The sequence below is a fragment of the Acomys russatus genome, chromosome 19 (genome assembly GCF_903995435.1).
Source record: "Acomys russatus chromosome 19, mAcoRus1.1, whole genome shotgun sequence".
NCBI lineage: Eukaryota > Metazoa > Chordata > Mammalia > Rodentia > Muridae > Acomys > Acomys russatus.
The window spans coordinates 9,598,068-9,742,246 of record NC_067155.1 but is presented as its reverse complement, the minus strand read 5'-3'; the positions used below and the strand labels follow the sequence as shown (position 1 = coordinate 9,742,246).

The following is a 144,179-nucleotide window of genomic DNA, read 5'->3' as shown; positions in this document are numbered from 1 at the left end:
TAGAGCCATGGGCCAGAGAGTGGGGAATATGGTGTTGCTATCTAGAGACTGTTTCTTGAAATGGAGTGATGAACAGCCAAAAACCAAGCCCCAACCAAAAGCCCCAAGGCCCCTGTTTTGGGCTCATACATATATCCTCTCAGTGTGTTGAAGGATGTTTTTCAGCTGGCACCAATCAAGCACCCCACAATGTGGCTTGACTTCTAAGTGGAAAAACATCCTGCTCTCTCACATTCAAGTGGTCAACATCCTGCTCTCTTCCCCATCCCACACTTGGGATCAAAACAAAAACAGGTTTATCTCCCCTACACATTGTATCCCATATGCTTGGGTAAAAGTTTGGGTATGTTCTGCTTTTATTTTCATTGGGTTCTAGAAACATTTTAATACATTTCTTTATCTCTTCCCTGACCCAGTGATCATTGAGTAAGGAGTTTTTCAGTTTCCATAAGTTTGTATGCTTTCTGTTTTTTCTGTATTGATTGAGGTCCAGTTTTATCCATGGTGGTCTGATAGGATACAAAGTGTGATACTAACCTTCTTGTATTTGTTGAGGCTTGCTCTGTGACTGAGAAGAAGGTATTTTCTTTTTGTGTTTCAGTGAATGTTGCATAGATATTTCCTTGGTCCATTTGATTCATAACGTTGGTTGGTTTCATTGTTTCTTTGTTTTATTTCTGCCTCATTGACATGACTATTGGTGACAGTGAGGTGTTGAGGTGTCCCACTATTAATGTGTGGAGTAAGATTGTGATTTAAGCTTTAGTAATGTAAATAGGTGGGTAATTTATGAATGTTGGTGCCCTTGCATTCGGGGCATAAATGTTCAGAATTGATTTAGAGTCCCAATAGGATGCCTTCCCCTCTGTCCCAGTTTCCTGGTAAGTGAAGGCTTTCGTGGGACATGCCCCTTGGGCTAGTATGCAGATATAAGTGAGTATATACCATTTGAGTCTTTCTGCTTCTGGGTTAACTCACTCATTATGATCATTTCTAGCTCAATCCATTTATCCACAAATTTCGGGAATTCCTTGTTTTTAATAGCTGAGTAGTATTCCATAGTGTATATGTACCACAGTTTCTTTATCCACTCTTCTATTGGGACTCTAAATGAGAGACGCATGGGAGAATAGCAAAATAAAAGGATACAGAGGGTCCTAGAAATCTACAAGTAGAACAATATGATAGGCAGATTTGGGCCCAGGGGTCCCGCTCAAACTAAGGCACCAGCCAAGGACAATACAGGAGGTAAACTTTAAACCCCTTCCCAGATCTAGCCAATGGTCAGAATATTCTCCACAGTTGAGTGGAGAATGTGATACGACTTTCTCACGTACTCTGGTGCCTCACATTTGACCATGTCCCCTGGAGGGGGAGACCTGGTGGCACTCAGAGGAAGGACAGCAAGTAGCCAAGAAGAGACTTGATACCCTATGAGAATATACAGGGGGACGTAATCCCCCTCAGGAACAGTCATAGGGGAGGGGAATAATGGGAAAATGGGGGTGGGGGGGGGAGGAATGGGAGGATACAAGGGATGGGATAAACATTGAGATGTAACAAGAATAAATTAATAAAAAAAAATGTTCAGAATTGAGATATCTTCTTGTTAGATTTTTCCTGTGATGAATATAAAGTTTTTTTCCCCATCTCTTTTGATTACTTTTAGTTGAAATTGTATTTTATCACATAATCAAATAGCTACTCTCCTTTATTCATGGGTCTGTTTGCTTGGAGGACTATTTTACAGCCCTTTACTCTGAGATAATGTATATGTTTTTTCCTGAAGTGTTAATTGTATGCGGAATATTGATGGAAACTGTTTTTGCATCCATTGTGTTATCCTGTGTCTTTTTATTAAGAAATTGAGTCTATTGATGTTGAGAGATATTAAGGGACAATGATTGTGTATTCTTGTTATTTTGATGGTTGTGGTGGTGGTGGGGGGGTGGGGGTGTGTGTGTATGTGGGAGAGGGGTGAGAGAGAGAAAGAGAGAGACAGAGACTCTCTCTCTCTCTCTCTCTCTCTCTCTCTCTCTCTCTCTCTCTCTCTCCCTCCCTCCCTCCAAACAAGAACAAGAACAAAAAGCCCACTACAATCATAATTTATTTTTGTTGTTATAATGGTAGTTTTGATACTGGGCAGTGTCTCAGTTTCTAAGATATTCAGAAATGTGTGTTTCCCAAATGTCATGGCCCACATGTTGAGAATTGCAATACAGAGCAAGCCCCAAATCCAACCAAAATGTGTCTAGTTGCTGAATAACAGGTGTGCTAGCAATACAGCAATGATATTGTCTTACTAGGATGATTATTTTTGTCATTCACAGTGTTTGCAGACTACTAAGGCTGTTCTTGGTTTTCTTCCTTAAAAATCCTGAATACATCTCAGATGCAATAGAATATCATGTCTCTTTGCCAAAGTGTGTGGCATCTTTCGCAAGGGATGCCATGAACTTCTGGTTGTTACCCAAGACCAGTAGCAATAGTCTGCTTTGTTCGGTGTATCTCCAAACACTCAAACAAAAAACTCAAGGGCAAGTATTTCACACATTGATTTTTCAGTTGGCAGCCTCTGTCCTCTACTATGAGCACAATACTCAGTATAGAATAAACCCTGCATAGAATAAACCTCTGTATAGAATACACTCACAGAAAAAGACATACCTAGACCAACCATACGGCATTTTAAGGTTTCCTTAGTGTTAGTTATCCTCTTTGGATCACCTTCAATAATTCCCCATGTTAATATAATGTCAAGCATTTTTCATAATGATTAACATATGTCATAGCATAAATGTTGATGGTTTATATATACACATGTAAATGAACATGTATGTATGTATATATTTATATGTATGTTGTTGATTTTGTTTTGTAATTTTTACATTTATATTCTCCTGATTAAGTATGAATTTAAAAGTTGGGAAACTTGTGCTGTTTTGAACTTAAAATATAGACATTTATTAGACGATCAACAGTTAAAAATAATACACATCAGTGTCAAGTTGACAATATGAAATTCTGTTCCTCAGAATTCATTGTTGATATGACTCTGAGGGTGTTTCAGATATGTTCAATAACGGCAGAAAACCTACCATGATTTGGGTGACACAGAGTCTTAATAAAAAGAGCCAAAGGAAAATAAACTGTGCACAGGAATTTAAGTTTGTACTTCCTAACTTTGACCACCTCGATGTTACCACATACATTATACTCATTTCCCCACAAATTCATCTTCCCTGACTGCATCTATCTTGCGGTCATGGATTATTACCTTCAGACTGTCAGGTAAACGACTTCTCTGAGTTGCCTTTGTCATGTATTTTGTGAGTGAGGCAAGAAAATTAAGTGGCATGTTTATCAAATGATTTCCTACAGTATGACTACTGATTATTCCTCACAATGAAGAAGTCAGTAGGAACCTTAATATTATTTTCAAATTTCAGTTTTAGCATTCTGAAACACATAAAAATATAATAATACATTAGAATAAAGAGATGTCCGAGGTTCTACATTTGTGGACACGACAATTGACAAAACAGGATAAAAACGCTCTGGAACTAGGCTTCATATTGGTGATGAGAACAAAGGGGCAAAATACGGGAAAGCATATTTCTAGATATGTACATATACTTACTCCCCATACCATTGGGTATTTAGAATAAGTCCTAAAGACGACCACAATGGAAGAGAATGAGTAAGAGATGACAAATGTGCACAGCAGGATGAGGATAGTTTGGGTGGCTCTGTCTTCAGGTGAGACTTTCAGAGAGCGCTGAGCACCGTGGATATGCCGGACTTGTTTCTTATGTCTGTAGAGGAGGCTCACCATGGAGACGCTTGAGCAGGCCATGAGACCCAGACCGAGGCCGTCACAGTAGCACAGTAAGGACAGGTACAGGACAGTTGCCACATTGTAAGGAGAAAATAGCGAGCAGTATCCATAAGCCATCTGGTAAGTCTCATTTTTCCTGTAACTAGGGCCTGATATTCTTACTGGTATCAAGATATTCAGAAGCAGATGCAGAAGCCAGCTAAGTGAGCAGAAGGGTCCAACGTACTTGGGGGCTCTGTGTTTGAGCTTCATACACCTGGAGTTGCTAGAGTTTATTGTAATTGCTTGGAAGCAACTCAAGAGACACATCGCATAAAGGGACATACCCCTTGCTATTCGATAAGTATACACTGTCAATTTACACCCAACGTCATCAAGGAAATTCTCAAATCCACAATCTGACATTGCCCGTGGAACACCCCTTGACATGATAGACAAGCAGTTGGCAAAAGTCATGTGCTGTATAATCACATCTCGAGGCATTAAATGCTTTCCAGAAGCTATCAAAATGATATAATAAAGTAGTATCGAGGAATTGCCAAGCAGTCCCACTGTAATCTGAGAGAAGAGAAAACCCCCCATTGCAAAGTTTTCAGAAGGCATTTTCATTCCTATTTTTTAAAAAAGTAAAGTTTAGCATGGAATAAAGACTCTGTAAATGCTTTGTTATTGCACATCAGTTTATGAAATTAGCTTAAATAAAACCTTCATAACTTTATTGTATTTATATGGTTCTCCCAGGGAAAAATGGAGCATTTAAAAATATTTTCCTTAGAAATTAGATATTCACTGTTATATCAATGGGATGAAAAAAAATTGGAAATGTTTATGCAAGTTTAATGATTTATCTAGACATGGTGGTGGGCATCTTTAATTTCAGTTCTCAAGAGCCAGATACATAGGTGATTATATATTTGTGGCTAACCTTGTTACAGAAGCAGCTCAAAGACATTCAGGGCTACACAGAAAAAGAAGCACATACTAAGAAAAATTAAACTAAATTATTAATGTATATTTTTTCAGAGAAAGTATTTTTAAAATACACCATTATATTTGAAATTCACAAGAAGATTTCAATATTCATCAATAAAAACAACAAAAATATTCAAAAAGAATATTTACAATGAGTGATTGAAATACTTTAAGATTTACCTTTTTTAAATTGTGTATTTTGGGGGTGTTGTGATTGAGTTTGTGTCCCATAGAGGCCAGAGTCTTGGAATCTCCAACAGGTGGATTTCTATACAGCTGTGAGCCACTGGCAGCATCTAGGAAGTGAGCAGAGAATATTTTAATCTAAACTTAAAAAGTAAAAAATAATTGAAATGGGTTCATGACTTGGATATATTTCTTATAAACAATTCAGAAATGTTCAAAATGTGAGCAAAGTGAGGCTTAACATCACCAACAATTAAAGGAACACAATGAGGGTATGCAAATCAATTACAGTGATCATTACATACTGTATAAATGGGTATTAATCAAAACAAATTAACATAAATAAAAGCAGGAGTTAAAGATACTGAGAATATGGAGAAAATTAGCAAATGCAGATTCTATAGGAAAGTAAAATGTTCTATAAACCATACAAATCAGTATTGTCTTTCTTAAAGCTGTAAAATAATTATCAAGTCCCCATTATAGTGTTACTGAGTCTCCTATGTTTTTGGATCATTAACTATTGGTAATAATGGTAATTTCTCTACAAGGATCTGGAAACACGAGAACATATAAAGTCAAACAGGGAATGACCAGTGTTGATTCAGAAGGATATACGTGGATTCAGATTCTATGTCAGTGCTCTACGGAGTCTCAGCAGTTCTTAGGAAGAATATCAGGTACACACAATCATTTCATTCATGAATGGTTCTTGTCAACCAGTGATCAGACCTTGCAACTCTGAATAACTTTGTTTACAATGGATAACCGCTTGAAGAATGGGATGATATCCCCTCACTTTGCACAAAAAATTAACGTTAAGTTTTTCTAAAAGCAGAAATGCTGAAACTTTCAGAGGAAAATATTAGAAATACAAGGTATAGGTAGAGGCAACAATACTAATAGAACAGGAACGCACCAAGAATTAATAAAATTGCATGAAATTAAAATATTTCTGCATATTAAAGGAAACTACCAGCCATGTGAAGTCATAAACTACAGAAAGGGAGAAAAATCATTGACTTCTGTATTTCAACCAGGAGCTTAAAATCTAGAATGTATAAAGAAAAGTAAAATTTAAACAATGTCTCCACAAAGTTTCCAGTCAACAAACAAGTTAACGAAATGGTAAAGGTTACCTTAAAAGGCAAAGCACAAACGGACAGCAAATTATTTTTAAAAGTGTTCAACACTTTTAAAGATGTTTTAGAAGTAAGTATGGTATCTATACACAGAAGAAATTTGTTAATGTGTAAAGGAAATAAAACCATGAGATTTTTCAGGCACTAGACAGACTTGCAAGGATCATAGCAAGGTGATACAGACACGGGGGTAAATCACAGTGTTTTCTTAAACAGAGACATGGAATCACAATGTCCGTGTGTATCTAAGCATCAGGAGAAAGTGGTTATGGCCTATGAAATCAGAAAGGAAATAAAAAGATAGAGGGGGAAAAAAAAGAGTTGTTTAGTAATCAAGAAGTGAAAGTGTGTCATTAAATGACATATTTTGCTCCTGTTATAAACATTTTAACGTTTTCACGGTGTAGGTGCCCTTTGCTTATAAAGTACATTTTCATTTGAAAAGCAAGTTGCTATTTCATGCACCAAATCCACATCATAGCAACAATAAAACAATGGTGCAAATCAGGGTCTTGACTAGGTACTTCCTTAGTCTATGGCCCATCAGTGTTATTCAAAACAGCTGAAGGACACCATAATTCCACACGCCGATCAACAAATAAATGCATGAGGACAGCAGGGTGTTCATTTAATGGTGTGCTATTTTTTCCTATTAAAAAGACAGTTGGTACATGCTACAACATAGATAAACACACTGGACCCTGTGTTGAGTGCTTTGACCACTTTATCCTACTGCTTGACCAACAGGGCTCCACGGGTCCTACATCATGAAAGGAGGAGACCCAGCTCCCAAAAACACATCTCTAAAATCCACATGGCCTCTCCAAATATACATGAACTGTGTAATGAGGATTTAAGAGACATTAGCATAACGGTTGACAGGAATGCAAAAAAGGTGATGGGTATTTGCTGCAAGGACACATAGTGTCTGGTTTGTGATGAAAATGTACCAGTGTTTAGCCACAGAATATTAGGGTCATTTTTCTCATGACTGAATTATACACTCTCAGGGGTCACCCTGATACCATGTTTGTAGTTTTAAATTCATTCTAATTTTAAATGGGAGTGAACTGCGGTTGATATGAGATATTCAGGATATGTTTTATGGTATAGAGATATAGTGATGACAGTCAACTGAAGTCACCACCACCATGGGCACATATGTTAATGATATCAAACTTAGGGTCATAATGATGAGTTTGCATTTTTGTTTATAAGGAAGAATAAGAAGCATATTTGATAGGTATATAATATGGTAGAGTTACTTGTTGTTTTTTTGTCTTGATTTCACTTACTAAAAGCAATCCCTTATCTCAGACAGATAATTTGATAGCTTCTGAAACTCTAGACAGTTTCCACGACAAAAGGCCCACAGATGTGGACAGGCCTAAGTGGACAAGCTTCACAAGACAGTATGTGTATGTTCTTGCAGATAACACATGAGCTGGGACCATATAATAAAAGAAATATTAGGGTATATTTAGTGAAACAGAAATATAATTTAAAATGCATCTGTGATATTTCAGAACAGCTGAAGTCCCAAGACATTAAATGTATGCCTAACATGCATTTACTCCTTACTTGTAATTCATTCAAATTTTTATCTTTTGTCAACTTTCTGTAAACTTATTTTTCTAGAAGAAAAATCGGCCTACAATTCTATAATTGATAATAAAAATTAATTCATTAGTATCAGTATTCTCTCCCACCCATTATTTTTATCCTACTATGTAGACACAAATTTAGAATGTAGCATTTTCAGGAATTATATAAATTGGTGAGTAGGAGAGGAAAAAAGAGTAAAAGTACTTGCATATATTTGGGATAAGATAGGGATGTAGATCATGGATTTTCTACACACTGCGGGGAGCTGGCTGTGATTCCCTGTGTCGTAAGTAAAGAAAAATGATGAAGAATCCAAAAAAAGGTTTTTATTTTAAGGGTGAAATTGATGAAGAGACAAACAGAATTAAATACAGATAGAGGGAGACAGAGACATAGCCACGAAAAAGACATATACTAAGCATAGAAAGGAAAGATGAAAATGAGGTAATATCAGTGATGAGAAATACTCAGCAGCTTATGGGAGGAACAGGGTTCATACAGCTTAGAAAGAATGAATGGCCGTCTCCTTGCCCTGAGTGGAAACAGCTGCCTGTTGATCCAAAAGCCCATGCAATTCCCTGTTTTCTAAACCAATACCAGAGTCCTTTTTCTCTATCCTATCAATGCCTTAAGTCTTTCTCTCGCTCTTTCTTTCTTTCTTTCTTTCTTTCTTTCTTTCTTTCTTTCTTATTCTTCCCTTCAGCAGGCTTATTGAAAGAAATTCTTGATATAGATTTTAAGTGCAACTAAAATTAAGAGAAGCACTTTGGAAGAAACTAAGATGTTTCCAAGAGCACAAATGTGGCTTCTCCAAAAAGTACTTTCTAATGTTTCTAGTTCTTGCTACTTCTATGCTTCGGTCACTCACCTCAGTGCTCAATGAAACCATTGTGGTGGCTGTTGCCAGGAGAAGTGAGCCTCTGTTGAAACTGGTGAGACACTCTCTTTCACTTAAAGTTTCACGAACTCCCTGTATTCATTCCCAGAAGGTCAGTGATTTTCAACTCAACTCTAGGCCTGTGATGACTGTATCCCCACAAGGTTCTGAAATAACTTTTAAACACCTTGGTCCTGAGCTCCTTTCAAAAAAAAAAAAAAAAAAAAAAAGACGAAGAAAGAAAGAAAAGAAGTACAACTCCAAGGAAACAATTATAAATCAGAAGAGAATTATTCTGTCAGTCTATGGAACACAAAATGTATAGCAGGAAGTCATGCAGAAGGAGAAACAGGGCTTAACTGCCATTAACATACAAGTAAGAATTTTGATGACATCCACATGCAAAGGCACACACCGGTAATCCCACCACTCAGGGAGGCAAAGGCAGGTGGATTGCTGTGAGTTTGAGGCCAACCTGGTCTACAATGTGAGTCTGGAAGCCAAGGCTACACAGAGATATCCTTTCTCAACAACCCCACTAAAAATAATTTTGAAGAAGTGAATACATTCTCACTAATAACAAAAACTGCAATAGCTTTTTTCAGTACTTTTTTCTGAATGCAAGTGACTTTGTTCCTGACTTAGCTATCTATCTCTAATCCCAGTTACACTGTCAGGGAGTTTCAAACATTAATCACTCAGACCCTGCACTTGACTTTTCACTTTTCTTCTACTGCCCAGTGATGAGTAACTACTCCAAGTTCAGTTGAGAAACCATTTGCTCTTTGCTTGGCTTTTCTGGCTGCAACCAAGGGGTAAACATCTTCCAGAGTCTATGCAGCTCCTGTTTTGTCCAGGAGGAGCCATTTTCATTTGGGAGAAAGTAGAGCTGATTACTTGGGGAGGGAGATATGTCTTCTCCAGACTGCATTGTTTAATTTAACATTATTTGCTTGTGGCTTAGGCTTAAAGATTCTCTGACCTTTATCCATTCTTTGACTGAGGGACATGTAGGTTGTTTCCAGGTTCTGGCTATAATGAATAAATCTGCTATGTAAATGGTTGAGCATATGTCCTTGTTGTGTGGTGGAGCATCTTTTGAGTATATTCCAAGGAGTGGAATAGCTGAGTCTTGAGGTAGCCCTTTGCCCAGTTTTCTGAGAAAGCACCACATTGATTTCCAAAGTGGTTGTATAAGTTTGCATTCCCACCAACAATGAAGGAGTGCACTATGGAATACTACTCAGTTATTAAAAACAAGGAAATCCTGAAATTGCAGGCAAATGGATGGAACTAGAAATGATCATCCTGAGTGAGTTAACTCAGACTCAGAAAGATACATATGGCATATACTCGCTTATAATTGGACACTAGCCCAACAGAGATGTCCCCTGAAAGTCTTCACTTAGCTGGAGACTGGGACTTCCTATTGGGACTCTAAATAAGAGAGGTAAGGAAGAATGGGGAAATAGAAGGATCCAGAGGGTCCTAGAAACCTACAACAAGACCAGTAAGGCTGGTGGATCTGGACCCAGGCGAGTCAGCTCAAATTACTGTACCAACCAAGGACAATGCATGCCGTAAAACTAGAACTCCTATCCAGATCTAGCAAATGGACACCACATTCTCCACAATTGTGTGGAAAGCAGAGATTGATTCTGACATGAACTCTGGTGCCCCCTATTTTAACACTTCCCCTTGGTGGGGAAACCTTGTGACACACAGAGGAAGAGTAAGCAGGCTACCAGGAAGAGACCTGATAGGTTGTGATCTTATAGTTGGGGACAAAGTCTGCTTCTGTCACAGACCTAGGGGAGAGGATTAGGATGAAAAAGAGAGGGAGGGAGGAAATGGGAAGATACAAGTGAGGGAATAACTATTGAGATGTAATCTGAATAAATAACTTAAATTTTAAAAAATATCCTGTTATTAAAATAATTCATTTTTAAAAAAGATTCTCTGAAAAAAAAATTCTCTGACTCATGAAACCATCCTATTAAGAACCATCAGCAGTGTGGTATCTGTCTTGTGACATAGGATCTCTTTCAACAATTCAAAGAACTATAATATCCATAATTAAAAAGAGAAGGGGCACATAATTAAAGTGAAAAAAAAAAGCCCAACTGTTTTGTCACAGCTTTTTTCATCATTAATCTGATATTAAAGGTACCTGCTTAACACTAGCAGAAAAACAAGCAAGGAAACAAGACACCTTTCCTGGTGATTGGATCAGGAAAAATGTCTAATCCTGCTCTAGCTCCATATGTCTAATGCAATGTTTGATGCTTCCTTGGAAAAAGAACACACCCTAAGCCAACATAGTAAGGTACTGTGGTTGAAAGATTACAGTACCATCCTAGAGAGAATATCAAGGCTGGCATTTATCTTCCACAATGCTCACCTGTGTTTTTACATAGGGCTTATTCCAATGTTGTTACAATTTCCTGACTTCTAAAGTATTTTGGATCCGAAATTCTGAATGAATGAGGTCAAGCCATTGTCAGAGGAATAATACGGAAGGCAAAAGTTGCCCAGAAGGTATCTGAAGCTCATTATAGAAAAGGCAGAGGCTGAACCAGGGTCATCTCCGCAGGCAGAGAAAGGGCCTCATATTTCACTTTGGGAAAACATGGGGTTTGATAGAGAGAAGGTAAAGAGTGTGGTCTTGGCTAGAATTAAAACGGCTTAGGCAACATATGGTGTCAGGGATGCGAGAGAGGTTACTCTCTTCTTTGCCTGGGAAGCATGGGAAAACTGGCCTGGAGGGTGAGAGGTGAAGAGTGAGGAGAGTTTCTCCACCATTAGCCAATGCAGGTCAGGGGAGTTGGCCTGAACGGCATAAGAGTAGGTCCTAACCACTGCAGTCTTCCACGGACAGGAAAGCTGCCTTGCCTTGGCAAACCAGAGCCCTGGCCCTGATGGTATTGGGTGCATGAGAGACGGAAGGAAGACTAAATCTACTCAAGCCCAGATCTAGGGTTATTAATTGACCCACTCAAATATGTACCCTATCTATGAACTGCTGGCTCATCTCTGATATCACATAGGTGCTTTGGAAAAAAATATTAATTTTGATGGGCAGGATGTGAGGAGAGTGGTCTTGTGTAGAATTAAAATAGTGTGGCCAATCTGTAGTGGAAAGGGCATAGCAGAGATGACACAACCCCTCAGCCTGCACCAGAATAGAGAGCTGGCGCCAGCTCTCCCTCTGGCAAAGCTAGAGCTCTGGGCCTTGTGGTGTGAGTGCAGGAGAGCTGGCAAATCACTAATCCAAGCTATCACCCAGGCTCAGATACGGGACTTTGAAGTTACCTTATCCCAACGGCTATACCATTTATGAACTGCTGGGATTTGTGAAGGTGCCAGTCCTCCAGAACCAAAGCTGAAGAATCTTCATGATCCAGGCAACCACAGAACATGCCAGAGGAGTCCCAGTGAGGACCCAATATTGAAAGAGTAGCAGAAGTCAGAGGGTTTGAACCAGCACCAGACCTATGACTCATTGCAATGACCATTTGCAGGTAAAGCTATTTGTGGAAAAGAATACACTGTGTGACAAAAGTTGACAAACCCTGGCTTCCACAGCATGATGTTTTGTTTTTGGTTTTTTTGTTTTGTTTTGTTTGTTTGGGAGGTTAGAGATTTCTTTCTTATTTTTGTTGTTATTGTTTCATTTGTTTTATTTAAAGGGAGTGGTTACAAAGGTGGAGGTCAGATTGAAGTGAAGGGGCAGATATGTGCAATATAGATGCATCTTGTGAAACTTACAAAGAATCAATATAAACTTTTTAAAAAATTAGTGTGGTCAAAACCGAGTAGTTTTTGTTCCCTGTTCTTTCTTCTTCTTCTTCTTCTTCTTCTTCTTCTTCTTCTTCTTCTTCTTCTTCTTCTTCTTCTTCTTCTTCTTCTTCTTCTTTCCATATATATTTGCAAAAGGTGTCTTTGTGGCCTAGTCTGCTAGAAAACTCAATAAGTTAGCAATGACCTTGCACTCTAGTTCTCTGTGCTCCACCTCCTCATTGTTGGGGATCCAGAGGTGCCATATGATTTGTCCATTCTTTTTGTGTGTGTTTCTCAGTTTTCATTTGTTTTTGATAGTGTCACTTTATACAGCCTTTGCTCTCTCGAACCTCCCTATATGGGCAAAACTGGACTCAAACTCACACTAATGGCAACAACCAGTGTATCCAGAGTGCTAGGATTAAAGGTTTGTGTCACCATGACTGGCTTTTACAAGCACTATAATTCATACGTTAGGTTGAATTGTGTCCCGTGGAATCCACATGTTGAGATCTTAACTACAAAATACCATGGTCCTATTTCAAGAAACCAGTTGACTTCAAGATAAAATCGGAACCCTAAGCACCGTCATTCCAAAGAAGGGTAGAATCTCAACGATTAAAAAATCAGAACTCTTAAATTCTTCTAAATCCATGACACTTAAATCTTTGAATATTGAAACCTCAAGCTGCAGTTCTCCTTGAGGAATTAAAAATGTCACATGATATGGTTAGAAAGCCCAATCCTGGTAATGGATAAGCCATAAGGTATAGCGGTGAGTCTTTACTGTTAAAATGCCTTATCTGTGTGCATTCATTCCTGTTGATAATGTTCTGTCAGAAGAAATCTTCCTAAGAAAATATTTGTTTCCATGAAAATAAATAGTAGTTATTCCACTGGTTTTTTTGTTATTTGTTTGTTTGTTTTTTTACTGTTTTCTTCCTGGATGTAAGTTTCTGGAGACAAAATCATTTCTAAAACTTAGACTGCTTGTAGAAACCCAGTGTCCTTTACTCCCAGCACTCAGGTGATATGGCTCATACATACATTTTTGCGAGTTTCAGGCCAGCCTGTATTATATAAAGAGTTCCAGGCCAGCCTGGACTATATAAAGAGAAACTGTCTAAACAAAGCAAATCATGAAAACAAAACAAAGCATGAAAACAAAAAACAGAACAAAAAATCCCAATCAAACAAAAAACAATGCTTGAATAGTGAGAGACAGCCCTGGAAACACAGTACTATGGAAGAAGAATCCATAGGAATAGAGCACAATAGAGTCGTCCTCAGTTACTTAGGGAATTTTTAAAAGCAGATTAGGCTACAAGACACCCTTGTGCAAAAACAAGCAAACACCAAAAATAGGTGCCTCATATTTGACCACGTACCCTGGAGGGGGAGACCTGGTGGCACTCAGAGGAAGGATGGCATGCCACCAAGAAGAGACTTGATGCCCTATGAGCATATACAGGGGGAGGAGGTCCCCCTCAGTCACAGTCATAGGGGAGGGGAGTAAGGGGAAAATGGGAGGGAGGGAGGAATGGGAGGATACAAGGGATGGGATAACCATTGAGATGTAACAAGAATAAATTAATAAATAATTTTTTAAAAACCTCCTGATTTTTGGCTACTCCATTTTATTTTCCTTCCAAGACCACAGTCTTCACATCGTGTCTATCAAACATTATGCTTTCTCAAAACAATATGCATGCCCATCTCTCTGCTAACTAACAGGAGCGTGCTCCAGAATCTGCCCTTTCCGTGTTGGGCTTCAGAGTCTTGCTGGGTGCCTTCTTTCTTTTGTCTCATTTGAATGTTAATCATCCCACCTTATTTGGTATACAAACTCTCTGGGCAACAGCAACTCTTTACAACTGCGGAATCAACCATACGTGAGAGCACAGGATCAGAATTCATAGGAGATAAAGGCCAATTCCAGAGCCTCTCTGATCTAATACTCCATATGTAAGGCTCCTCACTCACTCCCAGGCTCTTTACCTCTCTGAGCCTGCCTATTGCGGTCCCATGTTATTTGGTGACAGGAGTGCTTTTCTATTAAATTATAGACACACAACGCCATCTATATAAGGGGCTGAGAAAACTTTTAGATGACTTTGCATCAATGGCATGTAGCATGTAAATGTGTCCAACTCACAGGACCAAATCCAACAAAGCTCTTAGGAGTAATTAGGAAGAAAATCTCTCTCTGTAAGCCCAGAGTGTCACAAAGAGGTATTCAGAAGGCACAAAGTGCCAGGTCTACGAACATGTAGATGGTTGAACGGCCTCGTTAATGTGAGCCAAGCTGAGAACCATTTCCGAGGCCCAGACATCTCTTGAGATTTCTTTAAACTCCGAGGAACAACTAAATTTTTAGGCATAAAGGAAAGAGATGCAGCAAATGGAATTTGTCTCTTTTTCTTCAAGCCACATTTACAAAAAATAGAATCATTTTTACTGTGCAGTTTTTACTCACTCTTTATGAACTATAACCACAACTTGCTTAAAAGTAATTTATATGGGATATTTAACCTGTATACTCTTATTTGGGGTTTATTTGCTCTGAATTCCCATGTAAATGGATTGTAGTGCTCACATGTATGTTTTTTCCTTCAAACTCTTAACAACAGATTATGACTACTAAAGCTATACATACAGTATAATAATGACAGTATAAATGTCATTATTATTTAGACTGTCATATATGTATGAATGCATATTTATCATTTTTATCTCCTTTCTTGTCCTCCTAAGTCCTCTAGATTCATCCCAACATTTTCCAGCATTCCCACCTTAATTTTCTCTACTTTTTTATAACCCATCAAGTAAATGTCTGATGTTCATATATTTGTCAGTATGTGAGGCCATTCCATGGTGCTTGGCTGACCTATTAAAGGTCATATTCTTACAGAAACAGCCTTTACATACCCAGAAACCCCAAAGTGGTCATAGCTCCTAGGTTAAACCTGGGGTCTCATAAACTCTTCCCTCATGATAGAATGTCTCCTGGCCTAATATTTTGTGTGTCTTGTGTAGACAACCATAGCTGTTGTGAGTTCTTGAGTCTAATGGTTCTAACATAGCCAGTGGATAGTATAGTTCTCTGATCCTCACTCACATCTGTCTCTTTGCAATTTTCCATCCTATTTTCCATGATGTTACCTGAACTTTTGCTGAGGGGAACAACACAGATATCCCATCTATGATTGGGCATTACAGAGTCACTCATTCTCTGCACTTTTGGTCATTGTGATAACACCTTCACAGCACATAGAAACTTCTCTGATCATTCCTGAGTGTTGCACTAATCTATGGCTAAATTATTAAATTTAGAGGGTAGTTTGACACTGTGTCCATGTAGCAAAATGATGGCAATTTGTTATATCCATGGGGCCTTTAAGGTAGCCCTAGGAGGCAAGCACTGTCTTTGTCATCAGGATATCCACTTTCTTCTCTTCTTCTTTCTCCCTTGCACAGGACTACTTGACAAACCATGAGCAACAGCAATCAAGAACAATCAACAATCAAGCAACAACCTGCCATGCCTCTGAGAGCCCTTGCATTTATATTCCCTAGAAAAAATAATCTCCAGAATTCCAAACATCACATAATTAAAGAAACTATCTGCCACTGGCAAAATAATACCCTGGGTTGTTTGTTTTGTTTTTGTTTTTTGAGACAGGGTTTCTCTGTGTAGCCTTGGTTCTCCTGGACTCACTTGGTAGACCAGGCTGGCCTCCAACTCACAGCAATCCACCTGCCTTTGCCTCCCGAGTGGTGGGATTAAAAATATGTGACACTACGCCCTGCACACTTGGACAATCTTAAGTAGTGCCATATCCTAAATCTGGAATTTAAAAAAAAAAGGGACATAGTCTTATAATATTTCTGTGTTCTTAAAAGAAGACAAAATTCTCACTACAAATGTCACTGAAGTCAGATTTTAAAGGTCTCCCAATCAAGATCCATGTTTTATGTATTACAATCCCCATGGACATGACGGAGCTTTTGAAGGTCAGTGGTAAGCATTTGGATTATTGGCATGTGGCTGAACAACATATTTCTTCTTTGCATGAGAAAATAATTTTCTCCCAGTAACAGCTATTATAAATAAAGTAAATAGAAATGCAACTAATTAGAAGAATGAAAGATCTCAGAGGTATATTTTCCTAGAGAATTAATATATATAAAGAAGAGAATTTATATACAATTAAAATATTTTGATGAACTTTCTAAAAGTGAATGATACTGCACATATGTAGCAGCTACAGTCATAGAGATAGTACTGTAAGCAAGATGGAGAAAATATGCCACAGGGGATGGTGACAGTTTTTAATTACTTCATATTTTAAAACATACAGTAATTATAAATAGCAGTAGATTACATTATGATGCTTTCATTCGTGTGCATTATGTGATTGTGTCATATTTATCCTTTGTTATACCATTTCTATCCCTCTTTTTTGCTCTTTGGTTCTTTTCCTCTTCTCAGTAGCTCATATTCTACTCTGGTTCCTTTTTGCTCCTTGAAATCACATGAAGGAAAAATTAGAACATTTCTCTTTCTGAAGCTGACTACACCTCTGTTTCTTTCGTATTTCTGCAATATTTTCAGACTAGTGATGGCATTTGAAGAACTGTAGTGTCTGCATATGAGAAGCAATAAACAGCAACTTGGAGCAAGGAGTGCTGGCTCGGTGGTAAAAAGCGTATAATGGTTTTGCAAACGAGCTGAGTTCAGTGCCCAGAAGACACACAAGGTGACTGACAACTGCATGTAGCTCTAGTTCCGGTGGATGTGCCATGCTCCTCTTGTAGCTGAGGGCAACAGATAATGCACATGGTACATGTACGTGTACACAGGCATAACGAAGTACATAAACTAAAAAAAGTAAACTATGATAAAAAGCAATATCAGATTATAACGGATGGGTTGCTGGTTAAGAGCACTGATTGCAATATCAGAAGCAGACAGGCTTTAATTCCAGTAATCAGTGTTGGTACCAAAGTGTGTGTAACTTCTCCTATATTTTTGTCTAATGTCACATAATAACATGGATAATATTCCGGCATTTTGAAAAATTGCATATTATTGGATAACAAATTCTGTAAAACATAAACTGTAAAAATGAGACACTTAAAATATGCTGGATATTTTCAGACTGCAGATTTAGCAATCTAAAATTGATTTTAAAAAGAATATAGCAGTATATAAGAGAGGACAGAAGACCATGGTTCATGCTATAGTTGGAAGGAGCTATCTCTTATCACAGAAGGGTAAAAACATGCTGCAACTAGAGTTGATATTGCTGATGAGAACAAAGGGGCAGTATATTGAAAAGCATATTTCCAGAAATATAAATACACTTACTCCCCATAGGTCAGTGGAACCTTTGGAATAGGTCGTAAAGATTACATGTACAGAGGAGATTGAGTAAGAGATAACAAATGTGCACACCAGGATGAGGATTGTTTGATTGGCTCTGTCCATAGGAAAGACTTTCAGAAACTGTTGAACACTGTGAATGTGCTTGACCCGTCTCTTATGTCTGTAGAGAATACTCACCATGGAGACACTTGAGCAGGCCATGAGACCCAGACACAGCCCATCAGAGAAGCACAGTACAAGCCGACACAGTGCTGTTGCTGCATTGCTGGACGTAAACCATGAGCAATACCATAACTCATCATGTTGGTCACGTTTTTGCTGTAAGTAGGGCCTGTCACCTTTACTGGAGTCACGATGTTTAGAAGCAGATGGACAAGCCAACTGATTGAGTAGAAGGGGCCAACGTACTTTGTGACCCTCTGTTTAAGCATCATCCACCTGGAATTCCTGGGGCTGATTGTGATTGCTTGGAAGCAGCGCAGTAGGCACATGGCATACAGGGACATCCCCCTTGTTACTCGGTAAATGTACATCACCAACTTACATCCAATGTCATCCAGGAATTCCTTAAGGCCAAAATCTGACAGTGTCTGTGGGAGGCCTTTTGAAATGATAGAAAGAAGTTGGCAAAAGTCAAGTGCTCTATAATCAGGTCTTTGGGCATTAAATGCTTTCCATTGCATATGAAAATCACAAAATTAAAAAGGGATTGCAGAATTGAAAAGTAGTCCCATCGTAATCTGGGAAAAGAGAAATGTTCCCACTGCCAACTTTGCAGAAGTCATTTTCATTCCTATTAAATTGGTTAATAAATTTATTATGATCACGAGACTTGAATTATATTACATGAACATTATTTCAAAAAGATAGCTTAAATAAAACATTCATCACTTTATTATATTTATAGAACTCTCTCACTGAAATGGCATTTATCAATTTTTCTTTAAGAAGTTGATGTTTCCCTATTATTGCAATGAAAATATCAGATATATTTACTAACATTTACTATTTCTCCTGGATGTAGTGATAGATGCTTTTAATCCTAGGACTCAAGAGACAGTGGTAGATATTTCTGTGAATATGAGGTCCACAGAGATACTTCCAGGAAAGTCATGGCTGCACACAGAGAATCATATTTTCAAAAAATAAAAAATAAAACAGATTAATATATTTATTGCTTATGACTATAATAATTTGTGGTCAATTTTTAAAAACATGCCATCGTTTCTGAAATTTACATAAAACTTAAGGCAAAATTCATCAAGAGAATCCAGAAAGTATTTGAAAATCATATTTACAATGAATGATTAAATATTCACAATATAAAAAAAGAAAACTTAATTTTAAGAGTTGTCTTGTTTTTAAAGGTGTGTGTGTGTGTGTGTGTGTGTGTGTGTGTGTGTGTGTGTGTGTGTACTGAAGAATTGCTATGTGAGTGTTAGTACCATCAGAGGTCATCACATATAGTACAAATAGTTATTTACAAATATAAAATAAAAGCAGAAGTTTAAGTGCTGTGCATATGAAGAAGTAAGAACCCTAAGGAAAACCTTAAAGGAAAATAAAATGTGGTTGGAGTGATACAAATTAGTATTGTTTTCCTTTAACAAAATTAAAACATAATTACCAAGACCCAATGTAATGTTACTGCATCTCTCACACATTAGATCAGCAACTCTTGTTATTAATAGCGGAAAATGCTGGACAAAGATCTGGGTACATAAGCGGATATAAAGTCAAACAGGAAATTACCAGTGTTGAGTAAGAAGGATAAATTAGGAGTCTGTCTATCCCTTCCATTACCCTATTGAGTCTTAGCAGTTCGCAGGAAGAACTGACAGAGACAAATATTCTTCTCTTAAATGTTTAGTGTAACTAAGTTTTCAGGCCTTCGGATCCTGAATGTGTTTGGATATAATGGATACCCACCTGCAGACTAATGGGGCTGTGTCTCTACGTACTCACCTTACACAGTAATTAATGTCAATATGCTCTAAAGATGAGATGCTAAAGCTCTCAGAGGAAATGTTAGTAATGCAAGATATAGATAGAGTCAAGAGAGCTCAATGTCACAGGAAACATGCCAAGGATTAAGTAGTGGAACTCCATGACGTTGAAAGCTTCCTGTGCACTAAAGAAAACTACTAGCCAAGTGTAGATATAATCTACATAGTAGAAGAAAAATCATTGACTTCTGTGTTTCAACCAGGAGCTTAAAACCTAGAATGTATAAAGGAAAATTAAGATGAGACTGTCCTTCCATAAACTTTCCAGCCAACAAACAGGCTAATGAAATGGATGAAGATTTCTTAAGGATCAATGCACGCATGTGTATAAGTTATTTTTTTAAATGTTCCACATATTCATATATTGGAAATACAAATTACAAATATTTTGAGACTCCAACCCCTTAAAATGATAAGTATCAAGAGAATACACAGACCTGACAAATATTCTTAATCTATACTGGTAGAGAGGTAACTACTACCACACTCACTATAGAAGCAAAATGCAAAGATTTCTCATATAATTTAAATTAATTTCCAATACAATACAAATATATAAATTTGATCATATATCTAAAGGACCCTATGTCCTACCAAAGGTACTAAACATCCATATAAACATTTTGTATTATTAACAATAGCAAGGAAATGGTGTTCATGCTTGACTGTCATAAACAGATACCAGAAGAGAGCTATCTACACACTGAAATTTTGATCATCTGTAAAGGAAAATGAAAGCATGTAATTTTCAGGAACTATATGCACTTACAAAAAATTCAATAAGGTTACACGAACTCATGGGGAAAATCATATGTTCTTTCTCAAATAGGGACATGGATCACAATGTGCATATGTATATAAGTTTTCAGAGCTAGTGGTTATGGGCTTTGAAATCAGAAAAGAGATGTAAAGATGAGGAAAAGAGAAGTGTTGAGGAATCAGTTGTGGGTAATAAGACAAATGTGTCATTAAAGTGTAAGGGATTATACGGAATATGGAGAGAAGCGAGAGGGTGTTGGAAAAGTAAGGAGCAAAGAGGAAGAGGAGAATAAAAAAATATGTATCTTTGAAATTTTAATGAAATCAAGTGTTATATGTGCTAATTAAATACTACACTAAAGAAAGGACACTGTCAAAAAACCAATATGACAGCTTACAGACTGGGAAGAGATCTTCACCAACATCAGACAGATGGCTATATATACATATAAAACAGACACTAACGAACCAAATAATTCAATTAACAATGGGGTGCAGAACTAAACAGAATTCTTGATGAAGGAATATCAAATGGCCAAGAAACACTTCAGGAAACGCTCAACATCCTTAGCCATCAGAAAAATGCAACCCCAAAAGACACTTAGATTCCACCTTACATGTGAAATTTGCAGGCAAATGGATGGAACGGAAAAAGACCATCTTGAGTGGAGTAACCTAGACCCAGAAGGACATGCATAGTATGTACTCATTTATTAGGAGATATTAGTCATATAACCCAGGATAACCGTATTACAACCCACAGACCTGAAGAAGCAAAGGAACAAGGACGACCCTAGGGAGGATGCTCTTAATTCTCATTCAGAAGGGCAAATAGAATAGACACTGGAAGCTGATGAAGAGAGGAAACCACATGGGAGCACACCATTGATGTCCTCCAAAGACTCCACTCAGTGGGGGGACAAAAGCAGAAGCTGAGTCTCACAGCCAAACTTTGGTCAGAGTGGAGGGAGTGCTATGGAAGAGTTGTGGGGGGTATGGGGAGGAGTGGTAGAAGGATCCATAGGGAACAGGAGCTACACCAGAAGGCCAACAGAATCAACAATTCTGGCCCTAGGTGGGGTGGGGCAGGGTGGGGCGGGGCAGGGCGGGGCAAGGTGGGGAATGACAAGGACTGATGCACCAAACAAGGAGGATGCATGGAGAGAACCTAGGCTCTCCATTCAGATGCAGTTGATAGGCATCTCAGTCTCCATATGGGACTCTTATTAAGGGAAGGAGCGAGCATCCGTCCCTGAAGTGGCCTTTGTTGCCTGCACTTTAATCACTTCTACTTGGTAGGGTTACCTTACCATGCCACAGAGTAAGAGGATGCAGGCAATCGTGATGAGACTTGATAGACTGATGTCAGTTGGTAGGGGAGAAGGGTTCTTCCTCTCTGAAGACTAGGGGAGGAAAATATGGGGGGATCGGGGAGGGAAGGTGAACCAGGAGGGGATATTGACTTAGGATCACAATGATGAGTTTGTATTTTTGTCTACAAGGAAGAATTAGGAGCACATAGGTGTATGATATGGTAGAGTACTGTTTTGTTGGTTTGGGTTTCATTTATTAACAGCAACCTTTGATATTAGGCAGATGTTTGGTCTCTTTTGAAATTCTAGACAATGACCATGACAATAGGAACAGAGAAAACCAAACATACCTATGTCTACTTTCCCGAAGTGGACAAGCCTAAGTAAAAATGCTTCACATGACAAGAGCACTGTATCTGTATGCTCTTGCAAGTAACACTGGAGATGTAACCATGTAACAAACAATTTTAGGGTGTGTTTAGTGAAACATTTAAATACGATGAGAAAAACATCTGTAATATTTCACAATAGCTAAAGTACCAAGACCTTGTAAGTATACCTTACATGCACTTATTCCTTACTAGTGATTCATTCAAGTTTTAAATCTAAAACTTGAAGCCTCCATAAATATTTTCTTCTAGTAAAAAAAATATCACCATATTATATTATCCTTGATAGTAAATTTTATTTACTAGTATCAGTATTCTCTTCCACCTATTCCTATAGTCTAACTATTCAGACCAAAACAGAATGCAAATCTTCCACAAGTATATAAATTGGTGAGTAGGCAGATTGAGAGGAATTAAAAAAAAAAAAAGTCAAGCTATTTAGGATAAGATATGGATGTGAATAAAGAGTTGACTGCCACTGGCAAGGATCTGGGGGTGGTCACCAATGCCATCAGTAAAGAAAATTAAAGATTATATTAAATATCCCATTTGAAAAATAAAAATTAGGAGGAGACACATAGAAAGAGATAGAGGTAGAAGGAGATTGGGATAGAGACACAGTGGAAATACAGAGAAAGAAGCTAAAGTGAAGAAAGGAAAGGGGGAAAATGAAGTGATGTCACCGATATGAGACACTCAGCAGCAGCTGACGTGAGACACGAGGCTCATACAGCATACGGAGAATTGGAGGCACTCTACTCTGTCCTGAGTTGAAAATACCTCAATGTCAAACAAAGGACCACTCATGTTCACATCTCTTAAACTACGAGCATCTCTTTTCCTTGCCTTGACTTTTTTCTTCCCTTCTTCTTTCCTTCCCTCCTTCCTTCCTTCCTTCCTTCCCCCATCTCTCTCTCACTCCCTCACTTCCTCCTTTTCTTTTTTATTCTTCTTTCCTCCTTCCTTCTTTCTTTTTTTTTTCCTTTCAGTAGAGCTGTTGAAAGAAATGCACACTATAGGTTTTTAAGTACATCTATTTTAAAGAAAGACGCTTGCGAAGAAAATAAGATGGATCAGACAGCAGGAGCACTGCTTCTGCAAGGAGTGCCTTATTACCTCATTTGTTTTTACTATTTCTATGCTAGGGTCACTCACCTTAGTGCTCAGACATGTCATGATGGTGTCTGTTGATCTGAGAAGTAAGTATCTGCTAACACTATGGTGAGATGCTTACCCTGACTTAAAGATCCGTTGTCCCCTGATATTCCTTCCCAGAGGATCATTGATTTTCAACTCAACCCTAAATTCATGATAACATATCCACAAGGGTGTGAGGTAAGTTTTAAACACCGTGTTCCAAAGTTTCTAATAGAAAACAAAAGAAAACAAAAAAAATTAAAAGTTGCATCAGCACCTCCAAGGAAGCAATTAGGAATCAGGATGGGGACTTTTCTGCCATTCTTTGGAGAACAAATTGGATGGCAGAGAGACATGCTATCTAAGTATAAGCAAGATGCATGGCCTTGGCCTTGTATAGCAATTCCCTGTCACCCAGCATCACAAACACTTTCAATATCTTAAAATTGTTTGGTCCCAAAGACACTCACTCATTAATAAACACTCACCCAGAACAATCATCAACTCAGATGCCCATCCATCAAAGCCCATATTGTTCTGTCCTGTGTGAAATTGTAGGGCAACTTTAGAATCTCTTTACTAGGAAGGGAGAAGCCAAAGAATTAGAGTGCAAGGTCATGCACAACTACTTAGTGACTCTGGGACCAGACTAGGTTGCAAGTGTTTGCATTTTTTTTTTTTTTTTTTTTTTTTTTTTTGCAAAACTGTGTATTGCAACCTTTTTTTGTTTGTTTGTTTGTTTGTTTGTTTACCCAATTCCTTTGCATAGCCTTGGATGTCCCAAAATCCACTATGTATTCCAGGACAGCTTCAAGTATCACACAGATGTACCTGATTCTGTATACTCATTGTAACAGGGCCCCAAACCCTAAGACAACTTACGCAATGATGTAACTACTAGCATTCAGGATGTAAAAATCAGTAGGTAGATAGTACCACCTTAAGTAAAAGAATGGTCAATTCCATCCATCAAAGCCCATATTGTTCTGGGAAAGTTTGAAAATGTATTAATCTTTCTATTTAACTTCTGTAGTTCTAATTCTGGCTCACTGTTCTTCTCAATTGAAGTATGTCAACCTGGAATATAGTTTTTGTGTTTAAAAGATCATCCTGAGAAAGGCTCAGGGTGACACTGGGATCCTGGTCACTCAGTGTAGTCACCAGCTGTCTATTGGCTTAACCCACGTCTGAACAGCTTTCTCTGGTGAATACACACACAACATTTTTTGGATGCTCCAAGACAATTCCAGAGACCAAATCTCAAAGCATCACTGGTCTCAGAGCCCCTTAGAGAAGGGAAGAGTGAGGTTGTCATGAGGGCACCTAGCAAGTGTGTAACCTAAGGTGTCCTAGCACCCAAGGAGTCCCTCTGATCAATAGCTGCCTAAGGCTTTAAAGGTGTCTGAAACCTCAAACACACACACACACACACACACACACACACACACACAATAAAATAAAATAAAGTAAAACACAAGTCACCTATTCTGTCAGTCAATATGGTTTTACTACCAGGTATGTCCACATTATAAAGAAAGAAGGCTTCTCACTCTCTGGGAAAAGGGACATTTAAAATAATTGTGGCCCTCCTAGAAGCTATTTGACTTCCAGTATAAATTGCTGTCCTGGCTGCCTAGTGAAGGGCCCTAAGACCTATGGGTATTCTCTAAACATCCAATGACCTAGTGGTGTCTCAGACTCCACGCTAATGAGTAAATGGGCAAATCAACCACACAGGTTGACGAAGGACACTATAGAGAAAGATTATTTCTCCCCAAACAACTTGCAGGAATCTAGTAATTCGCCTGCACAAAACTTATTTGGGGTCCACACAATATTTTGTATTGCTCAGACCAAGGTACGTTGTACCTAGACTGGACACCCTAGCATGGGATGTCTCAGCAAGATGCCATGTTTATGCTCAAGTGAATCCCAAACAGAGAGCCTCTAGCCAGGAAGGAGTCCAAATGAAAGACCAACACCTCACAAACTCTGGGAAAACTGATTTAAAAATCTAGCCTGCTGTGGGAAGATAAAAACATTTCGTAGTTTTTACAGGTACATGTTTCAAGTGGTTATAAGCAGTTCTCATATGAACTTAAACTGATCAAACAGTAGCTAAAAAACTTCTGAAAATTGTGCCCTGATTTAGCCTTTCCCTAGGAATAGGATCTGAAAATGGCCTGATTTTCATAGTCAAAATTAATATCAAAGGCTTTAGTCATACATTAAAAATGTCATGGGGCATATAGACCTCAGAGTTCTGGCCAATTAGAATAAACAGGACATTTAAAGAAGCCTTAACAAAACGCTCATTAGAATCTACCAGGGGATGGACAGGCCTCATACCTTTGCTTTGCACTGGCCTTCTGTACCCCACAGGAGAGGTGTTTACCACCCTATGAGATTGTATTTTGAAGACACCCCCTCACTGCTTTTCGGGGTTAGGGGCCAGCAGTTGGCAGGCAGATCTCTCTAACCATCCTTCTCGTTTCATACAGGTACTGTCTGTAAATTCTACATCTGAATCCACCACCAGTTTCCCCTTGTTCCAATATACAGATAATGCAGCCATTGGGACAGAGAAACCAACATGGAAAGGATTCTATATGGTGAATTTTCTCCACTCTCATGTCTGGGAAGATAGCTGGGACTGCAAATAATCCATTTCACGCAGGTCAAAAAAGTGGAAGTCACGAGTGCTTCTGACAAATGGACTGCCCCCAGGCTAAAGTTTCATTAGGCCCTGGCCTTTTACTCCCTGCACCTCTATCTTCTCCCAAGACTTGTATTTGGTAAGAATACAGGGTTACGGTCCAACACCTAGGGCCATCAGGCTTGGACCTGGCATCTGAGGAAGGCAGATACAGGAAAGATATTAGCTAGTGTGACTACAGGCCAGAAACCCATACACCATATTGGCCTTTATTTGCTGATGTGTGATTGTATGAAAAAAAAGAAAAAGACTTTTTGAGACAGGAATACAAAGTTTACAATTCTATACATGCCCCATGGCTGGGCTCTCTGGTTGCCAAAACTAAGGACGTTTCCTCTGTAAAAAAAAAAAAAAAAAAGAAAAAAGAAAAAAGAAATGACTTAAAACTGAAGCTTCCTACAAATTAAAATATTGAAAAAGATTCTGGCATTTGGAAAACATGGAAAAGATAACAAAGAATCAGATACTGTATAACACAAAGTTTCCCTGGGGTTATACTTAATCCTTCCCAGCTTTTTAAGAAAAAAAAATCAGTCAGGATTGCTGGCTGATGCTTAAATATAGAGAACCTGTTCTACATTAGGGAAAGCAACTAGCCAGGCTATCAGTCTACTGACTGAGAAAACTAAGTGTGATCAGGGGCAGCCCAAATTAATGTTATAAAAAAAAACTTTAAAATAAACCTAAAATTTGTCTAATACACATGACCTTTAACCTAGGCACTTCCCATTTTTCTCCTGCCTGCTTTTCTGTCTTATGGGTTAACTCATATGGATAACAACAATATTATTGGGCCTCTGAGACGACTAGGTTGGTATGTACTCAGGGTTTGACTAATGATGCCTCTTCTGATCCTTTTCAGACTAAGCAGATAGGTGGATCAGAAGTAAAGATATTAAAAGTTTCAGTTTCTGAATTACAACAACGGTTAGATTCTCTTGCAGAAGTGGTACTAAGTAACTGGGAGAGGCTTAGATTTCTTATGGGATAAAAGAAACTATGTCCCTGGAGGGGGAGACCCGGTGGCACTCAGAGGAAGGACAGCAGGTTACCAAGCAGAGAGTTGATACCCTGTGAGCATGTACAGGGGGAGGAGATCCCCCTCAGGAACAGTCATAGGGGAGGGGAATGGGGGGAGAATGGGAGGGAGGGAAGAATGGGAGGATTCAAGGGATGGGATAACCATTGAGATGTAACAAGAATAAATTAATAAAAAAGAAAAAAACTATGTATGGCTTTGGGGAAAGCCTGCTGTTTCTATGCTAATTGATCAGGTGTAATTAGAGAAAAATCTTGTCATGGTGGGGAAATAATTGCTACCAGTCTGTGTTCTCTTGGTCCCCCTGGCTGACTACTCTCCTGTCAACACTGCTTGTGTATCTTTAATTAACGTTCTGATTCAATTGTCAGTAAAGCTGCACATCTTAAACTTAAACAGGATAAATGCATAATTAGACTCATTCATTAAGACTAGGGAGAATGTAATGGGTCCCCAGACCTCAGTAGGCCTTAATAATTAGCATACAACTGACTCCATGATAGAAGTACCACTCATGCTGTAAAACTCAGTAAGTAGACAGCAACCCTTGCCAAAACTAACACAAAAGTCTGATCCATCAAAGTCCATATAGTTCTGGGAAACTTTCACAATGCACTAGGCTTGATTTTTAGCATCTTTATTTCTACTTCTGGCTAACAGTTCTTGCACATTGAATTATGTCAACACAGAACATGAATTTTGTACTTAATAGCTCACCCTTAGAAAGCCCAAGAGATACCCTTGGATCCCCAACACCCACCTTGCCAGTTGACACAAACTTTCTACTGGCTCAAACCCATGTCCTATCAGTCTTCATCTATGACTATCTCAAAGACTGCATGCTAGGGCTGAAGGTATGTGCCACCACAATTTTCTTGCTTTTTACAGCTTAAGTGTCGCCACTGAAAGTCACAAACTGAAATCTTAATTCCATCTGTTATCAAAACCTGCTCAATCCCAGCATAAAGGACAGAACCCTAAATGACAAAATCACCCCCAAAAGGCTGGAAGCTCAGTGATTATCAAAGCTGAAATATAAATTCTTCTAAGAACACAACAGTGAAAATTTTGAGTTTTGGAAGCTAAAGCTCCAATTCTTTTTGGAGAATAAAAGAATGCCACATAATATGGTTAGAAAGCCAAGCTGTGGGGATGGATTACCCACAATATATACCAACGATTGAAACTTCAGTGTAATAATGTCATAATTTGGCTGCCTTTATATTCAGTCTTGCTGATAACATTCAAGATTTAAATAAACTAAAGCATAATTTTGTCAGAAAGAAGATTAATATGAAAATATTTGTTTTTATGGAAATAAATAACCATTATTCCAACGACTGTCACTGTTTTCTTCCTGCGTGTAAATTGCAGGAGATACAATTGATCCTAAGAATAAGAGATAAAGGAAAAGAGAGACATCCTTGAGTCCAACCTTGTTTTCTCTCTAAATAAGGCCAATAATAACTTAAAACCAACTCCCATTGAAAATAACCTTCTATAGCCCAAGAAATTAATGAAAAACCTACCCAACCCTCCCTGCTCTTAAAGGAAATGAGGCATCATTCTCTTAAGGTTTCTTTTGGATGATTTGGGATAAATAATACTTTTGTAGGGGCCCAAATAAAATGGAGGGGGGAAATGGTTAAACAAACAACTGAAGCACTTGGTGCTGGAACATGAAGGATGCTAATGTCAGTGTCCAGCAGGCAGAGAAGAATGAACCCCATCAGGCTTGATCCAGTGTCAGTGTCCAGTTCTTTTTTTCTGGAAGCGCGTAATCTCACACAAGCATTATACAGTCCTAAAATTATAAATGTATAATGTGTGCATGATGCATAGGACAATTAAGGCTGGTTTTCTGCTCTTTATATGAGCTGGGGAAAAAAAAAGACATCTATAAATCTTCATTCATGCCATACTAACAATGGGTTCCTCTATCTCCCATTCTTGGGTTTGGAGATAGGGGTTGAAAAGAAAGAAGAGGGGATATAGAAATATATAGGGAAGATAGAACAAAAAGCAGATTAGTGACTCTACTCCTAAACTTAATGCCTCAGTTGTCACTCACAAAGCTATTTTTAATTCACTGGTATAGAATTTTGCATATAGATACAAAATAAGTTTAATTTTAGAAACAGTGGTATAGAATTCAAATGTAACATTATTCTTCACACACATTAGATATATTTCTACTCTAATATGAGGTATTGTTTCCATATAACTCAATGATAATACAAGGTTTACTTCCAATACTTTGAAAGTGCTATTGCAGGCTGCTTAAGGTAAATAAGTTATACAAGTTAATTGTTAGTTGATCAAATCATGGTGATATCAATTACTAGTCTATTTTTATCACAAAAATATACATCTTAGGTGCAACAGATAAATATGATTCTATAGAAAGATAAGGTAAAATAGTTAGACAGGGTCTTCAAAAACCTTAGAGACATACAGAATATGGCATTTAAAAATGTTTCTGTTATTTTAAGGATTCACTGACAATGGGATAGGTTAACTCCTGAAAACACCCAGCCTACCTCAAAGAGGATGATGAGTATCAGAGAACTTCCTTATGGAGAGGGCTTCAAATGTAGCAAACCAGCCACTCAGCAAAATGTTCTTGTTTTGGCTTCAGATGGAATTCTGCCTAAAGGTGGGCAAGCTTGGATGCAGGCAGAGCTGATGGCCAAACTCTGTCAAGACAGGGTAAGCAAGTCCTCAATAGTTCCTGCCTCACAAATATGTTTGTTATATATATTGGGCCAGAAGGCTGAAGATGATGGTCCAATGTTATAGAGAGTTTTGGGTGACTATTCCAATAGCAAACTGTGTCTGTCATCTTCTCATTTGGAAAGCTATGGAACTGAACTCATGATATACTCAGGTAATCAATTTTATTCCTTCTCAAGCCTCTGATGGGGTTGAAGATCAGATAGTTTAGTTTTATAAAGAAGCTTAGTTGTTTAGGGGTTAAGATGTTTTTAGGTCTAGATAGACGGATCTTGTTCCAAAACATGGATCATATCATTTTTGTGTCCAAACACTGGTTCTAACTTCTGCTTGGTCATAAGTTTAGGTATCATTGACAAACTGTGACAGAACAGAATTATCTTTTGTAATCATTTTCCTCATCAACCCCAAAACCCACCTTTTAACAATATTGAAGTTTCAAGGGCATATTTTGTCAAAACATGACAGCTTGCTCTCAGGCTGGTAACTTTTGCAGTTTCAAGGGCCCTAAACATAAAGAAAATCTCCAAGCCAGCCTGTTATGTCCCAAGCAGTGTATTAACAACTTTTAATAGTCAGAGTGCAAATTGTCACTAAACCCAAGAAAAACCTTCATACCAAAGTTGCTGCAGTTATTCTTCAATTTCTGCCATAATACAGTGTTTCTATTTTATATATTTGTAAACTTTATTTATATATCTACCCTTGGTATTCTTTGTTCTTTAGTCATATGACCCCATAGTGGCCCTGTATGAGTTAATGTTTTCTAAGAAAGACAGGTCTTAATATTATTTTATTCTTTTACCATTTATCCACACCATCCTTTGTCCATCAGTATAAAAAAGAGGCTTTTAATTTGATCTGCTGCAAAATTCTTTACCTTACTGCCAGATATTGTTTAGCTTTGTAAGTTTACTTTCTTTTGATTATCTTATTTCTAAGTAAAGAACATCCAGGAGCAGATGTGCATATAAAATATACTCAGTCATAAACTTATGAAGAATTTTGAAAACGTCTGATCTTCTAGCAAAGCCACCTGTCATATCAGATTATTTGCATGTATGGAGAATGAAGAGAAAATGATTTAAAAGCTTTGGGGCCACTGTGGCTCTGGTACAAATTTGGAACAAGATAGGCTCTGTCTCAAGTATGGTGGAAGGTAAGGACCAACACAGAACCCTACACAACTCTACAACCCTACACAGAAGCATCCATAACTCACAACACACACAAATATACATTAAATATAACACTTAGGAGTAACACAGGACCATCATCATTTATTTACTGACCAGAAAGAAAACACCAGCCAATATTTAAGAATTTGGACAACTTTTGAAGACGAAATGATAAATTACTCATCTGCTCGACCGTCACACATGCAAGAGGGATGGAACAATTAGGTAGAAGAAACAATCTGGATGTTAAATGACACATCTCCTCTCACTAAGTGCCCTTCAAAAGCTCCAACATATGCAGATGAGACAGAGGCAGAATCCCTGCTAGCCTCTGGTAAACAAAGGTACACAGTTCATTCTGATTTGTGATAATGCCTCAGGTCACGGTGGTATGGGGATGACTGGCAAAGACTATCATTGCACATGCAGCAGGCATAGGTCTTCTCTCCCGTGTGAATTCTCTCATGAGTCTGTGGGCGGGTCTTGTTGCTGAAGGACTTTTCCCATGTGCTCAATGAGAAAGGTTTCTCTAGCTTTAGCATGACCTCACGAACTTGGAGGTCTCAGACTTGTTAGGAGCTGTTGTGACACTTGGTACCAAAACATGACCTCTCTTTTCCATGTGTTTTCTGGAGGACAGAAAGGCTACTAGAACATTGGAAGGTTCTGGGACATTCCTTACCTTTGAATGGTACTTGGTATACCTCACATGTGGAGATTGCCTCATGACACTGACAAAAAGGCACAGCCTCAGTAATAGGTAGTTCTGGCATAGAAAAAAAAACTCTGGCTCATCAACAGGGACATCTTCCAAAAATTGTCTCAGACTCAGTCCTGGGACCAAGAGTTGCCTTGACTTCCTCCTCTGGCTTACTGAGGAACTCTATAAGGAAAATATCCTCCATCACAATTCTCAGGCCAACAATAGTCTCATTAACTTCAATAGAGTTCCAGGGAGTATTGAAACCTCTACTGTGTTTTATGTGCTATAAAAAAGAAGACGGTTTATTGAACTGCATCCTAGATGGAATACACACATGACCCCACTCTGCTGTCCAATTTCCTCTTTCAACTGTTGCCAGGGTCATATCCTCATGGATCTGCATGGGTGGCCTTGCATGCTCTTGTGTTGGGGTTGTTGATGGCTGGCATTCCAGAAGCTTGAAGACTTCTTTAAGGACATGACCTCAGAAAAGAGGATATCCCACTCCTTCTCAGAGTGTCAGACCTCTAAACAACGCCAGATGAACACTGTCAATGAATCTGTGCGTGACAAAAAAAAAAAAAAAAAAAACACAAAAACAAAAAACCTACTCTGAACCCGCTTGCACATGATCACTGGACTATGGCTTAACTCATCTGTTTTCTCTCTCATCTCTAAAGATATTAACCTGAAATTCACAACTTCTATTCTCTAAAGTCACTACTGATACTTTTTCTTGCAAGTGTTGAGGCAGTTCCCCTAAAGAAACACAATATTAGGTCCCTGTGAGCTCTGGCCACAATGTTTTCTTCACCTGGTCAATAGATTACAGGAGATTTATATAAAGTTACACCATTATGGAAAACAAAAATAGTCCCTTTAAGAAAACCTGCTTGTTGTTCCTTGATGTTTTGGGTAAAATAGACCAAGGCTGGGGAGCAAAAATCAAGAAAAGATGAGAGTCTTTAGGGGTGAAGGGACCAAAGGGAACTATAAAATGTCTGAGCCACAATGCCCTGCAATTCTTCTATTCCTGGAGCATCTCTCATCGCCTGGATGGGAGCTGTTTGTCTGTTCTAATAAAGTTTCTTTCTTTTTAAACCAAAAAAAAAAAAAAAAAAAAACTCTGTTTCTGATATTTTTGAGTTTCTCATCAAGCTGCACTTCTATATTTTCACTCCTTCAGCTGTCCACAGGATCTCTAGCTGTTATTTTGTGCCCAGGACCCTTCACTTCCCTACACTATCTCTCTCTCTGATAGATAGAGAACTCTAGAGGAATCTTCTCCTTTCACATCCAGCTTCTGATCTGTAATTGCTATGTTCTGTCTGGAATCCTGAGGATCTCTATTTTAATTCTGCAGCAGCCGCCATTTTACTGCCCTGCCCTCAGGTTGGGAAATGTTACTTAGTGTCCTGTAACCTCAAGATGTCTTCTATTTTCTTTCTCAGATAGCTAAGGCTTTCCCACCCACCCCTGCCTCCAGTTATTGCTCTCTCATTGAACTCCTTCCTCTCCAACTGTCAATTTACTCTGCTGTGTAGGAGTTCTTCATATCCAATGCCTATAATTCTTTTTCCCTCACAGTGAATACTTGACTAGAGTGCCACCCTTGAAAAGATGCCCTAATGCCATAGCCTTAAATGTGGGTTGCTGTTTATTTATCATAGAGTTGTTAACAGAACTACTACATTTCTGAAACAAGTCCAACACGTACATTTGTCCCCACAAACTGTACCCTGATCTTATGAACATGACTGGACACTATGGAAGCAGTTTATTTGTAATTGGTTTCAGTCATGAAATTCTCAATGTGATACAAAACTCAAGGAAGTGAAAATGTGGAAGAAACAAAGTGAAAAAATAAGAACTTGTTTAAACCGGGCGGTGGTGGCGCATGCCTTTAATCCCTGCATTCCGGAGGCAGAGGCAGGCAGATCGCTGTGAGTTCGAGGCCAGCCTGGTCTAAAAGGTGAGTCTAGAACAGGAAGGCTGCACAGAAAAACCCTGTCTCAAATAAATAAATAAATAAATAAATAAATAAATAAATAAATAAACAAACAAAAGAAGTGAACAGGTGTGTGCTTCAGTTAAAACAAAACAAAAAACAACAAAAAAAAAGGACTTGTTTATAGAGGAAAAAAAATCTCAAACATCAGGGTGTGGTAGCAGACACTTTTAATCCAGCATCTGACAAGAAGAGGAAACACGACATCCCTGATTTTCTGGATAACCAGGGCTGAATAAGGAAAGCATAATTCAAATGGAAAAAAAAAAAAAAAACCTGACCAAAGCAAAAAGCAAACAAATATTTAAACAAATCCTAAAACTCTAAGAAGTGATTTGAACGTTGACATCTAGAAATGTGTGTATCAGGTGTCTGAAATTTTTCACTGCCTGGTTCATTATGTCAATGACTAAGAATTATGAAAACCTAGCCCTTGAAGGGTGATGCAATGTAATTACATCAGTCCTAATTCATCAAGGAAATTCTTATGGGTTTGTCACTCTTGTGTATACATGAGCCACATACCCTAAAAGATAGATTAATTTTTACTGTGCTGTTCCATTTGAACTATATTGTTATCCAACCCATGCTTATAAAGTAATTTATTTGGACACATAAATGTGTAGCCTCATATTTGGATTTATTTTGCTTTGAACTTCTGTGTAAATAGATGGTGGTACACACACATACATGTATTAGACTGTAGACTTAAAAACTGTTTATGGTTATTGGAGTCCTTTTTTCCATTAATTTGCTTATTTATCAACTTTACATCTTGATCCAAGCCTCCTTTCTTTCCTCTCAATCCCTCCCCTCTTACACACTTTTCTCCCTAAACTCCCCTTCCCTACTCAGAGAAGGCAGAGGTAGAGTGTGGGTACCAACTGGCCCTAGCACACAAAGTCCGTATGGGATTAGGCATGTCCTCTCCCACTGAGGCAAGACATGGCAGTCCAGTTAGAGGGAAATAATCCTTATGCAGACATCAGTGTCAAAGAAAGCCCACTCTCCAGTTGTTGGGAGACCCACATGAAGATCAAGCTGCACATCAGCTACATATGTGTAAGGGCCTATGGAAAGTACATGTATGCTCTTTGATTGGTGGTTCAATCTCTATGAGCATACACGGGCCCAAGTTAGTGAGATTTGAGGGTCTTGTGCAGTCCTTGACCCCTCCTGCTTCATCAGTCTCTCCCAAAGCTTTTTCCATAGAACTCCATGGTCTCTGTATAACATTTGGCTATGTGTCTTCTGCATGAAGCCTCTCAGAGGAGTTTTGCTAGACTCAAGTCTACAAGCACAACATAGTAATACTAATAGGGTCAAGGACTGGTTCTTTCTCATGGGATGGGTCTCAAGTAGGGCCAGGGTCAAGGATTGGCTATCTCTCATGGGATGAATCTCAAGTAGGGCCAGTGTGTGGTTGGCTATTCACTAGATCCTTGTTCCATCTTTGTCCTTGTACATTTGTAGACAGGGAATATTTTTGGTCAAAGATTTTATGTGTGAGTTGGTGTCCTGATCTCACCACTGGAAGTTCTGCCTAGAAACAGGAAATGGGCACTTCAGGCTCCATGTCCTCTCCTTCTAGTAGTCTTCGCTAGGGAGAACCCCCATAAACTTCCCAGAGCATCCCTTATCCAGGTCGTTGGCACATCCCAGAGATGCCACTCACTTCCAATTTCCATTATTTCACCTGCATTTCCTTGCTTGCCTTCCCTACTCCTAATCTCTAACTCTGCTCCCCTTCACAGGTATACATTGTCTTTCCATCTTCTGGTACCTTCTTCAATCTCTTTCTTCAGAGACTGGAAGTTCTTGTCATACAGGTTTTCCTTGCTTCATTAGAGTTACAGCAAAATATTTTATGTTATCTTTGGCTATTGTGATGGGTGTTGTTTCCCTAATTTCTTTTTCAGCCAGTTTATTATTTGTATACAGACGGGCTACTGGGTTTTTTTTGTTTTTTGTTTTGTTTTTTTGTTTTGTTTTGTTTTGTTTTGTTTTTTTTAGTTAAGTTTTTTTTCCAGGTACTAGGTTGAAGGTTTTTATCACCTGTAGGAGATATTTGGTAGAACTTTGGGGTCACTTATGTACACTATCATACCATCTCTGAATATCGATACTTTGACTTCTCCCTTTCCAATTTGTATCCCCTTGATCTCCTTTACTTGTCTTAATTGTTATAGCTAGGACTTCAAGAACTATATCAACATATATGTGCAAAGTGTGCAGCCATGTCTTCTCCTGTATTTTAGTGGAACTGCTTTGAGTTTCTCTCCATTTAATTTTATCTTCGAAATAGCTTTGCTGTATATTGTCTTTAATGTGTTTAGTTATGTGCCTTGTATTCTTGACCTCTCCAAACCTTTGTGTGTTTGTGTGGCAGCGCAGGATTGGATTTTTGAGACAAGGTTTCTCTGTGTAGCCTTGGCTGTCCTGAACTCACTTTGTAGACCAGTCTGGCCTCAAATTCACAGAGATCTTCCTGCCTCTGTCTCTGCAACTGCAGAGATTACAGGCATGTACCACTGTGCCTGGCTACTCCAAGAATTTTAACATGAAGGGGTTTTAGATTTTTTTCAAAGCCTTTTTAGCATCTAATGAGATGATTATGTGTTTTGTTTTCTTTACTTTATTTATACAGTGGATTACATTGATGGATTTTTGTATATTGAAAAACACATGCATCCCTGGTTTGAAACCTACTTGACCATAGAGGAAGAAGCTTTTGATATGTTCTTGAATTTGATTTTGAGTATGTTACTGAGTACTTTTGCATCAGTCTTCCTAGGGGAAATTGGTCAGAGATTATCTTTCTTTGTTAGATCTTTGAATGATTTAGGTATCAAGGTGACTGTGGCCTCAACGATTGAGTTTGGTAATGTTCTGTCAGTTCTTATCTTATGGAATAGTTTGAGAATGAGATGTGTTTTCCCTATGCAGCAGAATTACAGATGCTGTCTTCACATCTATTCTGTTAGCCTATATCTTTTTTTTTTAATTGGGAAATTGAATCAGTTGATATAGAGATATATTAGTGACCAATGACTGTTAGTTCCTTTTATGTTGATGGTGGTGGTGGTAGTGTGTGTGTGTGTGTGTGTGTGTGTGTGTGTGTGTGTGTGTGTGTGCGTGCGGGTGTGTGCATGGAGGGGTGTTTCTCTTTTTGTTTACTTCTTTCTCAGCTACAAATACTGTATTTTTGCTGTATATATACTCATAAGTTTGTAAGGTTATTGATTGGTGTTGGCTGACCTACTAGGGGCCACACCTTTATAGAAAATAGGATTTTCCTGTCCAGAAGCCAGGAACTATCAATATCTCCTAAATTAGGCATCATGGACACCTCTCTCATGCTACAATTTTGCCTGACTTATATTGTGTATGTCTTGTGCAGGCAATAGCAGCTGCCATGCATTCATGAGTGCAGTGGTCCTGTCATAAGCAGTAGATATTATTTTTCTCTGATCCTCACTCACATCTGCCACTTTGAATTTTTCCAGCCAATTTTTCTTGATATTACCTGAAACTTTGGTATATATAGTATAGATATTTCATTTTGACTGTGCATTGCAAAGTCACTCATTCTTTGCACTTTGGTCAATGTGGTAGCCCCCTTCATAGCACATAGAAATGTCTCTGGTGAGTTTTGAGTGTTGCATTAATCAATGTCTATACATATAAGAGTTTATGTGGTAGTTTGGCATTGTGTCCATGTAGCAAAATAATGTTACTCATTGCATCTTAGTGGGCTGTGAGGTCCTTGGCCATGAATTCTGGCTCCTTTTGCAAGACTAACTTTCTGCAGAACAGTGTTTCTCAATCTCTGTGTCACAACCAATGGAGAACACATATTTCTGGTGGTCGTAGGGACCCACAGTCATAGGATATTTTTGCTGCTACTTAATAACTGTCATTTTTCTAATGAACAGTGTTTCCATTCCTAACACAACCAGAAATATTTGTCTTCAATTAGAAATGACCTACAGGTAGAGAACTGGTATTGAAAAGCAAGCCCTACATCCAACAAGAATTTAACTGGTTACCTCAATCATGGTTGTACCACCAGTGTAGCAATGTGGTCTTACTAAGCCAAGAATTGTAGCTCACAGTATTTACAGTTGGCTGAGATTGTGAACTATTCTTATCCCCCAACACTCTGAATACATCTCAGGCTCCATAGATGAAACATATTAATCAACGTGGACTTGATTTCTCATATACCTTCTCCAAAGTGTGTGATGTTTTCAGCAACAGGGTCTTGTTTTAAAAGTTCTGGTTGATAGCCAAGAGCAATAGCAATAGTTTGTATTGTTGAAGAGGTCTCCAGACATGCAGACCAGAAACTCAAGAATAAGCTTTTCGCCCACGGCCTCCTAGTTAGCAACAAGTTGAATCTGTAATGATCACAACATGCTACTCAGGGTGAATGCTAATGAACACTCCCATAGACACACATACATGGATGTTTCATATGATTGTTTTCCAATCATCATTAGTTTTAGTTACCCAGCCCCCGCCTGCATCTTCTACACCTATCCATTTATCCAGATAATAACAGTTTTCTGAAATGATTAAAATATATCATGAGTATAAATGTTTGAGGATTTAGCTATGCACATGTATATTTATATGTATGCGTGTATATGTATGTATGCACGCATGCATATGTGTGTTTGAGTATATGTATTTTCCTTGTAGATTCAGTGTTGGGACATTTATGTCTATTGTGGCATATATTAATTTACCTCCTCATGATCTGTTATTCTTTTTGAAGTGGGGAAACATGTGCCATTTTGAATTTAAAAACATAGACTTTAGTATTTGCGTTTATAGTTAAAAATCATAGTATGGATGTCAAGTTCACAAAATGGATTCTGATCATCCCACCTTATTATCAATGAGTGTGAAGATATTTCACAGAGGCTCAACTAAGGAAGTAAGACACACTTTGGATCTGTGTGATACCATCCCATAGGCTGATGAAAGTGCTAATAAAAAGTGCCAAAGGGGAAAAAACTGAGCACAGGAATTTACATCTCTATTTTCTGACTGTGAATTCAATGTTACCACATTTCTTATGCTCTTCTCAAATCCATCTTCTGTCTTACCTTGCTTCAACCTTATCCTGTTGGATGTTACCTTCAGACTGTGGGGTGAAAAAACTTTTCTTCTTTGAGTTGCCTTTGTCAAGTATTTTATCACAGCAACAAGAAAAAGAAGTAATACATCTCTCAAAGGATTTCACATGTTTTCTAAGTTCCAATCTTCCTGCCAGGATATGGTGTGTGTGTGTGTGTGTGTGTGTGTGTGTGTGTGTGTGTGTGTTGTGTGTGTGTGTGTTTTCCTGGCAATGTTTTAGTCCAACTCCACATTTGAAAATGTGTCCATTACTTTGTAGCAGTACCTCAGAATTCTATGAAGCCAATGGTAGGAAATTTTAGCATGTCTTCTAATAGTTCAATTTTTTTTCTTAAAATTTTTTTACTTAGTTTTATTTTATGTGCATTGGAATGTAGGTATCAGGTGCCTTGGAACTGGAGTCACATATGGTTGTGAGCTGCCATGTGGTTGCTGGGAATTGAACCCGCGTCCTTTGGAAGAGCAGACGGTGCTCTTAACCACTGAGCCATCGCTCCAGCCCCAACTTCAATTTTTTAAAAAGTGTTTTGGTTTGAGATAATTTCAATACCATAAAATTGCCCAAGTTACTAAACAGATTTCCCATCTAATTTTACTGAGAATCCCTTGATAAATATTAGTGCTTTCTGAGTGGGGACAACCCAGTGGCAAAATGCTAGCCTTACAAGTCCATTGTCCTAGGATGTTTATAGCTATCACTGTTTACATTATATGTCACACAGGCCTTACTACACATTCCCTAACGGAAGCGGAAGTACAGCTAATAATCTCGGTGGAATTGTCAAACCTAAAGTATTTATATCTAGGCAGCAACATTATCTCATTAAGTGGTGCCGTTGTGTTAGAAACAAAAACAACGACAAAACCCCAAAGAGTTCCCGTGAAAAATGAATGCCATGATTAATTGTAACATTTAACAACTTTTCTTCTCCAGAGTAAATTTACATCCAAATTATACTTTATGAAAATAAGTTTCTGGGGGCTGGAGAGATGGCTCAGCGATTAAGAGCTCTGTCTGCTCTTCCAGAGGTCCTGAGTTCAATTCCCAGCAACTACCTGGTGGCTCACAACCATCTATGATGTGATCTGATGCCCTCTTCTGGCCTGCAGGTGTACATGCAGGCAGAGCATTGTATACATAATAAATAAATCTTAAAAAAAAAGAAAAAGAAAATAAGGTTCTGTAATAAGACAAAGCAAACTACTGACCAGAAGAAACAGCAGAATTAGAAAACAAATCCTTAGTTATTTTGGAGCTTGATGACCCAATGATAATTTCTGTAATGTTCAGAAGAAGCTCACAGATAATGCGTTAATCAACTGATTATGGACAATCAATTCTAGTGAGAATTAAATCACACTAGATTTTAAAATGTTCAGTTTCATATAAACACAAATATGGAAATCGTTGTGTTTTGTGAGATGTGAAATACAAATGAAGCAAACTCCTGGGTGTCTATGTCAGGAATTTTTTAGACTAAACAATGTTTTGACTGACATTTCAATTTCTCCTATCATGTCTTCTATCCCTGAGAGTCTTTCTTTTATCTCTTGAATTCTGCTGCTGGTACTAATATTGCTTGTAGCTCTTGTTTTTCTTCCCTAGGTTTCCCATTTCCAGGATTCCTTCAGTTTGTGTTTTCTTTATTGCCTCTCTCCTTCCATTGTCTGGTCTTGAACAGTTTTGTTCCTTTCCTACTCCTGTTTAATGTGGGTTTTTTTTTTTTTTCTGTATTTAAAGGGATTTATTCATTCCTTTTTTAAATCCTGTATCACCTTCATAAGATGGGATTTAAGACCATTCCCAGCTTTGCGGAGATATTGGGCTGTTGCAGCAGCATGATACACGGGCCCCGGTGGTGCCGTGTTGCCTTGGCTCTTGCTTGTGTTCTGTCACTGCTCCTTAGCTCCCTGGTTGTCTCTTTAAAAAAAAAAAAAACAATCTGATGACATTTCTAGAAGACGGATGTTACAGCACGTATTATGTTCGGGGCTTGAGTCACGGAGATAACCACATGAGTAAAATGGACCAAACTGACCACAGGGCTATGGGAACAGTTATATTTTCCTTCCATTTTAAAGCGTGTCTTAATTGCGCATGGTAAGACATTATATTCTAATACATTCGTAGATGTACACTATGAGCTTGTGTAATATTTACCCTTCATTATCTCACTTTTCCCCTCTTTCTTACTCTCTTGATCTTTTCAACTTGTCAGTAGTCTGTATTTTCCTCTGTTTCCACTTTGTTCCTTGATTTCGCATGAAAAAAAAAAAATGGAATATATTCCTTTGTGAGGCTGAAAATTTTATTAACATTCATTCTGTTCCCATCAGTATTTCTACTCTTCCCTCTATTTTCATCAATTGTCATGCCAGTGATGACATGTGGAGAATTTTAGTGTCTACATATGAGAAGCAATAAAAAAAGGTATCTGGTCTTGAAAGCTGGCTCAGTCTATAAAATCTTCTAGTGACCTTTAAAAGGAATTGGGTTCAGTTTCCGACAACGGTCATCAAGTAGCACACCGTTGCCTGTAACTTAAGCAAGAGGTTCTAACACAGTATCCTTGCCTCTGTAGTCAGCAGGCATGTGTGTTGTGAAAATACAAACACCTAGGCACATACACAAAATTAAAAGTTTTAAATGTCAAAATTTCAAGGCTGAAGAAATGGCTTGGTGGTTAAAAGCACTGACTGCTTTTTGAGAGGTTCAAGGTTTTATTTCCTTTACTCAGTGGTGGCTCAAACGTACCAGTAATTCCAGTCCTAAGAAATACAAAGCCTATTCTATGCTCTGCAGGTATTTTCTGCATGTGATACACAGACAAATATTCAAGAAAAATGCCCGTTCGTATAAAAGAATAATTAAGGCTTACACACACACACACACACACACACACACACACACACACACACACACACACACACAAAACACACACACACATCATTTCTGGATTTCCGGAGCCATCAAGTTAAGGTCTGTTGTCCCAGATGTATTTTTTTTTTTGTGTGTGTGTGTGTGTGTGTGTGTGTCCACCTGTAATATCCTAATATAACAAGAGCAGTTTGTATTTGATGATAATCTTAAGTACTTGAAATTTACCCATGATTGGATAGTAAATTTTTTAAAATGCTATGAAAAAAAAAATGACTACTGATCACTCCACAGAATAAATGAAGCTCATCTCATACCTTAATGAAGCTATCTCTTACTAAAGCAGGGTAAAAACATGTTGGAACTAAACTTCATGTTACTGATGAGAACAAAGGGACAAAATATGGGAAAACATATTTCTAGGAATGTAAATACACTTACTCCCCATAGCATCGGGTACTTAAAGTAGGTCGTGAAGATGACCACAATGGAAGAGAATGTGTAAGAGATGACAAATGTGCACACCAAGACGAGGATAGTTTTAGTGGCTCTGTTTTCCGGTGATACTTTTAGTAAGTGCTGGGCACTGTGAATATGCTTGACTTGTCTTTTATGCCTATAAAGCATACTCACCATGGAGATACTTGAGTAGGCCATGAGACCCAAAAACAGTCCATCAGAGAAACACAGTAAGAGCAAATAGAGTGCAGTTGCAAGATTGCCCGAAGCAGACCAGGAGCAGTACCCATAACTCATCCTGTCAGTGACATTTTTGTTGTACCTGGGTCCTGACACTCTTGCTGGAGTCAAGATGTTTAAAAACAGATGCACGAGCCAGCTGAGTGAACAGGAGGGACCGATGTACTTGGGGGCTCTGTGTTTGAGCTTCATCCACATGGAGTTGCTAGAGCAGATTGTGATTGCTTGGAAGCAACTCAGTAGGCACATGGCATAAAGGGACATTCCTCTTGTTATTCGGTACATATACATTGTCAATTTACACCCCAAACCATCCAGGAAATCTTTAAATCCGTAATCGGACAGTGTCTGCGGAATGCCTTTTGAGACGATAAACAAGTAGTTGGCAAAAGTCAAGTGCTCTACGATAAGGTCTTTGGGCATTAAACGCTTCCCAGTGAACATCAAAATGACGTAATGAAATAGTATTGAGGAATTGCCAAGCATTCCAACTGTAATCTGGGTCAAGAGAAAAATTCCCATTGCTACATTTTCAGAAGCCATTTTAATTTCTATTAAAAGAGGACATAAATTCATTATGGTTATTAGCCCCTAGAAATACATCATCATTTTTACATTATTTCATCATGTTGGGGAAAATAATATATTTATCAATTTGTTGTATTTATATGACTCTCCAATTGAAGAAGAAAGTCGAAGGCTTTGTTCTTCATTAAAGTTAATAGTCTCTATTTTTGAAATGGAAAGTTTTGGATATATTAGCTAAAGGAGAAAGTTTTTTACTGTGCAAAGGGCCACATGACTTTCAACATGGCAATCAAGAAATCAAGACTGACAGAAGTATAGATTTGAGGCTAACCTGGTTTATAGAGTTCATTTATGGAGAATTCAGTGCTATACAAAGTGCAAGGCTGTCTCCCTCAGGCCCAAAAATGATTAACGTTTTCACGGATGTTGTCAAAGCACAGTGATTTGGGGGCCCATTTTCAAAGGAAGGATTGTTAAGACAATTCTGAAATTCAGAAGAAACAACTCAAAGTTAATCAAGAGAAATAGCAGACAATGTTTGAAGATAATATTTAGAAAGAGTGGTTAAATACTCAGAATATATAAAGCACACTTACTTTTAATATTTGTTCTTTAATTATGTGTGTACTGGGTGTGACGGCATGTGTGTGTGTGTGAGTGTCAGCATGGTCCAGAGTGTTGGTATCTGCTGCAGTTGGATTTGAACATGGTCTTGAGCCACTGATAGGAACTAGGAACTGAACTCAGATTCAAAGTAATAGCAGTGTGTAATTTTATACCCTGGCATGTCCCTCTACCCTACAAAAAAACATTTGATGCTACATTTAAACAAAACTAAAACATGAAACTTATGAGAGATGGGTTCACGGCTTGGATACACTTCCTAATTGTTCATAGAAAATTTAAATTTCCTATAAACAATTCAGATGTTCAAGATGTGTGCAAGATCAGGTTGGATATCAACAGTAAATAAACAGGGATGAACTAGAGGGAAGCAAATCAAAGTTGCAAATGAGAGATCATCACATACTGTATAAACAGGTGTTAATCAAAAGAAATTAATACAAATAAAAACGAGAATCAATGCTCATGAGAAGATGGTTAAATAAGAACTCTTGTGAAGACTGTAAAGAAAAGTAAAGTGTTGTAGTAACTATTCAAATTAGGATTGTTTTTCTTTTAATAAGTCGACGAATCATTACCCTGTTAAAAATAATAGTATTATAAAAATCTGGAAGTTCCCCTCAGGCACAGTCACAGGGGAGGGGAGTAAGGGGGAAAATGGGAGGGAGGGAGGAATGGGAGGATACAAGGGATGGGATAGCCATTGAGATGTAGCAAGAATAAATTAATAAAAAAAATAAATAAACAAGAAAAATAAAGAATAAAAAATAAAAATCTGGAGACATAGAAGGAATCTAAGCTACAAAGAGAACGGCCAGTGTTCAGTGCAAAGGTTAAATGAGGTGTCCGGCTTTCACTGCCATCGTCCTGCTGAGTGTCAGCAGTTCTCATTAAAAAAAAAAAAAATTGAAAAATCGAAAATTTTTTGGTATGTTTGGTGGGACTTGCTGGTCAGAGCTTCTGATCCTGAATGACTTTGCTTAACTTAGATATTCACCTGCAGAAAAACAGGATAATGTTTATATCCCCTTACCTTGCACACACACACACACACACACACACACACACACACACAAGAAATATTAGCAATACAAGATGTAGGTAGAGACAACAGGACTCAAAAACCACAGACAGTAAACCAAGAATTAACAAGTATACTGTGTGAAAGTAAAAGCTTTCTGCACTTAAGAGGAGGTAAGGGCAGAGCGATGGGTATAACCTACAGAATGGGGAAAACATTGACTTGAGTACTTCAATCAGTAGCTTAAAGCCTAGAATGCATAAAGGAAAATAAATATTAAGTAGTCTCCAGTCAACAAACAGGTTAATGAATTTGGCAAAGATGTCTTTAAATAACATACACAAAACTCTGTAAATGCTTTTTTTTTTTTTTTCAGTGTTTCCAGACAGGGTTTCTTTGTGTAGTTTTGTCTCTCTTTGTAGACAAGGCTGGCCTTGAACTCACAGAGATCAGCCTACCTCTGCCTCCCAGGTGCTTGGAGTAAAGGCATGTGCCACCACACCTGGCCATAAATGCTTTTGAAAGATGTAAATATACATAGCTTTCTGGGAAATAAAAAGTATAAATATTCTGAGACTACTTCGCACACCTTAAGAGTGATTAATCAAGAGAATAAACAATAACACATTCTGACAACGATGTGGTGAAAATAATCATTGTTCCATGCTGGGTGGGAGGGCGAAGTGCTATACCCATTATGTAAATAAATAGAATTCTCGAGAAATTCAAATTTGATTTACCATGTAACACAGCCATATAATTTCCATGCATATATCCAAAAGGCTCTATGTCCTACGATGGAGATGCTTGCACATCCATATACGTTCCTGCTCTATTCACAATAGCAAAAACAACAACAACAACAACAACAACAACAACAACAACAAAAATGGTGCTCATCCTAGCTGTTTATCAGCAGATAACTCCAATATGGCATCCCAACACAGTGGACATGTATTCATCTGTAATGGGAAATGACATTATAAAAAACATTCAAGAACTATATTGACCTGCAAATATAGTTCAGCAAGGTAACACAGACTCAAGAAAACAAAAATCACATGTTGTTTAGCAGCCAGGGATAGGTCCGTATATCTGTAAGTGAGGAGAAAGAGATGGCTAGGAGACACAAAAAAAGAAGAACAAAAGATAGATATGAATAAGAAGAGTTGAAGAATCAAGGGCAAGGAAATAAAGCGATTGTGACATAAAAGTGGAAAGGATTATAAAAGATACAGGAGGTACTAGGAGGTGTCAGGAGACTGGAGAAAAAATAATAGAAGAAGAAATTAAAAATACATTTGTTTGAAAATGTCATAATAAAATATAACACTATATATGGTAATTAAAATTTTTTGAAACCAAACCAAAAAAAAAAAAAAAAAAAAAAAAAAAAAAGGATTATGGTGTTACAGTGAATTTTTGCCATCGAATAATAACAGTACTTGTAGCTAATACAATTTTACAAACTTACACTCAGAACTTAAAATTGCCATGATCATTTTTCGGTTATGTTTATTTTGTGGGGATTTTATTATATTGTAAGGACTGAGGATGGAATACAGAGTCTTGTGCATAAAAGACAAGCATCCTACCGGACATCTACATCACCACTCTTTCTGTATGAATCTTAGATCAGTATGTCAGGCTGTAAAAAAAAAGAAAAAAAAAAAAGAAAAAAAAGAAATTTGTAATTCCCTTTTTCTTGGTGAATCAGTGGCTATGTTCTCATTTTGTGCATAAAACATTTTTAGGAAAAATGGTCTTGTTTGTGTCCCTGAAGTTTTCTTTTCTTTTAACACATTTTTATTGAAAAATAAAATAATTCATATTACATCTCATTTGCTATTCCATCCCCTGCATCCTCCCATTCCTGCCTCCCTTCCTCCCTCCCTCCTTCCCTTCCCTCCTTCCCGCTTTCACCCCATTCTCCTTCCCTATGACTGTGACTGAGGGGGACCTCCTCCCCCTGAATATGATGCTAGGGTATCAAGTCTTTTCTTGGTAGTCTGCTATCCTTCCTCCGTCCCATGAAAGTCTTCACTTACCAGGAAAGTGGGACAGAGGGGAGGACATCCTATTGAGACTCTAGGTGAGAAAAATATAGGAGATAGGGAAATAGATGGATACAGAGGGTCCTAAAAACCCTGAAGTTTTCTTAAAGAACATGGTATAAATGTACATTCCTCTTTGCTTTATAGAATACTTTCTAAACTGCACTCATTTCATACCTAAAATAAATTCATTTTCTTGGATGTATTTCTTATGCTTTATTAATGTTCTGTCTAATATAAATATCTTTCAGAAAGAAGTTCTTATGGTGCATATACATTAAGCATATAAAGTACTTTTTCATAGGAAAAAGAATTGCTGTGTCATCCACAAATTTGACTTCTTAGAATGATTTTTTTTAAAAATTAAAATCAGGGGAGGTAATCCCCCTCAGGAACAGTCATAGGGGAGGGGAATAATGGGAAAATGGGGGGAGGGAAGAATAGGAGGATACAAGGGATGGGAAAAACATTGAGATGTAACAAGAATACATTAATTAAAAAAATAAAAAAAAATTTTAAAAAGATATTAAAAATAAGAAATATAAAAAATTAAAAAATTAAAAAAATTAAAATCAGGGGTTTTAAGACATACCTCCTTAGTCACTTCCACAGCAGAATCACTCAAAACAGCTGAAAAGCAATTACTTCACATGTCCACCAACAAAGAATCATGGGATGACAGCACAGTGTATACATATGACCGTATTACATTTATCCTTTGAAAAGGTTAATACAAGCTGCAAGATAGGTAACTACAAGAATTCCTGTGTTGACTGATATCGTCTATTATACCGCTGTTTGAATCTATCTAGCTGTTGTAACTACAATGAGGAACTATCAATACACACAAAGTAAAATTATGAGGGCCAGCAAGACTGCTCAGCAGGTAAAGATGCTTTCTGCAAATCATCATGACCAGAGTCCAACAAGGCTCACACATGGTGAAAAGAGAATACCAGCTCAAAAAACAAAACAAAACAAAACAAAACCACATCTTCCAACCCCCATGTATGCATGCAGTATTCGGAGCACATGCCTCTCCTAATAATAAATGAATCATGTAATGAAAATTTAAAAGACACTAGAATAGTCGTTGATAGGGATGCAAGGGGAAGGTGGTTGATGTTTTTCTCACGGTTACAGAGTTCAGGGCTTGTGATGAACGTGATCTGGAAACCAGCTGCAGAACAGTAGGATCCCGTTTCTCATGAGTCAGCTGTGCTCTCCCAATAGTTAACAGGATAAATATTTGTAACTTGGCTTTGGTTCCGACATTTAACAATGAGGGCATTTGGTTAATATCTGAGAAGTGCTTTCTACGTTGTAGGATATGGTGCTATGGTGATGATTGTCAACTAAACAGGACATCGACTTGGGCTCATAGGTTTGTGACAAAAAAATAGCGTAGGGGCACAAGGAAGGGTATTCATTTTGGATGTAAGGAAGAGTTAGAAGGGTATTAGAGAAGAGTATAATATGGTGGAGTTTTGTTGTTATTGTTTTATATTTCACCAACTAACGGCAATCCCTGACACCAGGCATATACACAATAGTTTCTCTAACTCTAGACAGTGGCCATGACACTAAGAATAGAAAATCCAAACACTTGTGTATATTTTTGAAAAGTGGACACAACTAAATATTTATCACACTGGAACACTCTATCTGCATGTTCTTTCTAAAAAAAAAAAAAAGTAAGCCTGGATCTACAGAAACCAACCTACGAGTTTGTTTACTGTAATATAAAAACAGAATCCAGAAAATAATCTTGCCATGTTTCACAATAGTTGAATTAAAAAGAAATTAAATATACTTTTAATATGCACTGACTCCTTCTTGTAATTCATTTATCTTTTTAATCTTACTCTCAATATTCCATGAAATACATTTTCCATGCAGAAAATAACCATGTAATTGTATCATTGGTGAAACAATTTTAATTACTAGCACCAATATTTTATAACACCCATTACTATATTCCAACTAATCAAACACAAAAATAGAATGCAGCATTTTCCAGATGCATATAAATTGGTGAGTAGGAGAAATAAAAATCATAAAAGCACTTCACGCTATTTAGTATAAGGTGGAGGTGTGGGTTATAGCTTGACTAGCCGTTGCAATGCTGTAGTTGTGATCCTCAGTGCTATCAGTTAAAAAAATTAATAATAATAATAATAATAATAATAATAATAATAATAATAATAATAATAAGAAGAAGAAGAAGAAGAAGAAGAAGAAGAAGAAGAAGAAGAAGAATCCAAGTAAATCTTTCTTTGAAAGACCAAAAACTACAAAGAGATATGCAAAATGAGTTCGATAAAGGGTGAGAAAGATAGAGAAGGAGACAGAGACAGAGAGAAGAGACAGAGACAGAGGCTACATGAAGAAAGGAAAGAAGAAAATGGTGTGAGAAGAGAGGCTCAGTCACAGCTTATGGGAGGACCAGGGTTTACACAGCTTAGGGAGGATAGGAGACAGGCTACTCTGCCTAAGCTGAAAGTAGCTGCAATTTCATCCAAAAATCACATTCAAGTTCTCATTCCGCAAACCAATACCAGACTCCCTCCCCTCTCCTACCTATTTTGTGCAGTCCCCTCTTCTCTTCTTTTCTCTCCTCCTCTCCTCTCCTCTCCTCTCCTCTCTTCTTCTCTCTCTCCTCTCCTCTCCTCTCCTCTCCTCTTCATCTCTCCTCTTGCTTCTCTATCTGTCCTTTCTTTCTCTTTCATTCCTCATGTACTTGCTTCCTTCCATCTTTTCAGCAGAGTGTAAAGAATTTCTTGATAAAGTTTTGCTTTTAAATACAACTAATATAAGTAAAGGTCCCTGGTAATAAAACAAGAAGCACCTATGAGCAGGAATGGGACCTTTTTTTCATGGAGTGCTTCTTAAAGTCATTAGCTCTTACTACCTTTGTTCCTTCTTCACTCACCTTAGCAGTCAAAGATAACATGGCGGTGTGTGTGTCACCGTGCAAATCAGCCTCCACTAAAACTGTGATCAGACACTAGTTCTTGACTTAAAGGTTCAGGATCTGGTACTCCTTCCCAGAAGATTGATGATTTGATTTTTCAACACAACTCTAAGTCTATGACATCATCTCCATGAGGATATGAAGTAACTTTTAAACATCTTGGTCCTGAGTCCCTGGCAGACAAAAAAAAAGAAAACAACAACAACAAAAATGAAGTGCAAATTACATGAGCGACTCCAAGGAAGCAATTAGGAATCAGGATGTGAACTTTTCTGTCAGTCCTTGGTGCACAAAGCTTATGGCAGAGAGCTATGTAGAAATGAGAAAGCTTTACTGCTATGAACGAGTAAGCACGTTGCATGGCCTTGTCTTTAGGGACCCTCTCCCAATAGCCAGCATCCTAGAGAGTTTGAACATCTCAAAAAGTTTTGGTCTCAGGAAAAAAAAAATGGCTAACTGATGTGTCTACTAATATAGAAGAGCAGATATGGATGCCAGACTCTCACATCATTGCAAGTATCTCTTCTCGAGTCCTGGTTTCTCTGAGCACTTCTTTTTTTTATTATTAATTTATTCATATTACATCTCGATTGTTAGCCCTTCCCCTGTTTCCTCCCATTCTTCCCTCCCTCCCATTTCTCCCCTTCTCCCCTCCCCTATGTCTGTGACTGAGGGAGACCTCCTCCCCCTATATATGCTCTCAGAATATCAAGTCTCTTCTTGGTAACTAGCTATCCTTCCTCTGAGTGCCGCCAGGTCTCCCCATCCGGGGGACATGGTCAGAAAAGGGGCACAAGAGTTCGTGTGAGAGTCAGATCTCACTCTCCACTCAACAGTGGAGAGTATCATGTTCATCGGCTAGGTCTTGGTAGGGGTTCGAAGCTTACTGCCTATATTCTCCTTGGCTGGTGCCTTAGTTTGAGGAGGACCCCGGGATCCAGATCTGCCTGTCATAAAGTTTTTCTTGTAGGTTTCCAGGACCCTGTGGGTCCTACTATTTCCTCTTTCTTCCATGCTACTCTTGCCTAAAGTCTCAATCAGATATCCTCTCCTCTGACCCACTTTCTTGGTAAGTAAAGATTTTCATGGTACGTATCCCTTGGACTAGTGTTTTGATATAAGTGAGTATATACCGTTTGTCTCTTTTTGCTTCTGGGTGAACTCACTCATGATAATTTCTAGATCAATCCATTTGTCCACAAATTTCGGGAATTCCTCATTTTTAATAGCTGAGTAGTATTCTATCGTGTAAATATACCACATTTTCTTAGTCCATTCTTCTACTGAGGGACACTTGGGCTGTTTCCATGTTCTGGCTATTATGTATAGAACAGCTATGAACATGGTTGAGCATATGTCCCTGTTATGTGGTAGGGCATTTTCTGGGTATATTCCAAGGAGTGGGATAGCTGGGTCTTGAGGAAGCCCTATTCCCATTTTTCTGAGAAAGCGCCAGATAGCTTTCCAAAGTGGTTGTACTAGTTTGCATTCCCACCAGCAATGATGGAGTGTTCCTCTCTCTCCACATCCTCACCAACATGTGGTGTCATTTGAGTTTTTGATCTTAGCCATTCTGGTAGGTGTAAGATGGAATCTCAGTGTCGTTTTGATTTGCATTTCTCTGGTGACTAACGAGGACGAGCATTTCTTTAAGTGTTTCTCGGCCATTTGATATTCCTCTGTTGAGAATTCTCTGTTAAGTTCCAAGCCCCATTTCGCAATTGGGTTGCTTGGTTTTGTGGTGTTTAATTTCTTGAGTTCTTTATATATTTTGGATATTAAACCTTTGTCAGATGTAGAGTTGGTGAAGATCTTTTCCCATTCTGTAGGCTGTCGCTTTGTTCTCTTGACAGTGTCTCCTGCCTTACAGAAGCTTCTCAGCCTTATGAGGTCCCATTTATTAATTGTCGACATTAAGGCCTGCCTGGGCTGTTGTTGTACTGTTCAGGAAGTTGTTTTCTGTGCCTATGTGTCCCAGGCTCTCTGAGCACTTCTTACCTCAGCCCGCTACCCTGCAGCTTTGTATAGCTTATGGGTTTTACTTCCTTTATCCTAGTTTCTCTTTCCTATAAACCAAGACATTTTGGCTGTGTATTCTTGGTTTTTCTTTTGGTCCTCTTATTCTTTTTTTTTTTTTTTTTTTTCCTTCGTTTGGCACTTTGTCATCTTTGTTTCCTTGTACTTTTCTCTTCTGTTCTCTTGCCAGGATAAGAATTAAATTGGAGAATTTTTGTTGTTGTTGTTGTTTTGTTTTGTTTTGTTTTTCCATACATTTTTATTCTAAGTTATTCACATTACATCCAGTACCACGTTTCATACAAACACAAATAAGGAAGATTGTCCTCTTTTGTAAAAGGGCAAGTGGAAATAAAAGTGACAGTGAGATATATGATTAAAACAAACAAGTGTGTACATATAGACACTCTAAACAAGTGTGTACATATAGACACTCTAAACAGACTTAAGAAGAGTGCTCCTCATGGTTTGCTGGTGTCCTTGTAACATCAAAATAATATGTCATTGCCTCTTAAAAATGGATCTAAATCAGATGTTGAAGGTTGCCCTGTAAAAGTAACTCTTATTCTTCAGATTCGGTAGTTATCTAGGATGCTTACTGACTCTGTCCTGGAAGCTTCTAGCCTCCTTACAGCCTCTGAGACTTACTGCTTAATCAGTTCACCCTTTCTTGTTCTTACTGAGCTCTGGGCCGGCTGGTTCAACTCAGCTGTTCTGCCTCAAACTCTTCTCCCAGCTGACATCTCTGGCTTCTCTCTCTCTCTCTCTCTCTCTCTCTCTCTCTCTCTCTCTCTCTCTCTCTCTCTCTCTCTATCTATCTATCTATCTATCTCTCCCTCTGAATTTCTCTGCCTACACTCAAACTAACTCCAGCAATCTGCTCTAATCTCCTGGCTCCTTCTCATTCTCTGAATCTTTCTGTCTTCATCGGTTTCATCTGTGCTCAGCTTGTTCTCTCACTTAAAACCTCTCTGTAAAACTGTCCAGGTAAAACTGCCTCTCTCTCTCTCTCTCTCTCTCTCTCTCTCTCTCTCTCTCTCTCTCTCTCTTGCTCTCTTAGTTTCTCTTCTCTCTTCTCAGGGGAGATAGGCATATCCTATTTTGTAAAATCTCTGATTTTCCACTTTATTTTTCTGCTACTAAATTAGACATCACTTTCAAACATGGTGCTTTCTTCTCCAGATTATATTTACATTCATTGTTTGGGATTAAAGGCGTGTACCACCACACCTGGACCTAAATTTTCATTTTCCTGAAACTTGCTCTATCGGTGGCTGGCCTTGAACTCAGATCTACTTGCCTTCATCTCCTGGATTAAAGGTGTGTTTGTATTCCATCTGAATCACATAGAGCTAGAAGGTCTTTGGATGTGATCTCTTTCCAGAGCAGACCATGTTCTAAAATAAAATTACTCTACATTTCCCCTCAAAAGATTCACTTGTTAACATGTAATGCCCATACACATAACATAGAAGAGATATATTTTTTAATCCCTCAGGTAGTAAGTACCTTAGTTATTTGGGGTGTGCCTTATCTAAGGAACCAAAGAAACTAGGATTAGATCCACTTTTTCTTTCCAGAAAAACATCTCTTTTCTCCAAGGAAAAGTTATGATAAATAATAAATCATTATAATTTATAATTTATTATAAATAATAAATATAACACTAATATGTTAATAATGTGGATCTTCAGGATAAAGCAGCAGGCCAGTGGTATAATTTCTAGAACAAATGAATATATGTAATAAATAATTTTAGACATAAGTAAAATATTTTTATATACTTTCTAGAAACTGGATGTTACAAGCACCTTATATGTAGCAGCTAGATTCATGGAGATAGTCATGTGAGTAAAATGAACCAAATTGTCCACAGGTCTGTTGTGACAGTTTTTAATTAATTTTTATTTTAAAGTATGTACTAATTACACACAGTAATGGGTTGCATCATGATACTTTCATACATGTGCATTATGTGCTCATATCATATTCATACTTTCACTGTCTCATCCATGTGCCTTTTCAGCTTGAAGCTGGAGAGTTGGCTCAAGGCTAAAAGCATTTTAACAGCATCCAGAGGAAATGAGGTAAGACCCAAGCAACCAGTTCAAGTGGCTCACAACTGCTGTAACTTCAGTTTCAGAGGACACAAGGTGCTCTTCTTGCCTCTGTAGACAATGGGCATGCATGTGGGGCACATACATACACCGAGGCGCATACACCTACACAAAAATTTAAAAATTAAAATTTGATCAAACATCTTGGGCTAGAGATGCAGCTTCCTGCTTAAGAGCGCTGACTTCTTCTCCAGGGGATTACAGCTTTATTTCTTGCGCTGAATGCGGGATCAAACGAAATTGTAAGTCAAGTCTTAGCAGTTGAACACCCTGTTTTGACCTATGAAGGATGCAGAAAAATACTCATACATATAAAATGAGCCCATGCATGCAAAAACACACACAACACAGACACACACACACATGAACTGAAAATCTCTTTCTGAGCCTTCATATAATGTATAGTACTTCAGATTATTTTCTCATGTTCACCAGTACTTTCCCTATTGTGACATAATAATTTGTATAATACAGTGGATCCACATAATTGAAAAATCCTTACTATTGGACAGTAAATTTTGTAAGAAAAAGTTATAATAACATGACTAGTTATCAGAAAATACGATGCCCAAGTCAGTTATAGGATGCTTGATGTTTTCCAACTGCAGTCTTAACATTATACGACAAATAAAACAAAGTGCCATTGAATAAGGAAAAATAGATGACCAAAAATTATGTCAAAATCAGAGGGCTCTATCTCTTAAAACAGCAGGGTAAAACCTGGCTGAAAGTAGACTTGATACCTTGGATGAGAAGAAAGGGACAAAATATGGAAAAGAATATTTCTGGAAATAAAAATACACTTTCCCTCCACAGCACTGGACCTATAGAGTAGGCCCTAAAGATGACCAGAATGGAAGAGAATGAATAAGAAATGACAAATGTGCACAGCCGAATGAGAATATTTCGGGTGGCTCTGTCCTCAGACAAGACTTTCAGAGAGCGCTGAGCACTGTGGATATGCCTCATTTGTCTCTTGTGTCTGTAGAGGATACTCACCATGGAGACACTTGAGCAGGCCATGAGAGCCAAACACAGCCCATCAAAGACAGACAGTAAGAACATATAAAATGCGGTTACCGCATTGCCAGAAGCAAACCATGAGCAATATTCATAAGTCACCTCGTTAGTCACCTTTTTGTTGTAACTGGGGCCTGACACTCTCGCTGGAGTCAAGCTATTGAGAATTAGGTGCACAGGCCAACCGAGCAAGCAGGAGGGATCAATGTACTTGGTGCCTCTGAATTTTAGCTTCTTACAGCTGGAATTGCTGGGGTTGGTTGTGATTGCTTGGAAGCAACTCAGTAGGCACATGGCATACAGGGACATCCCCCTTGTTACTCAGTAAATATATATCACCAATTTACATGCAGTGTCATCAAGGAAGTTCTTAAATTCAAAATCTGACATTGTCTGTGGAATGCCTCTTGAGATGATAGACAAGCAACTGGCAATAAGTCAAGTACTCTATAATATGGTCTTTGGGTATTAAATGCTTTCCACTGAATATCAAAATGGCATAATAAAAGAGTATGGAAGAATTGCCAAGAATTCCAACTATAACACGGGAAAGGGAGAAAATCCCCATCACCAGGTCTATAGGATTCATTTTCATTCCTATTAAAAAGATAAATAAAATAGTTACATTTAAGAGATCTTGAGAATGCATTATGAAGGATAGCAAGTTACCAAGAAGAGACTCGATACTCTAAGAGCATATACAGGGGGAGGAGGTCTCCCTCAGTCACAGACATAGGGGAGGGGAGAAGGGGGGAAGCGGGAGGGAGGAATAGGAGGATACAAGGGAAAGACTAACAATTGAGATGTAATATGAATAAATTAATAAAAAAGAAAATGCATTATGAATGTTCAATTGTTCATGAATGGAACTTAAATAAAACACCCATCACTTTGTTGTATTTATATAATTCTCTCAAAGGAAAAGAATGTTAAAACATTTTAAAATATAAATTAGATGTCCTCTATTATTTCAATGGAATGGGAAAATTGGATATGTTTACTAAAGTTTAATGTTTTCTCTGGGTATGGTGGTGGATATCTTTTATTTTATGCCTCAAGAGACAGAGGTAGGCAGATCTATGAATTCGTGCCTAATCTTGGAACTACAGAGGTAGTTCCAAAATCGTTAAGGCTACACACAGACAAATCCTTTCCAAAGCACAGTTTTCCAAAGCAGTGTCTTGAATTTGAATAAACACAAAATATTGATGTAAATATTCAAAGGTACATTTTTAAACACCATCATTGCTGTAATTAACATAAACCATTTCAAAATTCATCAAGAGAAACAATAGAAAATGTTTGAAAATCATATTTACAATGAGTGATGATATAAAGAATATTTTATTTTAAGATTTATTCTTGTTTTTTTTTTTTTTATTAAGAGTATGGTTGGGAGGTTACATGTGAGTTTGGGTCCCAGCAGAGGCCAGAGGTTTGTCACTGCCTACCTCAGGTTTTGTAGACAGTTGTGAGCGACTGGTAGGAGCTTGGAACTGAACACAGATGGAAATAACAGCAGTATGCACTTCTAACCACTGATTCACCCCTCTACCCTCTAAAAGAATATTTAAAATCAACTTTGAAAATCATAAAATATAAGTAGAATGAGAGAGTTGGTTTATGACTGGTGAATTTCATAAATATCTAAAATCTGTGCAAAATGAGATTGAATAAGGCAATAAAATGAGGGAATGAAAATTAAAGTTAAAATGAGAGATCATCACCTATCATATAAACAAGTATTGCTCAAAACAAATTAACATATATAAAAGCAAGAGTTAAAGGGGTTCAGTATATAGAGGAAAAGAACCCTAGTGAAAACTATATAGGAAAGTAAAATATAGGATAACAGAGGCTATCAAAATTTTCCTTGTTTGTCTTTTTAAAAAATGAAAAATGATTGCCAAGTTCCAATTGCAATGTTGTTGAATCTCTCACATGGTGCATCATCAACATTTGTTATTCATAATGGCAGATGCTGTAGAAGGATTTGGTGACATGAAACAATACAGAGTCACACAGCAAATTGCCAATGTTGAGTAAAACTTATTTTAAAAAGGAGTCCTGAAGAGACTTGATACCCTATGCGCATATACAGGGGGAGGAGGTCCCCTTCAGTCACAGTCATAGGGGAGAGGAGTAAGGGGAAAATGGGAGGGAGGGAGGAATGGGAGGATGCAAGGGATGGGATAACCATTGAGATGTAATATGAATAAATTAATAAAATATATTAAAAATAAATAAAATAAATAAAAAAGGAGTCATAATCCCCTACATTGTCTTGCTGAGTCTCAGCAGTTCTCATGAAGAGTTGTCAAAGACACAATCATTTCTTTTTTGAATGTTTGGTGTGATTATGGGAGCAAATGTTATAATACTGTACAATGTTTTGTAAAATATATATCCACCTACAAAAGAAGGGGCTTATGTCTATATCTGTTGACCTTGCACAAAAAATAACGTTAATTTATCCTAAAGCTTAAATGCTGAAACATTCAGAGAAAAAATTTCAAATACAAAGTGTAGGTAGAAACAACAACACTAATAGCACAAGAAACACAGCAAGAATTAACCAGTACAGTTTCTTGAATTTAAATGTTTTTCACATACTAAAGGAGACTAACAGATTACAGAATAGGAGAAAAATCAGTGACTTCTGTATTTCAACATAGAATGTATATTAAAAATTAAAGGTTAGGTAATGTCTCAGTCAAATTTCCAGTCAACAAACATGTTAAAGAAATGAGCAAGGATTTCTTTTAGGACAAAACACAAACAGGAAGTAATTGATTTTTAAAACTGTTCACCATATTTATCTGCCAAGGAAATACAAACTGAAAATCCTTTGAGACCCCATTTCACCCCCTAGAATGATTAACATCAAAATAGCAGACAGCATCAAAGGCTGACCATGGTATGGGGGGAAAATTCTCATTCTATACTCTGAAGTATCACAATGTACATATGTATCTAAGTTTCAAGAGAAACGTACACACCTTTTAGAAATAAATGCAAATATTTTTCAAGAAAATAAAAATAGGATTACAATATATCACAACTATATAATTTGTGGGCATATATCCAAACAACTATAAGTCCTACCACGAAGATACCTCATATCCATATTAACTGCAGTATTATCCACAATAGCAAAGAGGGAGTCTGTGCATGGAAATTTCTTTTTTTAACACATTTTTATTGAAAAATAAAATAATTCATATTACATCTCATTTGCTATCCCATCCCATGCATCCCCTCCCATTCTTCCCTCCCTTTCTCCCTCCCTCCCGCTTTCATCTCATTCCCCTTCCCTATGGCTGTGACTGAGGGGAACCTCCTCCCCCTGAATATGATGCTAGGGTATCAAGTCTTTTCTTGGTAGTCTGCTATCCTTCCTCCGAGTGCCATTGGGCCTCCCCAACAAGAGGACATAGCCACATATGGGGCACCAGAGATCGTGTGAAAGTCAGTCCCCAGTCTCCACTTAACTGTGGAGAATGTTCTGTCCCTTGGCTAGATCTGGGTAGGGGTTTGATGATGACTGCACGCATTGTCCTTGGTTGGTGCCTTAGATCGAGCAGAACCCCTGGGCCCAGATCTGTCCATCATAGTGTTCTTCTTGTAGGTTTCTAGGACCCTCTGGATCCATCTATTTCCCTATCTCCTATATTTTTCTCACCTAGAGTCTCAATAGGATGTCCTCCCCTCTGTCCCACTTTCCTGGTAAGTGAAGACTTTCATGGGACCTGCCCCTTGGGCTAGTGTCCAGTTATAAGTGAGTATATACCATTTGAGTCTCTCTGCTTCTGGGTTAGCTCACTCATTATGACCATTTCTAGTTCAATCCATTTGTCCACTCATGGAAATTTCTTAAACAGTGCCTTTCAATAGTGACTGTATCTCCTAAGTTAAAAGAAATAAGAAATACTCAGAAGATTAATAGATATTTAGGACTCTCTAAACATACAGGATGTGTGTCACAAATTCTATTTTATCACCTTCTTGTAGTATACGTGTTAAGGCAATGTTTTTAAAAGTCGTGTGACAAGCCTGTTAATAGTATGATAAAATTACATGTTCTTGCTGATTTTTAGGCGAGACATATTTATGACATCACTAAATCTATATAAAATTGCTGTTTATCAAATAGTAGTTTAAAATTTGGGAGGGTTCTTGGGGAAATGATTCGACCGTTACGGGCATTGATGCTCTTACAGAGGACCAAAAAAAAAAAATCAGTTCCTGGCACTGACATGGCAGCTCACAACTATCTGAAACTCCAATTCCAAGAGGATGCAGTGAATTCTTCTGGTCTGATATGGTGTATGTGTGGTAAACAGATGGACACACAGGAAAAGCTCTCATACATATTGAGTAAAAATAGATTTAATAAGTTTATGAAGAAAGAAAGAGGAATTGGTGAGATAACAAGGGGCGGTGAAGAGTTCACATTTGCAACACAAGAAACCGAGTCGAATTTTCCAGAACGCACAATAAAAAACAACAGAGGGCAAACATCTTTCACTTTGCTCTATTCTACCTGAGGTGTTTCGGGCCAGCAGGTGAAAACTTAATTTTATTTTTATTTTTATTTTATTTTATTTTATTTTTGAAAACTTAATTTTAAAGAACCGCAAAAGTTAACAGCTGGGGTTTGCTCTGTATTCAACATGCGTGGGTAAACACATGCACGTACAACAGCACACCCATGATCAAATACATGCACACATACATGTGAACACATAGGATAAAGTTGATTCACTCCTGAGTTTGGTGTATATGTTAATTATATTATTCCCGCAGATAATTCCTCCTGACAACTGAAGGGTCTTCCTTTGTAAAAACAGTTCTTCCTTATGTCTCTCCCCTTTTCTTTTCTAAACCTGATTACACACATCACATCTGAAGGCAAGCATCCATCTCTTTCTCCCTCTCCATTTGCAATACACTTTTCAGTGTTTCCCCCCAAGAAAAATTTGCCTGGATGTTGCAAGACTAGGCAGGATCCATTCCCCTCATTGTATTGTGCGAAGTTCCCAGTGTTAAACCAATGAGTCTATTGGGCTTATTTACAGGGCATTGTAAGAGGCTACTGATAGGAGCGAGAGTGACCTTCACCGTGCAAGAGGTAAGGGCTTCCCCACAGAGGCAAAGATGAGCCTTCTGCTAGGCCTGTCCATCTATGTGCTCTAGCTCCTCCTGTGGCCGTTCCAAGGACACATGCAATTTAAGCAGAATAGCATACACCAGCTTTAAGGATAGATTAAATGGGGTGGGAGTGAGCAGTGACTGGATCTGCTCCCTTCTTTCTTTAATGCAATAATATTTTACAGGCACATGTAGCTGGTTTTATGAAAGTGGCAGCTGTTTTGGGCTCCAAGGACAGAATTGTACAACAAATAGATGTAACTTACCAAACACCTCTAACTTCTTCTTCAAAGATTTAAAAATATATTCTAGTGGATCCGAAGAAATAGTTGAGAAATTAAGGGCTTATACTTCTCCTACAAAGTATCCAAGTTTAGCTCCAAGTACTTATGTTTGGGAGGTCATAATCACATAAAACTATAACTCCAAGGAATTCCTGTTACTCAAGCCTCCATGAGCATCAACATATATAAGTGTATATATTGAAAATAAATCTGAAACTAATATATATATATATATATATATATATATATATATATAATAGTGTGAACCTTTAATAGGGCCATGACAAATGATGAATTTTCTCTTTGCAGCCTAAACTGGCACTAACTGAAAACATATTATTCAAGTTAAGTTGAGGTTTGTAAAGATTTTTACTTAAAATTTATACATTTGCTAACAATGTCCATACCGCATACGCCGCTCTAGAAGAAAACACTGTGATAAGATGGCTTAACCATAATTTTGGAAGGACTTAGTATCGGTCATAGGAAACTGTTGTTCTGAAATCGTGCAAGTTCTTAGATGTTTTGCAGTTCTGTTTTTATTCATTTATCTCATTTGTATGGCACATTAGACAAAGGCAACTCCTAAGCACGAGTGGTGTTGCTGTCACAACTGCGGCATGGCTAGCTGAGGTGTGAGATATGCCTTGGTGTGAAATAACTCCCACTGCAACAGCGTTCTGAATCAGTACAGCAGCTTCCTTGAGGCTGAGGTGATGGTTGATTTTTTTTTCATTTAAATATGCTAATGAATTGCCTGAGTTACTCGATAGCTACTGTCCCTAATGCAAATCGTGGTTGGAGGCACACAGGAACACATCTGAGAACCATCAGGACATGAGACAAGTTCGTAGACTGTTAACTTCTTCTATCAGCAGGAATGATAGAGCCTGGGGCCAGAGCCGTTGTTACTGATGATCTCAAGGGGCAAAATAAAAGGAAACTGGTTTCCAAAATTACAATGATGTTTATGACCCACAGTCAGTATTACCAAATAAAGCAGAATACAGTACTAGGATAAAGGAAACAGAGTAGAAAGCTGACAAGGGTAAACACAAGATTTGGAATGGTTTGCATGGGCCTGGCATCAGGGGAGAGTCTCAGGTGGTGTTGAGCACTGTGTCCATAGTGTACCTGTATCTTATGCCTATAGGGGATGTTCACCACGGAGACACTGGTCCAGGATGTGAGACTCAAACACAGATCATCAGTGAAGCTGACCAAGAGCATACACAACTGAGTTGAAATAGTGCCAGAAACCGGATGCCAAAAAGTCCCCCTAAGTCGGTTTCTTAGCTGCATCCCTTCTGAAAGTAGGGCTTGTCACTTTCATAGTTATCATGACCTTCAGAAGCAGATGACCAAGCTAGCTGAGGGAGCCAGAAGGAGCCATGTGCTTGAAGGCTTTGCATGTAAGCTTCGTCTACTTCATGTGGTTGGCACATGTACTGGTTTCTTGGAAACAACTCAGAATGCCTGTGGTGTACAGTGAATTCCATTGTGATACATGGTGAAAGAATAGGACAAGTTTCCACACAATGTCATCCAAGAGATATTTCATTCCAAATCTTCCATTGTCTGAGGAATTCCACTAGAGATAATAAACATAGAGTTGGTGAGAGTCAAGTGCTTTATTTACAATCAGGGCTCTGGGCCTCAAACATTATTTTCAGACAATCCTGGGATTAAATAATGAATTAGAAATGAGGGCTTGACCAAGAACCGTGCTCTAGTCTGCATGACTCCACCCTTAAGCATGTTCTATGATTTCGTTTTGTCCCTATTAAAATGGCTTTATGCTGAGCAAAGCTAGAAGGGAAACCTAGGTGTTTTCACTACTTTCTTTAAAGTACCTTAACATCAGAAGATGATGCAGCTGGGTGGTAAATACTTGCTTAGCAAGGCAATGGATTATCATCCCCAGCACCTCAAAAAATAACTTGAATCAAATAGTTTTTGCTTCATCATATTTATAAACCTTTTACAATGTTTGCTCACATAGACAGATATTTAATAGTTATCTTGTTGGAGGCACCTGCATAGTTTGAAGTTTTAACATTTCCGTCAAAACACCATACTGTTTCCATCATATCTTTCAAACTCTCTCTATGAATTGCTGGTACTATCCCATACTTCCCACTTTATTCATTTTTTAATATTTTATTTATTCCTGGAGAATTTCAGACAACATGCAGTGTGGTGGTTTTTTTTTTTTTCTCATATACAGTCTCCATTCAAGTCTCACTGACAACCAGAGAAGAAAGATGGTGGCGAGGAAGTCTGTGAAGGGCTGACAGTGACATCTGAACGTGAAATAGATGCAGTGAGTGGTCCATTGCTGAAAGTGGGATGACATACTGTCCAGTTCTGTGTAATTTTGACATTATAAATATAGACTTTAATGTGTCAGGAGGATTTTCTTTTCTTGTCAAGTCTAATTGGTGTTCTATATGTTTCTTGTATGTTTATAGGCATCTTTCTTTAGTTTGGGGAACATTTCTAATATTATTTTGTTGAAAATATTTTCTGTTCCCTAGTGCTGGGACTCTTCCTTCCCCCTCTACTATTTCTATTATGCATAGACTGTCTTTTCATAGTTTCCCAGATTTCCTGGATGTTTTGTGTCAGGGGTTGTTTGATTTAACATTTTCTTTGACTGATGTATCAATTTCTGTTATATCATCTATGCCAGGGATTCTCTGTTCCATCTCTTAGATTCTGTTTAAAATGGTTACTTCTGTTTTTCTGTTCTTTTCTCTGTGTTTTTCCATCTCCAGAATTCCTACAGATTTTGCTTTCTTTATTGCTTTTAATTCCATTTTAAGGTCTTTGACAGTTATATTCATTTCCACCACCTGTATAATTTTTTTTCCTGAATTTCTTTAAGGGATTTATATATACCCTGTTTACCACTCTCTACCTGATTGTATTTTCTGTATTTCTTTAAGAGGCCTCTATTGTCTCATGATTCCAGAGTTAAGGTAATTTTCTTGTTCCTCTTTTGTGTTAGGATATCATGGGATTGTTGTAATGTGATTCTTGGGTTTTGATGTTACCCTGGTGTCCATGTTCTTGTTATTTGTGTTCTTATGTCAGCCTTTATCCATCTGGTTGTCTCTGCTACTGTCTGGTGGTCACTGGGGGCTCCCTGCTTCCAGGAATTCATGTATGTGTGAGGTCTGGTAGATGAAGAGTGCAGGGGGCCCAGCACCCTGTGTTTGTCTTGTGGCTTGGTGGTCCCTGAGTGCTGTGGGACTTATGGCATTCATGTATGGGTAAGGGCCAGTAGAAGGATGCTTCAAGGAGCTGGGGTAGTTTGCCCTCTGGTCTGCTGTTATCAGGGTGTGCTGGTGTCTAGACATCTTACCTGTCTTCTGGGGGGGGGTGAAACTAAGGGCCTCCAGGGATGAGGTTCAGGATTAGGAAGGGGTGTGCAGGGTATAGGGTGGTGCTCTTCACCATTAGGCCCACCAGGAAGATAGGACAAGCTGGGAACTATAGTTTGCTGATTGTCATAGGTGGCCCCCTACAATCTCTAGGGATCAAGGTACTGGATCAGGAATGGGGCACACAAGGGACAAACAATGTTCTTGAAGAGAGGGAATAGGATAAGTAAGGGAGTGCTGACAGAATTGAGGGTGGGGACCTGGGGTAGAGGGAGGAAAGAGAGCTTACAGAGAAAAGATAAACTGTGGGTGGGGGCACCTCTGAGACATGCTGAGAAACTATGACATGGTAGCCTCCTGGGAGGATATGGGGGTGACTTTAGCTGAGACTCCGAGGAGCAAAGGACATGAAGACTAAAGAGGCCACCCTCTAGCATACAGGACTCCTGGTGGAGGGAGGGGAACACCAAGGCACCCACAAAAAAAAACTTTGACCCAAAATGAATCCTGCCTACAGGGTGTCTAGGGAAAATGATAGAGCCAATACTGAGGGAAGGTTCAACCAACCCTTGGCCGCACAATGAGAGAAAGCCAACCCCTGACACTACTAATGACACTTAGCTATGATTGAAGACTAGAGCCTTAAAAATCTGTCCTCTGAGAGCCCCGCCGAGCAACAGATCAAAACAGATGCCAAACATATAAAGTGAATAAGTAAATAAGTTTAGAAAAATATATAAACTTTTATTTAAGGATTGATTTTCATAGTTAAAATAATATGTACAAATGACAAATTGACAATATGGACTTATGATCCTCACAGACTGTGGGGGATTTCAGACAGATTTAAGGAAGGACAGAAGACCCACTTGGTTCTGTGTGAAGCCATCCCATAGACTCATGTCGAGTCTTAATTTAAAAGGCAAAAGAAAAGGAACCAAGCACAGGCATTTGATTCTTTCCTTCCTGACTATGAACTCAACGTTACCATATAATTTGTGATATTCTCACTATAAATCTATCTTCCCTAATTGTTTCTACAATACCATAAAGGACAGAACTGTGGATTGTGGAGGGAAAGACCCATTTCCTTCTTTGAGTTGCATTTGTCCACTATTTTGTCAGAGAAGCAAGAAAAATAAATAACACATCAAACAAATGATTTCCCACAGAATGTCTACTGAATAGCCACCTCATGAAGGAGCCAACTGTAGAAAGCTTAAAGCTTTCAAGTTGCAGTTTTAGTTTTGTACAACAGATAGAAAAAATATGATAATAATAATTAGAGTAAAAATGTTACCTGGGCTCATGTCGTAATTGTAGGAAGCTATATTTTAACAAAGCAGGGGAAAGCCAGGCTGGAACCAGACTTCATACTAATGAGAACAAAGGGGCTTAATATGGAAAAGCATCTTTCTAGAAATGTAAAAGGACTTAGTCCCCAAAGCATTGGATATTTGGAATAGGCCCAAAAGATGACCACGATGGAATTAAATGAGTAAGAGATGAGAAATATACATAGCAGGATGAGGACAGTTACGGTGGCTCTGTCCTCAGGCGAGAATTTTAGAAAGTGCTGAGCACTGTGGATATGCTTACATTGCCTCTTATGTCTGTAGAGGAGGCTCACCATGGAGACACTTGAGCAGGCCATGAGACCCAGACAAAGGCCGTCATAGACGCATTGAAAGAACATGTATAATGCAGTTGCAAAATTTCTTGACATAAACCACGAGCAGTATCCATAATTTGCCCGATTGGTCATATTTTTCATGTAACTAGGGCCGGAAGCTCTTATTGGTATCAATATATTCAGCAACAGATGCATGAGCCAGCTGAGTGAGCAGGAGGGACTTATGTACTTGGTGGTTCTGTGTTTCAGCTTCCTCCACCTGGTGTTGCTGGGGTTGATTGAGATTGCTTGGAAGCAACTCAGAAGGCACATCGCATAAAGGGACATTTCCCGTGTTACTCTGGAGCTGTACATTATCAGCTTACATCCAATATCATCCAGGAATACTTTAAACCCACAATCTGACATTGCCCGTGGAATACCACGTGACATAATAGACAAGCAGTTGGCAAAAGTCAGGTGCCCTATAATCAGGTCTTTTAGCATTAAATGCTTTCCGTGGCCTATCAAAAAGACATAGGAAAGGAGTATTGAGAAGTTGCCAAGCATTCCCACTGTAATCTGGGAGAAGAGAAAAATTCCCATAGCAAAGTTTTCGGAAGCCATTTTCATTCCTATTTTTAAAAGCAAACAAATTTATTATGGTCCAGAGATCTTGGAAATCCATTATGAGTGTGCATTAATTTCGTGAAATTAGATTAAATAAACTATCCAAGCCTTTATTGTGTTTATACGGCTGTCACACACACACACACACACACACACACACACACACACACACACACACACACACACACAAAAGCATGTGTGTACTGTTTTTATTTAGTTATTTAGTTATTTATTTGGAAATTCTTTGTTCTCTACTCTTTCAGTGGCACATCAGTTGGTGGCAGACATCTTTAATTTTAAGCCTCAAGAGACAAAGAAAGACAGGTTAACCTTGTCGAAGGGAGCAGTTCCATTTCCAAGACTGTTAGGGCTACACACTGACAAACCCATTCTAGCAATGAAAAGAAATAAATACCAGAAGGATCGCTCTGTACTTTTTTTTTTCTCTTAATTAAGCTCAATAATTTTGGGGCCAACTTTGAAGGAATTTTTTTAAAACATGCCATTATTTCTGAGGCTCATATAAAACAGACCTCACAACTCATCAAGAGAAATGAGAGACACTATTTGAAAAATCATATTTGCAATGAGTGAAGAAAAGTTATTTTAATTTTAAGATTCATCTTGTTTTTAGCTAAGGTTATGCCTTTAATTGCATATGTTTGGGAGGTTGGATGTGGGTTTCAATGCCGGCAGAGGACAGAGGCTTGGGATCTCCTACAGCTGCATTTTGGAGAGACTTCTGAGCCACCAGTAGTAGCTAGGAACTGAACACAGACACACAGTAACAGCAGTACGCCCTCTTAGCCGCTGACTAATCCCTCTACCCTAAAAAGAATATTTAAATCTTAATTTTGAAAAATATAAAATAAATGAAATGGGCCCATGACTTGAAAATTTTTTCTTTCTTTTTTCTTAGTATAGTATTTTCTTATTAATTTATTCTTGCTACATCTCAATGGTTATCCCATCCCTTGTATCCTCCCGTTTTCCCCTTATTCCCCTCCCCTATGACTGTGACTGAGGGGGATTACCTCGCCCTGTATATGCTCATAGGGTATCAAGTCTCTTCTTGGTAACCTGCTGTCCTTCCTCTGAGTGCCTCCAGGGGACATGGTCAAATGTGAGGCACCAGAGTACGTGAGAAAGTTATATTCCACTCTCCACTCAACTGTGGAGAATGTTCTGACCATTGGCTAGATCTGGGTAGGGGCTTAAAGTTTACCGCCTGTATTGTCCTTGGCTGGTGCCTTAGTTTGAGCGGGACCCCTGGGCCCAAATCTGCCTATCATAATGTTCTTCTTGTAGGTTTCTAGGACCCTCTGGATCCTTCTACTTTGCTATTCTCCCATGCTTTCTAAAAAAAAAAAAAAAATCAGAAACGTCCAAAATGTGAGCAAAGTGTGAGGCTCAACATCACCAATAATTAAGGGAACACAAGGAGGTGATACAAACCAAAGTTGCAATTAGAGATCATCACACACTCTATTAATCAAAAGAAATTAACTAAATAAAGGGCAGTAGTTAAAGCTGCTGACAACATAGGAAAGAATTTACCCTAGTGCATTCTCTATAGGAAAGTTAAACGTTGTAGGAGCGACAGAAATCAGTACCGTTTTTCATTAATAAAATAGAAAAGTAATTACCAAATTCCAGTTGTAGTGTTACTGAGTATCCCACATGTTGGGTCATCAAGTCTTGTTAATCATAATAGCGAATGCTGTGCAAGGACCTGGGAACATGGGAGGATACAAAAAAACCACACAGTGGCAGTGTTGAGTAAGGACGGTAAAGGTGGCGCCAGATTCCATACCAGTGCCCTACTGAATCTCAGCCGTTGTCAGAAGGGATATCGGGAAGGCACAGTCACTAATTTCTTTAATGATTGTTGTGACTCAGTGACCAGACCTTCTGACCCGGAACGACTTTGTGTACAGATATCCACCTGCAGAAAGGGACTGCGTCTATAGCCCCTCACTTTGCACATAAAATAATGTTAAATTAATCAGAGATGCTAAAACTCTCAGAGGAAATTTTTAGAAACGCAACATGGAGAGGCAAAGCACTAATAGCATAGGAAGTGGATCAATAATTAACAAGCGGAATTGCGTGATGTTACAAGATTTCTGGACATTAAAGGAAACTACCAGACAAGTGGAGATATAACCTACAGAATGGGAGAAAATCGTTGATTTCTGTATTTCACCCAGGAGATTATAACCTAGAATGTATAAAGAGGAAAAAAAAAAAAAAAGGTTAAAGAGACTTGCCACAAGTGTTCTAATCAACAAATGGTTTAAAAAAAAAATGGACAAAGATTTCTTTAAAGACAAGGCACAAATAAGCAGTCAGTCGTTTATAAAAGAGTTCATCATGTTTACATATCAAGGAAATACAAATTACAAACACCCTGAGACCCCCACTTCACACCTTACAATAATAAACATGACAAGAATAGACCACAAGAAATGCTGACAAAGACATAGAAGAAGAAACCTCATTCTATAAAGGTAGGAAGTTAAGTACTACATTCATTATAAAAAAATAAACATGAAGATTTCTCAATAGAATAAAAATAGGATGACAGTATAATACAGCTATATATTTTTGATACGTAGACTGAAAAGGTTCCTTGTCCTAGCACAGAGATACTTCATATCCATGATAACTGCTGCATAATTCACTATAGCAAAGAAGTGGTACTCACCAGCAGCAGATCAAGGAAATGTGGTACGTTCACAGAATGGAATTTTGTTTCTTTGTAGGGGGAAATGAAATCATGAGTTCTTCAGAAACTATATGGAATTTATCAAGGTAGCATAATACTTTAGGGATATTTTATACTTTTTTTTCCTTCATAAGCAGATTTGAATGAGTATGCCCATATTTATCTAAGTGTTGAGAGAAAGTGATTATGGGCTATGATACCAGAAAGGTTAGCAAAAAAAAAAAAAAAGTGTGTTGAGAAATTAACAGGAGGGGAATAGAAAAAAAAAAGTGTCACTAAAGTGAGAAAATTATAAAGGATAGATAGAGGGGCGAGGGAGGGTGTGTGACCAAAATAAAACAAAACATAGAAGAGGAATATGAAAAATAAATTTTTTTGAAGATTTCATAGTAGAATCTAATAGATGTATGCTAATTAAACTTTTAAAAACCAAGCCAATTTTTAAAAAATGTTGGTATCATGAAAAATTTTTACTATTCAATAATGATAGTTCTTATAATTAAAGTAAATCTAATAACTTACAATGAGTAAAAAAAAATATTATGCAGATATAAGTGAGTATATACCATTTGATTCTTTCTGCTTCTGGGTTAACTCACTCATTATGATCATTTCTAGCTCAATCCATTTATCCACAAATTTCGGGAATTCCTTGTTTTTAATAGCTGAGTAGTATTCCATAGTGTATATGTACCACAGTTTCTTTATCCACTCTTCTACTGAGGGACACTTAGGCTGTTTCCATGTTCTGGCTATTATGAATAAGGCTGCTATGAACATGGTTGAGCAAATTTTCAGAATATTCTCCACAGTTGAGTGGAGAGTGTGATACGACTTTCTCACGTACTCTGGTGCCTCACATTTGACCATGTCCCCTGGAGGGGGAGACCTGGTGGCACTCAGAGGAAGGACAGCAAGTAGCCAAGAAGAGACTTGATACCCTATGAGAATATATAGGGGGACGTAATCCCCCTCAGGAACAGTCATAGGGGAGGGAAATAATGGGAAAATGGGGGGCGGGAGGAATGGGAGGATACAAGGGATGGGATAAACATTGAGATGTAACAAGAATAAATTAATAAAAAAAAAAAGAAAAGAAAAGTAAAAAAAAAAATATTATGTTTTTGCCATTTTGTTTGATTTCACTTCTGTAGGATTTTTTTTTTTTATAGTGGAAGGCCTGGGGATTGAACAGAGAATCTCATGTATGGAAGATATTCACTATGACATGGAGATAAAATCCTGCTCCTTTTATATGAATTTTATATCATTATGACAAGTTGTAGAAGAATGATATTTGTAAACCTTATTTCTTGGTGACACCGTGGCTGTGTTGTCATTTTGTGCATTAAAAATGAATCCTGTTTGTGTCCTTGGATATTTCCTGAAAGAACATTGCATAAATATATACTCCTCCTTGGTTTGTACAGTACATTTTAAGTTCTAATAATGCCCTTTCTTAAAGCAATGCACTTGTTGAAAGCACCAGCCATGCTTTATTAATTTTGTTGATAACACAAACACATTTCTGACATAAGTTCTCATGGTGCAGGAGCTCCATGCGCATAAAATATGTTTGCCATATAAAGAAAAAATTTACATTTTATCCACCAATTCCATTTCTTACTAAGAGTAAAAAAAAATAATGAAATTCAGGGTCTTGAAGAGTTGCTTCTTAGTCATATTCGCAGTAGATTTATTCAAAAAAGCTGAAAGATACAGTTGTTCCCCACGTCCCCTTGATGGGGGCACCAGGTGGCACTCAGAGGAAGGATAGCAGGCTATCAAGAAGAGACTTGATACCCTATGAACATATACAGGGGGAGGAGGTCCCCCTCAGTCACAGTCATAGGGGAGGGGAGTAGGGTGAAAGTGGGAGGGAGGGAGGAATGGGAGGATACAAGGAATGGGATAACAATTGAGATGTAATATGAACAAATTAATAAGTAATTTAAAAAGTGAGAAAAAAAAAAAGAAGATACGGTCGTTCCATACATCCACCACCACAAGAAAAAAAAAAAAAACCCAAAACCCAAAAATCAAACAAATAAATAAAACCCATAAAGATAAATTTGTTTACACAAACAATGGTACAGCGTTTACCTTTTAGAAAGCAACTTGGCACCTTCTAGAACACAAATAACCACAAGAGACCCTGCATTAAGTGCTAGAATCAGTTATATTGCTGTATGAGTCTGCCTAGCAGTTTTAACTATAATGACCATCTTCAAGGACACAGAAACTAATATGATGGCTGTCAGAAAGATGGCTCGGTATGTGTAAGGGCTTTCTACCTAGTCCAATTCTCAGGGTTCCTTCCAGGATCTACAGGATAAAATGAAGAACCCTCTCCAAAACCATATCTTCTAACCTCTAGTCATATATGCTTTCCAAGATACATATGCCCTCAGTAGCAATAAATGTATCCTGTAATACAAATTAAAAAAAAACAATAGAATGATGAAATACATGGCTGCAAGGAGAAGATTATTATTCCAAGGATGCAGAATTTTGGTGAGTGCCGAAAACGTTCTGGAGATGAGACACAGAACATTAGGATCAACTTTCACATGACTGAACTGTCTACTCACAAGAGTTAACACAATAAAAGTTGTGGTTTGACACTAGTTCTAACCGTAAATGTAACGAAGCTGTCGTTAACATATGAGGCGTTCTGGATAGGATGTATGGTACAGAGCAACCGCGATGACAGTCAACTAAATTCAAAACTAACATGTTCTTAAAGATTAGTGATATCAACTTTAGAGCCGCAATGATGAATATGAATTTTGGTTTTTTCTACAAGGAACACTGAGAAAGCACGTTGGAGTGGTATATAATATGGCACAGCTTGGTTTTTGTAGTTTTGGTTTGGGCTTCTCACACTAACAGCAATCCCTGAAATCAGACAAATATATGATATCTTCTGAAACGCTAGGCAGTGACAATGACAATAGGAATAGAAAAAGCCAAACATACCTGGGTCTATATTCCAGAGGAGGACAGGTTTTTCATGACAAGAAGCCAAACATACCTGGCTTTATATTCCAGAGGAGGACAGGTCTTTCATGACAAGAACTCTCACGTGTATGTTCCTTCAGATAACATGTGAGATGGAACCATATTACAAACAATTTTTGGGGGGGTCTATAGAACGGCTAAAGTAGCAAGAAATAAAAAGGTACTTCTAACATGCATTTACTCTTTATAATAATTCATTCAACCGAACTTGTAATCTTGACACACCCATAATATTTGTTTTTGATAATAGGAAAATCAATCTATATTTTTATCATTGATATATAAATTTAACTTACTAGTATCAGTATTTTCTCCAACCCACTATTTTAATCCGTATCCTTAGATACAAAATCAGGATGTAACATATTCCAGAAGCATACAAACTGATGAATAGGAGAAACAAAAAACAACAGAAGTACTTCAAGCTATTTAGGATGAGATGGGGCTGAAGCTAGCGGCTTGTTTAGCTATTGCAAGGCCCTGGGAGTGTTCCGCAATGCCATCAGTAAGGAAAACAACAAAGAATCAAAAAAAAAAATCTACCTTTTGAAACAAACAAAAAACTTGGAAGATAGATGCAGAAAGAGTTAAAGATTGTACAGAAAGATGGAGACAGAGGCAGAGAGGGAAGCAGAGGCTAAGTAAAGAAAGGAAGGAAGAAAATTGATAAGAGAGATTAGGTAGCAGCTCATGTGACAAACGGGGTCCATACATCTTAAGGAGGAAATAAGAGATTCTATGTTGGCATGAGTTGAAAATACCCCTAATTTCATTCAAAAGCCCCTACTTCCTAAGCAATACTTGAGTCTTTTCTGCCTATCCATGCCTTGAATTACTTTTCTTTCTTTCTTTCTTTCTTTCTTTCTTTCCATTTCTCTCCCTTTCTCTCTCTCTCTCTCTCTCTCTCTCTCTCTCTCTCTCTCTCTCGCTCCTCTCTCCTCTCTCTGTCTCTCTCTCTCTCTTTTTCTCCCCATCTCTCTGTCTCTCTCACTCTCCCTTCTCTTTCTTTTTCTGTTTTTCTCTTTCCTACATACATCCATCCATCCTCTCTTCCTCCCTCTTTCCTTCCTTCCTATCCTCTTACTGTCCTTCCTTCCTTTTCTTCAGCAGAAATATTGAAAGACATTCTTAATATAGATTTTTACGTAAAAGTAAATTTAAGAGAAACATCTGGGTAGGAATTAAGTTGCCTCCCAAAGCACAAGTGTGTATATTCCAGAAGGTGCTTTCTAATAGACTGAGTTCTTACTATTCACAAAACCTGGTCACTCACCTCAGCGCTCAATGACACAATTGTGGTGGCTGTAGCCATGAGAAGTGACTCTCTGCTGAAACCGTTGTGGGGCTGTCTCCCTCACTTAAAGGTTCCTGATCTCCCTGTGTTCTTTCCCAAAAGACAGGCGACTTTAAACTCAGCTGTAGACTCATGACGATAGCATCTCCACAAGGGTCTGAAAGTAATTTCTGAACATCTTGGTCCTGATTTCCTGTCAGAAGCAAAACAACACGATGAAAGAGAGACTATTCCATGAGAAAGACCTAGGAAGCAATTAGGAAGCAGAGGGGAGGGCAGGGCAGAGAAGCCGTGCAGAACAAACAGGGCATCACTGCTACTAAAGCACAAGAAAGTTGCACATCCTTGTCCCTGCGGACCCTGCCCTGTCATCATCCTAGAGAGTTTCAACATCTCAAAGCCATTTGTTCCCAAAGAAACTCGGGACAACTTAGGTGTCTGTTAACATGTTAGAAACGATGCTGTCGGATTCTCAAAGCATTGCAAAGACCTCCGAGAGAGGCCAGGTTCCTCTCGGCACTGTGCATAAGGTGCACATACGTAAAAAAAAAATGGACAAAATATTCAGTCACATAAAAGTAAATATCAAATAAAAGTAATAACTAACTCCTCATTCGACAGCTTCCTTCTTTTGAATTCCATCAGCAATTTCATCCAAGATCTTCACAAGTTTGAGGTGCTTAAATCATAGAAATTTCATCTCCCTGTGTATCTACTCATGGAAAAGAAAGATGAGTGTGCCTAAAAATATGTTGTGCTAATCATCAAAGAAATCCTCCTTTAGGGACACTTCAGGTAGATTTCATGAATAACTATAAAAGAATAGAACTATATATTTAATTCACATTTATTGCACAATGTAAAACTTCCTTTAGAGACACTTGTATCACCATAGGAAGTGTGTCTCTGCTGAAACTGTGGTGACACACCTCCCACCACACACACTTAAAGGTTCATGATCGCCTGGTGTTCTTTCTCAGTAGATTGGTGATTTTAAACTCAGTTCTTGGCCCGCGGTGACAGCATCTACAAAGGGGTCTGAGGTAACTTTTAAGTACCTTGGTCCTGAGTTCATGTCAGAAAACAAAATTCAACAAACAAATAAAGACGTTCAGGTGGCCTGAGAAACTCCGAGAAGGCGATTAGGAATCAGAAGGAAACTTCTCTGTCAGTCCAAGGAGTACAAAGGGGATGGCAGAACAGGGCTTCCCTGCTATTAAGGTGACAGTAAGCTGCACAGTGTTGCCCCTTAGTGATCATTTCCCTATTATACAGTAGCCTGGAAAGATCCAACATCCCCCAAACTGTTTGTTTCCAAATTCAAGCAAGACGAATGGCTAACCGAGGTGCTTGTAGAAGGATCCAGAGGGTTCTAGAAACCTACAAGAAGAAAACTATGATAGGCAGATTTGGTCCCAGGGGTCCCGCTCAAACTATGGCACCAGCCAAGGACAATACAGGCCGTAAACTTCTAACCCCTACCCAGATCTAGGCAATGGACAGGACATTCTCCACAGTTGAGTGGAGAGTGGGGTATGATTTTCACACAAACTCTGATGCCTCATATTTGACCATGTTCCCTGGATGGGGAGGCCTGGTGGCACTCAGAGGAAGGACAGCAGGCTACCAAGAAGAGGCTTGATACCCTATGAGCATATACAGGGGGAGGAGGTCCCCCTCAGGAACAGTCATAGGGGTGGGGAGTAAGAGGAAAAAGGGAGGGAGGGAGGAAGGGGAGGATACAAGGGATGGGATAACCATTGAGATGTAATATGAATAAATTAATAAAATAAAATGATTAAAAAAACATATCCGAGCGGATGCTGGCTGCCAGATTCATACAGAATTGCAAATACTTCTTACACAGCTCTGGCTCCTCTCAGCGCTACTCCTGTCATCTGCTTTAAACTTCTCTGGACCCTGAGCTTCTCTGCCCTTCTCCCAGCGTCTTTTTTTTTTTTTTTCCTATGAACTCCAAACATTCCGGCTGCGTGCTATTAGGCTCTTCTTCTCATTGTACTCCTTCTCTTAGCTCTTCCCGTGGTGCTTTGTCCTCTTGACTCCTTTGACCCTCTCTCCTCTGTCCGCCATTTTTCTCCCACGCTTCCCCTATTTTTCATCTCACGGCACAGTTCACTCTACTGGCCGTGTCTAATACACTTCCTCACTCCTGTTCTCTGGACACTTCCAGATGCCTCAGGCTGTTGTCCCCTTCGTATCTACAAGAAAAACCTTTTCTTCAGCAGTCCCTCAATGTGGTCATTCCATAGTTTCATTTTTAAAAGTCCCACATATTAAAGGGTATGAGAGAAAGTAGAGGTTGGAGGTCTGTGTGCATTACATCCTCCAGGCCAAGGTTTCTAAGTTACCCATTCATGGTGTGTGTGTGTGTGTGTGTGTGTGTGTGTGTGTGTGTGTGTGTGTATGGTTTTCCAGGTAGCTTTTTATTCAGTTTTACATTTTGAACATGCTTCCACTAAATTTGTAGCAGTATTTCAGCATTTCTATGGAACAAAAGGGAGAAGCTTTAGTATTTCTGCCGAGAGTTGAATTTTTTTTTTTTTTTAAAACAATTTTGCCTTTCTTTCCTTTTTTTTTTTTTTTAAAGATTTATTTATTTATTATGTATACAGTGCTCTGCCTGCATGTACACCTGCACACCAGAAGAGGGAACCAGATCTCATGATAGATGGTTGTGAGCCACCATGCGGTTGCTGGAAATTGAACTCAGGACCTTTGGAAGAGCAGACAGTGCTCTTAACCGCTGAGCCATCTCTCCAGCCCGAGAGTTGAATTTTTAAACATGCTATGATGTGGGATCATTTCAAGGTCATAGACAAATTCCAAAAGTTAATAAAAAGCTTTTATATTTAATTTTATTCAGATTCCCTTGCTAGATGTGTGTACAATCCAGTGGCAGAATGCTTGCCTGAAAAATTCAGTGCCCTAGGATCCTTATACCTACCACTGTTTAATGCATATGTCACCAGGACTTACTATACATTTCCTACAAGAAACAGAATTATACTACATAACCTCGGTGGTGTTGTAAAAACCTAGAGGATTTATATTCATGTAGAAATATTATCTCATCAAATAGCCCTTTTTACATTTTCCCAGTATTTACAATGGTGCATGCATGTTAGAGGAAATCAAAGCATTCCGGTGAACAGTGCAAGTCAGGATTAAATGTAGCTTTTAGCGGTCCTCTGAAAGACTCCACACAGCAGACTGAAGCAGATGCTGAGACTCACAGCCAAACTTGCGGTGGAGTGCAGGGAGTCTTATGGAAGAGTTGGGAGATAGAAGGATCTAGAGCTTTACAAGGAGACCAATGGAGCCAACAAATTCCAGTGGCAGGGGGGAGGGTGCTGGAGAGACTGATGCATCAACCAAGGACTATGCATAATGAAGACCTATACCCTATGCTCAGATGTAGTCCACAGGCAGCACAGTCTCCTTGTGGGTCTGATGATATAGGGAATAGGAACTGCTTCTCACATGGACTCTAGTGCCCACTTGTTGATCGCTTCTCCCCTGGAGGGGCAGCCTTGCCAGACCACAAAGGAAGAGGATACAGGCAATCCAGATGAGATTTGATAGGCTGAGGTCAGATGATGGGTGAGGAGTGCTCCCTCTTTCTGAAAACTATTGGTGGGAAGGAGGAGAGGGAGAGAGGGTGGGACTGGGAGGCGATGAAGGAGGGGCCTATAATCAGGATGTAAAGTGAACAAATTAAAAATAAAAGAAATAAATACAAGACTTGATACCCTATGAGCATATACAGGGGGAGGAGGACCCCCTCAGGAACAGTCATAGGGAAGGGGAGAAAGGGGAAAATGGGAGGGAGGGAGGAATGGGAGGATACAAGGGATGGGATAACAATTGAGATGTAATATGGATAAATTAATAAAATATATTTAAAAAAACAAAAACAAAAAATGTAGCTTTTAGCAAACTTTCTTCTCTAGCGTATGTTTACATTTTATTCTGTGGAAATAAGATTCTGCAATAAGATAAGGCAAACTACTGCCCAGAAAAAAAAAATCAACAAAATGAGAAAACAAATCTTCAGTTATTTTGGAACTGAATGACCAATTGATAATTTCTGTAATATGCAGAGAAAGCTCACAAAGGATGCATTAGTAAGATGCTAAAATTAAATCAGAAAAGATTTTAAAATATTCAGTTTCATCCAAACCCAAATATGGACAATTGTTATGTTTTGTTTTGTTTTTTTGTGAAACTTGCAAATGGGAATAAAATTAAGGATGAAATATTTGAATGAAACAAACTTAGAAGGGCAGATACAGAGCCTCTAAACAGACCTGAGGTTGGTTCAGATGGTTTGGTGTTGTCATGGTTATTTAGAAAACAATATGTCAACATCTCTTAAGAAGAGTGTTAAATTCTGAATTTCAAGTTCTTTGCACTAGCTTCTTTGGTTAATTTGTCTCCTTTCACCATGAATAAGATGAAGCTTGTAACCACTTTATGGGAAGTACTTGGGCTATAGGGTTGGCATATTTTAAGGGACCCCAGACTAAATCCATTTATTCTTTACAGAGAAAAAAAAACTCTCATATGAAAATTTACTATGAATAAAATATTTTAGCAATCTCGGTCCTTAGGAAGAAACAGGGGGCCAGAAGTCTATGTGGTAGACTCAATTTTCCTAACCAAAATATTTTATTAACAACTTATTGACTGAGCCTACATCAATTATAACCTGATTAACCAAAACAGTAGGAAATGAAGATTAATTGACACAACAACAAAACCTTAAGGATATCAGTTCCGAGGAATGATTCTCCGGTCAGGAGCTGCAGGATTTCTTCCACTGGAATCTGGGGTAACCAGATCCCAGAGACACAGCAGGAGCCAGAACTCTCAAGCCTTCCCTCAAGCGGTTTTCTCTAGGAGCATCTAGAGGGGCAGCAATGAACAGCCAATTCTATCCCAAGTCTCCAATCCGCCCTGCCTCCAGTTCTGGGCTCATTTATACAGCTCCTCCCAGAGTCTGCTCACAGGATCTTTTTCAGCTGGCAGCAATTAAGCTCCTGCACGAGGTGGTTGCTCTTCTAGTGAATTAACCTCACCTGTTCTCTTACTAGACCATTCCGATCCCACACTTGGGATCCTAAAGAACAGGCTTCTCTCCTTCAATATGTCCTTGAGAAAAATGAATATATGCAAAGACCATAACTATATACAATTGAAGTATTCTTGATGAACTTTCCAGAATATTAATGTTACAGCATCTAAGGGTTAGATTCATGGAGATAGTCTGTTGCCATACATATTTCTACAACATTTTCATACCAATGATGACACTTGGAGAATTGTAGTGTCTACATATGAGAAGCAATCAACAGGAGCTTGGAGCTGTAGAACTGGCTCAGTGTCTGAAAGCATCTTGCATGGGAAGGGAGCTCACTTCCCAGCAACCACATAGAGTGGCTCGCTGCTGCCTGTAGCTCTAGTTCCAGAGGCTCCAACGCACTCACTTTGCCCCTGTGGTCAGCAGGCATCCATGCTGTGTACATAAATACACTTAAGCACATACATATATTACAGATATGCAAAGTTAAACATTTGAAATATTATCAAAAATCTCCATGCTAGAGAGGTGGTTTTGCACTTAAGAACACTTACTGTTCTTCTAGACGTCCCGGGTTTTAGTTCCATCGTTTAATGTTGCCTCAAAACCGTCACTAACTCCAGTCCTAAGGTACAATGCCCCTTATCAAAGCTCTGCAAGTAATTTATACATATGATGCACAGACATGTATGCAAGAAAAACACCCATTCATACGAAATAAAAATGATGTTGCACTCATGTGCGCACGCGCGCGCGCACACACACACACACACACACACACACACACACACACACACACACACACCTTTTCCTGAGGCATCAGATAATGTATGGTCTCCCAGATGTATTTTCTCATGTTCAAATTTTGCCTAATATTACACAACAATTTGTACCGTATGATAATCTTATATATTTAAGATATTGTTCGTTTTGGATGGTAAATTATGTAAAAGTGTTACAACGATTGATAACTGACTACTGCTAACTGCACATAATGAAGAAGTCAGTTATAGGGAGCTAGATGTTTTCCAAACGCAGTTTTAGCATTTTACAACAGATAAAAGAATACGCCAGTACAACGAGAAAAGAGAGATCAGCCAGGCATTGTGGTGCACGCCTTTAATCCCAGCACTCAGGGAGGCAGAGGCAGGAGGATCTCTGTGAGCTCGAGGCCAGCCTGGTCTACAAAGTGAGTCTAGGACAGCCAAGGCTACACAGAGAGACCCTGTCTTGAAAAACCAAAAAAAAAAAAAAAAAAGAAAAGAAAAGAAAAGACAGAGATCATAATCATGCTTGGAGAAAGCTGCCTTCTACCAAAACAGGGTAAAAACAGGCTGGGAAGAGACTTCATATGGCTGATGAGAACAAAGGGGCAATATATGGGAAAGCACATTTCTAGAAATGTACGTACACTTACTCCCCGTAGCACTGGATCCTTGAAGTATGTTGTAAAGATGACCAAAATGGAAGAGAATGAATAAGAGACACAGAACATGCACACCATGATGAGGACAGTTTGTGTAGCTCTGCCTTCAGGTGACACTTTTAGAAAGTGTTGAGCACTGTGAATATGCCTGACTTGTCTGTTATGTCTGTAGAGAACAGTCACCATACAGACACTTGAGAAGGCCATGAGACCCAGACACACACCATCGGAGAAGCATAGTAAAAACATATAAAGTGCAGTTGCTAAATTGCCCGAAGCAAACCAGGAGCAGTATCCATAGCTCATCCTGTTGGTTCCGTTCTTGTTGTAACGAGGGCCTGACACTCTTGCTGGGGTCAGCATGTTTAGAAGAAGTTGCGCAAGCCAGCCGAGTGAGCAGGAGGGACCAATGTGCTTTGTGGTTCTGTGTTTAAGCTTCATCCACCCGGAATTCCTGGGGCTGATTGTGATTGCTTGGAAGCAACTCAGTAGGCACATGGCATACAGGGACATCCCCCTTGTTACTCGGTAAATATACATCACCAACTTACATCCAATGTCATCCAGGAAATCTTTATATCCATAATCTGACATTGCCTGTGGAATGCCTCTTGACATGAGAGACAAGCAGTTGGCAAAAGTCAAGTGCTCTATAATCAGGTCTTTGGGCATTAAATGCTTTCTATTAACTATCAAAAGGACATAATAAAATAGTATTAAGGAATTACCAAGCATTCCCACTGTAATCTGGGAGAACAGAAAAATTCTCATCACAAAGTTTTCAGAAGTCTTTTTTTTTTTTTTTAATTCCTATTTTAAAAGTAAATGAATATATTATGGTCATGAGACGCTAGAAACATATTAGCAGTGTGCATTATTTTATGATGTTAGTTAAATTAACATAGATTTCAGTTCACTGTATTTATACAGCTCTCCTATTGAAAAGAACAACTAAAAGTTTGTTCTTTATTAAAGTAAATATCATCCTCCACTATTTAAATGGAAAATTTTGGATATGGTTACTGAAATATAATGTTTTCACTGTACAAGGTTCCACTTGACCTTCGACACAGCTATCAAGAGAGAGAGGGAGATTGACATATAAAATTGAGAATAACCTAGTCTACAGAGTTAGTGACAGGACAGCCAAAAATACACAAAGAAAAACCCTGTTTTCAAAAGCCATACCCCCCCCCAAAAGAAGACTACATTGCACACCTTAGAATGCTTATCATCAAGAGAATATGCAATAAAAATGCTACTGCTGTTGTGGTAATAGGTAATCATTACCCTATCCTGGTAGGAAGGTAAAGTACTACATTCATTATGGAGATAAACACAAAGAATTCCTGAGATATTAAAAATAGAATTACCATATAACACAGCTTGATAATTTCTGGGCATATACCCAGGGGACTCTATGTCCTACCACAGATGCTTGCATATCCACAGAAGATGTTACTTTCTTCACGACAGCGAAGAAGTCATGTCCATCCTAGATGTTCATCAGCAAATGATGGAAGTACGGTATCGCTACATGGTGGAATTTTGTTCGTCTGTAAAGGAAAACGAAATGAAGAAATGTACAGAAATGAGATGGACTTCCAAATAATTCAGTAATGTTAAAGGTTTGGAGAAACAAAGACCACATGATGTTTGTCTAACAGGACATGTCCATCTGAATATAATAAAAAGTGGTTATGAAACCAGAAAGGAGAATTTTTTTAAAACAGGAAAAAAAAATAGGTATTGAGGAATCAAGGGGAGGACAATAGAGCAAACGTGGTGTTAGGAAAGGATTGTGATGGATATATAAAGATTCAAGGAGATGTTAGGAAGGCTGGAGAAGAAATGTGGAAGAAGAGAATCAAAAATAAATCCATTTGAAAAATGTCAAAATTGTTCAATACTATATATACTAATTAAGATTTTCATAGACCAAATCCCCCCCCTACACACACACACAGACACACACACACACACAAAGACTATGGGCTCATGGCAATTTTTGCCCTTGAATAGTGTCAATTCTTGTAGTCAATGCAATCTTTAAAAATTACACTCACTACTTAAAATTGACTTGGTTATTCTTGTGGTATTTGTTTTCTATGGGAATTTTATTATTTTGGAATGACTGGCAATTGAACCTAGAGTTTCAATCATAAAAGACAAGCACTTTATCATGGAGTTAGAGCCTTACTCTTTCTATTTAAATTTTAGATCAGCATTTCAAGCTGTAGAAGAATGAAATTTGTGATTCTTAGTTTATGGTGATAGAGGGGCTCTGTTGTCATTTTGTGCATGGAATAATATAAGAAAAGCAGTCTTGTTTGTGTCCCTGAAATTCTCATTGAATGATATGGCATAAATGTTCCATAATCTTCACCTTATGTATTATATTTTAAATCATAATAATTTCATTTCTCCAAGAAATGCATTTTTATAAGACATTTATTCTGCTTTATTAACTTTGTTGCTATTATGATATAGACGCCCTAAGAGCATTTTATACCTTTTCATATAAGGGAGAATTTCTATTTCATCCACCAATTCTACTTTTTGTATGACTTTTTAAAATTAAAACAGGGTCTGGTAGAGAAACCTCCCTAGTCAGTTCCACAGCAGAATCATCCAAAACAGTAGAAAGTTGCAATTATTCCACATGGTCATCAATGAAGAATTGCACAAAGACAACATGATGTATGCACACATACAAAGGAGTAGCCTTTATCCTTTGAAAAGAAGGTTGATACATGTTATAAGATAGGTAACCACAGGGACTCCTGTGTTAAGTACTATGGCCAGGTATACTGTTGTTTGATTCCATCTAGCTGTTGTAACCACATTGATCAACTACAAATACACAGAAAATAAAATGATGAGGGCCAGAAAGGCTGATAAGCACATAAAAGCACTTTTCAACAAGCTCAGAGTTCAATCTGTGGGCCTCCATGGTCAAAGGAGAAAACTGGCTCAAAACATAGATCCTCTAACCTCCACACATATATACTGTCTCAGGTGCACCCACTCTCCACAGAAATAAATGAATCATGTAACGAAATTTTGAAAGACATTAGAAAAGTGATGGACAAGGTTGCAAGGAGAAGGTGATGGATGTGTGCTTCATGGACACAGAGTTTGGGTTTGTCCGTCAATGTACTGAAGGTCGGCTGCAGATCATTGGAATCACTTTTTACACTCACAATGGTTAAGGTGATAAATATCTGTTTGACTTTTATTCTAAATTTAACAATAAAGAAATGATGGCTAGTAAGTGAAAATTTCTTGCTATGTTGTGTGGTAAGGAGCTACAGTGACGACTGTCAACTAAATAGAACACAGGCTTGGGCTCATAGATTTGTAATATAAAACTATGATCACAGGGATGAGTTTTCCTTCTTTAATCTGGGAGGAAGACTAAGAAATGTATTAGATAAGAGTATAATATGATACGGCTTCGTGTTTCCTGTTTCACCTATTAAAAGCAATCCCAGACATCAGGCAAATATATGATAAGTCAATAGAAATAGAGAAATCCAAACATACTTGTGTGTATTTTCCAGAAATTGACTAACCTAATATTTTACTCAAAAATAAAAAAATAAACAAAAAAACACCATATCTACATATCCTTTCTAATAACAAATAAGCTGAGATTTTATACAAACCAACATCAAGATTTATTTAGTGTAACATAGAAATAGAATCAGGAGCATCTGCCATAGTTCAGGATAGCCAAAGTACCAAAAAAAAAAAAAAAAAAAACTAAATATACTCCTATTTTGCATTCATTTGCTTCTGGTAGGTTATTCAAATTTTAATCCATTACCCACAATTTTCCATAAAATCCATTTTCCTTTATAGAAAATCACCCTATAATTCTGTCACTGGTAAAACAATTGTAATTAACACCATCAATATTCTATACCCACCATTCCTATATTCAAATTGTTTAAACACAAAAATGGAATATAGCATTTTCCAGAAGCATGTAAATTGATGAGTAGGAGGATTTACAATAAGAAAAGCTCTTCCGGCTATTTCAGCCTGAGTTGGAGGTGCAGCTTGTGTCTTGTCCAGTGGGTGCACGACCCTGGCTCTGATCCGTAATGTTATCAGTAAGTAAAAAAAAGAAAGAAAGAAAGAAAGAAAAGCCCAAATAAATATTACTCTTAAGAACTAAAACCTAGGAAGACACAGGGTAAAAAATGAAATATATGGATAAGGCAAAACAGATGTAGGTGGAGACAAAGACAGAGATGAGAGACAGAGGCTGAGTGAAGAAGGAGCGAAGAAAATGGGGTTGTATCCGTGATAAGAAAGACTTGGTGGCAGCTTATGAGAGAAAGGGTCTTCACACAACCTAAGGAGGATTGGAAACAGTGGATTCTGCCCTGAGCTGAAAATAGCTACAATTTCACCCAGATGTCTATCCCATTCTTTACTTCCTAAACAACACTTGAGTCCCTATTCCTTACCCTATTTCTGCCCTGAGTTCCTTCCTTCCTTCCCCTCTTCCTTCTTATCTTTCTTTATTTTTTCTTCTTCCTCCCTGCATCACCTCCATCCTTCCCTCTTTTCAACATAGAGGTTGAAATAAATTCTTAATCCAGCTTTGAAAGGACAACTAAGATTAAGAGGCAATCAGAAGGAAAATAAGAGGCCTTGCAAAGCACTTGCATGGCTTCTCCAAGGATTGCTGTCTAATGTATTTAGTTTTTGTTAGTCATATTTGTATGTCCTTGCCACTCACCTCAGTTAAGGAGGTCACCATGATGGTGCCTGTCACCATAAGAAGTGAGTCTCTACAGAAACTGTGGTAGGACACTCTCCATCACTTAAAGGTTCATGATCTATTGGGATTCTTTCCCAAAACATTGGTGATTTGCAGCTCAACGCTAGACCCATGATGATAACATCTCCACAAGGGTATGAAGTAACGGTTAAACACCTTCCTGTCAGACAACAATACAAAACTAAACAAAACATGAAGTGCAAATGACACGAGCGACTCCAAGGAAGCAATTAGGAACTGGGATGAGAGCTTTTCTCTCAGTCCTTGGAGCACAAAAGCCTGTGGCAAAGAGACGTACAGAAGTAAATTCAATGCTATTCAAGTATAAGCAAGTTGCATGGCCTTGCCCTGATGGGCCTTTCCATATCACCACACCATGAACTCTTTTTTTAAATTTTTGAAATATACATTTACATTATTACACATATATACAATACACTACCTACAGCAAGAAGAACCACGAAACAATCAGGAATTATGTAAATATTACATCCATAGTGTTTTGGTTATTTGGTTTTGACAAACTTGAAGAGAACATCTTTCCTATTTTGGTTATGAACTTAAAACATCTATCTAGATCTAAAATCATCTTAACCCCTAAACAGCTAAGCTTAATTGTAAAACTAATCCATGGCCTTCAATCCAATCAGAGACTTGAGAAGGAATAAAATTAGTTATCTGAGTATACAGGGAGTGCAGGTAAGCAGCTTGCAAAAATGAGAAGATGACAGAGACAGTTTGTTACCTGAACAGTCACCCAAAACTCTCTATAACATTGGAGCATCATCTTCAGCCTTCTGGCCCTAGATATCTGATATACATATTTGTGAAGCAGGAACTATTGAAGACTTGCTTACCCTGCCTTGGCAGAGTTTGGCCAGCAACTCTGCCTGCGTCCAAGCTTGTTCATTTTTAGGCAGAATTCTGTCTATGGTAGAAATCGGGACAATTTCCCCAGTGGCTTGATTGCCACATTTGAAGCCATCTCCATTAGGAGGTTCTTTGATGCTCATCATCTTCTTTGAGGTAGGCTGGGTGTTGCCAGGAGTTAACCTGTCTCATTGTCAATGAGTCTTCAAAATAATAAAAACATATTTAAATGCCATATTCTGTAACTCTCTGAGGTTTTTGAAGACCTTATCTATTTTACCTTATCTTTCTATAGAATCATATCTATCTGTTATACCTAGGATGTATATTCCTGTGATAAAAATAGACTAGTAATTGAGATGGCCATGATTGGATCAACTAACAATTAACTTGTATAACTTACTTATCCTAAACAGGCTGCAATAGCACTTTCAAATTATTAGAAGTAAACCTTGTATTACAATTGAGTTGTCCATACAATACTTCACATTAGAGTAGAAATATGTATACTATGTGTGAAAATATAAAAATCTTAAATATAAATTTCATAGCAATGTATCAAAAATTATTTTGCATCTAAATACAAAATTCTATACCAGTGAATTAAAAATAACCTTGGGAGTAACAATTAAAGCATTAAGTTGAGGAATAGATTCACTAATCTACTTTTGTCCTATCATCCCTATATATTTATATATTCCCATTTTTTCTTTTCAATCTCTATCTCCACACCTAAGAATGAAAAATAAAACAAAAGAGAGACATCCCTTAGTCCAACCTTGTTTTATCTCTAAATAAGACCAATAATAACTTATAACCAACTCCCAAGGAAAATAAATATCTACCACCCAAGAAAACAACAAAAACTTACCAACTCCCCTTAAGGAAAATGGGGTGTCATTCTCTTAAGGTTTCTTCTGGATGATATGGGACAAATAATACCTTTGTATGGGCCCAAATAAAATTGAGGAAAATGGTTAAATACAGTACAACAATATGGGGAATAGAGACTACTTCTGACATAGACTCTGGCCCCCTCCAACACTGTTTACTTCCCCCAGGCAAGATGGCCTTGCCAGGCCACAGAAGAGGATACAGGTAGTACAGATGAGACTCAATAGGCTGAGGTCAGATATTAGGGGAGGTGGGCTACCATTTTTGAGGACTAGGGGATGGAGTGAGAGGGGATGAGGGAGGGGTGATTGGAAGGTGATACGGGAGGGGGCTATAATTGGGATATGAAGAATTCAAACTGCAGAACAAGTAGGTAACTTATTTTTAAAAATTTTTTTATTAATTTATTTTTGTTACAACTCAATGGCTATCCCATCCCTTGTATCCTCCCATTCTTCCCTCCCTCCCATTTTCCCATTATTCCCCTCCGCTATGACTGCTCCTGAGGGGGATTACCTCCCCCTGTATATGCTCATAGGGTATCAAGTCTCTTCTCAGTAACCTGCTATCCTTCCTCTGAGTGCCACCAGGTCTCCCCCTCCAGGGGACATGGTCAAATGTGAGGCACCAGAGTACGTGAGAAAGTCATATCCCACTCTCCACTCAACTGAGGAGAATGTTCTGACCATTGGCTAGATCTGGGTAGGGGTTTAAAGTTTACCGCCTGTATTGTCCTTGGCTGGTACCTTAGTTTGCACGGGACCCCTGGGCCCAAATCTGCCTATCATAATGTTCTACTTTTAGGTTTCTAGGACCCTCTGGATCCTTCTACTTTGCTATTCTCCCATGCTTCTCTCATCTAGAGTCTCAGAAGGTAACTTATGTTGCTAATCTCACTACACGGGAACAGCTCTGAGACTGGCTGAGATATGAATGTCTGTGCATAGACAAGGTTTCTCATTGGTTACAGAATCCCTGTGATTTATTATTAGATGACATTCTTTGTATGGCATGAATGAAGGTTTATAGATGTCTTTTTCTGCTTATGCAAAGCAGAGAAGCAGCCTTAACTGTTCTGAGTCTCAGGCACACCTCATACATGTATAATTTTAGGACTGTATAATGCTTGTGAGAAATGATATGTTTTCAGAGAAAAAAGAAAAGAAAAGAAACAGACACTGATCCTGGATCAGACCTGACAGGGTTCATTCCTCTCAGCATGCTGGACACTGACATCCTGCATCCTTCATGTCCCAGCATCAAGGGCTTCAGGTGCTGTTGCTCATCAGAACAGGACAGCTCCCAGGACAGCTGTGGAGAAAGCTTCTAATCCCAATTGGTCCAACATTTCAGACTATCTCACACAGGACTCTAATTAAGCCTGGAACTTCCCAACATTTAGGAACTGGACCCTGAATTCTTGACAGTTTCAACATCTCAAAACTGTTTGGTCCCAAAGACACTCTGGACAAATGGCTAACATATCAAAGCAGATGATGGCTGCCAGAGTCTCACAGTGTTGCAAGTACCTCTTTTTGTTTGTCTCAATTGATTTTCCTTAGAAAATATTTATCAAACATTGTATTTCAAGATACATTTGACAATACTTATGTACGGTGTGAGAAATAACAATTCCTGCACAGGAGGCCAAATTACACAATCACTTGTCATGATGTTTAATTGACCATCTGGATGATTTTTGGAAAGAAATTTAATGGTTATGTATCCATTTCATAGAAGTAAGGACTTGTGAGAGGTCAGCTCTGATTAAATAATTAGGTGTTAATTGATATATGAAACACAAAAGTTTCCAGTCATACTTGTCTAGCAAATAATCCTCAGGGGGAAAAAAAGAGGACATGAGAGAAAGAGCAACTTTTGTAGGTGCCTGGAAGAGTGAGAAGGGGTCATTGGGAGTGAATATGATCAAGGCATATCATTTACATGTCTGAAATTGTTAAAAATTAAACAAAAAGTTTTTCTAAAGTATCCACGTAAACATTTGTTTTCCTATTTTACAACTTGTAACTTCAATATTTTACGTGATATAAACAAATACCTTGACAGAAAGCCTACAAACTATCCAGCAAGTACTTTTTATTTTTTATTTTATTTTGTTTTGTTTTGTTTTTCAAGATAGGGTTTCTCTGTGTAGCCTTGGCTGTCCTGGACTCACTTTGTAGACCAGGGTGGCCTCGAACTCACAGCGATCCGCCTGCCTCTGCCTCCCGAGCGCAGAGATTAAAGGTGTGCGTCACCAATGCCCGGCTCCCAGCAACTACTTCCTAAAGAGTCCTGGCTCCTCTCAGCATTCATCTCCTACCCTAAACCTCTGTAGCCCATGAGCTCCAATTTCTTTTTCTTCTCTTTCCTATAGACATTTTGGCCATGTGCTCTTGGTCTCTCTCTAGGTTGCTCTCATGGCACATTTTCTACTTGGCTCTTGGCGGCCCTTGATCCTCTCCTCTTCTCCCAGTCTACCTCATTATCTGTCCTCTCACGGCCTGCTCAGTCCAATTGCCATGTCCATTGAATTACCTTCTATACCTGATTGGGACCCTTCCTGGTGGGTCTAGCTCTTCTCTGTTTCATATATTCAATAAAAAAAAAAAACCTCTCCTCAATGATCCTTTGGGTTGGTGATGTCCACATTTTCAATACAAATGTCCAAGTATTAAGGAGTATGGGAGAAGTGTGAGTTCATGAGTCTGTGTATGTCACATTCTTTAGGTCAAGGGTCAGAAATGATTCGTCCAGGTTGTGTATATGTCACACGTTGTGGAGTTTCATGCTGTACAGAACCCCTTTATATATGTCTGTCTAGAATATATATTGACAATAGATGGGTAGATCCTCTTAGTGTGAGCTGTCACGAGGGAAGCTGCTGTGTGCTTTGCTTTAATTAAATCTAGGTGCACGTAGTCACACTTTCTGAAGGAACACGCTTCATTAAGTATCACTATATGTTGGAATTTCCCTTTCTCAATATAACAACAGAAGATTTTAAATTAATTACAACATTGTAACTATTTCCAGGAGAATTACCAGAGGGTCTTCTTTGATCTGTCTTATTGACTTTTGATGATGGCAAACATTTTAATTGTTGTCTACTATACAATTTTTTATTTAAAAAATTATATATACATGCTCCTAAAACACAATGAAACTGAAATTTTTCTTTATAATCTATTTCCATGAAAAAAATCCTGAAAATAGCTACTTTGGACCTGAACAAAACACCTGTTGCTTTTGAAGAAAACCTGATTACGTTTCCAAGACCCACCTGGTGGGTCTCTAGCCAGTAGAGAGCTTTCCTCTTTTGACTTCTATTTCCAATTACATTCAATATCATGAGAAGTATGGGGTTTTTAAGTCATAGAAATTTATTTTTCATGTGCCATCTTCTCAGGGAGAAAATGCCTATGCCTAAAAACTTACAGCGTTAGTCCCCGAGGGAAATAGTCCCTTAAGAACACTTCATTTAGAATCCCCTGAATAATTTAAAAGAACAGACCTACCTGTCTATTTCTTATTTATTGACATTAAAAAGATTTTTATATGAACTGTAAATTTTCTGTTACATTTAATTTAATTGTGTTATTATTTAGTTAGCTAAACTGTCATAATGATTTTCTGAATTTCTATCTAGTTTTGTACGTAGACTCTGAAGCCTATGGTCATTGAATGAACATAAGGCGTGGGAGAAAAGAAACAGGAAAAGGCATTATATCCTTCCAATATTTACTATAAAGGGGAAGCCCTGGTTCAACAGGGTATAGGGAATGGAGATACTCTATTTAGAAGACAAAAGCCCTCAGGTGCAGTGAGTTGCCTCTACGTAGCAGCAGGCGGCTTCCATATAGCAGGAAGCACTCCCCCAACCCAGTAGCAAGAAGTAGCATCCATGTAGAAGAAAGCAGCCTCCCCGAGTGAGAATTGGGCTCCTATTACACACGAATGTCCCTTTATGTCCTTACTTGGAGATCTAGAAACAGATCCAACCTGCCCTATTCTATGTATTTCTTCAGTCTGTTGGTCCCAATGTCTCCATATAAAACATACAGCAGTGCAACTGCTGTGCACTGTGAACACAATCTTGTGCCCTGTGGCATATGGCTGAGTCTATCCTGTGATTGTGATCAGACTCTGAGTCCTCAGTTTAGAATGTGATTGTTCCCTGGCCCCTTTCTGAACAGACCAACAGCACTGCCTGTAGCACCATCTAGCTGAAGGATTGTGAATGACTTTCGAGCGATTTTGAGTTAATAGCTTGGACTAAAAACAAAAACAAATTTCACAAATAAATACAAAAAAAAAAAAAAAAAAAGCAGTTAGGAATAGTTGGGAGGAAATTTTTCCATGAGTCCTTGGAGTGCTCTGTGTATTCCAGAAGAAGCATAGATAAGACAAAGGTACAAGGCTAATCAATGTCCTAGCCAGTTTTGTAGAAGGCGTGGACATTTAAGACTTTGTTTTCAATGGTGTTATAATGAGTAAATCCATACCACCAACCAATTAGAAACAACATACATACATACATACATACATATATACATACATACATACATTTAGGCAAAACTTTCATACTCTGAAAAGAAAAAAATGAAACACATTAAATGGTTTACAAAAGAAAAAAAAATCCATCCCATTGAACAAGATGCTTTTATATGAAGGTAAAAAACAGGAAAGCACATGACGGCAGTCTAGAACGATGGTTCTCAGCCTCCCTAGTGTTGTGACCATTTAATACATTCAACTGGCTCCTTTGAACTTTACTCATGCTGATTTAGAGCAGTGGGAACTCTCCCTTGTAGTTATTTCAATGGGAGAGTACAGTCTCTTGCTACTCACAAGAACTTCATCACCTTCTCCCGAATGAGAATAAACGTCTTCCTCTTCTCTTACTCCAGGCTCTCGCCATGACAGGAACCTTCATGCCTTCATCAGCCAGACCCTCCAGGAATTTCCCCATGTTTCTGCCACTTGATTCCCACTTCTCTGTCAAGGCAAACTTGTGCGCAGTGAAGAGAGTCTGCTGCAACACCAGTTGAGGAAACCGTGCGCTAATGGCTCTGCTTAGCTGGCTGCGGTAAACATCTCCCAGAGTCTTCGCAGCTCCTGCTTTGCCGGGGAGCCTTTGTCATTTGGGGTAAAGTTGAGCCGAGTATTTGGGAATGTGGCATGTCTTTCTTCTTCTCCAGACAGGACAGCAGAACCCTGGATGAGAATAAACTGGCCATTCCGTTGCCTAGCTCAGTGTCAGTTGCTGGTGATTCAAGCTTAAGCAACTGATCTGAGCTGTGAGACCATTTTGATGAGAATCATCAGAGAGATTCAGCTAGGGCAGTTTGGTATTTGTCTTGTGACTTGTCACTATGGGAAGAAGGGACAGCGCCACAGGGGAAAGGAATACCAAGATTGGCATTTAGCTCCCATGACTCGGAGCCTGTGTTCTCACATATGGCTTGTTCCAAACTTGTTAAATTTTCATAATTTCCAGAGTGTTTTTGGGGTCCCAAATGCTGCAGTGAACAAGTTCAAATCCTTGGTAGTGGGATGAGACAGAAGATGCAAGTCCCTCCTGGATGCGTTTGAGTCACAAGAAAGAAAAGACACAGGCTGAACAGGGCTCATCCCTGTAAGTAAAGAGAGGGGCTTGTATTTTATTGGGAAGAAAAATACGTTTGGTAGACATGATGTGAGGACTGTTGTCTGGGGAAGAATTAAAGTGTAGTCAAAAATGGGGACTTTTTTTGTCCCTTTTTTTTTTTCTTTTTTTTTTTCTTTATGGTCATTTGCTTGTTTTTGCAAATGAGTACCTTATAGCCTCGTCTGCTCACTAAGTAATTGAGATGAACTTATATTCCAGTATTATGTTTTTTACCTCCACAGTGCAGGAGTTCCCTCACGGGAATAATTTTCAGTTTTTTTGTTTGTTTGTTTGTTTGTTGGTGTTTTGTTTATGAGAGAGTGCTTCTGGAGCTTGCTGGTCCTGGAACTTCCCACGTAGACCAGGGTGGCCTTGAACCCACAGAGATCTGCCTGCTTCTGTCTCCTGTATCCTGGTATTAAAGGCGGGCACGTGCCACCACTTTTGGCTTTCTTCTAATTGTTAGGTAATTAGAAATTTAACATGACATTCACGAATTTAGGTATCAACAGGAAAAACGATGGCCTTATTTCAAAAGAGTGCTGACCTTCAACACAAAAGTCAGAAACCTAAATGCTATCACCCCAAAGAAGGATGGAAGCTCTGTGATGAAAAATTCTGAAGTCTAAAGTCCCTTAGGTTATAATACTGAAACATCTGTGTTGAAACCACAAGCTACAGTTCTGCTGGGAGAATTAAAAAAAAAAAAAATGACACCTGATAGGATTAGAAAGCCAAATTCTGGGAATCAACTACCCACAAGGTATATCGTGTAAAAAAAAAAAATCATTATTTGCCTGCATTGATATTCTTTCTTGTTGATGAAATTCAGGATTTTGATAAGGTAAAGAAAGCAATATTGATCAGAAGCACTCGTTTTCATGAGAGTAAAAGACACGCCGAGAGTCTAGGAGTGCCCACTTCGGTCAGTGGTTCCTCCAATGTGAATGTGCGTGTGCCTGCGCGTGTGTATTGGGAGGTGATGTGTGTCACCCACAACTGAAAAAACTTGAACGCTTACTTGGAAACAAAAGATGAAAGCGAAACTATTGTCTCTAAAGATCAGAAGCCGCCAGTGTGGCCGGCTACGATTGGCAAACTACACCAGAGTGACCCTTTCATCTGCCTGCTTAGAAATTAGACCTTCAGGACCCCTTGCATGGAGTAGGAGGAGGCAGCAAAGGATACCATATCTAGATCGGTCAGGAAAAGCAACAGGCAGCTATAACCCTAATACGCCACTGCAGGCGCCCCCCTCATCAAGACCCAAAAGTTTCTGGAAAGCACGTAACAGGCTAAGGCTTCTTCAGCTCCAGCACAGGGACGGATCGTTTTCTCTAGACAACGGTATGTAACAGCCCCAAATGAACAAAGGGCTGGCACCCCACGAATTTCCCCACAAACCCACCCTAGGTTCGGCAGTGAACAAGAGAAGTAGAAATTCAGAGTTAAGTAAAAGTGAGCTAATTACGCTGTTCGGGTATCCGCCAGCCCCGTGGTGTTTGGTTATGAACTTCCTGGATCTTGGGTCCTGTTTTTTGTTTTTTTTTTTTCCTTTGTTTTCTTTTGTTTTGTTTTTGTTGTTTGATTGCATTGTTTTGTTTGCCTATGCGTATAAGACATATGCCAACAGCTTTCATGGAGTCCCATTTTCCCATCTTGTCTTCGGTTTTTGCCTGTGGGACAAGGGCTAAACGTAGGCTGCGCTCAACGCATGGGCAATGTCGGGTACAGCTGTTGTGGCTTATAGTCCTTGGCTAAATTTTTTCCTCTGGCTTAACGTTCGTGGTTAATTATACCAGGGAAATGGGGAGCCTTGGAATTCCTCCAGGCCTGCATTGTATGTTGGTTTTAACTACTGATCCTAAAACTCAAATCTAGGATCCCATAAGTGCTAGTCACATACCTACCACGGAGCTGTGTGTTCTTTTTTGTTTGTTTTTGTTTTGTTTTTGTGTTTTGTCTTTGTTTTGTTTTTCGAGACAGGTTATCTCTGTGTAGCCTTGGCTATCCTGGACACGCATTGTAGACCAGGCTGGCCTCGAACTCACAGGGATCCACCTGCCTCTGCCTCCTGAGTGCTGGGATTAAAGGCATGCGCCACCACTGCCCGGCCTATGTGTTCTTATATCTAAATGTTTCACCAGTAGACATCAGTAAGACTGAAAAAGCTGACTCCCAACTGAGAACTTTCAGCTTTGGAAAACTGTGTGTTTAACCCACTGATCTTGTTTTCTCATTTGAGACCTTTAAAAATGAAATACTCTTCCTGCTAAATTGATTAAAAAAAAATTATGAGGATAAGGATTTAAGTAAAATGGAAGAAAAATGAAATAAAATTCTCAGTGCCAATGGATAATACAGGCATAGGGAGCCCATGTACACTGGTAGAAAGGCTTTATAATCCTGCCTAATTTGTGATGAGATTGACTGACTTTGTACATCTCCCTGCTGATGGATCGATAGGCTTTTTGCAGAAGAGCTTGGCTCTGCTGATCTGACTGATTTACATTGATTTTCTACATCTTTATCATCTTTCAGAAATTCTGACAAAGCTGAGGCTGTAGCACAGTTTCCAGGGTACATGCCTAACATTCCAGAATCCCTGGGTTTCATAGCTTACTACATCATCCGGAAGGTCCCTCTCACCTGCAGCCCCAGCACTTGGGAGATGGAGGCCACCCGAGTCAATAGTTCAAGGTCTTCTTTGACTGCATACCAAGTTCAAAGTCAGGCTAGGATATAAGAAGTGTGATGGAAAGACTTTTTTCCCTCTAGTGTTTGAAATCTATGAACACACAAAAAAAAAAATCTTTTTTTTTGTCCAAGTCCCCACTCACCCATGTCATGATTGTGTGTTGTTTTGGGTGCATGGATATCAACTCTAGGTGCTAATAATACAGACAAAAAAAAAAGTTGGCAGGAACTTAGATGCAGGCAGAGTCGACGGCCGCACTCTGTCAAATCAGGGTAAGCAAGTCCTCAATAGTTCCTGCCCTGCGAACAAGTCAGGCAGAGGTATTAGGCCAGAAAGCTGAAGATGAGGCTCCAATGTTATAAAGTGTATTGGGTGACTGGTCAGGCAGTAAACTGTCTTAAGTCAATTCATACATTTTGGAAACTGCTAACTCACACTGCTGGTTCACTCAGGGATTTAAGTTTTATTCCTTCCCAAGTCTCTGAGGGACATTGAAGACAAGATAATATAGTTCTATAACCAAGTTTAGCTGGTTAGGGGACAAGATCATTTTAGGTCAAGATAAAGAAGTTAAGCTATTAGAGTTGAGATAAGATAGATATTGAATCTCATTTGGAAATTTAGACCCAACAAGACAGGAAAGACACTTACTTCAAAGGAGACGAATGCAGATGGCCAAGTCACTATGAATGTAACATGTATAGAACTCATTATTCTCATGATTGTCACATGGTTCTCCCTGCTGTATGTAGTTTGTTTTATACATGTGTAATCAAATAAATGTATTATAAAAAAAAAAAGTTGGCAGGAAGAAAACAATCATGCCCAGTGACATAAATGATTTTCATTCTCATGGAAACAACTATTTTCATATGCGTGCTTCTGATCAACGTTGCTTTACCTTATTAAAATCCTGAATTTCATCAATATGAAAGAGTATCAATGCAGGCAAATTACAATTTTTTACACTGAATTCAAACATTGATAGACCTTGTGGCCAATTGATTCCCAGAATTTGGCTTTCTACCCCTGTCAGCAGGCACTTTTTTATTCCACCAGCATAGTGGCAGCTTGTGGTTTCAACATGTAGACTTTTCAGTAGTGTAGTCTTAGGGACCTTAGACTTCGGAGTGCTTCATCAACTGAGCATCTGCCCTTCTTTGAGATGATGGTATTCAGGGTTCTAATTTTTGCTTTTTTGTTTTGTTTTGTTTGTTTGTTTGTTTTTCCTTTCTTTCTTTCTTTCTTTCTTTCTTTTGAAATAGGGCCACAGTCTGAGGTCTTTGGGGCTAATGCTTCAACTTCTGAATTTCAGGGCACACAGTTTAACCTAACAGTTAGAGTGCTTGAAAAGAGGCAGGCGTGGTGACCCACACCTTTAATGCCAGCATACAGGAGACAGAAGCAGGCAGATTTCTGTGAGTTCAGTCCATCCTGGTACACATGGAAAGTTCCAGAAGAGCTAAATCTAGGGAGAGCCTTTCTCAAAAACAAAACAGGAAGAACAAACCAGAGAAAAAGTATCCAAAAAATGAAATGATTCCTGTGAGGGAAACCCAGGACTGTGGAGGAAAAGCCATAAGATTGGGATTCTCAGCTACTTAGTTAACTTGTGAGCAGAGCAGGTTACAAGATACCCTTTTTCAAAAATAATTAAACAACTATAAAGCAAAGATGTCAGGGGAAAAAACAGAGTGAACAAATACTCATACCAAATCTCCCAAACATCATATATTTCCTCCTGATAAAATAAAAGCCCCTCTCACTGCTGACAGCCCATCTTTTCCTCTGTGGTGATTCAGACACAACCTGAAAGGCCTCTTAACCTCTGTCTCATCCTGCTCCTAAAGGATTTGGCCTTGTTCACTGAAGCATTTGGGATCCAAAACCCTCTGGAGATTGTGAACTGTTAACAAGTGAGAACTCAGAGTCACGGCAGATAAATACCAGTCTTAAGATGCCCTTGAGCTCGGTACTGTCCCCTATCACCACAGTGATTTACCGTGCTTGCTTAGGATATGGTCTCCTTGTGGAGACGCATCTGGCATTGCGTTAGCGATGCAGAACTGGAGTTGTGTTAGGATTCCCTCTGTGACTCTATGCCCAGGAAATGTGTATTTCCCATGTTTCCTCTGCTTGCTTGTTTCTGCTGGGGTATTAATGCAGCTGTCAGGTAACTCTGAAACCAAATCTGGCAGAACTCTCAGATGAGTTTTTTGACTTTAATTATGTGTCTCTTACCTTTTAAATTTACAGCATTTACACATTTATCTATTGTTAATACAGGTCCTCCGTCAAAAGGCAGATACCAAACTGCCATAATTGAATTTTTCTGAGGAGTCTCACCACAATGGCTTCGCAGTTCAGAGAAACCTTTAAGTCCGAGTCACCATCAAATGACCTTGAATTGGACAACACAGAGATTATTCCAACCCAAGTGTTTTTGGTGCCGTCTGGAGGAGACCATTATAACTCCCCAAGTCCTCAGCTCAACTTTCCCCCAAATGACGATGGCTCTTTGGCAAAGCAGGAGCTGCTAAGACTCTGGGAGATGTTTACCTCCTGGCTGCAGCCAGAAAAACAGAGCAAGGAGCAGATGATTTCTCAACTGGTCTTGGAGCAGTTTCTCATCACTGGGCACTACAAGGACAAGTTTGCCTTGAAAGAGAAATGGGAATCAAGTGGTAGAGACCTGGGGAGATTCATGGAGGATCTGACTGATGAGTGCTTGAAACCCCCTGTCATGGTGAGTACCTGGGGCAAGAGAGCAGAGTGCTAAGTCAGTTTGAGGTCAAGCAGGGCAATTTTGGGACAAGTGAGAAGCCAGATTAAGTAAGTGAGCTGGGAGAAGAGTTTCAGCCAGCTGAGTTAAAAGAGGCAGAGCGGAGCTCAAAAAGAACATGTAAGGGTGAGCTTATTAAGCAGTTAAGTCTCAAAGGCTAAAACCTAAGTTAGATTTTATGGAGGCTACAAGCTTCCAGGACTAGGCCTAGGTTAGCAGAAGGAGGCAACAGTTGAGCCATAAGAATGCGAGGTACCTTTACATCATTTCAGTTTTTTTAAATTCCAGTTTCACATATGTGATCTGTATTAAATTAAGAATTTCATGATTGAGCCAAGCATGGTGACACATTCCTGGAATCCGAGCACTCTGGGAGGCAGGAACAGGAGCTCCATGGGTTTGAGGCAGCCTGGACTAAAGAGAGAGTCCAGGATAGCTAATGCCACACAGAGAAACCCTGTATCAATAAACAACCAAACAAACAAAATAATTTCATGATTGGAACTGAATTCCAAGTAAACTGCAGCTGTAATAGCAAGGCAGATCATGCTTCTAAGAGCAGAGGCAATATGCATTTTGTGCAGACAGTGAAGGTGGTTGGAGGACTTGTTTCAGACACTTTTGAGTTTTGTTAAGGACACAATAGGAAACAAACAGCCTCTCCTGAAATGAAAGGTGGTTTCTTGTTAAGGCCATCATTGGTGAAGGATAATTGTCTAAGGCTAGTATTCCATGAGAAAGACCAAAATAAAAAAAAAATAGAGGTATTAGAAATAAAAACCCATTCACACAGAAAAGTGAAGTCACAGAGGGAGAGACCGCTGACAGACATCAGAGTGGCAGCTACTGCAGAATTAATGTAGATAGACTTAAGGTTCCGGGCAAAAAAATAACAATTACCTATAGGTAATCCCACGGAATGAATTACAGTGAAGACCATCACACAGAATTTCACTTGAATTCTGCAAGCTTTACTTTCTGTCAGGCAGGGCTTATGTCCCGAAAGTGGGTTTTGAGCAAATAGAAGTGAACAAAGAGACAGTGGGGTTTATATAGTATTTAAAAACTAAAACACTAGGGGAATCCAAGGGTTGGGGCTTTCCCTTTGTTTATGTAGTAATTTGGTTGAACATTTCATAAAAATTTACCTTATCAGGGTGGAGGTCAGGAAGTGGTCAGAGTAGAGGTGGCAGAACATGTCGAATTTCAGAAAACGGGTCGTAACAAGGTCAAATTCAAGTTTTACAGAAAACAGCAGTGAATGCATTTTGACGTTGCGTAAGCTGGTTTCTAGTCTTAAGATGGAGAAAGGCTGGTCCATCACGACTCAGAGGCTGGATGCTAAAGTAGAGAATTTCTCCAGGGTAGCATGGACATTTACTAGAGAATGAATCTAGGGTTCTGGGCACAAAGTAACAGTTTTATATCCTGGGGACAGTTGAAGGAGTAACTATAAGTAGTCTGAGATTGATGAAGAACTAAGGAATACCAGCCATAGAGACACTTTACAAAAAACAAAAACAAAAACAAATCTCTTCAAAGGGATAAGAGGGGACCCAGAGATGAGAGGACCACCAGGGTCAGACTTTTCGAGGATTTTAGGGGGCCATCCCTCTTTCCAGACTTCCCCTTTTCCTGATTGGTCCTGACTAGCTCTGGCCTCTCTTCCACAAACCAGTCATTTCATAAGAGTCACAGCATCTTGGGTAGGAAGTGTTGGGGAGTGAGGAAAATCCTGGGGACAATGAGTGTTCTTTCCTTTCAAAAATTTGATTTATTCTTCTCTCATATATAAATTCCTGATCACAGTGTTCCCTACAGACTTTCCTCCTAGTCCTTCCTTTCCCAGATCCCATCTTCCCCACATCCACTCCTCCTCCAGTTCCCTTCAGAAAAGGGCAGACATCCCATGGATATCAACCTGACGTGGCATAAAAAGTACAGAACGACTAAGCACATCTCCTCGTAGTAAGGCTGTATGAGGCAACTCAGTAGGAAGAAAAAGGTGCCCAAAAGCAGGGAAAATGTCAGAAGACACTACTGCCTCCACAGTTATGAGGCCCCTCAATAACATGGCCAAAGCAAAGACGCAGAGGACATACCACAGAACCATACAGGCTCCATGATGGATGCTTAAGTTTCTGTGAGCCCCTATAAGCCCTGGTTGTTTGAATTCTGCAGGCCATGGCGTGTGGCATCCTTGACACTGCTAGAATTAGCAACCTTTCACAAAGGGGCCAGCCCTAATGGACCAGACTGTCCCCCAACTTCATCAGATTATCCTTTGATGCACTGACGAGTTGAGGAAAACATTTTGGGCAGACATTACAGAAACATAACCTTATGGTTTACTTAGGCACAGTGACTCAACTTTAGAGAACAGAACTTAGAAGCATAAGGATAACATCACCAGCGATGAGGGATGGACAGATGAGCTAATCCGGAATCCAGGGATCTCATGCAAGCAGGTTGACAGCAGATTGTCATCCACTGAATCATTGACAAGGTCACTTGGTTTTTGATTACAGGTCCATGTCTCCATGCAGGGGCAGGAAGCCCTCTTTTCTGAGAATATGCCCTTAAAAGAAGTCATCACAATTTTAAGACAGCAGCAATCAGCAACATCTCCAACACAAGAGGATGCAAGTACAACCCAACAAATCCCCCAAGACATGTCCTTGGGGACAGGTGAGTCGGGAAGCTAGACAGAAGAGGGGTGTCGTGTGGACCCCTACTTGGGCACAGTTCTGTAGAGTGTCTTATTTCCATAGGACACGAGGACAGTGAAGATAGCTGCAAAATTCCCTGGAACACAAGCGGAGCAAGTGGCAGTGTCAGTAGTATTGCACCTGTGATGGACTCTCTTATTATCCAGCAAACACAGCCTCCTGAGCCTGAAGAGAGGGTTCTCTGTTATGGAGCTCCTCAGGATGTCAGAAGGTCAAGTCAGTGCACCTTCAGCTCACAGGAACAGTTCCTGTGGGTACCTTCTTCTGAAAATGTCCTAATGGAGGTACAACCAGTGTTTCTCTCCAGTAATGCCCAGTCTGAGGACACTGGGGACGGCCATACCACTTTCTGGGCCACTGCTGACATTGTAAATGGTGGCATTAGCAGTACCATAAATGAGGGTAATTCCATTTTCATTATCCAGAGAGAGCAGTATACTGAACCTCCTGAGGGAAGTGTTTCATATGGAGTCCCTCAGGATTCTGGAATAGCGATTTATGGTACCCACAGGTCTCTGTGGGCATCTCCTTCTGAAGATAGCCCTATAAGGGTACCAGGATTTCTCTCCAGGCCAGAGCAGCCTACTTATGAGCCTGTCCCTTTTGGCCAGAATCATGAGGCAAACTCCACATTTGTTGGTCACCAGGAGAGACTCAACAGAGACCCCAAAACATACAAGTGTGAGGACTATCCCGGAACCTTCAAATATCCCCATAGCATCTCAGTCCCGCAAAGAAATCACAAGAAGGAAAGGTCATTTTTCTGTCCCGAGTGCCAGAAAGGCTTTTATCGAGCCTCAGAACTCCGAGTTCATGAGGTCGTGCACAAGCCAGAGAAGCCTTTCACATGCACCACATGTAAGAGGTCCTTCCGGTACAAGACCAATCTCCAGGCCCATGAGAGGATTCACACAGGAGAGAAGCCCTATACCTGCTCCCTGTGTAGCCATAGCTTCCGCCAGTCATCCACATACCACCGGCACCTGAGGAATTACCACAGATCAGCTAGCAGGGTGTCGGCCCCATTGCCCCACCTGTACATAAAGAAACATAGCTTCTGAAGAGCAGTTGGCCAGTGAGGATGTTTCATTGAATACCCAGGTGGTCCCCTCTGTCTGTTGTCTCATCCCTCTGGCCCATGAGAGGAAAGAACTATGAGCCATTTGTCAGTTTGTTCACTAAAGTTTTCCAAGTTCCTAAATGTTGCCTGTTATTTCCCGTTCGTGAATAAAAGTTGACGCTTCTTGTGTTTCTTCCGTGTGTTGTGTGTCTTGTGTGCTAAGGTGTGCCTCTGGGTAGGGCCTTTGGTCCTTAACCTCTTACCTTATTTGAGACAGAGTCTTTCTTGTATAAGTTTCTACTTCAGGCAAGGTGACCCCGAGAGGCTCATAACAGATCCTCTTAACTTCATTCTTCACATGTCTTAGGAAGCTGTTATGACGAATGTCTCTGCTACTGGATCCGCCTTTCAAAAATTTTTTAATTTTATGTGTGTGTGTGTGCCTAAGTGTCTATATTTGTGCTTCCTGTTTGGAGACCTTGTATGTCAATGGGTCCATCTGATCTCCTGCTTTTATTTTCATTAATTTGTTTTTTACTGTTACCTGATCCAAAAGGAGTGTGCAGCTTTGATTTGCATCCCCTTGCTGTATTTCCTTAGTTATTTGAAGATGAGATATATCCGAGAGACAAGACATTATCTGAAAACCAGGGAAAGGGGGTGTGTTTATGCCTTCATTTTTATTTTATATGTAAGAGTAGTTTAGGGCTGGAGAGTTGGCTCAGTGGTTTAGAGCACCGCCTACTCTTCCAGAGGTCCTGAGTTCAATTCCCACAAACCACACGATGGCTCACAACCATCTATAATGTGATCTGATGCCCTCTTCTGCAGAGAAAGCACTCATATACAATAAATAATACATAAATCTTAAAAAGAAAGGAGTATTTTTTTCCTGCATGTATGTCTGTGTACCACATGCACAGCGTACCTGCAAAGGTCAGAAGAGGGCATTAGACCCCTTAGGAGTGGACTTAATAATATTTTTCAGCAAACACTGAGAGCTAGAAATAAAATATGGAATCTCTGAAACATCACTACAGACTTTCACACAATGAGCCAGCTCTCCAGCTCCATCCTGTTACATATTGCTTCTCAGATGTAAACACTACAACCCTTCATGTGTCATCATGGGCCTGAAAATGTAAAAAAAATATATATATATATAATAGGGAACAGAGGTAACCTTAAGAAAATTGATCAGCAAGAGAGAAGAAGTGCGGGGCGGGGGGGGGGGCAGAGAAAGTACATATTCTAGAAATCAAGAAGGCAAGTGAACCTAGGAAATATGGAAAATATGTATTATTGATTTTTTTTCTTGATCCTGTGACAAAACATGTGATGAAGGCAACCCAAAGAAGAAAAGTTGTCAGGGATGGAGAGACATGGCTCAGAGGTTAAGAGCACAGGTCCGAAGGTCTTGAGTTCAGTTCCCAGCAACCACATGGTGACTCACAACCACCTGTAATGAGATCTGGTGCGTTCTCATGCTGGGCATGCACACATGTGGGCAGAATACTATATAAATAATAAAAAAATCATTTTTAAAAAAGAGAAGGAAAAGTTTCTTTCACAACAACAGTCTGAGGGTGCAGTCCATCATCTAAAATTAATAGCAGTGAGGACTTGTGATGAAAGGAGCGTAAGGTATATGTTAATGTTGAATTCACACTAAGAAAATAGGGAGATGGTTGTCTGTGTTGAGTTCATTTTTATCTTCTGCACTTCACATAAGTCTTTGGGATGGCATCACGGGGACTCCAGGTGGATCTTCAGCCCTCAGTTGAACCTCTCTGAAATGTCGTCTTCTATCCGTACTGACAAGAAGAGTATGATATCCATACATAGGATGTTTAACTATAAAAATCAATTATTCCCATATCTTCAGCAGTCAAAATGTTAACAGGGTGCCCAACTTTAAGATGCAAACTTAACCATTTGAGATACATTCATATATACCGTATTTGACATAAAAATTCCAACACATAATCAACAGTGATGCCATGAATCTGAGGACCACATTAATCCATGAAGCCAGGATTTGAAGAGGAAGATGAAAGAACATTCAGACTGCAAAGACATATCCCTCTTGTAGGAGCCAAGAGGGTCCAGGACTCCAAAAGAACACAGCCCACAGAATCACCTAAACAGGGCTCATAGGGACTCACAGAAACTGATGTGATAAACATAGACCCTATATGGGCCTGAGCTAGGTCCTCCGCATATACATTATTGTATAGGTTGGTGCTTATGTGGGACTCTCAGCAATGGAAGTGGTGGTTGTCTTTGACTTGTTGTTCTTGCCTGTGCTTGGGACTACTTTTTCCTCCTACTGGGTTGCCACATCCAGCTGTGATAATGAAGGTTTGTGTCCAGTCTTACTGTATCTTGTTGGTCAGTGCTAGGTGGATATCCATGGGAGGCCTGCTCTTTTTGTCTTTCCCTTTTTCAGGAAAACAGGAGGAGTTGATCTGGAGAGAGGGCAAGTAGGGAAGGGACTGAAAGGAGTGAAGGGAGGGGAATGGCAGTTGGAATGTAATGTAGGAGAGATGAATAAAAGGAAGGAGGGAAGAAAGGAAGGAAGGAAAAAGATGGAGAGAGACAGAGAGCAGGGAGGGGGAGGGAGGGAGGGAGGGAGGGAGGGAGGGAAAAAAATCCCTCTCTTATCTTTGAGCAATGGAACCTTCCATTTTTAACTGTCAGACATAAGATTGGAGGGAAATAGCCAGGTTCAGAGCCAGACAGAGCCTTGTGTAGGAACCAGGCCTGACTGGGCTGCCTGCCTGTCTTGCTGTTTCATGTCCTATTTCTAGCAGCTTCCACGTCTGTGTTTATCTTGGTTAGCTAGTCATGTTTACTGCTCTGAGAACATGCCCCTCCCCTCCTCGAGACTTTTTCGCCTGTGTGCGATTACCTCTTGAGGGATTTCACCTGGGAGGAGGATTCCTGTTTTGCTGCCTGCCTATAAGAAGGCTCTTTGGAACTCTGAACAGGAACGAGAATAATAAACCGCTGCCGCGGCTGCTGCTGCAGCTGCTGCTCTCTTAGCACGAAGGACCCGCTGTGTTAGTGTGTGTGTGTGTGTGTGTGTGTGTGTGTGTATGAGTTAAATCCACAGCCCCTCGCCCTCGACTTGGGCATCACACCTTGGAGCGAGTGAGGAGCCCTGCCCATGGAGGGTTACAGCAGAATGGTCTTGGAATTGGCATTTATCTCTCATGAATTCAGATCCTGTACTTTCAATATGGTTCATACTAAAGTTGTTTTTTTTTTTTTTTTTTTTAATCCCTGTTGTTCAGAGATACTTGCATCACAAATACTTCAGTGAACAAGGTTAATCCCTTGGCAGTAGAACGAGACAGAGGGCAGGAGGCACCCAGACACTGTCTGAGTCACAGTATTGAAAAGGCAGAAGCTGAAGTGGGCTCCTCTCTGTTAGCAGAAAGAGTGGCATACATTTGATTTTGGGAAAATATGGCATTTAATAGACATGATGTGAAGACTATAGTTTGGGGACAAATTAAAATTGTGTGGACAAAATGAGAAGGTTTTTGTTCTCTCTTGTTTTAACCTTCCTTTCCAAAAAAAAAAAAAGTTTGTTTCTTGTTTTTAGTTATTTTTTTCTTTTTTGTTTTTTATTCTTTGTTGTTTTTTATCTTGCTTGTTTTTTTGCCATACATTATCTTGTAGCCTAGTCTGCTCCCAAGCTCACTGAGAACTTAAAGATGACCTTACACTGTTGTAGTGTAAGAATTCCCACAAAAACCACTCAAGCACCAATCTCCATGAGATATTCATGGTCTATTGAATGCCTTTTCCCAGGTGATTGCAATCAGGGCCACAGAAAGGATTTGGGAGCCTAGCTGTGATAACAACCTGCTTTTAAGGAAGTCCTTGCATAGAGAAACCAAATGTAGAAGATAAGGGGAACACATTTTGGTTAACCACACAAAGCAATATTGCATTTTTAGCCAACTAGACAAACTATTGTCAGCTAACCTTTAAGCTGATAAGTCCTAAGTGAGGTAAGTGAGCTGATGGTTAGGGTCTTTCAGGGTACACTCAAAGTGTGACCAAGTGTGTAGAGAACAGGAATGCAGTCAGAGGGCAGCCAAGTGTATAGATAACAAAGTATGAATTATGACACTGTTGAATCATCTAGTGTAAGTGAACTTGACCTTCTGGCAGTGAAAGTTAGTGTCAGCTATGAGTAACTACTTCCTAGAAGCATAAGCAAAAAGTTAGAAAATTTTTTAACTTAATTTCACCTTATAAACAAAATAGAAGGTAAACCCAGAAATGGCTGCAGCTATGACAAAAAAAAAAAAAAAAAAAAAAAAAAAAAAAAAATATATATATATATATATATATATATATATATTCAGGCTTTAACACTCGAATGCTATAGCTTCCGTCTCTCAAGAGCTGGGGTTCCAGTGTCACCTCACTACTGCAAGCATCCAGTTTGTTTTGATTTTATTTGTCTTGAGACACCTTCATCCTATGTAGCCCTGGATGTCCTGGAACTTGATTGATAGCTCAGGCTGGCCTCAAACTTACAGAGATCCTCCTGGCTCTGTTTCCTGAGTGTTTGGATTAAAGGTTTAAGCAAAGAGTAAAGGCCACTGACTCTCTGAAAGCATTCTAATTGTTAGGTTAATTGTGTCTCATGAAATTCACATGTTTAATATTTTCATAAAACAAATATTTTCATATGACTGTTTCTTCTGGCCAATGTTACTTAAATTTCTTAAAATCCATACAATTATCAATGAGAATAAGTATGAATGCAGACAATTCATAAACTTTTACACTGGAAATCCAATCACTAATGTACCTTTTGTCTAATCCTTTCGAAGAATTTGCAATTCTTTCCTTATCATATGGCATTTTTTATTCTCTAAGGGAAACTGAAGCTCGAGATTTCAGCTTTGAAAATTTTGGGTGTTGAGGTTTTAGAAGACTTTAGACTTCAGAAATTTTAATCCCTGAGCTACCAGCCTTCTTTGGGATGATGGCATTTAGGATTCTATGATGCTAGGATTCTGTGGTTCAGCACATTTTTTTAATATAAGACTTCCATCTTTAAAGTTAAGACCTCAACGTGTTTATTTCAGGAGACATAATTGAACCTAACAATTAACATGCTTGGAGAAAGCCATTCGTAATGACATACACTTCACTACAGAGTCAGAGGCAAGTGTGTGTGCATTTCAGGTTAACCTGGTCCACATAGCAGTGCCGGTGCTACATAGGGAGACAATGTCTCGAAAACAAAAGAAAATAAGCAAAACAAAACAGAAAAAAAAACCCAACCAGCAACAACAACAAAAGCAAACCAAAGACAAAAGGATGCTTGAAGGAGTGAGACTTGAAGTGCTGAGACCTCAGCACTAACGAGCTGGAAGCCATAAGATTGTATTCAAGAAATGATCATACTGAGTGAGTTAACCCAGAAGCAGAAAGACGTGGTAGATACTCACTTATAATTGGGCACTAGCCCAAAAGGCATGTCCCACAAAAGTCTTCACTTACCAGGAGATTGGGATAGATGTGAGGACATCCTACTGAGACTCTAGGTAAGAGAAATAGAGGAGATGGGGAAATAGAAGGACCCAGCGGGCCCTAGAAACCTACAAGAAAAACATCACGATGGGTGGATTGGGGCCCAGGAGGGTCTGCTCAAACTATTGCACTAACCAAGGACAATACAATAGTAAACATCGAACACCTACTCTGATCTACCCAACAGACAGTACATTCTCCACAGTTATGTGGAGAGAGGGGACTGACTTTGACACGAACTCTGGTGCTCCATATTTGACCACCTCCCTTTGGTGGGGAGGCCTGATGGCACTCAAAGAAAGAATAAGCAGGCTACCAAGATGAGATTTGATAGCCTATGACCATATAGTGGAGGAAGAGGTCCCCCTCCGTCTTTGACCTAGGGGAGGGGAATAGGGTGAAAGCAGGAGGGAGGGAGGAATGGGAGGATACAAGTGATGGGATAACAATTGAGTTGTAATCTGAATAAATTAATAATTTTTTTAAAAAGAGAAAAAAGATCAGTCTGAACTGTTTAATGAGGTTCTGAGCAGACTAGGCTACTAGACACCTATTTGCAAAGAAAAGGAAACACCAAAACAAAACACAGAGACAAACAAAGACAGGGTTATTTTGGGCCACACATTTAATCCCCTCCCCCACTATAGTCCTCACATCATGTGCGTCAAACATCATGTCTGTCCAAAATGAACTACATCATCAACTCTGCTGATGAAGATAGTCTCTTTGTAGCCTCTGTCTGTTCTGTTTTGTGCTTCAGACATTTTCTGGGTGCCTCCTAAACTCTGTCTCATTCCACTGCCAAGGACTTGACCCTGTTCAAGCAGCAGTTGGAATTCATATCTCTTGAAATCAAGACATTTAATAACTTTGGAATAAGCTGTATTTGAGAATATAGGATTATAAGTCATGGGAAATAAATGTTAGTGTTGGGATTCTATTTGAATGTGGCAGTGTTCCCTTTCACTACAGTGACTTTTGTTTTTGTTTGATGTCATGTGGTTTGCTTTGGTTTGGTTTGGTTTTATGAGACAGGATTTCTCTGTGAAACCCTGGCTGTTCTGGAACCCTATAGAACAGGCTTGCCTGGAATTTACAGAGATCTGTCAGCCTCTGCTTCCCAAGTGCTGGGATTAAAAGCAGGCACCACCATAGTTCAGCTTGGTTGTTTTGTGTGTGTGTGTGTGTGTGTGTGTGTGTGTGTGTGTGTGTGTGTGTGTGTGTGTTGTCAGCTGGTCTTGGGTGCAGAAAGGTGACCATCAGGTAGTTGTGTGAGAGGGGAGTCCCAAAACCAATGAAAAGGGGGGAGGAATCCCACCCTCAGAGATAGGCGAGGACACAGGGATTATCATGCAAAAAAAGACAAAATGTGGATAAGAACCAGAGATGGTAGATGGCTCCAAGGAAACAAGTTTTGTACGGAGAGAACAGGACACTTACTTGCACTTGCACATGTGGTTTTACATGTTATAACAATATGCACAAGACTTTCAAATGACCCAGCTAGACAGAATCCAGGCAGATGGAGATTTTCAGAAGGTCCCACTCCTAACACAAGAGTTATTTTCCCGAGGATGTTCCAATTTATTCTTTAAAATTCCAAAAGTTGAGAGACTAACAATGCTTCCACCGAGGCCACTGTACTAGGCACAGTGTTTTTAATGAAGCAAGGGATATTTAAAGGAAGTAATGACTTTGGGGCCGTGTTCGTGTGGAAGTCAGACTCCACTCTCCACTCAACTGTGAAAATGTTTTCTAAGAACTAATCTGTGTTTACTACTTGTATTGTCCTTGGTTAGTGCAATAGTTTGAGCAGACAGCCCTGGGCCCTGATCCACCTGTTCCGATGCTCTTTTTGTAGGTTTCTACGATCCTCTGGATCCTTCTATTTCCCATCTCCTTTTCTCAAGACAGAGTTTCTCTGTGTAGCTTTGGCTGTCCTACACTCAGTTCTGTAGACCAGGTTGGCCTTGAACTCACAAAGATCCACCTGCCTCTGCCTCCCTGAGTGCTGGGATTACAGGTTTGAACTACAGTGCCCAACTTAATATTTTTTGCCAATTTAAATTGTTACAAAACTACTTCTTTCCTGCCTCATATTAGCAGAGTGTGAGTCAAACAGGTTCAACAAATATTTTTTTTTTACTTACCTAAAACCATTGGTCTCAATGAAAGCATAGCGATTTTTTTTCTGTTTAATGTTCTTTCGTAAATAACAGCAAGTAAATTTGAATTTAAGATTAGTTACTTTTTAATTTAATTATTTGTAACAGTTTTGAGTTTCAAAACAATGTGTGTTTTACAATAAATTATAGGATAGATAACTTATGTGTGTGAAATAAAAGCTGGAGTCATTGCTTACTGGAAAAAAAATAAAGACCTAAGCTGATTTATGTTGGAAGAAGTCACAGAAGCCTATAGAAATGAACCATAGATACTTCTATACATTTCTCATGAATCTGACCTCAAAGTTTCTAGTACTTCCAGAGGAGACACAGGTTTCAAGGATCGTTAAAACTTAACTACTCTTAAAAACGCATTGTCCCTTTGGAGATACTATTAGAAATTTTAATTTATTTATTTTTAAATTTGCAACTGGAAAAAGTTTCAAAACGATTTTGTCTCCCAAAGCTAGTGCTGTCATCGCCACTGCAGGTGAAATGAAAATTGTCATTCTGGAGGGAGGTGAGGTCACAGTCACAAACTCTTATGTGACACTTGAGTTGCTTTCTTCTCCTCACAGGGCTGGTTATTATGATCTTGAGGATCAGCACACTGAGCCCACCATGCTGCAGAGCCAATAAGTCAGGTGAGGAATTGATATGTTAGAGTGTTCTGCGAAGCCGGCAAAGCAAACAGGCCCGCCAAATATCCATTCTGGTCATGGGAATCTGACGTAGGAACAGATAGCTGGAAGAGACAGAGAAGGCACAAGAACAATTCCAGACCTAAAACGTGGGTAAGAAAAACAAAAAGGGCTCACAACTTTGTGCCATTCCGTGTTGTTTCTTAGTGTAATGTAAGTCCATCACCGAGAGTGACTGTGGGTAACACCAGGGTGATGCAGCCATTCTGTGAATGTGCTGACGGAACGTGGTAATAAGTCAATGTGATAATTCAGCTTACTTTATATGATGTGTAGACTAACTTTTTAGGTATTATTATGATTGCGGGCGAACTTACCATATATTCACACCATAGAAACCAGTAACACGGTAATATAAAAAGCACACGACCACGGGACAGTGCAGGATGGGAACGTCTCCTGGAGTAAAGTGTATCCGTATGTAAACTGTTGTGTCAATACATTTATGAGTTACAGAGGGAGTAACTGTGTTTGTATTGCGTGACCCCTGGTAGAAGGACTGCTTGGAAACCTGTCTTGGCCTTAGGAAGGCATCACTGAAGGGACGTCGTGGGATGAGTATCAGGCAATGGGAGCAAGGGACAAATGTGTCCTGTTGTCTCCACTGGTTTATTCATATTCTAGTGATAAGTATAACCTGATGCATGACTTCCTTCCCCTCTTATCGTTGTCACTAATGGACCACAGGGCCTTGTGCGTGGAGGCTCAGGACTCTACCCTTCAGCGATGCCTGTCTGCAAATAGTTATTTATTTTGGTTTGAAAAAGTTTCACGTTTTCACATGTTTTCCCCTTTGTTTCTTCATCTTATATGTATCCTCCCTTTTTGACGGAGTTATGAATTGTATTGCAGTGCCACCAATAATGTAAGAAGTAGTAAGTATGTATAAAACGTTAAGTGAAATATTTTGGTGATGTAATTTTCTTCTCGTTCAGCACGCATTAGTGTGCCCTGTTGCACTTTATACGTAGTGATGTTGTTAGTGACTCATCTGTGATTAACACTGTGGCTTTTACTCCTTAGGGATAACAATGAGTACTTGAGGGACATCATAAGCACCAAGACTTTCTTGTGCTTGTCAACAGAAACTGGGGGATGAGACAGCTTTCTCTCATTTCGGAGCATACTTAGAACATTGTATTTTGTTAAAATCTTTAAAACCTTATCTCCACTTGTCATTTGCCTGTGAAATAACAGGTAATGGTAAAATGAAAACTTATTCATTTTCATATTCATTTAAAAACTTCCATTTTTTAAATTTTTAATTGGTTGAATTTACATCCCAATTGTGGCATGCTTCCTTTCTTCCTCCTGGTCCTACCCTTCCTTTCTTATCTCTCCTCCACTAGTCCTCAGAAAGGGAAAATCCTTTCTCACCTATCACCTGACTTTAGTCTACCACGTCTCATCTGGACTGGCTGTATCCTCTTCCTCTGTTGCCTGGCATGGCTGCCCAGCAGAGTAGGTATTCAACAAGTGGGCACCAGAGCACATGTCTGAGGTGCCTCCTAAAAAAGATTATTTTTTTTTAAAGATTCATTATTTATTTTGATTTTGTGGACATATGTGTTTTACTTCCACACATATATGTGTGTGTGAGCACATGCATGCATGGATGCATGTGTGTTTGCACATATGCATGTGTGCGTGTGCGCGCGCGCATGCGCGTGGGTGTGTGTGTGTGTGTGTGTGTGTGTGTGTGTGTGTGTGTGTGTGTGCATGTGTGTGCAGGTTGAGAATGCAGTGACTGCAGAGGACAGAACAGAATGTTTGAATGCCCTGGATCTGGAGTTACAGGCAGTCGTAAACCACCATGTGCTTGCTGAAATCTAAAACCCACTCTTCTGCAACAGCAGCAAGAATTCATTTCCGCTGAGAAATTTCTCTAGCCCCTCCCCCAAAGAAATCATTTCTATAGCCAAAAGCATTGAATAAATATCAACATACTGAGCAAATGTCTAGTGAGGAAAAGAATCTACATAGAAGGCTATCGTATGTTTGAAAACATCTCTCATGGTTTTGTGAGCATAGATTGGAAATGACTGTGTTTGTGTCACACAAGCTATGTCCAGGACTGTGTAGTATTTACTCTGACACAAAGAGATTTTCAATTTATAGAGTCGCTTACCTTTTTGTGTTTCTTTTTGTTTGTTTGGTTTGGTTTGGTTTTTGGTTTTTCGGGGAGGTTGTTTGTCTTTTGAGACAGGGTTTCTGTGTGTAGCCTTGGCTGTCCTAGACTCACTTTGTAGGCCAGGCTGGCCTTGAACTCACAGCGATCCACCTGCCCGTACCTCCCGAGTGCTTTATGTTTCTATGTTCGTGTCTTGACAGTGGATATAAATCTACTCTCTACATCAGGCATTTATGAACGTGAGAGATGGTGTAAAACTGAGAGAATAGCACTGACTTATATATTTTTACCAATGTAGGCTGTTTATATACTTAATAAAAAGTTGCACCTGTTATTTGTTTTAATGTTGACAATGAAAGAGAGGACAGATGCAGCAGAAGAAAACAACCATGAGTCTAACCTGTAATCCGAAGAAAGGGAAAGATCTAAGACTGTATGGAATGGAGTCTTTATCGGGGACCAATACAAAATACTGTGAAAATTAGGGGACCCTCTGTATTGGAACTACGGACTTTTGAAAGGTTAGACCACATGTTACATGTATGTGACTTTTATAAATGGAGTCCTAATCCAACAATTGTTGTACATTTTAAACTATACTTAGTCCTTATGATTTTTGGAATGCATTATTGTCTTCCTCAGATCTGATGTGTGGAGTTCTCTTTTGTGGAATGATTTTAAATTTCTTTGCGGCTAGGAAAATATTTTATCGTAACTCCCCAGAATGCCAGATAGGAGGAAATCAAGCAATGTGGGATACGTGCTGTGTTATTTTCTCATATTTGATACTGCAATACTATTTTCAGGTAGGTACTTTAAATTAATATTTGTTACAAAAACTTTTAGGAGAGGACTCTGATTCTGAGAAATGACCAGTGACACTAATCTAGTTTGTACATTGGCTGTGATGCAAATCTTCAGCATCCATCATTTTAGGTAGTGGTGTTTAGGATAGCTTGGAAATCATAGAATATGACATTTATCACCATCTTTTGACTTTCAGTGTGTTGACATAGCAGCTTATGCTTGTACTCAGTGTCATGTGTTCTTTTGTTCAGAGTTGACATTTCTCACTATGTGCCTTTCTTGTAGGCTTTTCTTTTCTCCAGCCATCATAAATCTTGTGGTTTCCAAAAGTTTTCCTTGCACTTTCTGGGTGATTTCAGCATCATACCATTCCTGTCCGTTGTGGGTCACTCCTGCTGGGGTAGACCCAGATTCTTTTATCACTCTTGGTTCCATTACTCCTTTTTCTCCATAGTAAATACTACCTGAGGAGAGCTCTGGAATGTTCTTCCTTTTTAGTTTCTGGTAATCACTCCCAACTATTTTCTTTCTTTGCAAAATGAATATGGCGTCTTCATTTGTTGTATCCTAAATGCTTCATCTCAGCCTCTATAGCCAGCATCTCCTGACCTCTTGAGGTGTGTCTGGATCCTCTGCACTCCAGATCTTTGTGGCACTTCTGGCCGTGATTTTTCATGTTGAGATCCTCCTCTTGCTTAGCCACCTGCAGATGATGCAGGACTAAACAGTTCCGCTGAATGTTTGATGCCAACTGAAGCTCAAAGATTGGTTCCTACATCCTGTGAGCCATGCTGTGTCCCTCCACCAAAACAGAATAGCAACACACTTCGTTCATGCTGTGAAACCATAAATGCTCACACTGGTCAGGATGGCTGATTTTTCTCTGGTACATGGTGACCTTGATGCAAAGCCTCTCCTGCTGGCCTGGAACAGCTACCCACTCCCCCCATAACTGAGATGACATGGAATCTCTGGAGGCCGTAGCTGGTATATTGAATTCTCTTTTGTGTATACCCCTTAACTGGCCATTGGAGGCTACTGAGCTTTACTGGATGGTCTACAGGTGAAAGCCTGTACTTGTGATGGAATCACGTAAAATGTGAACTTATATGTGTAGTTGTTCTTAAATGTGGGATTACTGTGGTCCTGTGGGGTTCCCTCAATCCCTGTTATCAGGACTGTGTCATTGTTCAAGTTTGCTTAGGCATCCAGGTTGAGACTTCATCGGTGTAGCTTCTCCGACGTTACTAGGAGATGCCATGTCACAGCAGATCTATATTCCTCTGGCTCTTGCCATCTTTCTGCCTCCTCTACCAAAATGCTCCTTGTGCCTTGTCGCTGGAGTTGTATTGTGGTGGGTAAACATCAGATTTGGTACCTTACAGGTCATTGATTTCTGCATTGTGATCAGTCCTTGTTTTTCTGTTTTCTGCCTTTTGATTAACTCTCTCTCTCTCTCTCTCTCTCTCTCTCTCTCTGTGTGTGTGTGTGTGTGTGTGTGTGTGTGTGTGTGTTTACATGCATGCATGCATGTGTGTGTGCATGCATGTGTGTGTGTGTGTGTTCTGTGCATGAATGGTGTGTGTGTGTGTGTGTGTGTGTGTGTGTGTGTGTGTGTGTGTGTGTGTGTTATGTGCATGAATGTTGGCCTTTTTGTCAATGAGAATTTTCTTTCTTTAGGGCATAGAGTTACACACAATGAAAGATTGCTGAGAAAAAGAACAAATAGTCTTTCCTCAGCAAGAGCCTCACAATTGACTATCCAGCACCCAATGTTAAGCACTGAAACTATGTACACACAAGTAACATGCAGGCTGAGCAGAATATGTATGTATGTATCAGGGTAGATTTTGTTGAAGTTTCAAAAATAAATTAAAATGTTTCTTTGGTAAATGCTTTATTTAAGTTTTGGAGTTGTTAATTGAAGTTGATTTCATTTAAACATCACTAGAAAATATATTACATCATTTTTGTTTACATTGCCTTGTCACTTTTCATTGTTCTCATGAGCAAATATCACATCAGGCTGGATGCTTTATTTTCTAGGAAACTTGATGGCTCTCCTTCCATCAATGCATACATACTGGAGTATTGAGAAAACTCACAGTAACAAGCAGGGGAAGTCAGCACGCCTTCCAAAATTTTTGGGATGAGGCCCTTTTTAATTGGTCTAGACTGGCCTTGCACTCCTGAGTTTAAAAGACCCTCTTCTTCATCTGCCTAGTAACAACATCAATTAAATGTGTACTTCTTCACTCCAGGCTACAATCACAATTCACCAAATGGACCTCTGGAATCTGGCCATCAGAATTCTTTCTTTATTACCAACCACAGTTGGAATTCTGGGGAACTTGTTTCTTGTGTTCTACTATCTAGGTCTGTACTGCAGAGAATTCGCATTAAAACCCATAGATTTGATTCTCATGCACCTAATGGCAGCCAATGACTTGATAGTTCTCTCCATAGGGGTGCCCCAAACAATGTCTATTTGGGGATTGAAGGGTTTTGCGAATCCTTTAGGATGTAGGCCCTTATTGTTCATTCAAGGATCTGGTTGAAGTATGTCCATTTGTGCCACCTGCCTCTTGAGTGTCTTCCAAACAATAACTATCAACCCCAGGAAATCCTGTTGGAAGGCTCTTAAAGTCAAAGCTGTCAGGTACCTTGGCTGTTCCATTTTCCTTCTCTGGGTCTGGAACTTCTTGTTGAATTCTGTTTCCTTTGTCTACTCATTTACCAAAAGGAATGTCTACAATGTGACAAGAATACGAGACTACGGATACTGTTCCCTTAGAGGGAGTGACGACATCAGTGACTCACTCTATACAGCATTCGTGGTGTGTCCTGAAATCTTCTTTTCCTTGCTCATTGCCTTCTCCAGTGTCTCCATGACTGTCATTCTTTACAGACACAAACAGAGGATTCAACACATCCGTAGCTCTCATAATTTCAGGAGAACGTCCCCAGAGTCCAGAGCAACCCAGAATGTCCTGGCCGTGGTGTCTACTTTTCTGGCCTTTTGTACTCTCACCTCCATTATGAGAGGCTGTATTGCTCTTTTTCATGATCACAACTCATGGCTAGTAACCACCGATCATCTCACTTCTCTGGGCTTTCCCACTTTTGCACCTTTTGTTCTTATGAGTCACTACTCTATTGTGTCCAGTTTGGCTTGGTTAAGGAAAAAAATTGCCTCCTGATTTTCTTCTACCTATGTAAAATTGTTTACTCACAATTGTTTACTCCCTTTTCACTTTAAAATATCAGTTAAAATGTTAAGGATAGAGTGCTTTGTCTTCCTAATATTACCCAAAATAATTATGGGAATTTTGGCAGCTGGTTCAACTAGCAGCAAACATGAAATGATCATCTTGTTTTTGATACATTGTACTCCACAACTTAAAGCGAATAGTTATTCCTTTCCACAAATGTTCTGCAAAAATCTAGTAAAACTTCCAATTCAGATACTCTTCTTATGGCTTCCATCCTGTCATTCTTAGCTGCTTTTAACTGCTGCACAGACATCTTCTGGGTACTGAATTTTAACAGCAAGGCAAACTGAGACCATGGATGGCATTAAGCGTGTGCTTCTTTCAGGGAAGGTGACCCAGCCTAGACCCACACCACCTTGTGCTGCACTATCCTGGTTCCACAACTGAGCTAGCCCTACTTGGCAATTTAAAGGGACCTGGGAATTTTCTGGCACCTTCTTTATCCTGGAAGGCTGCACACCCTTGATTAAGGAAGCCATTGGACAGGAGTTTCAATATGAAATGGATTAGATCTTGTCCTTGTTTGGCTTCTGTTGCTGTGATAAAACAATGACAAAAACCAATTCGGGGAAGCAAATATTTATTAGGCTTGCATTTCCCCATCACAGCCAATCACTGAGGGAAAGCAGAGCAGGAGCTCAAGCCAGGAAGTTGGGGGGGCGGGGGAGCAGGAACTGAAGCAGATACAGCTTGGTCACCTTGCTTTATTGTGGAGGAATGCTAAGTGAATGTATCAACCATCAATAAAACACGGTTTAGCCAATCAACTGGGCAAAAGAACAGGAAGTGGAAGGCGGGACTTCCTGGAAGAGAGGTGAAAAAGTTTGAAGGTTGGAGAGGAAGGAGGAGTTTTTTTGACGGTTGGAGGAGGACGGTGGGGACTTGATGAGGACTGGTCATAGTGGCAACTGCTTGGAATATATGTATGTTGTAAGGTTTAGAGTAGTTTGTTTAGTTTATAGGTAGATTAGAATCCGTTCAGACTCTGCCCAGCAAAGTGCTGGCAGCTTTAGAGTACGTTTCAGTCTCCCTGTGTCAGTTATTTGCTTTGTAGGCCAAAGGGATACAATTTATTGTAACACTCTGTTGTACAACTAAGGACCACTCCACAGTCACACCACCAGTCACAGTAATATGGTCAATCTCAGCCAAGAAACTGCTCCACAGACTTGCCCACAGGCCAATCTGATAGAATCAATTCTTCAGTGAATGCTCCCTCTCTTCAGATGTCTGGAGCCTATATCAAATTGGCAATAAATAAATAAACAAACAAATAAATAATAAAAATAAAAACCAAGCAAACACCCCATTCCCCAAAACAACTAACTAGCACAGATCTGGATATTGTGAAACACCCCTGACATTCACACACTTGGAAAATTGAGGTAAGAGGGTTTTGAATTTAGGTAACCCTGGGGTACTTAACAAGGCTGTGGTGGTGCCGTGGATTGCTTCATTCCCGGAGAGACTGCAGTTATCTACTCTCACAGCTGCTCTAACCACAGAGAGGGGATAAATTCCGGAAGGAAAGAAGTTGTGAAGGGTCTGGTTAGTTGAACAAACAGCTCTGGGAGCTGCCATTCTGGGAACAGGGTGGCCTCGCGGGCAGCTGGCCTTTATCTGATCTTACCAGTAGTCTTACTGGAAAAGGTAATTTATAGCCAGAAAGGAGTAGATCTTACTATGAGCTTGGGGGTCTTAAAATGACTGTCTCCCACATATTTCCATTGTAATCTCTCATGTGTGGATCAACACCATGATTCAGTAATATGGAAACACTGATAGAAGGAAGATAATGAGGAACCCTTGAGTTCAAAAGAATAAAACTTTCAGGATTCAGTTCAGCAGGGTGAATTCCTTAGTGTCTCCTGGCCTGGGAGCAGATTCTCTCCTGGAATGAAGCAATCTGCACCACCACAGCCTTCTCTCTCAGCTCCCTACAGCTTCTCCAAGGCAGCCAGAAATTCCCTGGACTCTCCTCTGGTTCCTTCCTCCCCTAGGTGGTCGATTTGCAACACAACAGCCTGGTTGGAGTCTCAGGTTCTTTTCCCCAATTCAGGATCCAGGATGGAGCCTCTCAGTTCATCACAATGAGCATCTGACTGGGGTCTCTGCTGTGTTTCCAAGGGACAGAGCATGCTAAGACTGCCCCCACCTGAGGCAAAGCCAGCCATCCTTCCACAAATCACCAGATTTGTCTCAAATGAATCTATACTGTTAGACTTTGATTGCCAGAGTCTATTCCTGGAAGCCCGATTGAGAGCCAGAGTCCAGAGTCAATGCAAAAGCAAAGGAATTTATTAAGCTGACACGTCAGGGTCCACCATACTCCGGGGAGATGGAAAGACCCCGTTCTGTAATGGCAGAGGATTTGAATACCCTTACAGATGCAGAACTTAGTACAAACATGATTGGATAGTTGACCTTTAAAATGATTGGTTACTAGTTATTTTATCCCTGAGGGGGCAAGAGCTCAGCTTGGGACATCACGTGTTGTCAGATCCTTGGAAAGGCTGCAAAGCTAGTCAAAGGCTACTGAGGCACTAATCAAAGGCATCTGTTTAGCTGATCCAGTTGAAGACACAGAGAGTAGTCATATCTGTGGGACTGGTTTACATCAGTTTCCAGCAGGTCCAGATCTCAGCAGCTCTGGATGGAGTCTGTTAGCCAGGCAAAAATCTGCTGAGACAAATTCAGACTAGGGACAGAAGTTAAAATTGTGTCTATAAGACAGCTGGAGTAGGCTTATGCCTTTGAAACACAGTAAAAGCATGAACATTTATTTCTCAGCCCAGAAGACTTTATATACACATTGGACAGACTCATTTCTAGCATGATGGAAAGCGCCCTTAAGTCTACATTCAGAATGCAAACAATTCAAAATATGATTTCAATTCATAAATTGAATCTTGAACTTGGGACTGATTAATAAGCAACTAGTACTCCACCAGCTCACTGATCTCATTTTAAATCTGTAACTTGTACTTATGGACCTTAAAACTTTTCTTAAGATCCTTTAACTTTTATAACTTGCACTTACCAACATTTAAACACTTTTTTAGACCCTCAGATATTAAACACTTTCTCAGACCCTCAAACACTTGTATTTCAACTTGAAATACTTTCTTCTTAACATTCTTATCTTGCATGTATCAACCTTTAAGTGCTTTTCCAAACCCTCAAATGCTTTATTTGTCCAATTTAAGGTCAGATCCTCAGACCTTATACAAACCGCACCTTTTTCTATCTAGTTACTCACTAAGAGACACAGGCAGTTGAGTTACACTAAAAACTGTTTACTGTTTAACATGAAGCCTGTGAGCAAGGCAAGCCTGTTGTCTGTCTGTCTTTTTAAGTAAGAGAAGAGACCTAGTACCTAGTAGTTCTAACTAGCTAATGAATTGACTAGTGTACTAACAGTAAATCTAATTGTCCTTTAGCTGTCAAGCTACCATTAGCTTCGCCATCAATGTAATCAGAGACCTGAGAAGGATAAACTGTAACCTAGACAAATTTTTATACCAGTCAAAAATGACAGAGGTGACTAGCTGTATGCTGGTACCTAAGACACTTGTCCCAGTCATCTCTTGTAGTAACGTGGCACCATGGGCAGAGACAGTCTGGCCCTCAGGCACAGAGGCACAGAAGATGAGAGGCTGTTTCTGTGGAAGGAGAACACAGAAGAGATTGACCTCACCTCGTGTTCAGCAACGTGAGACAATGACTCTCCGGGTGTCCAGTCTGTCCACAGTACATGCTGGGCCTAGCAGCAGTTGAAGAGTTGGGGCAGGTTTGCCCAGTAGTTAGAAAGCACAACCCAGAGTTGGAGTCATCTGCCATACCTAATCTTCTCAGAGACTTTGAGGATACTTCTAGGAAGTAGGATTCTCTGTCATAATTAGTTTAAATATGTTTAATGCCACATTCAGCAGATCTCTGATAAGCTTGAGGACCAGGATATCTGTGCTCAATCCTTGTCTGTCTTTAGCTATCTGCTCTAAACCACATCTTACAAACATAAAACAAAATGTTATAATCTATAATCTGCAGATAAGTGCTAGAGGACCACATATGTCTAATTTTAGTATATCTGAATTCCTTGTTTTTAGCTATATATTGGCTTATTATCCTAGAAAATACCTGTGATTAACTGAGCTAATGCCTAACAAAACCATAAGCTTTAATTATCTTAATCTGTTTGCGATAGTAGCTTTTCTAAAAGGAGTGGAACTACACACAGCATTCTGAGAATTACATAGGCACAATACCTTAAAAGGGTTGATACATAGAAGGCTGTAATTAAAATACAACCATAATTTTGTATCAATATACAAAAGTTTGAACAACCAAAAACCATCTGCCTCACCTAGGGAATGAATGAGGCATCATTCTCTTGGAATTGTTTCATTAACTATCAGGCAACTGATTCACTGATATAGCTGACCACAAACTGCATCGGTTATTAGAACAACTTTAAATATATTTCTGAACTAATATCAAAGCAAACTTTTAATCACAGATACAGTTCATTGATGGACTGGCAATCTTGCTGATTCTGTCACATTTTCTCATTAAGACTGAATAACAAAAGCTAGCTTAAAGGACAGAAGTTGCTCTTGGTACTGAACAGCCTTCAGTAGAGTGGCTTGAGTCTCCCACAACCAAACTGGCTGCCAGCCTTGTGACTACTGTTAGCCAAGATGGTGGAGAGGCTACAGCAGGGCGAATTCCAGCCATGTGACTGCCCTTAGCCATATTCAGAAAATAAAGCCAAACATATTCCTAAGGCAGCGATTTTTACCTTTTTGAGAATGAAGGTAGAACATAATAACCATAAATATAGAACACAAAACCCAAATTTTAACAGTGTAAACAATTCAGTTGAATAGCTCTAAAATTAACATTTTTTAACTTAAAAGTAACTTTTAGAATTACCCATTTCCAAAGTCTGCAATACAGCAATCTGTTAACCTGAATAGACCTTCATAACAAGCAGAGAGCTCATTAGGGCCAAGAGGCTCTAAAATTGTTGCCCTATACCATGTGGCTATCTCAAGATCGTGGAATCACATGGAAGGCTACAGAATCACAACGTTGTTATTTTAAAACATCTGTGTTACAAACACATACACATACATATTTTCTAAACAAGCATTTGAACTTAAAATTTAAACATCACGCCCAACAAGCAAATTACAAATCTTTAGATAAGAGTTCACAGTATATAGCCTGGATATGCAGCTTTAATGCCTTATTAAAGAAACATTGTTTTAATTCTTATCTTTTATAAGTCAAGTTTTAAGTCAGCACAGTAATTACATAAAAACCTTAATTTAAAAGTACCTTTAGAGACCTGTTGGCTTATGCCATTTGCTGCTTCGAATGGCTCCAACTCAAACTTAAAAGTTTAAGTTAATCTTTCGTTACTGACGTTAGAGAATTTTTTGTTAACCATCTTCAATAACCAGTAATTTATAAGCAAGGTGTGCAAAACATAATAAATCTGTACATTTAAAATCAAACATATAATGGTCACATACATTAGTACATTTTAAGATAGGCAGACAAAGCACGTTTGGAGGGCCAGGATCGCGACCAGACTGCAAGGCTGGAAAAAAAAAACCTTCACCAAGGCCAAACAGCAGCCGCCCCAAAAACACTATAGTTCCTGTGTCAGCTTGGTGTTTGTTCAGCCCACGTGGTGGGACATTTTAAAAGACAAGGAAGAAGTAGGCATGCCTCAGCAGTCCTGTTTCCACACTCAAGCCGGAGAGTGTAAGCCGGTGGGGAGCAGGGCGTGCCTCTGTTGGCTGAAGGCTCGGGTGGATCTAGCAAGGACCTAACAGCCTCGGGGGTCCCCAGAGGGCTTCTCTAGCAAGCACTCAGCAGCAGCCAAGTGTTCAAGCAGGAAGTGGGCGGCACTAGACTCAAGTCGCCATGTTTGAGACCTGGCCTATTTCCAAACCGAATGTTACAAGCAAACAGAAAGAAAAACCGGTGAGGAAAAAAAGGACCAAAATTCAGAACTGCCACTGTCCTGAGAGTCAGCAGCCTCCGTTCAGCAGGAAAGCAAATTCCAAGCAGCCTATCCTGTAACCAGGCTCTGCCTGAATCAGAAAACCAGACCTTCTTGGCTACAAGAGTCACACAAAGACAAAAAGGGAAACAAAGCACAAACTGACAAAAATCAGACTGCGGGAGTGACCCGCTTTGTCCCTCAAACTTGAGGTTGTTTAGAACCGACAGGGAAAACCACACACAGACCACGCTCCTGCCCCCGCGTGGCCCGGACCTGCGAGCGAGTTCTTGAACACTCTTGGGCAAGAGCAAACCGCTCACGCACAGGTCGGAGAGGGGCTATATCACCCTGCTCCTGGGACTAGAGCATCCTATCAGTCCACCCAGGCGGGAAGACCATTCCCCAGTGGGGGCAGCTCTCTTTTGTGAGGACACCGAGAGCAACGTGGTTGCTTCCTTAGTCCAGGCAGGGACACATACGCTGTCTCCTTAACCTAGGCAACGGAGCTCCCTGTACGTTGCTTCCTCAACCCAGACCAATCTTTCACGAACCAGATTCAGAGTAAAGGAAAAAGTGACAGAATTTACACAGACAAGAGATTAGACAAGCAGCAGCAGTACCGCTTATTCCTCGACCGGAGTCTGATTCTCAAGGGGCTTCACACATCGGTGGGACCTCCATTTGTTACACTTTGATCGCCAGAGTCTATTCCTGGAAGCCCGACTGAGAGCCAGAATCCAGAGTCGATGCAAAAGCAAAGGAATTTATTAAGCTGACAGGACAGAGTCCACCATACTCCGGGGAAATAGAAAGAACCCGCTCTGTAATGGCAGAGGGTTTAAATACCCTTGCATACGTAGAACTTAGTACAAACATGATTGGTTAGTTGACCTTTAAAATGACTGGTTACTAGTTATATTATCCCTGAGGGGGCAAGAGCTCAGCTTAGGGCATCACCTGTTGTCAGGTACTCGGGACAGGTATGAGGATGTGGTTTTTTCTCAGATAGAATACAGCAGCCCTGAGACAATCTTGGAAAGTACCGAGTGGCCAGGGTAGAAAAACAACTTTTATGTCTTCAATATCAACAAGCAATGAGTCTGCTCACTTATGTATACATTTCCTTACTGGTAATAAAATACATTTTGCCATTTTTTTTAAAGCACACTGCAGTACTTATAAAAATACCACCTGAAGGAAAGATTTAAATCAATTTAACCATGCATAAACTTGAGGAAAATTCACAGATAAGAGGCCAATTCTTGTTAGACATCCTCTGAGATACTGAATCATATACTAAACACTGAGTTAATGTTCCCACAGTGTAATGCCATATATTTGTAGACTGAAAACTTTTTGTTTCTCTAAACATGAATTTTTTGCTCAACCATTATTTCTGAAGCACTAACTGCCTTCTTTGAAAAAGCATCTTCTAGTGTTAAAGTTATAGACACCAAACTGACTCTCTCCTTACACGATGTAGATCGTTCCCGCATGAGTAGTTACCCTCCACGGTACATTGAAGACATTTAACTACTGAGAGCATACAGGAATTGGAAACACTCTGAGTTATCTGACAGTATCCCAGGCACCTGAATTTTTCTTTTCATCTTTGACAATAGCTTTACATGCAAACTCCCTTGGGATCCCTGAGGGACACCAGAGCAGTAGCTAAGTTAGGAAACAGGAGGGAGGCACTGAAGCAGACCCCACAGAGGAAGGCTGCTTTCTCATACTATTCAGGACCACCAACCCAAGTGACCTGGTCACTTCCACCTCAATCTAAATCCAGAAAGACCTCCACTGACTTTCCCACAGGCCAATCAGGATAGAGGCAATTTTTCAGCTGAAGCTCCCACACTTCATGCCTGGAACCTATGGCAAGTTTGCAAACAAAAAAGCCCCCATTGCCCAAAGCAAACAACCTGCCAGATCTAGGTATTGTGAAACACCCCTGATAGGCACACTCTTGGGAAGCTGAGAGGTAAGAGGATTTTGAATTTAGGCAAGCCTCTGATACTTTACAAGAATCTGGCTCAAAAGTAGAAGGATGGTGGACATCAGCTAGGCAATTGTTCCCAACTAAGCGAAACTATCCAATGCAGCTGTGGCAATGGTCATTTTGACTTCCTTGAATTGAAGATTTTTGACTTTGCATTAAACCCAGAAGCCACAGAGATGAACACCCTGAACTGTGTTTCCATATTACTACAGCATGGTGCTGATCCACACATGACAGATTTCCATGGAAACGCATCCCTCCACTCTGCTGTGTTTGATGGAAACAGAACAATTGCCAGGGAACTGCTTGACCACTACGTAGATATTAATGTAAAAACAGAGGTAAAGACCATTCACCTTCATTCCCAACCTGCTTCCAGCACTGACACTGGGATCCCTTTACCACATGCCAAAGCTCAGGAATTTTCACAAGCATTTGTGAAGAGGAATACATTTTTTAAATATTAAAAAAACCTAATTTTCCCTCAAAATCCATCTTTCATATTTGGGGTAGTTAATCAAGAGAAACAAAATGCAGCACATTTTTTCTTTCCTTTTGTTCTGAACAAAAATCCGAGTGACCAAGTTGCATCTGGGACCCCAGGCTGCACCTGATAGGCTGTGGAGCAGTGGAAAGGAACATGGCCAAGCCAGACAGAAGAGGCTGACCTTGTAGTGGGCACAGAATGTGGTAAAAAGCCTTTCAACTAAAGCAGCACCTCTCTAATCTGATCCAGCTGGGACTCTCACCCTCCTGCCCTCCACAAACTCTCACTTAGGGACTAAAACACGGGACAGTTTTGATATGCCACTCACTTCCCATCCACTTCTAACCAAGCCTCCAAAGTCAGGACATCTTGGAGGCCTTTTCCCAACTCCCAACAACCAAAAGACAGCCCCTGCTCACTTGAAGGCCTGGAGGACTAAGTGAAACTATGTACTGCCCCTTGCTGTGGGCAGAGAAGGTGGTGACAGTCTTATTCACCACAGCAGAGATCTGACTGCCCCCTATAAGGAAGAAGGGATTCTGCAACTATGTCAGGCCCCTGCAGGATTCTTAGCATTGAACTCATTCTCATGACTGAGGGCAGAAGGAAAGAGTTCCCTCCTTCTTGGCCATGATACCTTCCGTAGTTCATTGGTCACCCTGGTGGATAGTGACCTGTCATAACAATCAAGTCAGACCGATGGGCTAGTTATTTCACCAGCACCTCAAAAAGAGGAGCAGATTGTCCCACCAAACAAATGTCCTCAGGATATAATTCAAGACATGGACCTTCCAGATGGACATGGTATGCAGTCATGGAGGTACATGTCATCCACAGAGCATCAAAACATCATTTTCAGCCCTGTGTAAACAACCTTGCCTGAAGGGGACGGGCTACATGGCCAATGTTCAGCCATCTTGTCAGAGCCTAGATTCCTATTTCTCCAGCAGTCTGCCATTTACCAGACACCAGCTGACCCTGTCGTGGTTCAGCAGTTAAAGATAGGATTTAGACGAAGACACCCTGTTGTAGAGAAAGATCGCAAAATATTCGGTGTGGCAGGATGTTGTGACCTGCTTGGAAGTCCTCGCATCTTGAGATAGCCTGCAGCTGGGTTGCCATAGAAATATGCTTCCCTACCCTCTGCCTTATAAAAACTCTGTGAAATTTCTCAATAACCAGGGTTTGATCAGAATCCAGACTTGCCCACTTTTTCGTGTCTTGAGTTCTGTTTCTATACAGGAAAATACTCCTCCAGAGCATTAGTCGAACCCCGGCAGGTCAGGGCACTTGCCCTTTGCCACTAGGTGGAATGGAGAGACAGGGCTTCACATGAGCCAAAGGCAAACCCTTGTCCCCACATCAGTTGAAATCACTGAAAATGTTGGACTTTTGCAAAAACAGGTAACTCTGAAATACTCATAGACAAGGTCACAGGGCTTCCTACCAAATTTAAATGAGAACTGATTATTTTTCATATCCGAGTCCCATACCTGACCTCTATTTGTATCAAAGAGGCCCAGACTGAGCCTTGGAAATCAGAACAGTCCCAGTCTGCTGAAGCTAACTGTGGTCTGACCACCAACTGCATCCAAATAGTGCAGGAACTCTTTGACATCAGGCAGATGCCAAATCTGAGAACCAAAAGAATTTGATATTCTGGACACACAGCAGCTCCCATATGTCCTGAGGGCTCCCTAGGGATCTTGTCCATGCAGATGTGTTTATAGAGCTCAGAATACTTCATGACGCCTGCGGACTCTCTCTCTCTCCAGAATTTCAAAGCCCCTATCCAATGGATCCCAATTCCCAAAGTCTCCTCTTTTGGTTTTTGTTTTTAAATGCTAGAACCTTTAGATTGAAATAAGACTTTTGTGTCTTCCTTTTTTTTTTTTTTTTTTTTTTCATCTTTTTCTGTCTTAAACTTAGCTTACTCCTCCAAGCCGATGGAACCATCTATATTACTGTCTTTTATGCCCGCTCTCATTTCATGACTACTGCAATTCTGGAGGTGACTGTTGCAGCTCCTGCTGGGGCTCAGATGCACATTCTCCTGGATGGGAACAACATTGGTGGCTGGAGGCTCCTTTGCCCACCACTGGCTGGATGCCAAAACCCTTCACACTGCCAGTGTCTACAAACTCCAGTAGAAGGAGCCACATGTGACTGCCCAGTGCACCTCAGAGCAGAAGCCCAGGAAGGAATCGAATCCTCTTTCAGGTCTACAGAGATCTCCTGAGTGATGGCCTCCAGCTTGCTAGGATCCAGGTTGGCCATCGAAATCTCCTCCATCTTGTTCCATAAGCAACTGTGCGGAGGGCGCTGGTTCTCCTCTCTGGGAGAGGACAGGTCCTCCAGGGAGGCAAATGCTGAGTCTCACGACAGCAATGGCTGCTCCAGAGCACCAAAGGTCACTGGTCTCTGAGCAGAGCCACGTGCGGGATTCTAGGCTGCACCAGGGCCTGACTAACTGTTAAACCCTTGCCATGCTGGCCTCTTCCTCTCACAGACAGTCTGAACAAGATAATTATTCTTTGTCAAAGAAGACATATTTTTTGAAATACAGATTGAGAAACCTTGCTTCAGAGACTTCCCTTTAGCTCATTCACTCAACAGGGGCAAGCAAACTTTTACTGTATGTTCTGGGTTGAGCTTAGTGGATGGGAAACTTCATGCAAATTGGTGCTTGGAACCAATGAGTATTTTAGCGAGAATTCTGGAGAGGAATGTTGTTGGCAGTACGATGTGGGACAGGGAAAAAGTCTGTCAATGAGAGAAATTGTATGGGAAATAGAGCAGGGCTGAAGGAGAGTCCATTCTTTTTGATTCAAGTACATCTTGATGTACACAGAATCTGTGATGAATTTGCAGAGGAGAACACACTCTGATGTAAATCTTTTTTTTTTCTTTTACAGAGTGCCATCACACCATTTTCCATTGCTGTATCTAGAAATACGAGCAGATGGCTGCCTTCTTGAAAGAGAAAGGTACAAATGTACATGAAGTCATTGAGTCCAATAGGTACAGTCTCCCCTTTGTCACAATCTCAGTGCTGTTCTGTATGGTGACAATGACTTAAGTCAGAAACAGTAAACTGATAGAAGCAGATAATGAGGAACCCTTGAGCTCACAAGACTAAACCTTCCAGGATTCAGTTCAGCAGGGTGAATTCCTTAGTGTCTCCTGGCCTGGGAGCAGATTCTCTCCTGGAATGAAGCAATCTGCACCACCACAGCCTTCTCTCTCAGCTCCCTGCAGCTTCTCTCAGGCAGCCAGCATTTCTCTAGACACTTCTCTGGCTCCTTCCTCCCCTAGATGGTCGATTTGGAACACAACAGCCCTGTTGGAGTCTCAGGTTCTTTACCCCAATTCAGGACCCAGGATGGAGCCTCTCAGTTCACCACAATGAGCATCTGAGTGGGGTCTCTGCTGTGTTTGCAAGAGACAGACCATGCTAACATTGCCCACACCTGAGGCAAAGTCAGCCATCCTTCCACAAATCCCCAGATTTGTCTCAAATGAAGTAATACCAACAAGCAGTGACTCTGCTCACTTATGTATACATTTCCGTATTTGGAATAAAACACTTTTTGGGTTCTGTGTGTGTGTGTGTGTGTTTGTGTGTGTGTGTGTGTGTGTGTGTGTGAGAGAGAGAGAGAGAGAGAGAGAGAGAGAGAGAGAGAGAGAGAGAGAGAGAGAGAGAGAGAGGTGCACTGTAGTGCTTATAGAAATACCATCAGAAGAAAATTGTAATTACTTTAGCAATACATTAACATGAGGGAAGCTCACAGAGAAAAAGTCAATTCTTGTGAAATGTGCTGAGAGATCTTGTTCCATATTCTTACTGCTGGCTTAATGTTCCTACAGTGTTAAACGACATAATTTTATTCTGAAAACTCTCTTTTTGCTTCTCTAAACATGAATTTTAGACTAAAAACTTGCTTTTTCTTTGTCTAAACATGAATTATATGTTCATCCACTTTCCCTGAAGCATTAATTCTTTTCTTGGAAAGAATCCTATTGTGTTACAGTGATAGACATCAACCTGACCCTCCTTATAGCATGTGGATCATGGCTCCCTCAGGAGTTACCCATAGAGGTACATTGAGCACATTTAACTACTACTGAGAGCAAAAATGACTTGGGAACACTCTGTCAGGATCCCAGGCACCTGAATTTTGCCTTTCTTCTTGGACAACAGCTTTACATGCAAACTTCCTTGAGATCCCTGAGGGACACCAGAGCAGAAGCTCAGGGCAGGTAACAGGAGGGAGGCACTGAAGCAGACACCACAGGGGAAGGCTGCTTTCTCTTACTACTCAGGACCACCAACCCAAGTCACCTGGCCACTTCCACCTCAATCTAATCCAAGAAAAGTCTCCCCTGACTTTCCCACAGGCCCATCAAGATAGAGGAAATTTTTTCACATGAAGCTCCCCCACGTCAGATGCCTGGAGCCTATGTCAAGTTTGCAAAACAGAAAAGGCCCCATTCCCCAAATAAACAACCTGCCAGATCTAGGTATTGTGAAACACCCCTGACAGTCACACTGTTGGGAAGCTGAGAGGTAAGAGGATTTTGACTTTAGGCAAGCCTCTGATACTTTACAAGACCCTGGCTCAAAAGGAGAAGGATGGTGGACATCAGCTGGGCAATTGTCCCCAACTAAGCGAAACTATCCAATGCAGCTGTGGCAATGGTCATCTTGACTTCCTTGAATTGAAGAATTTTGACTTTGCATTAAACCCAGAAGCCACAGAGATGAACACCCTGAAGTGTGTTTCCATATTACTACAGCATGGTGCTGATCCACACCTGACCGATTTCCATGGAAACGCATCCCTCCACTCTGCTGTGTTTGATGGAAACAGAACAATTGCCAGGGAACTGCTTGACCACTACGTAGATATTAATGCAAAAACAGGGGTAAAGACCATTCACCTTCATTCCCAACCTGCTTCCAGCACTGACAGTGGGATCCATTTACCACATGCCAAAGCTCAGGAATTTTCACACATTTTTGTGAAGAGGAAAACATTTTTTTTTTAATTAAAAAAAAAACATTTTCCCCCTCAAAATCCATCTTTCATATTTGTGGTATTTACCAAAGAGAAACAAAATGCAGCACATTTTTTCTTTGGTTTAGTTCCAAAACAAAAATCTGAGTGTTCAAGCAGCATTTGGGACCCCAGGCTGCACCTAATAGGCTGTGGAGCAGTGGAAAGGAGCATGGCCAAGCCAGACAGATGAGGCTGACCCTGTAGTTGGCAGAGAATGAAGGAAGAAAACATTTCAATTAAAGCAGCACCTCTCTAATCTGATCCACCTGGGACTCTCACCCTCCTGCCCTCCACAAACTCTCACTTAGGGACTAAAACATGGGACAGTTTTGATATGCCACTCACTTCCCATCCACTTCTAACCGAGTCTCCAAAGTCAGGACATTTTGGAGGCCTTTTTCCAACTCCCAACAACCAAAAGACAGCCCCTGCTCACATGAAGGCCTGGAGGACTGAGTATCACCATGGACTGCCCCTTGCTGAGGGCAGGGCATATGGTGAAAGTCTTATTCACCATAGCAGAGGTTTGACAGACCACTTTAAGGAAGAAGGGATTCTGCAACTATGTCAGGCTCCTGCAGGGCTCCTAGCATTGAACTCATTCACATGACTGAGGGCAGAAGGAAAGAGTTCCCTCCCGCTTGTCCATGATACTTTCCATAGTCCATTGGTCACTCTGGTGGATAGTGACCTGTCATAACAATCAGGTGAGACCCATGGGCTAGTTATATCACCAGCACCTCAAAAATAGGAGGAGATTGTCCCACAAAACATATGTCCTCTGGATATAATTCAAGACATGGACCTTCCAGATGGACATGGTATGCAGTCATGGAGGGTCATGTCTTCCACAGAGCATCAAAACATCATCTTCAGCCTTCTGTAAACAACCTTGCCCTTTCTCACTAAATGGAATGGAGAGAAACTGCTTTGCATGAGCTAAAGGCAAAACCTTGTCCCCATATCAGGTGAAATCACGGAAAACTTTGGGTCTTTGGGAAAACAGGTAGGTGACTCTGAACTTCTCGAAGACAAGGTCACAGGGCTTCCAACCAAAGTCAAATGGGAATTGTTTATTTTGCCCATCCGAGTCTCATAGCTGACCTGTACTTATATCAAAGAGGCCCTGTTGAAGCCTTAGAAATCAGAGCAGTCCAATGAAGCTGACTGTGGTTTGACCATCAACTGCATCCAAACTGTGCAGGAAGCCCTTTGACATCAGACAGATGCCAAATCTGAGAAAAAAAAGAATTTGATATTCTGGACACACAACAGTTCCCATGTATCCTGAGGAAAACCCAGGGATCTTGTCCATCCAGCTGTATTTATAGAGCTCAGAATACAGCATGAGTCCTATGGACTTTCTCTGTCCAGAATTTCAAAGCCCCTTTCCAATGGCTCTGAATTCCTAAAGTCTCCTCTTGGGGTTTTTTATTTTTACATGGTAGGATTTTAAAGTGGAAATATGACTTTTGTTTGTTCTTTTTTTTCCCCATGCCTTTTTTTCCCTCTGTTCAACTTTGCTTACTCTTCCAAGCCTATGGGACCATCAGTGTTACTGTCCTTTATGCCCTCCCTCATGTTGTGACTACTGCAATTCTGGAGGTGACTGTTGCAGCTCCTGCTGGGGCCCAGATGCACATTCTCCTGGATGGGAACAACATTGGTGGCTGGAGGCTCCTTTGCCTTCCACTGGCTGGATGCCAAAACCCTTCACGCTGCCAGTGTCTACAAACTCCAGTAGAAGGAGTCACATGTGACTGCCCAGTGCACCTCAGAGCAGAAGCCCAGGAAGGAATCGGATCCTCTTTCAGGTCTACAGAGATCTCCTGAGTGATGGCCTCCAGCTTGCTAGGATCCAGGTTGGCCATCGAAATCTGCTCCATCTTGTTCCATAAGCAACTGTGTGGAGGGCGCTGGCTCTCCTCTCTGGGAGAGGACAGGTCCTCCAGGGAGGCAACTGCTGAGTCTCACGACAGCAATGGCCGCTCCAGAGCACCAAAGGTCACTGGTCTCTGAGCAGAGCCACGTGCGGGATTCTAGGCTGCACCAGGGCCTGACTAACTGTTAAACCCTTGACATGCTGGCCTCTTCTTCATCAAGAAAGACATATTTTTTGAAATACTGATTGAGAAGCCTTGGTTCAGAGACTTCCCTTAAGCTCACTCACTCAACAGGGGCATCCAAACTTTTACTATATGTTCTGGCTTGAGGGCCTTGGATGAAAAATTCATGCAGGGTTGTGTTTGGAACCAATGAGTATTTTAGCAAGAATTTTGGAGAGGAATATTGTTCGCAGACGATGTGGGACAGGGAAAAGTCCTTTCATTGAGAGAAATTGTATGGGAAATAGAGCAGGGCTGAAGGAAAGTCCATTCTTTGTGATTCAAGTACATATTGATGTACACAGAATCTGTGATGAATTTGCAGAGGAGAAACACACTCTGAAGTAAATCTTTTTTTTTTTTCTTTTACAGAGTGCCATCACACCATTTTCCATTGCTGTATCTAGAAACACGAGCAGATGGCTGCATTCTTGAAAGAGAAAGGTACAAATGTACATGAAGTCATTGAGTCCAATAGGTACAGTCTCTTCTTTGTCACAATCTCAGTGCTGTTCTGTATGGTGACAATGACTTAAATCAGAAACAGCAAACTGATAGGAGCAAGATAGTGAGGAACCCTTGAGCTCACAAGACTAAACCTTCCAGGATTCAGTTCAGCAGGGTGAATTCCTTAGTGTCTCCTGGCCTGGGAGCAGATTCTCTCCTGGAATGAAGCAATCTGCACCACCACAGCCTTCTTTCTCAGCTCCCTACAGCTTCTCTCAGGCAGCCAGCATTTCTCTAGACACTCCTCTGGCTCCTTCCTCCCCTAGATGGTCGATTTGGAACACAACAGCCCTGTTGGAGTCTCAGGTTCTTTACCCCAATTCAGGACCCAGGATGGAGCCTCTCAGTTCATCACAAGGAGCATCTGAGTGGGGTCTCTGCTGTGTTTCCAAGGCACAGAGCATGCTAAGATTGCCCCCACCTGAGGCAAAGTCAGCCATCCTTCCACAAATCCCCAGATTTGTCTCAAATAAAGTGATACCAACAAGCAATGACTCTGCTCACTTATGTATACATTTTCATAGTTGAAGTACAACAATTTTTTGTCTTTTTTTGGCGGGGGAAGTGCACTGTAGTGCTTCTAGAAATACCATCAGAAGGAAATTTTAATCACTTTAACAATATATTAACATGAGGGAAATTCACAGAAACCAAACCAATTCTTGTTAAATGTGCTCTGAGATACTGTTTCATATACTTAATGCGGGCTTAATGTTCCTACAGCGTTATACAGTATAATTTTACTCTGAAAACCTGCTTTTTTGTGTGTGTGTACATGAATTATATTTCAACCATTATCCCTGAAGCATTAATTCTCTTCCGGAAAAAGAATCCTATTGTGTTACAGTGATAGACATCAAACTCATCCTCCTTATAGCATGTGGATCATGGCTCCCTCAGGAGTTACCCGTAGAGGTACATTGAGCACATTTAACTACTACTGAGAGCAAAAATGACTTGGGAACACTCTGTCAGGATCCCAGGCACCTGAATTTTGCCTTTCTTCTTTGACAACAGCTTTACATGCAAACTTCCTTGAGATCCCTGAGGGACACCAGAGCAGAAGCTCAGGGCAGGAAACAGTAGGGAGGCACTGAAGCAGACACCACAGGGGAAGGCTGCTTTCTCTTACTACTCAGGACCACCAACCCAAGTCACCTGGCCACTTCCACCTCAATCTAAATCGAGAAAGGCCTCCACTGACTTTCCCCACAGGCCAATCAGGATAGAGGCAATTTTTCAGCTGAAGTTCCCTCACTTCAGATGCCTGGAGCCTATGTCAAGTTTGCAAAACAGAAAAGGCCCCATTCCCCAAATAAACAACCTGCCAGATCTAGGTATTGTGAAACACCCCTGACAGTCACACTGTTGGGAAGCTGAGAGGTAAGAGGATTTTGACTTTAGGCAAGCCTCTGATACTTTACAAGACCCTGGCTCAAAAGGAGAAGGAATGTGGACATCAGCTAGGCAATTGTTCCCAACTAGGCGAAACTATCCAATGCAACTGTAGCAATGGTCATTTTGACTTCCTTGAATTGAAGATTTTTGACTTTGCATTAAACCCAGAAGCCACAGAGATGAACACCCTGAAGTGTGTTTCCATATTACTACAGCATGGTGCTGATCCACACCTGACCGATTTCCATGGAAACGCATCCCTCCACTCTGCTGTGTTTGATGGAAACAGAACAATTGCCAGGGAACTGCTTGACCCCAATGCAGATATTAATGTAAAAACAAAGGTAAATTCCATTCACCTTCATTCCCAACCTGCTTCTAGCACTGACACTGGGATCCCTTGACCACATGCCAAAGCTCAGGAATTTTCAGATTTTTGTGAGAAAAAAAAAAACCAATTTTTTAAAATTAGAAGACCCACATTTCCTCAAACTGACTGAAGCCGACACCACAGGGGAAGGCTGCTTTCTCGTACTCCTCAGGACCACTGCCTAGTCATGCCACCAACCCAAGTCATCTGGTCACATCCTAGTCAATCAAACAATGGCTCCACTGACTTTTCACATGCTTGGAGCCTATGGCAAGTTTGCAAAACAAACAAAAAAACCCATTCCGCAAAAAAAAAAAAAAAAAAAAAAAAAGCAAAAGGACCTGTCAGATGTAAGTATTGTGACACACCCCTGACAGTTACACAGCTGGGAAACTGAGAGGTAAGGGGATTTTGAATTTATGCAAGCCTAGGTTACTTTAAAAGACCCTGGCTCCAAAAGAGAAAGATGGTGATCATCACCTATGCAATTGGGCCCAACTAATGGAAACTATCCAATGCAACTGTAACAATGGTCATCTTGACTTCCTTGAATGGAAGACCTATGTCTATGTCTTTGCATTAAACCCACAGGGTACAGCGATGAACAAACTGAAATGTATTTCCATATTACTACAGCAAGTTGCTGATCCACACATGACCGATTTCCATGGAAACGCAGCCCTCCACTCTGCTGTGTTTGATGGAAACAGAACAATTGCCAGGGAACTGCTTGACCACAATGCAGAAATTAATGTAAAAACAGAGGTAAAGACCATTCACCTTCATTCCCAACCTGCTTCTAGCACTGACAGTGGGATCCATTTACCACATGCCAAAGCTCAGGAATTTTCAGATTTTTGTGAGAAAAAAAAAAACCAATTTTTTAAAATTAGAAGACCCACATTTCCTCAAACTGACTGAAGCCGACACCACAGGGGAAGGCTGCTTTCTCGTACTCCTCAGGACCACTGCCTAGTCATGCCACCAACCCAAGTCATCTGGTCACATCCTAGTCAATCAAACAATGGCTCCACTGACTTTTCACATGCTTGGAGCCTATGGCAAGTTTGCAAAACAAACAAAAAAACCCATTCCGCAAAAAAAAAAAAAAAAAAGCAAAAGGACCTGTCAGATGTAAGTATTGTGACACACCCCTGACAGTTACACAGCTGGGAAACTGAGAGGTAAGGGGATTTTGAATTTATGCAAGCCTAGGTTACTTTAAAAGACCCTGGCTCCAAAAGAGAAAGATGGTGATCATCACCTATGCAATTGGGCCCAACTAATGGAAACTATCCAATGCAACTGTAACAATGGTCATCTTGACTTCCTTGAATGGAAGACCTATGTCTATGTCTTTGCATTAAACCCACAGGGTACAGCGATGAGCAAACTGAAATGTATTTCCATATTACTACAGCAAGTTGCTGATCCACACATGACCGATTTCCATGGAAACGCAGCCCTCCACTCTGCTGTGTTTGATGGAAACAGAACAATTGCCAGGGAACTGCTTGACCACAATGCAGAAATTAATGTAAAAACAGAGGTAAAGACCATTCACCTTCATTTCCAAACTGCTTCTAGCACTGACAGTGGGATCCATTTACCACATGCCAAAGCTCAGGAATTTTCACACATTTTTGTGAAGAGGAAAACATTTTTTAAAAAATTAAAAAGACCATTTTTCCCCTCAAAATCCATCTTTCATATTTTTGGTGTTTACCCAAGAGAAACAAAATGCAGCACATTTTTTCTTTGGTTTAGTTCCAAAACAAAAATGCGAGTGTCCAAGGAGCACCTGGGACCGCAGGCTGCACCTGATAGGCTGTGGAGCAGTGGAAAGGAGCATGGCCAATCCAGACAGAAGAGGCTGACCCTGTAGTGGGCACAGAATGAAGGAAGAAAACATTTCAACTAAAGCAGCACCTCTCTAATCTGACCCACCTGGGACTCTCACCCTCCTGCCCTCCACAAACTCTCACTTAGGGACTAAAACACAGGACAGTTTTGATATGCCACTCACTTCCCATCCACTTCTAACCGAGTCTCCAAATTCAGGACATTTTGGAGACATTTTCCCAACTCCCAACAACAAAAACACAGCTTCTGCTGCCAGGAAGGTCGAGAGGACCAACTGACATCATGTCCTGCCCCTTGTTAAGGGTAGAAAATGTGGGGACAGTCTTATTCACCAAAGGAACGTCCTGACTGCCCCCTATAAGGAAGAAGGGATTCTGCAATTATGTCAGGCTCCTGCAGGGCTCCTAGCATTGAACTCATTCACATGACTGAGGGCAGAAGGAAAGATTTCCCTACTTCTTGGCCATGATACCTTCTATTGTTCATTGGTTACGCTGGTGGATAGTGACCTATCCTAATGATCAAGTCGGACCCATGGGCTAGTTATATCACCATCACTTCAAAAATAGGAGGAGATTGTCCCACAAAACATATGTCCTCAAGATATAATTGAAGACATGGACCTTCCAGGTGGACATGGTATGCAGTCATGGAGGGTCATGGGTTCCACAGAGCATCAAAACATCATCTTCAGCCTTGTGTAAACAACCTTGCCCTTAGTCACTAAATGGAATGGAGAGACACTGCTTTGCATGAGCCAAAGGCAACACCTTGTCCCCACATCAGTTGAAATCACTGAAAACTTTGAGTCTTTGGTATAAAAAGTAGGTGACTCTGAACTTCTCGAAGACAAGATCGCAGGGCTTCCAACCAAAGTCAAATGGGAATTGTTTGGTTTGCCCATCCGAGTCTCATAGCTGACCTGTACTTATATCAAAGAGGCCCTGTTGAAGACATCAGGGCAGTCCACTGAAGCTGACTGTGGTCTGACCATCAACTACCTCCAAACTGTGCAGGAAGTCCTTTGACATCAGGCAGATGCCAATCCTGAGAAACAAAAGAATTTGATATTCTGGACACACAGCAGCTCCCATGTGTCCTGAGAGCACCCTAGGGATCTTGTCCATGCAGGTGTGTTTTCAGAGCTCAGAATACAGCATGACGCCTGCGGACTTTCTCTGTCCAGAGTTTCCAAGGGTGTTTCCTAAAGTCTCCTCCTGGGGTTTTCTGTTTTTAAATGCTCGGACTTTTGTTTGTTCTTTTTTTTTTTTTTTCCCCCATGGTTTTTTTTTTTTTTTTTTTTCACCTCTGTTCAACTTAGCTTACTCCTCCAAGCCCATGGCAACCAGTCATATTACTGTCCTTTATGCCCTCTCTCATGTCGTGACTACTGCAATTCTGGAGGTGAGCGCTGCAGCTCCTGCTGGGGCCCAGACGCACATTCTCCTGGAAGGGAACAACATGGATGGCTGGGCAATCCTTTGCCTTCCACTGGCTGGATGCCAAAACCCTTCACGCTGCCAGTGTCTACAAACCCCAGTAAAAGTAGCCACATGTGACTGCCCATTGCACCTCAGAGCAGAAGCCCAGGAAGGAATCCTCTTTCAGGTCTACAGAGATCTCCTGCGCGATGCCCTCCAGCTTGCTAGGATCCAGGTTGGCCATCGAAATCTCCTCCATCTTGATCGGTAAACGACTTTGCGGAGGCCGCTGCTTGTCCTCTCGGGCCAGGTCGTGTCCTACAGGTAGGCAACTGCTGAGTCTCGCGACAGCAATGGCTGATTCCAGAGCCCCAACGGTCGCTGTGCTCTGAGTACACGCACGTTTCGTGATTGTAAGCTGCACCAGGGCCTGACTTACCGCTAAACCGTTGCGGTTCATGCCTCTTCCTCTCACAGACTGTCTGGGCGAGATAATAATTCTTAATCAAAGAAAGAAAAAAATTTAAAATACCGATTGAGAAACCTTGCTTCAGAGACTTCCCTTGAGCTCACTCACTCAACAGGGGCATGCAAGCCTTTACTGTATGTTCTGGCTTGAGGGCAATGGATGGAAAACTTCATGCAGGTTGATGCTTTGAACCAATGAGTATTTTAGGGAGAATTCTGGAGAGTAGTGGTGTTCGCAGTACGATGAGGTACAAGGAAAAACTCTGTCAATGAGAGGAAGCACTTGTGTATGGGAAATACAGCTAGGGTGAAGAACATCTATTCTTTGTGACCCGACCAAGTACATATTTACGTACTCAGAATCTGTGATGAATTTTCAGTTGAGAAACACACTATGAGTAAACCTTATTTATTTTTTTCTTTTTCCCTAGTGGGGGGGTCACACCATTTTCCCTTGCTACATCTAGAAACAAATCAGATGGCAGCGTTTTTAAAAGAGAGAGTTGCAAACGTACATGAAGTCACTGAGTCGAATAGGTACAACAGTCTCTTCTTTGTCACAATCTCAGGGCTGTTCTATAGGGTGACAATGACTTAAGTCAAAAAACACTAAACCCATAGGAGGACGATAATGAGGAACAGCCATTAAGTGTTACTTGGAAAAAGGACCGCTCATACCACACTAAAACAGTATGCACCTGCGCTCAGATCCTCTTTCAGTACTGATTTTTGTTATTTGTAATCTGACTTAGTGGTAATTTATAAGTAAATTATATTTGCTTACATCAACTTCACATTCATTTGTTTTGAAAAGGATTTGTGTAGTTTTATTATAATTAAAAATGAAATGTATAATAGCTTTTAGTATTTCCTTTTGATTTCTACTGTTTCTTATATACTTTTTTTAAAAATGCTATATTCAACATTAATAGGTTTAGAAAATAATGCTGTCTTTTTTTATCACTCTGCTTTCAGTGGTTTTTGAATAGTCAAGTATTATTGTCATATGATGTTTTCCATCCTGACAACATATGTTATTACCTTATGATATTTTTTTTTTGTTCCTGTCCTCTCTCAATTTTTTGGTGCTGTATGTAGTCAGCTGTGCACCCAAACTCCTGAAACATGTAAGAAATCGGGGACTATTTTCCATGGTGAGTGCAAAGAACTGAGATTCAAGTTCCTTAACTACACTGGGGAATCTCACCAGCCCTGTCCTTGGGAAATAGTTTTCCAGAGCAGGATTCCATAACAGGGTGTAAATCCCGACGTGGAAGCAAGGAGAGCTATTGATTCAGAGTTTACCAGCTACATCCCCTGGAATCTGGGGCTTAGCCATAGCCAGGAAAGAATGAGAATAGAGAGCCTGTGTTCCCCTTCAGTGAGTTCTGGAACAGGACGTGATGCCACACCGCACAGCAACATATGGTGATGTTTTGGCCATTTATTAGTAAACAGGTAAGTAACAAAGCAATAGCACCAGTATGATGCTATGACTGTGCTGTCTTGTGAGAGTGCTGGCAGATGGATGCTGAAAGGCCAGGATTGAATTCCCACTGCACCAAGCACATGCCTTGGGGGGAAAATATCGGACTCATAATCAAGTGCCGAAGCATAGATTAAGTGATTTATAAATAAACACCTAACGTAAGTTATATTAGGAACGGAAAAAGTGTAGCATGCCAAAATATATGGAAAGTGTTTTTCATGTGCATATTAAAATAATTAACACTTTCTTGCTATATCACAGTGAAGCTTCACCTGGAGGAAGAGTGAAAATCCATGCTTAATATGTCTACACAGATCAACACAGGTAAGATTTTTGATATTTGCTTAACTCTAAATCAGGGTTCTCAACCTGTAGGTCACGATCCTTTTACCGGTCAAATGACCATATCAAAGGAGTCACCTAAGGCCATCATGCATATCAGGAATTGAGATTATGAGTAGCAAAGTTATAATTATGAACTAGTAAAGGAAATAGCTTTATATTCGAGAGTCAGCCCAGTGTGAAGAGCTGTATGACAGCATTAGGATGGTTGAGAACCACTGCTCTACCTATAAATAAATATGCCATAATAAAAAGAGTAAAAAAAAAATTGCGTGTCCCAGAAAGAAGTAAAGAAATCAAATATAAATTCAGAGATTACTTCTAAGAATAAGAAAGTTCATATATCAAACCATATTGCCCGAAAAAGACGAGTTTAGTTCATTTGGGGCCCTGGGTATGCAATATCTCTTTTTTCCTTTTTTTAAAAAATTAATTTATTCTTGTTACATCTCAATGGTTATCCCATCCCTTGTATCCTCCCATTCTTTCCTCCATCCCATTTTCCCCTTATTCCCCTCCCCTATGACTGTAATGATCATAATGAGTGAGTTAACCCAGAAGCAGAAAGACTCAAATGGTAAATACTCACTTATATCTGCATACTAGCCCAAGGGACATGTCCCACGAAAGCCTTCACTTACCAGGAAACTGGGACAGAGGGGAGGACATCCTGTTGGGACTCTAGATGAGAGAAGCATGGGAGAATAGCAAAGTAGAAGGATCCAGAGGGTCCTAGAAACCTACAAGTAGAACATTAGGATAGGCAGATTTGGGCCCAGGGGTCCCGCTCAAACTAAGGCACCAGTCAAGGACAATACATGCAATATCTCTTAATACAAAAGAAAACAGAGTGTTAAGATAGTACGTTGTATGTATTCTGTATATATACGTTATAGCAGTTTGGACTTGTTATGTATTCTTCCTTCTTTCAGTTTTTATAATGAATATGTTACACCATGTAGGGACATCCACAGCCAGTGTGTCAGAACACTTATAACCTCTTCCCCTAATGGCTAAAGCACCAGCCATTTCTTTTGAAATATACAGTCCGTATACATGGGTAACAAACAGGGTTTTCTAATAATGTGCTTGACTTTCACAGGATGGAGTGGTGGCCGAATAGAAATGTGTGGAAGAGAAAATATATGTATAGCGTAATTCTGTATGTCATGAAGATATAAGATGGGGATATAGATATATATTTTTGGCAATGACCCCAGGAGTCCTCTGAATTATTTGTAACCCAGATATCAATCTGTAGTGCAAAGCACTCCCCAAGGTTTGGAGACTGTGATGCATAAAACCAAGCTGCTCTGAACCCAAGTGTTGCCTATGCTTAGGTGTTGTCATAGTGACACCTGTTAGTATAGATGCCAATGGTGTTTCCAGACATATGGGTGCTAGATTTAAACCTGGTCATATGTCTCAGTCTCTCCCTGATGTTGCTATATGGTGAGACCTATTATTTTCTATAATTAATGTTCCGTAATATAGAGGTATTACAGATTATAACACAATTCTCTAATATAGAAGTAACAAGCAATGTGTGTCATGCTATGAACAAATATTTCCTCATGGGCCAAGTATAGGAAGATACAGGTGCACAGAAAGTCTAGACTCATGTTTGTCATCTCAGACTCAGATTACTGCATTCACAGCTGCACACATTTATGTTGGCAAAGCAGATACTCCATTATTTTTGCAGTGGTCTGTTTAACAAGCCCATCTCACAGATAACTCAAGTTATCTCTCTCACCAAATAGTATAAAGCACAGCTTCTCAAAACCTCCTGAACCCTGAACTAGAGCTATCTGCACTTGCTAACATTTATAGTGCTGGATAAATATAGGTATACTTTGTATGGATGAAGAAATCACTGGTCTTACCCATTTCTGGACCCTACAAGCTATAATACTAACCTAAAAAACAAGATATACATATGGGTGCAGTGCTTGGCTTGATTCCTGTGGCATAGTTAAATGTTTCCTGAATATGTTTTAGTCTTATTCGACAAGAGTGAATTTCATACCTGGAATTTCAAACCTTGGTTAATATCAATGGCTTGGTAAGTCATAGCCTTAAACCTACTGTTGGTATTTTACTAAATGGTCATGCTGTCCAATTGGCTTCTACATGCTATATTTATAACCACATAATGTGCTTCTCTCAAACGTGGTTAGAGAAACTTCTTTCATTGGCCAGTAATTCTTGCAGAGACGAAAATCACCCAGAATGCTGTAAGAGAGGTGGTGAGTGCTCATCTTTAAATGAGATGTAGGTTCCATACTTCTTTCACCTTGCACACATTAAAGATAAAGTTCATTTTTATACTAGTCATCAATAAATTGATGTTCATTAATGGATATTAAATGTAAAGCACAAGACTGATTTTCTTAAATATTTTAACATATGTTACCTGTATTACCGATCTCAGATATGTTGGCATACTAAGTCAGCACTAGTTTTGTTTATATAGTTGTGAACAAAATACACAAAAGAAAAATTGGAAATGTGTGCCGAGAGGCAACTGTTTCAGAAAACTTCATTATTTTTTATTTTTTTTCCAGGATATTCTCAGGCTATCATCATAAACTTAATTTTATCACATTATACCAAATAGTCTAATGATCTCCCATAATTACCATCAAACCAACTTTCACGCCTAGTTCACAAGATATTCTTCAAATATCTTCAAGCCACGTGCAATAATATCATGAACATCATTGGAATAACCAACCACCTGGCAGTGGAATTGAAGACCCACATCAGAAGATAGAACGTACACATGGTACCAGTACCAGGAACAAAACTGTGTAGCTGGCAACTACACTGTATTTGGGGAGGAACTTAACGCTAGTATTCGGCTAAATACACATAAGAAAAATGATTAGATTAACCCCTAATATCATCTTTACTCTGAGGGATTAGTGTCTCTCTCAACCCTCACCAGAGAAGTTTCTTTTTGCAGTCTACGGTGATCAGCGCAGAGGCCCGCAATCACTCATGATGCTGAGGATAAGAGGCTCTAGATTGCCCTGCTAAAAATCAGACATCCATATCACATCTCTTCCTCCCAGGACTCAGGGATCATCATCATCCAAGAAAAGACAAAAAGTAGGTAAGAACCAGAGGTGGTAGATGGCTCCAAAGAAACAGGTTTTGTACGGAGAGAACGGGACACTTACTTGAACATGCACACACGGTTTTCCATGTTATAACAATGTGTGCAAGACTTGCAAATGACGAAGCTAGACAAAAATCCAGGCAGGTGGAGATTTTCAGAAGGTCCCACTCTTAACAGAAGAGCTATTATCCAAAGGATGTTCCAATTAATTTTTTAAAAATCCACAAGTTGAGAGACTAACCATGCTTCCATAGATGCCCCTGTACGTGACACGGGGTTTTTAATGAATCAACTGATATTTTAAGGAAATAATGAATTTGGGATGGGGGGGGGGAAACAAAGGACCTCACAAGGAGATAATAAAGGAAGGACTTGACTAAAACACATGTGTGTGTGTGTGAGATATTCAGAAACATGAAAGTAGTAAGGGTTCTAAATATTCTTTTAGGATCTAAGTTGATTTCTGGGGAAGAAGTCACAGAAGCCTGGACAAATGATGCGTAGACACTTTTGTACATTTCCCATGGCTCTGACCACAGGAAACACTGTTAGGCTTCAAGGATCATTAACTTAATTATTAAATACACCTTGTCCCTTCGGAGACATTAGGAGAAACTTTTAATATTTTTTTTTTAATTAGCAACTGAAAAAAGTTTCAAAATGATTTTGTCTCCCAAAGCTAGTGCTGTCATTGGCACTGGAGGTGAAATGAAAATTGTCATTCTGGAGGGAGGTGAGGTCAAAGTCACAAACTCTTATGTGACGCTTGAGTTGCTTTCTTCTCCCCACAGGGCTGGTTATTATGATCTTGAGGATCAGCACACTGAGCCCACCATGCTGCAGAGCCAATAAGTCAGGTGAGGAGTTGATATGCTAGCGTGTTCTGCAAAGCCAGAAAAGCAAAGAGGCTCGCCAAATATCCATTCTGGTCATGGGTATCTGACGTAGGAACAGATAGTTGGAAGAGACAGAGAAGGCACAAGAACAATTCCATACCTAAAACGCGGGTAAGAAAAACAAAAGGGTTCATAGCCTTGTGCCATTCCATGTTGCTCCTTAGTGTAATGTAAGTCCATCACCGAGAGTGACTGTGGGTAACACCAGCGCGACGCAGCCATTCTGTGAATGTGCTGACGGAACGTGGTAAAAAATCCATTTGATAATTCACCTTACCTTACGTGATGTGTAGACTAACTTTTCAGGTACTATTATAATTACGGTTGAGATTACCATATATTCACACCATAGAAACCGGTAAAACGGTAATATAAAAAGCACACGACCACGGGACAGTGCAGGATGGGAACGTCTCCTGGAGTAAAGTGTATCCGTATGTAAACTGTTGTGTCAATACATTTATGAGTTACAGAGGGAGTAACTGTGTTTGTATTGCGTGACCCCCGGTACAAGGACTGCTTGGAAACCTGTCTTGGCCTTAGGAAGGCATCACTGAAGGGACGTTGTGCTCCCAGGCAATGGGAGCAAGGGACAAATGTGTCCTGTTGTCTCCACTGGTTTATTCATATTCTAGTGATAAGTATAACCTGATGCATGACTTCCTTCCCCTCTTATCATTGTCACTAATGGACCGCAGGGCCTTGTGCGTGGAGGCTCAGAACTCTACCCTTCAGCGATGCCTGTCTGCAAATAGTTATTTATTTTAGTTTTTAAAAAATGTTCATCTTTTCACACGTTTTCTGATTTGTTTCTCCATGTCATATCCATAACCACTATCTGATGGAATTATATATGTATATATATATTGGTTTTTCGAGGCAGAGCTTCTCTGTGTAGCCTTGGCTGACCTGGACTTGCTTTGTAGACCAGGCTGGCCTCGAACTCACAGCGATCCACCTGCCTCTGCCTCCCGAGTGCTGGGATTAAAGGCGTGCGCCACCACCGCCCGGCTGGAATTATAATTTTTTTATT

The 144,179-nt window shown here is 39.8% G+C and overlaps 4 protein-coding genes and 8 pseudogenes across 4 annotated transcripts; 2 read left to right on the top strand and 10 right to left on the bottom strand.

The window, feature by feature from the left end:
* Positions 1-3,487: 3,487 nt before the first annotated feature.
* LOC127203078 (vomeronasal type-1 receptor 4-like) lies at positions 3,488-4,465 on the bottom strand. Its single transcript, XM_051161885.1, has one exon. It carries the CDS (start codon positions 4,445-4,447, stop codon positions 3,488-3,490), a length of 960 nt encoding a protein of 319 aa, XP_051017842.1. The 5' UTR covers positions 4,448-4,465.
* Positions 4,466-17,657: 13,192 nt separating this feature from the next.
* Positions 17,658-18,580, bottom strand: LOC127203568 (vomeronasal type-1 receptor 4-like; annotated as a pseudogene).
* A 23,540-nt stretch (positions 18,581-42,120) lies between these two features.
* LOC127203584 (vomeronasal type-1 receptor 4-like) lies at positions 42,121-43,093 on the bottom strand. The gene has a single exon (XM_051162410.1). It carries the CDS (start codon positions 43,066-43,068, stop codon positions 42,121-42,123), a length of 948 nt encoding a protein of 315 aa, XP_051018367.1. The 5' UTR covers positions 43,069-43,093.
* Positions 43,094-54,519: 11,426 nt separating this feature from the next.
* On the bottom strand, positions 54,520-55,441 carry LOC127203570 (vomeronasal type-1 receptor 1-like; annotated as a pseudogene).
* Positions 55,442-61,152: 5,711 nt separating this feature from the next.
* On the bottom strand, positions 61,153-64,569 carry LOC127203077 (vomeronasal type-1 receptor 2-like; annotated as a pseudogene).
* Positions 64,570-64,994: 425 nt separating this feature from the next.
* Positions 64,995-65,967, bottom strand: LOC127203076 (vomeronasal type-1 receptor 3-like; annotated as a pseudogene).
* Positions 65,968-72,939: 6,972 nt separating this feature from the next.
* On the bottom strand, positions 72,940-96,434 carry LOC127203074 (vomeronasal type-1 receptor 4-like). Its single transcript, XM_051161884.1, has 6 exons — positions 96,389-96,434; positions 92,926-93,097; positions 90,944-91,173; positions 80,770-80,828; positions 79,347-80,268; positions 72,940-73,145 (listed from the first exon to the last, which is right to left on the bottom strand). The coding sequence occupies exons 1-6, from the start codon at positions 96,432-96,434 to the stop codon at positions 72,940-72,942; spliced, it is 1,635 nt and encodes a 544-aa protein (XP_051017841.1).
* Positions 96,435-96,736: 302 nt separating this feature from the next.
* Positions 96,737-100,958, top strand: LOC127203073 (zinc finger and SCAN domain containing protein 4C-like). Its single transcript, XM_051161883.1, has 3 exons — positions 96,737-97,132; positions 99,697-99,856; positions 99,940-100,958. The coding sequence occupies exons 1-3, from the start codon at positions 96,737-96,739 to the stop codon at positions 100,956-100,958; spliced, it is 1,575 nt and encodes a 524-aa protein (XP_051017840.1).
* Positions 100,959-114,605: 13,647 nt separating this feature from the next.
* LOC127203572 (vomeronasal type-1 receptor 4-like) lies at positions 114,606-115,523 on the top strand (annotated as a pseudogene).
* A 10,574-nt stretch (positions 115,524-126,097) lies between these two features.
* On the bottom strand, positions 126,098-126,395 carry LOC127203603 (ataxin-7-like protein 3B; annotated as a pseudogene).
* Positions 126,396-130,751: 4,356 nt separating this feature from the next.
* Positions 130,752-131,049, bottom strand: LOC127203604 (ataxin-7-like protein 3B; annotated as a pseudogene).
* Positions 131,050-136,793: 5,744 nt separating this feature from the next.
* Positions 136,794-137,086, bottom strand: LOC127203605 (ataxin-7-like protein 3B; annotated as a pseudogene).
* Positions 137,087-144,179: the final 7,093 nt, after the last annotated feature.

Bases quoted from the DNA above. Each gene is read 5' to 3' on its own strand.
- LOC127203078 (XM_051161885.1), bottom strand. From the start codon at position 4,447: ATGAAAATGCCTTCTGAAAACTTTGCAATGGGGGGTTTTCTCTTCTCT.
- LOC127203584 (XM_051162410.1), bottom strand. From the start codon at position 43,068: ATGAATTTATGTCCTCTTTTAATAGAAATTAAAATGGCTTCTGAAAAT.
- LOC127203074 (XM_051161884.1), bottom strand. From the start codon at position 96,434: ATGCCAGATGCGTCTCCACAAGGAGACCATATCCTAAGCAAGCACG. The intron at 80,269-80,769 runs GTAATGATTACC...AAAAAAAAAAAG, and splicing joins TACCTTCCTACCAGGATAGG to ACTTCTGAAAACTTTGTGAT. The intron at 73,146-79,346 runs GCATGATTATGA...TGCTTCTGACAG, and splicing joins TAGAAGGCAGCTTTCTCCAA to GAAATCAGGACCAAGATGTT.
- LOC127203073 (XM_051161883.1), top strand. From the start codon at position 96,737: ATGGCTTCGCAGTTCAGAGAAACCTTTAAGTCCGAGTCACCATCAAAT. The intron at 97,133-99,696 runs GTGAGTACCTGG...TTTTGATTACAG, and splicing joins GCTTGAAACCCCCTGTCATG to GTCCATGTCTCCATGCAGGG. The intron at 99,857-99,939 runs GTGAGTCGGGAA...TTATTTCCATAG, and splicing joins AGACATGTCCTTGGGGACAG to GACACGAGGACAGTGAAGAT.